Source organism: Leucopleurus acutus, assembly GCF_964270905.1.
Source record: "Leucopleurus acutus genome assembly, chromosome: 16".
NCBI classification, from domain to species: Eukaryota; Metazoa; Chordata; class Mammalia; order Artiodactyla; family Delphinidae; genus Leucopleurus; species Leucopleurus acutus.
In genome coordinates this window covers 64089452-64208570 of record NC_139158.1, presented here as the reverse complement: position 1 = coordinate 64208570, position 119119 = coordinate 64089452, and the positions used below count along the sequence as shown (strand labels likewise).

At 43.1% G+C, this 119119-nt stretch overlaps 2 protein-coding genes across 3 annotated transcripts; both read left to right on the top strand.

Annotated features, from left to right (window-relative positions):
- Positions 1–9494: 9494 nt before the first annotated feature.
- GDF5 (growth differentiation factor 5) lies at positions 9495–13206 on the top strand (the record flags this gene model as incomplete). The annotated part of the gene is made up of 2 exons (XM_082857147.1): positions 9495–10119; positions 12332–13206. 2 exons carry the CDS (start codon positions 9495–9497, stop codon positions 13204–13206), a joined length of 1500 nt encoding a protein of 499 aa, XP_082713273.1.
- An 8796-nt stretch (positions 13207–22002) lies between these two features.
- On the top strand, positions 22003–112377 carry UQCC1 (ubiquinol-cytochrome c reductase complex assembly factor 1). 2 transcript variants are annotated; one of them, XM_082857487.1, is made up of 10 exons: positions 22003–22067; positions 33453–33557; positions 42394–42477; positions 43399–43506; positions 49009–49081; positions 55551–55608; positions 68758–68866; positions 102491–102568; positions 108783–108896; positions 111764–112377. In XM_082857487.1, the coding sequence occupies exons 1-10, from the start codon at positions 22044–22046 to the stop codon at positions 111896–111898; spliced, it is 888 nt and encodes a 295-aa protein (XP_082713613.1). In that variant the 5' UTR covers positions 22003–22043; the 3' UTR covers positions 111899–112377. The 2 variants fall into 2 exon arrangements, with proteins under 2 accessions (XP_082713613.1, XP_082713612.1); XM_082857486.1 differs by having other exon boundaries at positions 22027–22067; positions 49012–49081.
- The last annotated feature ends 6742 nt before the right edge of the window (positions 112378–119119 follow it).

The following is a 119119-nucleotide window of genomic DNA, read 5'->3' as shown; positions in this document are numbered from 1 at the left end:
ACATAATACACTTTAAGACCATGAAGAATAAGCAAAGAGGATTAAAACAAACAGTAATCTTTGATTTTTGTAAAAGGGAATTCATTCATTCATTCCCTTATTGATTTACTCATTCATCCAACCAACATTTATGGAATATTTGTTATGTGCTAGTATTGGATAATAATACAATGTATTAACAGCAAGTTGGAAATTGTATTAAAACATAATAAAGTAGTACAACTGGGTATTTTGTCTGGGCCAGAGAAGAAAGTGGAGTTAGCTGATGTGTGAGAGTGGGTAGCATCCCCCCTAGAGATTCTGTAGGCTTTGAGAGTACATCAGCCTTCAGACATCCTATGAAGTGCCAGGAATGTTTGGGACAAAAAAAAAAGGTGTTCATGTACAGCACTTGAATTGCTTGGGACCCAAGAGCCCTGTAGGGAAAGACTTAATCCAGCCACAGTTAGAGTCTGGCCATGTTCAAACCTGTCTGATGAACTAGAGTGGGGAGAAGGCCTCAAAGGAGGCTGGATTGGAGGGAGAGACAACGAATCAGTTGAGAGAAAACCAACCCTAGTCCCCTCCAAGTGAACTGGAGCTCTTTCTTTACGCCCTAAATTCCATCTCTGGGAACATGCTTTTTATCTCAACCCTTTTTCAGGACTGTAAAGTGGATCCCGCACCCCAGGCTTGCTCATTATTTATAGATATTCCCCTTGCCCCATACCAAGAGGCTGCCTGGACTGACTGACTTTCTTTCTTTTTAAACTTACATATGTGAAATTTCAAAGTGATGGGCTAAAAACCCATATATATATCTCTCTATATATTTATTTTTCTAATAGCTTAAAATCTGTTTTAACGTTCTTAAATCCTTTATGGTGTCAAGAGAATGGAGGATAGAAAATTTGTGTGGAGATATTTCTGGCTGTGAGTCCCCACCCTTCTCAGGGAAGATGTAACTGCTTGAGCCAAGTGATCGGAAGAGGGGCGTTCCAGGAGGGTTGGAGGTACCACATCCAACCCCATTGCAGTTGGGGAGCATAATGACCGGATCTACCTCCTGCCCAGGAAATCTATCAACAAGAGACAAGCCTGCTAACTGATTTGGCGGCAGACCCAGGAGAGTGCTGCTGTGTTGGGGTTGTCCTGCTCTCCCAGAATTTGTCAGGGAATGTTTTCTGTAGGCTGGATGGGGACTAAGTAAAAGAAGGAGAGCTGCATAGGCCTATCCTGTGTCCTGTTTGGTAGGGCCTCCTAGAGGGGTAAAGGGCCTCCAGAAGTGAGAAGACAAATGACCATTGGCAATAGAGATGCCTTTGCTAAGAGGAGTGCAGGAGAGGGCTCCAGCAGGGAATCCCTGAAGAGCCCATAAAAGCCCTCCATGATGTTTTGTTGATGGACAGAAACAGCTAAAAGCATCTGCCAAACCCAGAAAACACAAAGCCAGCTACGACACGAATTCAGAGAAGACTTTTCCCACCCCTTTCTCCATCTTCCTCTCCATGTCAGCACTCTGAGTGACCAAGGTGAGCTGAGGATGACAGGGGAAAAATTGAGGAAAAAAAATAACCCTCAATCATTCCCCTCTTTCTCACTGCAAGCTAACTGCCAGAAGCAGAGCTCAAGGCACCAAAAGAATATAGCATCTTGTAGTAGATTGTGAACCACTCGCTGCTTTCCATCAGAGTCCATTTATTTATCATTAAACAAATATTGATTAAGAACCTACTATGTGTCAAATCCTGTGCTAGACACTGGGAGAGACCCAAAGAACAATAACACATGGACCCTGCCTAGAGCCTCAGTCCACAGACTTAAGTAGAGCAGGTGAGTAATGCATATTTCACACATTTACAGGGTGGTAAATTCTGTAAAGAGGGAGTGGCTGGCTTCATAGAGGTGGTGACAATATAACCTAATTATGAAGGATTAATCTGCTGAGCAGACAAAGTCAGGAAGGGCATTCCAAGCAGTGTTCATGGAACAGTGATGTGCAAAAGCATGGATGTTTGGGGATTGCCGGGGATTTCCTCTGGGCATTCCTCTGGCTGATTCTGCCACTTGGTTGTATCGTATGAGTCTCCTTGAATTATAATTAGAATAACACAATCCCCTCCATCAGCTGGGTATTCCCCCCGTGGCGCTGACCCTGTCTCAGTGGGCAGGTCTCTTTCCAGTCCTTGCCCCTTCCCACTGACCAAGTCAAGCTCTAAATACCCACTCACCCAAGCTTGACATTTCTTTGAAGTGGGTGCCATTTGCTCACCACCATTCAGGGCTTGGGCAGTAAAAAGATGTATAGGGACAGCTCCCATAGGACTGGGTCCTCTCTTTCCTCAAAAAATGAGCCCTTAGACTTCCCTGGTGGTCCAGTGGTTAAGACTCCAGGCTTCCACTACAGGGGGCACAGGTTTGGTCCCTGGTGGGGGAACTGAGATCCTGCATACCATGAGGTGTGGCCAAAAAAATAAAAAAAAAAAAAGATGAGCCCTTAATTATATTCTAACCTGAGACTCTATCTGCTGCCTCAGGTGACACAGAAACTAAACTCTAAGAATCTGGACAGGAACCAGGTGGAGGAACATGGCAGGAAGAACGTCGGGCTTGGAGGCAGACACACTCACCTGAGTTTGAACTCCTGGCTCTGCCTTGTGTTTTGAGCAACCCGCCTCGCCTCCCCTCTCTGAGCCTCAAATTCCTCCGCTGCAAATGGGGATAATAATACTTACCTCTTAGAGTTTTTACGTGCAAAGTGGGAGATAAAGTAGATGAATGGAGAGAGGAGTGGAAGGAGTCCAGCAAGAATCTGAGGTTTCTGAGCTCAAGAATGACAATAAGGTTTCCAGGTCCCTAACTACTAACAGTGGTTACCTCTAGGCGGAGAGATTGGGGAGTGGCTTCTTTTAATTTAACACCCTTTGGTATTGTTTCACTTCTATTTTTTTTACAGTGAAAATTATTTAAGTTTGTAATTTAAATATATTCAGTATAGAAATCATACTTCAATAAAAAGGTTTTTTTCAAAGCTTATATTGCATAGAAAGTCATCCAGGAGACGGATAGAAATGGTTGTTTCTGAGAAGGTCTGGAAAACTGGGGGTCTGGAGTGGGAGGGGGACTTCCTGTGTATTCTCTTGTACTGTCTGAACTTTTTTTCATCATGAATTTGTATTACCTTTCTTTCTAATACACATTACTTTTTAAATTTTTAAAAAACATTTTTTAAATATTAAGAAGCTTTAAAATAAAAATACTTTAAGTAAAGAATAAAAGTGAAAATGTGTGGTTGCTTTGTTTGTGCACCACACCTGCAACAGGCAAAAACACAGATACACCCACATGCAGTTTCCAGATTATAGTATCTGCAGGGAGTGGGATGGACGGACCTCACTGGAGCGCCCACATGCTCTGACAAGGTGCAGTTCCCGAGGAGCTCAGCTGGGGGAACCATTGAGAGCTTGGTGGAGAAGATCCCAGAGGAGTGGCAGCTCCTGGGACGTTTAAAACAACACAAACCAGAATGATGATGGGGATGTGGGGGAGGATTAGGCGGCTCTGCTCCTGCTGGGGTGCTCTGGGCTCCCTGGATGGGGATGGCCCATGCCCCACAGATTATAAAAAGCACAGATGGAGGTCCAGGGGCTGCAGGCCCTCCTCCCAGGCAATCCCTTTCACATAAGGTGATGCCAGGAAAGATCAATCCTTCCTTGCTGTAGGGAAGAGGACTGGATTCAGAGTCATGAGTTTGGGTTGAGTCCTACCGTGATCATTTCTGGTTGCGTGGCCTTGTGTCAATCACTTAACTCCTCTGAGACTCAATTTCCTCATTTGTGAACAAGGACAATATTAACAATTGACTTTTTTTTTAACCATAATTTATGGAGTACCTACTATATGATAGTTACTGAAAGAAAGGTGCTCTACATATGTAAATACATTTAGTTCTTATAAGCAGTCTGTGAAGCAGATATTTTTAGTCTAATTTTACAGGTAAAGAAACAGGTTCAGAGAAGTGATTTTTTTAAAAGATATCAATAATAGGTAACATTTATATAGAGCTTACTTTGCATAAGACACTGTTTTAAGAACTTACAACAAAAATTTGTAACAACCTTGAGGCAGGTATATTATTATTAACCTCACTTTGTATATGAGGAAACTGAGGCACAGAAAGTTTAAATAATTGGCCTGAGATTACACGGCTGGTAAATTAGGGAGCCAGGACTTAAAGGCAGATAGTCCAGCTCTTAGTCATTATGTTAGACAAATCTCCTGCTTAAAATTCTCACTGCACTAAACATAAAATCCAACTTCCTTTCTCTGGTTTCCAAGGCCATTCTCAATGTGGTCCTGGCATGATCTGACCTCATCTATCACCTCCCCCATGCTCACTCTGTTTCAGTCACACCAGCTTCTCCCGGTTCCTCAGATATGCCAAGCACATTCATGCCACAGGGCCTTTGCATTTGCTGTTCCCTCCACCAGGAATGATCTTCTCCCAGACCTTTGTACAGTTCATTCCCTCACTACATCTAGATCTCTGCTCAAACATCACCCCCTCAAAGAGACATTCCTATCTAAAATAGACATCCCTTTGACCTTGCTTAATTTTTCTTCACACACTTAGAATTCTCCGAAATTATACATTTGTTTGCTTGTTTGTCTGTCTTTTTCACCAGAATGTGAGCACAGACTTGGTAGTCAACTGTTAGATACAGTGCTTAGGCCCAGGATGTAACACATGGTAGATACCCAGTGTATAGTTGACGGATAATTAAGTACATAAATGAATGAATACCCAAGGTCACCCAATTGGTTAGTGGCAGAGCCAGGACACAAACCAAGTTGTTTGATCCTGGAACCCATACTCTTAGCCAGCTCTCACCCATGCTGAACTGACTCCGAGAATTAGGAGATTCAGATAGCATAAAGAATGTGAAGCCACTTTGAAAATTGCTGAGTGCCTGAAAAATGATGTTGCTGCTGCTGCTGCTGCTGCTGATTCAGTTAACTGCTCATCTGTGAAATGGGTATAAAAAATACTCTGGCCTGCCAACTTTAAGAGGATGTTTTGTGGAGTGCCTATGAGATGGATAGGGAAACACGTAAAAAAGTTAAAGGCTCTGCATGGTAGAAAGGACTGTAAAGGTTGTTTCCATGCCAGTGGCTTCCCAAGACTCCCATCTTCTACCTCGAGTTTGACATTAATATTGCTGACAGGAGAGGGGGAGGTAGGGGGATATGGGGGGGGGGGCGGTGGGCGAGGGACTCTCCGTCCCAGTAATTAAACATGTTGGGACTGAAGTGCTGCCAGCGGCAGCATCTGGTTGCAATTACCAGAGGGGACCGAAGTGATTAGTCACCTTTATAGTGAGAGCCAGGCCAGTCCCCTGGGCTCCTCCCTGGAGAGGGCCTTCTAAGCAGGCCCAGAGTCCCCTTCCCCAACTCACACCCCATTTCTGGAGTTCCCTGGTCCTCAAATAATAGCCCTGCTCAGAGACTCCTCCATGTTCCCAAAGTCCCAGCCCATTGGATGAGACCTTGACTAAAAGCCAAGAATACCATAATTGCCCCCTACCACCCTTTCACTTTTCGTGTTTCTAGAAGCTAGGTTAGGATTCTTTGGTATAAAATGTGTCAGAGAGGGAATTAGGCTTAAAAAGTAATTTAACCTTTCTGAACTTCAGTTTCTTCATCTGCAAAATCAGGGTACGGAGAGTATCTTCATCATAGGGTTCTTGTGAAGATAAATAAGATAAAAATGCAGTGCGATACAAAGGCCAGAGTCTAGTTTACTCCAGTATATGCTCAATAAATAGCAGCTATTATTATTTGCTGGGTACCAGGCTAATCACTTATTTTTTTTAATGAATTTATTTATTTTATTTATTTATTTTTGGTTGCATTGGGTCTTCGTTGCTGTGTGCAGGCTTTCTCTAGTTGCAGCAAGAGGGGGCTACTCTTCGCAGCGGTGTGCGGGCTTCTCATTGTGATGGCTTCTCATGTTGCAGAGCACAGGCTCTAGGTGCGCAGGCTTCAGTAGTGGTAGAATGCGGGCTCAGTAGTTGCAGCATGCAAGCTCAGTAGTTGCGGCACACGGGCTTAGTTGCTCTGTGGCACGTGGGATCTTCCCGGACCACGACTCGAACCCATGTCCCCTGCATTGGTAGGCGGATTCTTAACCACTGTGCCACCAGGGAAGCCCAGGCTAATTACTTTTTATAGTTTATTTAATTGAATCCCCACAAACACCCTGTGAGGTAGGTACTGTCATGATTCCTGTTCAGAGTTACAAAAAGGTTTAGAGGCTTCCAAAGATAATATAATATACTAAACCATATAGCAGAACTAGAATTCAAAACCAGGCCTGTTTGTCTCCAAGAGCCCTTACTCTTTATAAAACCATGTTCAAGGGCATCTTGATTGTTTGATTTATTTTTGTTCATTTGTTTGTTTGTTTATTTTGGCCACGCGGCTTGTGGGATTTTAGTTCCCCTGACCAGGGATTGAACCCGGGCCCCTGGCAGTGAGAGCGTGGAGTCTTAACCACTGTACCGCCAGAGAATTCCCGATGTTTTTGATTTATTCATCCCTTCATTTATTCACTCACTCAGGCTTACAAAATACCTAATTCGTGGCAAGACAAGAATCCCGTCCTTTCAGGAACTCAGAGTCCAGCAGGGAAGGCACGATATGTCTGTAAGTAACTATACCTTAAAGTAAAAATGATGGCTTTTGTATATAAGGGCCGGTTAGAGATTCATTCATCCATACGACACACTGAGAACCTGCTGTGTGCTGGGCCCTGTGCCCAGCCCTGGGAATAATTGAAAGATAAATATGGTGCCGTCTAGTCATAATCTCATGGGGGAGACAGGTATGTAAATAAATTATTACTGCTATAAGGAATTACGTTATGATTTTTTAAATATGAAAAAAGTACACAGAGTAGAAGAAATGAACTGTGTCGGAGACAGGGGGGCAGAGGCAGAACTGGATAATCTTGGAGCTGCCAAAATGGAAAGAGGCACAGAAAATGTGTGATGGCAAATCAGGAGTGTGTATTTTCTGGTGAATGAGGGAAGGCTTCATGGAGGAGAGGGCACATGAGTTGGCACTTTTCAATGCGCAGGTTTTAGAGAGAGGGAGGATTGGAACAGAGAGATCCGGGAGGCTTAGAAGCCAGTTATAAGGGAATTATATTAGGACAGGCCGTGAGGAGGACTGAGACAGTGAGGCAGTGGGGATGGAGAGGATGAAGGAGCCCCAGAGATGACTGCTTAAGTGGACAAGTCAAAAGGGAAGCCAAGTGTTGTGAATCTGGGCAACCGGAGGGATAGTTAGGAATTCAGCTCTTCCTTAAAGCTCCCCCTGAACAGTGTCTGGTAGTGTATTGATACTTTGAGATGGGAAGGTGGAGCTCTCCTGGGGTTTCTGACCTAGGGGCACCAGATGAAGCTTGAAATGGCCAAGTTATGCAGCTGTGCTCTGAAGATCAGCAAGAATCTGGACGTATCACCATGAAAAGGCTGGTCGAGCACCTGGACAACCGGGCTGTGAGTTTCATCTTCTTTCATTCATCAAATGCTTACTGAGCTTCTACTCTGTGCCAGGTTGTGCTGGGAAACCAATCTGGTGACCTTAGAGTAGGAATGGATCTCTATCAGGCAGGCTCAAAGAATCTCGGATTAAGAAGGAAGCCTACCTGACTGCTTCTGCTGCTGCTATACCTCTCACAGTGTGACAAGTGTTGTAGCAAAACGTTCAAGAGGGGTAATTGGCTCTGTGTGGGGATCTGGGAAGGCTTCCTGGAGGAGGTGAAACTTTTTTTTTTTGACTGCTTTGGGACTTCGTTGCTGCGTGTGGGCTTTCTCAAGTTGCGGCGAGCGGGGCTACTCTTCGTTGCGGTGCGCGGGCTTCTCCTTGCGGTGGCTTCTCTTGTTGCAGAGCACGGGCTCTAGGCGCGTGGGCTTTAGTAGTTGTGGCTCGCGGGCTCTAGAGCGCAGTCTCAGTAGCTGTGGCGCACAGGCTTAGTTACTCCGTGGCATGTGGGATCTTCCCGGACCAGGGCTCTAACCCCTGCCCCCTGGATTGGCAGGCGGATTCTTAACCAGGGAAGGGGGAGGTAAATTTTCAGCTGAAGCTCTCAGGATGAGGAGGACTACCTCCCATTGTGGGAGTGAAAGGAGGGTATTCCAGGTAAAGGGAACAGTTTTCCCCCACAAGTCCAGCTGGAATTGAGACTTCTTCCAGAACTACCAGAAAAGCACTGTGTGGGAAATCATTTTTCCAGCCTCCTGAAGGGGCCGCTGCTGCCCCAGGCAGGGGCTGCCACCTCTGGACTCAGCCAGTCCCTCCCAACAAAACTGAGTTTGTCTTTGCTGGGGTGGCGGTGAGGTACACTCTGGATCTGCCTCCATCTAAGGAGTAGGCTCAGGGTGGCAGCGCCCCCAAAGCCTGAAGTAACAATCTGAGCTCAGTCAACGGCATCTGGGGGGAGGGGTGTAGTGGGTACTGATACTTTTCTGTCTCTGGGTCACCACAAGTTTAATAAAGTAAAAGAAACTGTGGGTAAATGCTGCCATCTGTACTGCCCACCCCCCAACAACAAATCAGGTCCCAGACTAGACGCAAAGGTTGCTTTAAAAACACCCCAAGGACTTAACTGAAAACCCACACTCCTCATGTTTCTGGGGCTTAAGATCCTTGAGTTCACTCCTCAGCATCTCTCCTCAGGAAGGTGGGGTGGGCTGCCCCGTGACGTGGAGGTAAAGACCTGAGAGTCTGCTCCGTGGGACTGAGAGGCCCCCCCCAAGCCTAGAAGCCCCCCTCGGGGCTGTGTGCCAAGAGTCCCCATGAGCCATGGCCTCAGAGGGCAGCAGTGATTTTTTTCACATAAATATATCGCACTTAAATGAGTTTAGACAGCATGACATCAGAGAGTAATTAAATTGGTTTGGGTTGGAATTCCGTTTCCAATTCCTGAGTTCAGGTTTGTAAAAGATTTTTCTGAGCACCTGCAGGCATGTGTGTGTGTGTGTGTGTGTGTGTGTGTGTGTGTGTGTGTGTGTGTAAGTATTTTCACTGGAAAGGATTCAAAACTTAAAAAAAAAAAAAAAAAGAACTGGAGCACACAGGCAGCATTACGCCATTCTTCCTTCTTGGAAAAATCCCTCAGCCTTATACAAGCCTCCTTCAAGCCCTCAGTCAGTTGTGCAGGAGAAAGGGGGCGGTCGGCTTTCTCCTTTCAAGAACGAGTTATTTTCAGCTGCTGACTGGAGACGGTGCACGTCTGGATACGAGAGCATTTCCACTATGGGACTGGATACAGACACACACCCGGCAGACTTCAAGAGCCTCAGACTGAGGAGAAAGCCTTTCCTTCTGCTGCTACTGCTGCTGCCGCTGCTTTTGAGGGTCCACTCTTTTCATGTTTTTTCCTGCCAAACCAGAGGCACCTCCGCTGCTGCCACTGTTCTCTTTGGTGTCATTCAGCGGCTGTCCAGAGGATGAGACTCCCCAAAGTCCTCACTTTCTTGCTTTGGCACCTGGCTTGGCTGGACCTGGAATTCATCTGCACTGTGTTGGGTGCCCCTGACTTGGGCCAGAGACCCCAGGGGGCCAGGCCAGGATTGGCCAAAGCAGAAGCCAAGGAGAGGCCCCCTCTGGCCCAGAACATCTTCAGGCCGGGGGGTCACAGCTACGGTGGGGGGGCCACCAATGCCAGGGCAAAGGGGGGCACCGGGCAGACAGGAGCCCTGACACAGCCCAAGAAGGATGAACCCAAAAAGCTGCCCCCCAGATCGGGTGGCCCTGAACCCAAGCCAGGACACCCTCCCCAGACAAGGCAGGCTGCAACGCGGACTGTGACCCCAAAAGGACAGCTTCTTGGGGGTAAGGCACCACCAAAGACAGGATCTGTCCCCAGCCCCTTCCTGCTGAAGAAGGCCAGGGAGCCTGGGTCCCCTCGAGAGCCCAAGGAGCCATTCCGCCCGCCCCCAATCACGCCCCACGAATACATGCTCTCGCTGTACAGGACGCTGTCCGAGGCTGACAGAAAGGGAGGCAACAGCAGCGTGAAGTTGGAGGCTGGCCTGGCCAACACCATCACCAGCTTTATTGACAAAGGGCAAGGTGAGGGGGCGGGGGGGGGGCAGGGGCACGGCTCAGAGGGAGGGGCATCTGCATGCATGGAGGGGGCTCTCAGAGCCCCGCCACTGCACTGGTGGGAGACGGTGTGTGCATCTGGCCTGGGTGGTATCTGGGACTTACCTCACACACTCCAGGTCCCAGGCTGTTGGCATGTCAGAGCTGGAGGGCACCTGGGGATCACCAAGTGCCATTCCTGCAAGGTGCAGAGGGGGTTACTGAAGCCTGGGAAGGAGATAAGACCTGCCTGTTGGTGGCAGAGTTGGGGACCAGCCTCTAAGACTCTTGATTACCAGGCCATGCTCTGTGCTTATGTGAATTGGCCAGACTTTCCAGGCTGCAGAGGGTTGTAGGTTTTCTCAGATGGCAGAGAGAGAAATTAATCTCAGATACCCATGGTTCTCCCACTTTGCCTTTGGGCTGGGGGGCAGAGGGGACAGGATAGGTGACGACAGTAAATGAGGCATAGTGGAGTTCTGGAACAACCTCTAGATACACGAGGTGGGACAGGGTGGACAACAGACCTAGGGTCTAACTCACCGTGTGACCTTGGGAAAGCCCCTTCTCCCTTTGGAGTCTCAGTTTCCCCATCAGTACAACCCTATGGAGGTTAGATTGGCTGATTTCTGAGAGCCCTTCAAATATGAAAACTTTTTGTCCTGTCCTAAACACACATCATTTTTATCATGAACCCAGGAGACGATCTGCTCCCTTCACTTCTCCCTCTGCCCACCCCACATCACTGTCTTGGCTTTTCCTCTCAACTTGCTGTGTGATCTCAGCAAGTCCCTTCCCCTCTTAGGGCCTCAGTTTCTCCATAAGTGTGAAGAGGGAGGTGGACCTGATTGCTAGAGTTGCTGGCAGCTCATACGTTCTGGTTCTGGGAGTCTTGGGACTTTGGCTGGCAGGGTGGGGGAAGGGTCAGAGAGAGGAAGAGGCTCCTCATTAGAGCTGGCCAGTGGGGGAATGACAGAGGTGGGGGGAGGCACAGAGGCAGCAGGTCTGGCTGAGGTTGGGGGAGGTGGCCTGGCTGCCTGCCCAGCCAGAGCAAGCTGTGACCCCTTGGGGAAATCATAAAATAAGTCCCTGTGCCCCCCTGCTCTAAGGGAGCTTGGAGGGGGGAGATGGGGAGTTTAAAGGCCTAATTAGCTTCTAGAGCAATATTATGAATGTTTCCCAATGGCAAATTGGTATTTAGGAAGGAAGGCATGCTGATTCGGACATACTACTGAGCTTCTTATACACACACACAGCCTTATATTTATGCGTACATGCTGAATCACACACACACGTACACACGTGCACACACACCTTACATATATACAAGGAATCTTCTTACATATATATAGACACATATACATACATACCCTTCAAATATTCACACAAGCCCAATCATACATGCATATAACATGTCACTCACATATGCATTACTTTTCATACTCACATGTGAACTGAACCATACATACACACACACCCCAACTGTCATTCACACACACACACACACACATTCACGTACCCAGCAGGGTAAGAAACATACACAACAAAATCATTATACTGGGAAGCCAGGAAAATTGGCTTATAGACAGGCTTTTTTGTTAACTTGCTGTGTGACTTTAGGCAAGTCACTCCCCCTCTCTGTCCCTCAGCCGTAAAACAAGAACACTAAGATTTTCTTTAAGGCATGGTATAGTAGAAGCAGCTCAGGATCCGGTGTAAAAAGTTCTAGGCTGGAGTTCCAGCTCTGCTTTTTCCCAGATGGGTGACCATGAGAAAGTTACTAACTTCTCTGAGCCTCAGGTTCCTCCCCTGGAAAAACAGGGGTCATTATAATGCCCATTCCACCTATCTTACCAAAGAGAAATCATATTGGATAACAGATGGGAGAGGGGCAGGGAGAAGGCAGTTCTAAGGCTGATGGACCTCTGCTATGCATCTCATTGACACAAACACCCAGAATCACTCAAATCAGCTACAGCCACATCTACAGATCAACAATCCTACTTGGTTGACTGTATAGGAAGCTCCCTTATTTTGAAAAAGGCTCCCAGTGGTTTGGGTCTTGCCCTCTGTCAGAGTGGGGAAGAGGTTAAAGAACGTTCTCTCGAGGGGAGAAGAGCTGTGGTCCTCCCCTGAGGCCTTAAGGTGACCAGCTCCCTTGGTGAGGTTGTAGGGAATGACTTATGGGTGTTCTCTCTAGATGACCGAGGTCCTGCGATCAGGAAGCAGAGGTACATGTTTGACATTAGTGCCCTGGAGAAGGATGGGCTACTAGGGGCCGAGCTGCGGATCTTGCGGAAGAAGCCCTCGGACACAGCTAAGCCAGTGGTCCCCGGCAGTGGGCGAGCTGCCCAGCTGAAGCTGTCCAGCTGCCCCAGCGGCCGACAGCCGGCGGCCTTGCTGGATGTGCGTTCCATGCCAGGCCTGGATGGATCTGGCTGGGAGGTGTTCGACATCTGGAAGCTCTTCCGAAACTTTAAGAACTCGGCCCAGCTGTGCCTGGAGCTGGAGGCCTGGGAACGGGGCCGAGCCGTGGACCTCCGTGGCCTGGGCTTTGACCGGGCTGCCCGGCAGGTCCATGAGAAGGCCCTGTTCCTGGTGTTTGGCCGCACCAAGAAACGGGACCTGTTCTTTAATGAGATTAAGGCCCGCTCTGGCCAAGATGATAAGACCGTCTACGAGTACCTGTTCAGCCAGCGGCGAAAGCGGCGGGCCCCACTGGCCACACGTCAGGGCAAGCGGCCCAGCAAGAACCCCAAGGCCCGCTGCAGTCGGAAGGCGCTGCATGTCAACTTCAAGGACATGGGCTGGGACGACTGGATTATCGCGCCCCTGGAGTATGAGGCCTTCCACTGCGAGGGGCTATGCGAGTTCCCCCTGCGCTCCCACCTGGAGCCCACGAACCATGCAGTCATCCAGACCCTGATGAACTCCATGGACCCTGAGTCCACGCCACCCACCTGCTGTGTGCCCACGCGGCTGAGTCCCATCAGCATCCTCTTCATTGACTCCGCCAACAACGTGGTCTATAAGCAGTATGAGGACATGGTCGTGGAGTCTTGTGGCTGCAGGTAGCAGCACTGGCCTCTGTCTTCCTGGGTGATACCTCCCAGGATGCTGGTCACAAGAGCCCCTCCACGCACTCCTGGAATCACAGAGGGGTCGGGAAGCTACAGCCAGGAGCATCTACACAGCCTGCGTGAAGGGGGATTTCAACAGCCTTGTTCACTCTCAGAGTGGGAACTGGGCTGAAGGTCTCTTTCTATCCACAAGTCCCCCTGTCTGAGGATCTCTGCCCTTCTGCTGCTCTGACTGGCGGGGACAGGCCCAGGGAGACAGACTCTGAATGGGACTGAGACCCAGGAGGCCTTGTCTTCCAATGAAACTCAGCCAACCACCTCTCCTTACCGGGACCTTCTCGATCTCTGGACTCTCCAGGGAGGGCTCGCCTTGGGAGAGGCACAGGTGCCACCTCCTCCTTGAATTACCATTGTGCTTGATGACTTTCTGCCCCTGGGGCAGATGGATGCTGGTTGGGCAGGGGTGGGAAAGAGGGGGAGCGGGTTTGGGCATGGGTGTGAGGCTCTTAGACTGTTAGATTAAAATGTACATTGATGAGATAAAGAACAAAACCATGCCTAAAACTGTGGCAGATTTCTTATTTACCCCAGGGGACCCAGTGACCCTTCAAAGAATGACTGTCCCAGAGAGGGGAGGTGGGCTGCCCAGAGCAGAATGGGACAGAGAGCACAGGCTGAGCAGGGCCAGTGCTACCTCTAACCCCATTCCTGGTTTTCTTCCAGAGCTCCATCTATTCCACTGAGGCATAGCAACAGAGTTAGGTTTCCTTTTTGACATTCCTTAGTCAAGTTTGTTGCCTCCAAAATGGATCCCTTAAATGGGAGGGAAACTGGGGATTTCATTTCCTCTAAAGTCATCCCCACTTCATTCACCAGTGTCTGCTCTGTCCCCTCTCATCCCCACATCATACTCACAGAATCAACTGGTCACCATTTAAAGGGCCCTCCACCTCTCACTGGGGAACGTGGGCTGCCACGATCTCCTCTTCCCCTATTGGGGCATCTCTCTTCTGTCACTGACCACTGTTCATCACGTAATCTTACCTGTGATCTTATCTTACCTGCTACCCTCCAGTTCGGCACACATTCCACCCCTTCACTCCAGCTCTAGAAACAACTGGAGCTCCTCCTTTATATTATACCGTATATAATCACATAATTATACATTAGTAACCTCCCCACTGACCTTACTGACCTTAGACGGACCAATGCCAGACACATTCCTGCTTGGGGCTTGGCCCAGACTAAATGCCCACTTCCCTTTTCCACTAGAACCTATGGGGAAGAGCGAGGCATGAGCTCTTGGGAGGGGAATACAGCCTTCTGGTAGGGAAATTTGGGCACCTGAGTCCTTGTTCCAAGGGCTCAGGACCAGGTTCTGCCTGGCTGAAGAAAGGGAGGACCAGCAGAAGAAAGCGTAGGCCTCAGCTTCCCACCCAGGGGGCCTCAAAATTTCCCCCATCTCTCTCCAGCTGGGTCTTCGATTCCCAGGGCTCCTAGCCAAAGCTGTTTCAACAGTAAGAATTCTTGCCCAGCTCTGGGCAGATCCTGTGTTTCTTCCCTCTAGGCCTGAAACCTGGGTTGTCAGGACCTGAAGCAAGAGCCCAGGGTGGGGGGCAGCATACCTTCGAGCTACCTCCCTGGCTTGGAGGCCATTCCCTGTCCCTGAGGGGCCAGCCTGAGCCTGGAGCCTAGCCCTCCCTGGCCGAGTTTCGTTGTGTTTGGCTGGGGGCAGGCCCACAAGCTCTGGAAGTAAACAAAGGAGCTGCACGGCAGACAGAGTTCTGGTGTATGTGAGAGGAGAGTGAGCCTGGAAGGGAGGTGCCCGGGGAGGCCAAGCAGTGGACTGTGGACACAGGGAGAGCAGTGTAGAAGCAGGGTGGCTGGAGACCCAAGGGCAGAGAGGCAGGGGACCAAGGGGTCACAGGTGGGGCAGGCTCCTACATGCACTGATTTCCTGGGCTGTACGTCCCTGGTTTCTTGGAAAGTCCGACAGATTGGAGCTCTCCCTGCCTTATCCCTATCAGAGAGCTTCAAGGACTCTCAGCCACGGTGCTCTTCCTGCTGAGGCCCAGGCATTGAATTGAATGTGTGGCTCCAGCTTGATACCCTAGGAGCTTCCTCTCCCACCTCCACCTGTCCTAGAACACTTTTTCGCAAGAGAACCACTCAGACTCTGTACCTGACCCCTTTTCCCACCCAGACTATGGGGAACCAATCAGATTGTTGTGGGTGGGAACAGCCCTTCCATCCTAACCATCTGATCTGTTCAACTGCCTCCTTGGAAAATTATCCCCACCAGGCACCCACCTCCAGTCCCAATCATAACAGGCTGCATACTTGTACAGGGCATTCTCACACCAAAGCGTTCAAGGCTTATATCGTTCTTTAGAGTTCACAAACACTGTCTCAGCTGTGGTCTCACAGCTCTGCTGGCCTCAAAAGGCAGCCCAGTTTCAAATTTCAAGATTTGTCACTTAGAGTTAGAGGCCTTGGGCAAGTCGTCTAATTCCATGAACCTTGATTTCCTCATTTGTGAAAATAAAAGGGGAGGGGGATGGGTAAACGATGTACCTATTTCATAAGGCTGACTGTGAGGATACGAAAGACAGCACAGTAGCTGGCACAGAGGTGGCACTCAACAAATGTTAGTTGTTATCATTATTGTGCCCCAAACAGTCTTGTGAAGCGGCGTGTGGGATCTTCCCGGACCAGGGCATGAACCCGTGTCCCCTGCATCGGTAGGCGGACTCTCAACCACTGCGCCACCAGGGAAGTCCAACACCTTGATTTTGGACTTCTTATCTCCAGAACTGTGAGACAATACATTTCCATTGTTTTATGCCACCTGGCTTGTTTTTTTTTGTTGTTGTTGTTATGGAAGTCCTAGGAATCTAATACAGTTATAAACAGTAGTTTTGGAAAAGGGGGGCAGAGTTGAGCGTAATAAAGGTTGGTATCCATATTTGATGGTACCAATATGTTCCTTGCATGATTTTCTCCAATAGTACTCAATAACCTAGATGCAGGCATGGTGTCTCTCTAGGTGGGGGGGCAGGGATAGAAAGACATTTGAGCAAGGGAGTTATATTGCAAGAGATAAGCAATTACAGTGACAGACTGTATGATCTGAGCTAGATAGAAGGAGAGAGATGAGAGGGTTGACAGACTACTGTGTAAAGAGAAGAGATAAAAAGCCTGGAGGTCTCAATGAGGTAGAAATGACAAGTGTCCTAGGAATGAATGGACACTTAAAGAGTAGGATGGTGAGGGAATTCCCTGGCTGTCCAGTGGTTAGGGCTCCGTGCTTCCACTGCAGGTGGCACAGGTTCGATCTCTGGTTGGGGAAATAAGATCCTGCAAGCCGCATGGTGTGGCCAAAAAAAAAAAGGACGGTGAGAACCCAGAATGGCATAAATTAAAATTTTCATAATTAAAACAATTCTGGTGATGAGGTTCAGGAATTGGCCATGGGAATGGGTGGCTGGCCACTTCATAGCAATGGAATCATACTCATAGTGTATGTAGCCTTTTGCGATTGACTTCTTTCACTTAGCATAATGTTTTAAAGAGTCAGCCATATTGGAGTGTATCAGTAGTTCATTCCTTGTTATTGCTGAGAAATAATCTATTTTCTGGATATATCACATTTTATGTACCCATTTCATCAGTTGAAAGATATTTAGGTTGTTTTTGGCTATTATGAATAATGTTGTGATGAACAACCATATACAATTTTTTGTGTGGGCATATGTTTTAATTTCTCTTAAATATATACCTAGGAATGGAATCACTGGGCCATATGGTAACTTTATGTTTATCATTTTTAGGAACAACCAGACTGTTTTCCAAACATCACATACATCAATGTATGAGGGATCCAGTTTTTCCACATCCTTGTCAGCACTTTGTATTACATGTCTGCTTGATTATAGCCATCTAGTGGGCATGTGAAGTGGTATCTCATTGTGTGTATGTGTGTGTGTGTGTTTCCCTAATGACTAATAATGTTGATCATCTTTTCATTAGCTTCTTGACCATTTGTATATCTTCTTTGAGAGACGTCTATTCAAATCCTTTGCCCATTTTTTTTTTTTTTTTTTTTTTGCAGTACGCGGGCCTCTCACTGTTGTGGCCTCTCCCGCTGCGGAGCAACAGGCTCCGGATGCGCAGGCTCAGCGGCCATGGCTCACGGGCACAGCCGCTCCGCTGCATGTGGGATCTTCCGGGCACGAAGATCCGGACCGGGGCACGAACCCGTGTCCCCTGCATCGGCAGGTGGACTCTCAACCACTGCGCCACCAGGGGAGCCCTCCTTTGCCCATTTTTGACTGGGTGTTTTTTTTTTTAGTCCCTTATCAGATATGTGATTTACAAATATTTTCTCCCATTCTATACCTTTTCGCTTTCTTGATGGTATCTTTTGCAACATAAAAGTTTCAATTTTTATGTAGTCCAATTTATCTATTTTTTCTTTTGTTATTTGTACTTTCGATGTTTTATCTAAGAAGGTTTTGCCTAAAACAAGGTCACAAAGATTTACTCTTATGTTTTCTTCCAAGAGCTTTATAGTTTAGCTCTTATATTTGGATCTGTGATCCATTTTGATTTAATTGTCCATATGGTGTGAAATAGGAGTCCAACTTCATTCTTTTGCATTGTCTTTTAAAATTTTTGTGAATATGTATTATACCTCCACAGCTGTAATATGCCTGAGGGCAAGGACCAAGTTCTACTTCTTTGTATTTTCCATAAAACCAATGAGTCAACTTTTTTTTTTCAGAATAAGGTTTTGAGAGTGATATGGATATTTTTCTTTCAATTTTATTTTATTATTATTATTTTTTCAGCCGCACTGCACTGCTTGCAAGATCTTAGTTCGCTGACCAGGGATCAAACCCGGGCCCCTGGCAGTGGAAGCTCAGAGTCCTAACCATTGGACTATCAGGGAATTCCCTTTTCTTTCAATTTTAAAGGTAATTATATAGATGCAGTACAAACTCCAAACAACGCAAAAGGATATATAGTGAAAAAAATATGTCTCCTTTCCAGACCTAACCTCCTAGTCTCCCAGCCCTCTTCTTCAGAATCAACCATCATAACCACTATTACCAGTTTCTTGTGTTTCCTTCCAGTGATTTTCTACAGCTACACTAGCACATACTTAGAATAGGATCCAAAGTCTTTACCATGGCCAACAAGCTCCCCCATGATCTGGCCTCTAGCGCCAGGTTGTCGACCTCATCTCTTACCATACTCTTCCTTATTCATTTGGCTCTAGGCCGTGATAACCTCCTTTCTCTTCCTTGGAAACCCCAAGCATTCTCTCATGTTGGGACCTTTGCACTTGTGTTCTCTCTGCCCAGCATGCTCTTTTCCAAGATATTTACATGGGTCACTCTCTCATTTCATTCACATTTCTTTTTTTTTTTTTGGCTGCGCCACACGGCTTGCAGGATCTTAGTTCCCCAACCAGGGATTGAACCCAGACCCCCGGCAGTGAAAGCACCGAGTCCTAACCACTGGACTGCCAGGGAATGCCCTTGAAACTTTTTCTTGACAATATCATCACCATCTTTGCACTGATGACATCTATTCCATGGCCTGGAAAAACAATCCTTTATTGACTCCAACTATCAGCTCTCTCCTCTGCTAATCCCAAGTTAGCTAATGATTTTGAAGAAAAATCACACAGAAATAGATGGATGCCATTAAAATTTTTGCTCTTAAGTGTATAAGAATATTCATGGAAACATTGGTCATAAGAACAACAACAAAAAGAAACAAACTATATGCCATATATATCATATGATAGAACAGCTGTTAAAAGGAAATGAACTGGATCTATGTAGAGCAACATATATAGAATTTTAAAAAGAAACTAGTAAAAAGAAGGAAGCAGCAAAATAAAACAAAACTATGCTGTCAATTAAGTTAAAAAAAAAAAGGAAAAAAACGAAAACCCACACCAACCAGAAAGACATATTTTCTAAGAGAACATGTATATGTATATGAAAGCATTAAAAAAGATCTGAAAGGAAATTCAATTTTAGAGAGGGTGGAAGGTTGGGATTCAAGGTGACGGTAAAAAGGGAGTTTAGCTTTATCTGTAACATGCTAATTTTTAGAAAATACAGTGTAATCATAAATCACTTTTTAATTTAAAATTAATTAATAAATTAAAATTTATAAAGTGGAGAGTTATCAGCTTCAACTAGATTCTCCATATTTCACTGGCCCCTTTTTCTTTCATTCTCTGTTAAACTTTAAACTTTCTCCTTCTTCTAAACTATAATCTCATACCATCGGCCTTCCTCTGAGTAGAAAAACTTTCCTGCCAAGTTAACAGAGAAAATAGAAGCCATCAGAAAGGAAATTAAATATCAGTCTTTTCTCTTGTCCCCAACATCTTAGTTCATCATCTCTTGTGTGAATTATTTACTTGGTCTTAAATTTGCACAGTTTTTGTATCACATTTGCTTCTTGAATCTGATTAACAAGAATATTGCTCTTATCCCCCCCTTTTTTTTATAGATAGGTAGTTTTTTTTTAATAAATTTATTTATTTTTGGCTGCATTGGGTCTTCATTGCTGCCCGCGGGCTTTCTCCTGTTGCAGCGAGCGGGGGCTACTCTTCGTTGTGGTGCGCGGGCTTCTTGTTGCGGTGGCTTGTCTTGTTGTGGAGCACGGGCTCTAGGCGCACGGGCTTCAGTAGTTGCGGCACGGAGGCTCAGTAGTTGTGGCTTGCGGGCTCTAGAGCACAGGCTCAGTAGCTGTAGGAAGGGAAGTGCCTCCCCTTTTAAAATAAATTAATTAATTGATTTATATTTGGCTGCATTGGGTCTTTGTTGGTGTGCACGGGCTTTCTCTAGTTGGCAGCGAGCGGGGACTACTCTTCGTTGTGGTGCGCGGGTTTCTCATTGCAGTGGTTTCTCTTGTTGCAGAGCATGGTCTCTAGGCGCGCAGGCTTCAGTAGTTGTGGCTCACAGGCTCTAGAGCGCAGGCTCAGTAGTTGTGGCGCACGGGCTTAGTTGCTCCGCGGCATGTGGGATCTTCCCGAACCAGGGATCGAACCCGTATCCCCTGCATTGGCAGGCGGATTCTTAACCACTGTGCCACCAGGGAAGCCGGGAAACCCCCCTTTTTAATATGTGATGCAACTTGTCCTAACTTATGTGTGGGAGCGCTACACCACTGTTTCCAATACCAAACACATAAGCTGTCCACTTGAGTGCAAAGCATCTAAAGGGTAGTTTCTAAAGCGTAGTTTCCTTCCCATGTTATTATTACTATTTTTTTTAATTTGGTTGCGCTGGGTCTTAGTTGATGCAGGCGGGCTCCTTAGTTGTGGCATGTGAACTCTTAGTTGCGGCATGCATGTGGGATCTAGTTCCCTGACCAGGGATCGAACCTGGGCCCCCTGCATTGGGAGGACAGGGTCCTATCCACTGTGCCACCAGGGAAGTCCCCGCATGTTATTCTCTAATTTAGCTCTTTGTTGTTCCCTTCATAGCACTTACCACAATTGTTAACTATTTTATTTTTTTTATCGGCTTACTAGACTTTTGTGACACAGCACCTCCAGCCTCTACCCCCCCACCCCCAGGTCTATGAGCTCCAGGAAGCCAGTATCCACACCTGTCTTGTGTCCAGCACATAGTGACCATTCAGTGGGTCTATGTTGACTGAATGAAAGAGAAGGGAGTCCTTCAGCACCCTGCCCTTCTGCTCCCAGTCACCCCAGGAGCACTGACACCTTCTCTCCTCTACTGTTCTTGGGATACAATGAATGCAAGAGGTGTTCTAGCCAAGGCCATTCTCTCCCAACCTCCTGTGGAAACTCTTTGCGTCCTTGATTCTTTCTTCTGTATCTTCATCTTTATAATAATTTCCTATCAATACTCAAAGATGCTCCCAATCACAACCAACCAACCAGAAGCCCCTAAAGTTCCTTCTTCGGGTCTCAGGTCAGCAGGTGACCACCCTCTTCCCCTGAATTTCAGGACTCAGCCATGCCCTTTGTTCTTCCTCCTACTCTTTCTCAGGCTCGTTTTAGAGAATCTTTTTTTTTTTCTTTCAGTAATTGGCTGGGTTGGGTCTTCATTGCTGCGCGCGGGCTTTCTCTAGTTGCGGCGAGCAGGGTCTGCTCTTCATTGCGGTGCATGGGCTTTGCATTGCAGTGGATTCTCTTGTTGCGGAGCACGGGCTCTAGGAGCGTGGGCTCAGTAGTTACGGCTTGCAGGCTCAGTAGTTGTGGCGCACGGGCTTAGTTGCTCCGTGGCACGTGGGATCTTCCAGGACCAGGACTCGAACTTGCGTCCCCTGCATTCGCAGGCGGGTTCTTAACCACTGCACCACCAGGGAAGTTCCTTAGGGAGTTCTGAAGTGCTAGGATTCTCCCAGGATTCTGTTCTTTTCAACCATCGGTGAAAAGGGGGGAATCCTTGTGGGGACAGAGTCTGGGAAAGAGGGACTCCGACAAGGTGGTGCTGAAGACTGAGGCTGGGTGAGGTGGGTTAATGAAAGAGCTATGAAAAGCCCGAGGCAGAGGTCAAAGAGGACAGGTGTTGTGATGACTTGAGCCTCTGTGACGTGTCTGGCGGAGACTAGGGAGAGCGGGAGGCGCGCGCGCGTCCCGACCGTCCGGCCGCGCCCCAGGCCCTGCCTCCTCGCGCACAGCAGTGAAAGCGCGCGCTCGTGTGCGCAGCGACCTCTGTGCGCCTGCGCCGCCGTTGCCGGGCATCCGCCGGCGAAAAGACGACCTAGGGGAGGGGTGGTGGCAGCGGGGACTCCGGAAGCCCACCTTTCACCCGGAAATGGTTGTCGAGAAACATGGCGTTGCTGGTGCGAGTCCTTGTGAGTGAAGGAGTAATTTTGTGGTGTCGCCCACCGAGCCTCCGGGTTGGAGTCGGAGAGGGAGGGGCGGGAGCAACTGGACGGAAGTGCAGGAGCGGAGCCTGTGCGGTAGCGAGGCTGCGCGGCCGCATCTCTTCGGGGAAACTGAGGCAGTTTCCCACCTCCCCCGACCCTCGGTTTGGCCGTGGCTTCTCCCTCTTTGGAGAAGGCGTGAGACTGACGTCAGATATAAATTTGACGAAGCTTGCTTTTCCTTGGTCACCACCTGTGACTCCTTCTCGTCAGGGAGAGAGGCAGCGCGTGGGGCACTGATTGTAGTTTCGGGAGACCCGGGTTCTAGTTCCTGTTCTGTCACTAACGCTCAGGGTGACCTTGGGCAAGTCACTTTTGGGCTTCAGAGTTCCCATGGGCAAAGCGAGGACGTAAATCTGCAAGTCTTTGGGATTCTGAGGTTCTTTGGGTTTGTTTCAGAGATCAGTAGATCAATTATTAACTCTATAGTTAAGTGGAATACTCTTATATGCTATTAGAGTGAAAGCTGCACGAGAACTGGGGTCATATCTGTCGTTTTCACTCTGCCTAGCACAGTGTCTGGCACGTCATAGGTGTTCAGTAAAGATTTGTTGAAGGAATGAAATAAGTGATGAAGAACTACTCGACTAATTAACACCCATATGGGAAGCTGCTGCACCTCTTGTGATTCAGTCCTGAACTTCTAGCCGACTCTTATAGAAATTAAAGAGAACAAGAGTTAGGAGGATACAGAGCTTGGGTCCTAATCATGGAGGGATAGTAGAATTTATAATTTTATCAAGTCTTTAAAAAACTGGGTCAAGGAGATTGTTTTTCGTAGCAGACACTGTGTATTCCTGCCTCTAGCTTTCTTTTGAGTTCTGATATTAGAAATATTTGTGTCTAATCTTTTTATATGTGGCATACACGGCCTGTGATTTTACTTCTTGTATTCCTTGTCAGCCTAGCAAAGTGCAGTGCCCTCTGTTGTTGCGTAGTAAAAGTTTTTTTGAAGAGTAGCTCCTGTAACCTACAGAAAGTAACTTGGTGAAGTAATTGTTGATGCCAGGGCAGGAACTGATTCAGATCTGAGGACTGCTGAGGAAATGGTAACTAAGATGTCCTAAGTGGTTTTTTTTGGCCATGGTGCTCGGCTTGTGAGATCTTAGTTCCCTGACCAGGAATCGAACCCAGGACCCTGGCAGTGGAAGTGCAGAATCCTAACCACTGGACCACAAGGGAATTCCCTCCTAAGTGTTTTGTTTTTTTAAAAAATATTTATTATTATTATTATTATTTTTTTGGCTGTGTTGGGGTCTTAGTTGCGGTGCGCAGGCTTCTCTCTAGTTGTGGCTCGCATACTCAGTAGCTGCGGCACATGGGCTTAGTTGCCCTGCTGCGTGTGGGATCTTAGTTCCTTGACCAGGAATTGAACCTGTGTCCCCTGCATTGGAAGGTGAATTCTTAACCACTGGACCACCAGGGAAGTCCCCCTCCTAGATGTATTTTTTTTTAATTAATTAATTTATTTTTGGCTGCGTTGGGTCTTTGTTGCTGCGTGCGGGCTTTCTCTAGTTGTGAACAGAGGCTACTCTTCGTTGTGATACACAGGCTTGTCACTACAGTGGCTTCTCGTTGCTGAGCACAGGCTCTAGGCGCTCGCGCTTCAGTAGTTGTGGCATGTGGGCTCAGTAGTTGTGGCTCATGGGCTCTAGAGCACAGGCTCTGTAGTTGTGGTGCACAGGCTTAGTTGCTCTGCAGCCTGTGGGATCTTCCCAGACCAGGGATCGAACCCATGGCAGATTCTTAACCACTGTGCTACCAGGGAAGTCCCATCCTAGGTGTTTTTAAGATAGATACTTTGCGGGGGAAAGATGAGAATTTTATTGGGCTGTAGATCTGAAATGAATACCTTGACTTGTCTTGGAAGTTAGTGACTTCCTCAGCTGAGCATGCTGCTGAGCATGTGGATGGTTACAGGATCTTTTCTTCTTGGTTGGTAGCATCCAGTGAAACCATCTTTCTAACTGCCTTCTATTAGTTGAATCTTTTTCTACCCCCTATTTATCCCTTTCTATTCATCTTTTTAGGTGGAAAGCAAGATTAGGTAAGGAAAGTCACTTTCACTTTATACGGTATACTGTAATTCTTTGAAGTCTTCTTATCATATGTTGTAATGTGTGACAAAGCAACAGAAACTCCCTTAGGACTAGAGAGTTACAGTAAACATGAAAGTAGCAGATATTTATTGATCACCTATGCTGAAGAGGCATTAGGGTTAGGCACTGTGAGGAATTCACAAATACAGGAAAATGCACCTGTCTAGGTGTCGGAAGAGCCTTGTTTGAAAGCTTGGCCCCATTACTTACTGTGGGTATAGCCTTGAGCAAATCACCTAACTTCTCTGAGCCTCAGATTTTCTTAAGGGTAAGTTTGATAGGGTTGATCAGAGAATCAGTTGATACAAATGACATTTTAAATGCTTGTTTTCCCTTCCTTTTAATTCAGCGACTATTTTGAGTGTTCACTGCATTCTAGCAACTCTCCAAGGGACTGAGGATGAAAAACATAGAACTTATTCTCATGTTTATAATCTAATAGCAGAGACAGAAAAGAAAACTACTGATAACAATTCTTGAAATGCTGTGATAGAAGTCTTAACTAGGTGCTGTGGTAGCAGAGTAGAAAGGCACCTAACCCAGCCTGAGGACAAGCATTTAGATGCTTAAACTAAATGAGGGAGCATTAGATGGGGAATAGGGGAAAGGAAATAGAGGAGAAGCATTAGCTTATGCTACTATGCTGGACAACAAAGGCGCTCTAAGTAAATCTCTCTGGCTGGACTCGGGGGCACTTGTGGGGAAATGGCAGTAGAGGAGACATTGCCTTGCATGTCATAGTTAGGGGTTGGAGATTTATCTTGAGGCAGAGGGCAGCCACTGAAGTATTTTAAACGAAGGGAAGATTTATTTTTAAAGGTTTTTTTGATGCATTTACTCTTGTTTTTTTTCTTATTTAAATTTTTTAAATTGAGGAATAATTGACGTACAGTAAATCACACTTATTTAATTGTATAATTTGATAAGTTTTGACACAGGTATACACCTGAAAAGTCATAATCATAATAAAAATAACGAACATATCCGTCACTCCCCAAAATTTCTTTGCGCCCTTTTGCAATCCTTATATTGCTCTCCCTGCTTCCAGCCACCATTGATCAGGGGAACACTTTGTTCCTTCTCTTATTTTTAAATTGAAATTTAAAATTTTTAATTTGAAAGTATAAAAAAGTAAAAAAAAAAAGTCCAATCCACATAGTAAACAAAAAACATAGATTTTTGTTTTAATAGATCCCTGTAACAAGGGTGGATGTAACAGATGGGTCAGTCAGAGAGGGCTGAGATTAGAGTCCCCAAGGCCAGTCAGAAACTAAAGTAATCCTGGAAGAAGTGATGAAGGCCTGTACTAAGTGGGAGATGGACAGTGTGGTTAAAGAAGAAGGGATGGTTGCAAGAGGTATTGAGGAAATTGTCTACAGAGCTTGATGAGAGATTAGATGTTAAGGATGAGGAAGAGGGAAGAGTCTAACAGCTTGTCCCAGGTCAGCCTAGGATGACTGAGTTAATAGCAGTGTTCTTCACTGAGAAAATCTAGCTGGAGTTTTTGGGGGTTTTCTGTTTGTTGGTGTTTTTTTGTTGTTGTTGGTTTTTGTTTTTGCAGCTGGATATTTGGTGTTCAGGAGAGGGAGCTGAAATATAAGTTGTAGTTGAAACAAAAATGTTGAGATTTCTCGAGCAATAATATTGATAGGGAACATTTATAGGGCGTTTACCATGTGGTAAGCACTCTTAAATACTTTATATGTGTGAACTTGCTAAAATGACAGCCCTTTGAAAAGGTAGGCACTATTATTCCCCCATTTTGCAGACAAGAAAATTGAACCACCGAGAAGTAGTATTCCTGAAACATTCTCATTAGTCTCCCCTTACTTTTTCCTCTTTCTGTCTTTTTGACCAGTTTTTACCCTTCTCCAAGGATGGGTTTGGGAAGGAGGAGTAAACTGAAACACTGCTATTGCTGAGTAGATCTAGCAGAGGAACTGGACATTTGAGCAGTGCGCTGGGGCTTTTTTATGGTTTTATGAGCTGTTTTGACATTGGTAATAATTTTTACTTTTCTTTGATAGTAGTATAAATTGCAGAAAGCCACACTGGATTTAAAAAAAAATTGTAGTAGAATACGCATAACATAATTTACCATTTCAACCAATTTTAAGTGTACATTTCAGTGGTATTAAGTACATTCACATTGTTGTGCTGCCATCACCACCATCATCCAAAGAACTCTTTTCATCTTCGAAAATTGAAACTCTGTACCTATTAAAAGATAAATCCCTATGCCCCACTCTACCCAGCCCTGGGCAACCACCATTCTTTCTGTCTTTATGATTTTGACTACTCTAGGTACCTCATATAAGTGGAATCATACAGTGTTCTTTTGTGTCTGGCTTATTTCACTTAACATAATGTCCTGAAAGTTCATCCATGTTGTAGCATGACAGAATTTCCTTTTTTTAAGGCTGAATAATATTCTGTTGTATGCATATACTACATTTCATTTATCCGTTAATCTGTTGATGGGCACTTTGGTTGCTTCCACCTTTTGGCTATTGCCAAATAGTGCTGCCATGAACATGGGTGTACAAATATTTGTTCTAGTCCCTGTTGTTACTTCTTTTGGGTATGTGCTCAGAAGTAGAATTGTTGGATCATATTGTAATTCTATGTTTAATTTTTTGAGCAATCACCATTCTGTTTTCCATAGCAGCTGCACCATTTTACATTTCTACCAGCCAAGCACAAGGGTTTCAATTTCTCCACATCTTCTCTAACACTTATTTTCTTTCTTTCTTTTTTTTGTTTTTATAGTGGCCATCCGAATGGGTGTGAGAGGATAATCTCATTGTAGTTTTTTTTTTTAAGATTTTTTTTGATTTGGACTATTTTTAAAGTCTTTTTAAAAATTTAATTAATTTATTTATTTTTGGCTGCATTGGGTCTACGTTGCTGCGCACAGGCTTTTCTCTAGTTGCAGCGAGCAGGGGCTACTCTTTGTTGCGGTGTGCGGGCTTCTCATTGTGGTGGTTTCTCTTGTTGCAGAGCATGGGCTCTAGGCATGTGGGCTTCAGTAGTTGTGGCATGTGGGCTCAGTAGTTGTGGCACATGGGCTTAGTTGCTCTGTGGCATGTGGGATGTGGGAGCTTCCCAGACCAGGGATCGAACTCATGTCCCCTGCATTGGCAGGCGGATTCTCAACCACTGCGCCCCCAGGGAAGTCCCATCTGCAAGTATTTTTTCACATATTTTTTCTGTTCCTTATTTCTCTCTTCTCCGTCTGAGACTTCCATTATACATATGTTGGTATGTTTGATGGTGTAGGTATGTTTGCTGGTAGGTCTCTGAGACTCCATTAAATTTTCTTCATTTTTTTTTTTTTCTTTCTGTTCGTTGGGCTGGATAATCTCAATTGATCTATCTTCAAGGTCACTGATTCTTTCTTTTGCTCAAATCTGCTGTTAAACTTCTCTAGTGAAATGTTAATTTTATTTATTGTTCTTTTCTTTTTAAAAAAATTTAAAAAAAATTTATTTATTTGCTTGCACCAGGTCTTAGTTGTGGCAGATGGGCTCCTTAGTTGCAGCTCGCAGGCTCCTTAGTTGTGGCTTGCCTGCTCCTTAGTTGTGGCCTGCGGGCTCCTCATTTGTGGCATGTGTACTCTTACTTGCAGCATGCATGTGGGATCTAGTTCTCTGACCAAGGATGAAACCCAGGCGCCCTGCATTGGGAGTGCAGAGTCCTATCCACTGCACCACCAGAGAAGTCCCTTATTGTTCTTTTCAACTCCAGAATTTTTGTTTGGCTTTTTGTAAAATTTCTTTCTTTATTGATATTGTTTATTTGGTGAGATACCATTCTCATACTTTGCTTTTGTTCTTTAGTCATGGTTTCCTTTAGATCTTAAAATTTTTAAATAGCTGGTTCAAAGTCTTTGTCTGGTTTGTCTAATGTCTGGGCTTCCTCAGGGACAGTTTCTACTGATTTTTAAATTTTCCCTTGTATTGACCATGCTTTTCTTGTTGTTTTACATGTTTCACAAGTTTTTGTTGAAAACTAAACATTTTAAATAATATAATGTGGCACCTCTGGAAATCAGGACTTTGTTTTCCCAGAGTTTGTTGTTATTTTTCTGTTTAGTGACTTTTCTGAATTAATTCTGTAAAGTCTGTATTCTTTGTCATGTGGTCTCTGCCCAGTTAGCTTAGTGGTCAAGTAATGATTGGATGGAGATTTCCTTAAATGCCTGGAACCAATGAGTCTCTTAGTATTTGTTGAGGGGCTCTGTGTGCATTTTGGAGCATGCCTTCATCCTTCTGCCAGTCATTTGACAGTTCTGCCTTAACCTTCACTTCCTGCTTGCGAAGCACCTCAAGGTCAACCAGAGATGAGAGCTTAGAGCAGTCTCAGGTCTTTCCTGTTCTGGGCATGTGCACAAACCTGTGCATCTGCTTGGCCTTCAAATTCCCGGGAATATGTCAGAGCTTTTCAAGGTCCCTATGCATATCTCATTCCTCTGATTTTCCTTTTAAACTTTTTGATTAGCCTATTGTTTTCCCCAAGTATTATCCACTGCCTCAGGCAGCCACAAAGTTAAACAATTGCCTCTATTTGTTTTCCACTAACGCTCCTGGGGAAAATGGTTATCATACTGGAGGAGTTTCAAGACGGATGGAGTCTTCCAAGAAACTGCTAGACAGATCAAATAATTCCAGACCTTTGTGAATAAGGTTTGAGGAGCTTCAACCCCATTCAGGAGTCAACTTTTCTCCAGAGAAGACTAGTTCCTTTCAGTGAATACTACTATTTAGAAACCAAGTTTGGATGCTACATGTTGTCATTGCAACTGAGGTGTCATTGCTTCCAGGCCCTATCAGTACAGGAGTAGGAAGTATATGTATGTGTATACATATACATAAACACACATATGTTGATTTCTTTACCTCTGTATATTAAAAACTTACACCAGTTACTCTAAATCCATCCCAATAGCACAGGGTTTATTCTGTCCTTTTGCCTTTTCATATTTGTTAACTCCTTTCTCTGATAGAAACCTGATCCCTCATCCTTAATATATTTACTGATTTGCTCAAATCCTTCCTGTATTTGTGAATTCACATACTTGCTAAAATTTATTTGTAACCCGAATCAATACTTGTGGTGCTTTTGCAGTCATTTGTGGACATGTGCAGGGGGTGAAAAATTTGAACTGCAACATGCATATTCCTGGCTGAGGTGATACTCTGACTTCTTGTTTTAGCTATTATGCTGTAAACAAGTATCCTTCTCATGGTCAATTTAGTGTCATGTTTTTTGCATTTTTGTGCTTTTGTTGGTGATTTCCCTGTTTAAAATCGCCCCCAGGTGTAGTGCTGAAGTGCTGTCTAGTGCTGCTAAGTGCAAAAAGGCTGTGATGTTTCTTGTGGAGAAGATTTGTGTGTTATAGATGAGTTTTGTTCAGGAGAGAGTTAGTGCTATTGGCTCTGAGTTCAGTGTTAATGAATCAACAACATATTAAATAAGGTGTCTTTAAACAGAAACACACAAAACAAGTTCATGTATTGTTTGGTTGATGAAAATGTTGTGACCAGAGGCTTGCAGGAACCTAACCCTGTATTTTTCCCCTAGGAGCAATGGTTCAGTGTTTGCTAACTTAGTGTTTGTGGTCACTTTGTAAAACATAACTACAGGGAGTAGGAGAATTGACTACCTGTAAAGCCTTTTCCAGCTCATGGGTGAGCAAAGGAAAATACTATGTATCTTAAAAACCACATGAAGGAAGAGTCTGGTCAGTGGACTGATTAAAGTGTAGTCACAAAAAGAGCTGATCTGTGAGAATATTTTCAAATACGATGTAAAATCACCTGCAAATCACAATATGCACAGGAAATACAAACATAAAACTTATTTTTAAACTTTTGGTTGAAGTGTTGATGAGGCAAAAGGATGATAAAACCAGTTCCCACTGAGTAATGGTGTTTATACTATCCTAAGTTAAAGCAATGTGTTTTGTTTTTTGTTTTTTTTTTTTTGGGTACGCGGGCCTCTCATTGTTGTGGCCTCTCCCATTGCAGAGCACAGGCTCCGGACGTGCAGGCTCAGCGGCCATGGCTCACGGGCCTAGCTGTACCGCGGCATGTGGCATCTTCCCAGACCGGGGCATGAACCCATGTCCCCTGCATTGGCAGTCAGATTCTCAACCATTGCGCCCCCAGGGAAGCCCTAAAGCAATGATTTTAACCACTGGAATTTTTTTCTGAACTTGGGAGAACTGAGGTTTGCTAATTGTTATAGACCTAATGTATTAGTATCTATAAGAGGATGATAAGTACTTCCACAGATTTACTGATATATATTTATAAATGAAGTATTGGGAGAGGTGGAAAGGAAAAAGGACTTAGTAGAATCAGTAGAACCAGAACCTGGAGTCTAGGTTGAAGCAAATGAGCTCATGCTTTGGGTAGGAGAGAAGAAGAGAGTCCCAGAGGAACTCCAAGGGGATTAGCTCGTGTGGAGAGGAGCAGTAATTCTCAAACCAGAGAGTATGAGTCAGGTTTTGGAACTGCTGAGTGGAGAATGCAAGGCAGAGTATGTAAGTATATTGATGGGTCGGAGTCCAGTTGGTAAAGATCAGGTGTTTAAGTTTGACTACAGAGACACTTGGAGGCACTGCAAGCTTTTGAGAAAGGGAATTCCAGGTTCAAAGCAATATTTTAAGAAAATGGTTCTTGCTGCTGTGACAGTTTGCTGGGGAAAGAGGAGTTTACTTAACATAATTCAGTAACAGTTGTTAATAGCAATAGTGAAGCCTTTGTGTGTGTGTTTTACTGTTATTGAAGTGCTTTTACAGGTGGTCCTTGGGACGCTCCTGTGAGGTAGCTTTTATTATTCCCACTTTTAAGTAAGGGAAAATGGAGGTCCAGAGTTTTGAGTAACTAGTTCAGGGTCACACAGCTATTTAATGGTAGGCTTGCGATTCAGATACCCTTTCTGCTACACCTCAGTTTCAATTAAGGATTTCGACAAAGAATTGTTGTTGTAGGATTGGAGAAGGAAAGAAAACAGCAGCTGATTAGTACTTTCTTCTAATAAGATGTGATTTAAAGTATTGGCATGAAACCAAGTAGAGTCAAATGTTACAGAGAAAATTTTTATTGACATTGGAAAAAATATGATGAAATTCTTCAGAAAATCTTCCAAAAGTTTGCATTGTTCCTACTTGTAATTTCCTCTTACCTTACCCCCACCCCCCACCCCCACTCCGCTTTGGGCCTGAATCTGCTGAAGTTTCATCTTAGCACGCATTTACATTTTTAGGAAAGGAACATCTGACATGGAATGATCTGGTAAATGTGTCAGCTGTTAGTAAACAAGAAGCCAGTAATTGTATCTCATTTGAAAACAATCCCAACAGGTCAAACCTCAGCTGAAATAAAATCCTATTTTTAAGCTTTACTTTTAATTTGAAACATAAGTTGCTGTGAGTAGCCTATTAGAAACAGTTACACAACTTTAGAAAGCATCTCTAGGTTTAAAATTCTAATACCTTTCTTCCCCTTACCCCTGGCCCTTCCTGCCTAGTCATGAGGAAATGGAGATTCATATTCAACTTAATATTTATTGAGTTGGACATACTGCAAAGGACATTTTTTTTCCTTAAAATCCTGAGAGGTAGGGATTTTTATTTATTTTATGGAAGAGGCAACAAAGGCTCATAGCTCACTGACAGGGGAGCCAAGAGTCAAATCAGTGCTTTCTGATTCCAAGTACAGGACTCTTCCCATAGTATTATGCTGTATTTTAATTGGTTCAAGACTAGGTCATAGAGTGGTAGAGCTAGGAGGGACTTTGGGGATATTTCCTCTACCCTTTCATCCCATAAATGAGCATGGATCCAGGAGCTGGGCTTTCTGGATTCAAATCTTAACCCCGCTATTTATTAACCATGTGACCTTGGGAAGTTACTTATCCATACTTCCATTTCTTTATCCATATACGTGGGATAATAGCAATATACCTAAGTCATTGGGTGGTGATTATGAGGTTTAAATGAGTTCATATATGTAAAGTACCTGAAAAATACCTGGCACATAGTAAGTGCTTATAAGTATTACTAATATTTGTTAAGAGGAAACTGAGTATCATAAAGGTGTAATTACTTCTAAAGATTATATTAAAGTAGCTGAGTTTAAACTAGGATCCTGATCTTTGACTCCTACTATTGTAGTTGATGGTTGGCAAAGTGTTTTCAGATAGTTTGGTATATCCAGTCCTCATTATGGCTCTATAAAGTCTACAGGCCAAGTGAAAGAAACCCTTCGATCTCCCAAAGTTGGTTTCTAGGATAGAGATTTCCAGTGCTGTGTACGTGGATGCCATTTATACAGTGGGTTGTATTTCAGCTTCATAAAGTAAAGCAGGCTTCTCATTTAGCAAGGTAGAGCTTCTCCTTTCTCCAGCCTAACCTTTCACTTTAGTCCAGAGACCTTTTTGAGGTCAATTAATGCCAGAGGGAAAAATTGGACCTCAGTCATAGCTCTAACAGCCACTTAATCTCCCTTTGTCTTGGAAATCAAATTGCCCAAGTGTGTTTTCCCACCATAAAAATTTCAGCCCATGGGGCTTCCCTGGTGGCACAGTGGTTGAGAGTCTGCCTGCCGATTCAGGGGACACGGGTTCGTGCCCCGGTCCGGGAAGATCCCACATGCCGCGGAGCAGCTGGGCCCGTGAGCCATGGCCGCTGAGCCTGCGCGTCTGGAGCCTGTGCTCCGCAATGGGAGAGGCCACAACAGTGAGAGGCCCATATACCGCAAAAAAAATAAAAGTAAAAATAAAAATTTCAGCCTTAGTTTCTTCATCCTTTTGGGGTTAATGGTAATCCTGGCACTGTTCACTGTAAAGGGATTTTATGAAGAGCTTATAAATCAGTGTTTATGAAAAGGAATTGCAAACTCTGATTTAAATGATAAGCTAACTGTAAAATGCCTGAAGTAGGTTTATTTTGTTACTTTCCTGAGAGGGAGCTCATGTCCTCCAGTTTGGGTCAGCTATTACCAGAATTCGTCTAGTCCGTGGTAGGCAGGGGTACATTTTATCCTTGGAGAGGTGAGCATGGGGAGGCTTGGTCCTAGTCCTGTTTTGGAAATTCTCCTTTCATGTGCCCTGTTCTGGCAGAATTTCTAGACTTAGGTACGCTCTTTGCCTTCTGCACATGGAGTCTGATATAGATTCCTGACAAACTATTTTTTTCTTTCTCTAGAGGAACCAGATTAGCATCTCCCAGTGGGTTCCAGTATGCAGCCGATTGCTACTTGTGTCTCATACACAGGGACAGTGGGGCAGGGCTCTGTCTGGTACTTCCCAGGTAAGATTTGTTATTCCTTTGCTTGGTATGAAAAAACCTTAGTGTTTATGTGCAAATGTCATGTATTTATAGATTAACCAACCAAATTGTGTGATGGAAAAACCTCATGAGACCACTTCTGGGTCTCTGTGGTGCCAGCTCAGGACTGATTCCTACTGTATGGTGTCTAGGGCGTTGCTTCTAAATACCCCAGCAGTGGAACTTAGCCTAGGATACCATGCTACAGTCTGATGATTTTTACTGTTGGGAGTGTTTCCAGATATTCATCTCAGAGTTAACTTTTCTTCAGTTTTCTTTTTGTAGCCACTTTATGCCGCTTTTATTTGGGGTAAGAAATGTTTCTTCATTTTTTTCCTTTTTATGAACATAAAAATCCAAGGAACAATTATTTCAGGGCTTAGTTTACCACTAATCACATGATTCTTTATAAAGTAGTTTACTTTGGACCCTCCTTGAGAGTTTTTTCTCCTGATTTTTGTTAATTGTACAAATAATTTAGTAATAAAGGAAATAAAAATCACCCATGACTTCAAACCTGAAAACATCTGCTGGTTCTTTTCCAGTCCTTAAGTATGTATGTGTGTACTAATTTTTTCCCTCGGTACCTTAACAAATATCCACAGAATTTTATGTTCTGGTGCTTTTTCACTTATTAGAGCAGACATTATTCACGTTGTTAGATAGATTTCATAATTAATTTTTTAAATGGCTACATGTTATTTATTTAACCTTTGTTTATATTAAAATTATCTACAGATTTTTTGTAGACTTTAATGTGGTTACCATTTTATTGTTATATAGTATTTCTTATTTTTAATTATTTATTAAAGATGAACTTCTAGGAGGGTGTACCCTAGGTCAAAGGGTATAAGCAGTTTTCCTCTCCAAAAAGTTGTTTTAATTTATACTGCCACCAGCAAGTTTATATAACTAGTTTTTCATCATTACCTCCCCTAAATTGGGTGTTTTAAAAAAATTTAAACTAATTGGGTAGAAAATGTTACCTTGTTTTGCTTTGCATTTCTTTATCAGGGTTAAACATTTTTCTGTTTATCAGTTATATTCTGGTTTGTAAAAATTACATATTTACATCATTTCTCTGTTTATCTACTGGGAATTTATTTTCATTACCAATTTATGTAAATTCCTTTTATAGCCATTCACTTTCTTTTTCATATTTCTTTTCTTTCTTTTTCATATTTCATAATGCAATGAAAAACTTTTTTTGATGTATATAATTATATATTATATAATTTAAATAAATAAAATATATTAAAATACTTAAAATATAGAGTAATTCCCTCCAGCTAGTGTATAAGCCTTGCCCTTCTGAGGACATGTCTTATTTTTACCTGTATTTCCTGGGCTTCTCACTAAGTCTGGCACAGAGAAGGCACTAAATGTATGTTGAATGAATGAAGAATATGCTTGTGCAAAAGAGGCATCTACTTTGGGTAGTCATATAGCTGTTTCTTTTCAGAGTTGGGCTAGGTTCTATTTTTATTTTTATTTCTGTGCACTGGAAAATTTTAGTAGAATTTATCCTATAGTTCTAAATCATTTGTAAATAATGTGTGCAGAGATGGTGGAAGGAGGAACTCATTATATCAGTCTCTGAGTTGTGCCTCATTCTTTGAATCAATAAACATTTATTGGCTACCTAATATATACCAGATACTATATTAGGCTCTGGGATGGCGTTATAGAGAAACATCCATGTAAATAACTTAAAATTGTTTATCTCATGCTGACAAGATTATAAATAAACTGGACATTTTGTCATATTGACGTTACCTCACTGGTACATCTTCCCATCTTTGAGTTCTCCTGGTTGGAAAACTCTGCTTCAGAATGACATCCTTAGGTACATATCTGACAGGGAGGCAGATTTGGCTTAGAATGAGGAAGAACTTTGTATTAACTAGAATTGTGGTGTAATGGGATGTGTTGGCTGTATTTTAACAAAGTAAATTTACTTTTACTGGAAGTATTCAAGCAATGATTGGAAGGCTATGTTAGGGGCTTGACATAAAAGTATCCTCCATTGGATGAGTGGTAGTATCAGATGATCTCTAAGGTAATGTCCAATGCTATAATCCTATTATCATTTTCAAAAGGCTAGGGACATTGGACTCTAATCTGTCTTTTCTAAGTAACCTCTTGAAGTTCTGTCATACTTTGATGAGTCTACTTAAAAAGTTTTTTTTAGGGCTTCCCTGGTGGCTCAGTGGTTGAGAGTCCGCCTGCCGATGCAGGGGACACGCCTTCGTGCCCCGGTCTAGGAAGATCCCACGTGCGGCGGAGCGGCTGGGCCCGTGAGCCATGGCCGCTGAGCCTGCGCATCCGGAGCCTGTGCTCTGCAATGGGAGAGGCCACAACAGTGAGAGGCCCGCGTACCGCAAAAAAAAAAAAAAAAGTTTTTTTTAATTTTTGAAATAATTAAACTTACAGAAAAGTTATAAAAATGGTAGTGTTCCCTTACACCCTTCATCTAGCTTCCTCTAATGTTAGCATCTTATAGCAATTATTGAAACCAGGAAGTGAACATTGATGTGATACTATTATCTAATCTATGCACCTTATTCCAATTTTACTTTTTTTCCCCATTAATGTCCTTTTTTTGGTCTCTCAATTGGGGTTCATCTAATATTTTCTTAAAATTAGATTGAGGCTATGCATTTTTGGCAAAAGTGATATTGTTTCCTTCTCAGTGGGTCACATCAGGGGATACATGATGCCAGTTATTACTGGTGATGTTAACTTTGATGACTTGGTTATTAAATTGGTGTCTGTCAGCTTCCTCTACTATAAAGTACTATTTTCCCCTTTGTAATTAGTAGGTGTCTTGTGAGAAGATACTTTGAGATTATGCAAATATCCTGTTTCTCATCATACTTTCTTTTTTTGAAGTTTTTAAAATAATTTTTATTGAAATATAGTTGATTTACAATGTTGTGGGGTGTTTTTGGTTTTTTTTGGCTGCATTGGGTCTTTGTGGTGCACGGGCTTCTCATTTTGGTGGCTTCTCTTGTTGTGGCTCGCAGGCTCTAGAGCCCAGGCTCAGTAGTTGCGGCTCACAGGCTTAGTTGCTCCGCAGCATGTGGGATCTTCCTGGACCAGGGGTCGAACCCATGTCCCCTGCATTGGCAGGCGGATTCTTAACCACTGTGCCACTAGGGAAGCCCCAGGAGGTGGAGTTTTGATAAAAACTTTTATTTCAACTATTTTGTTCCTTTTTTTGCATAAATATAAAAATGTTCCAAAACTTCCAAGATCTTAGAAGATAGTGACTGAAAGGATCAATCAGTGATGTTCATTTTAAAGGATTAAGAAAAGGCCCCAAAACTACAAAAGATGAAGCAGCCTAAGCTGAATAATTTATTACAACAACTTGTAAATGTTTGTGTCAAATGTCTTATAAGGGTTTATTGTTGGGTCTGTGGGCACCCAGGGGTGAGGGGTGGGAGCAGGATTTCTTTCTTTTTTAAGGCTGTATAATATCCCATTGTATCTATCTATCTATCTATATCTATATCTGTATATCTATGCCACAGTTTCTTTATCCATTCTTCTGTCAGTGGGCATTTGGGTTACTGCCATATCTTGGCTATTGTGAATAATGCTGCAGTGAACATAAGTGTGCAAGCATCTCTCCAAGATCCTGCTTTGAATTTTTTTGGATATATACCCAGAAGTGGGATTGTGGTATCATGTGGTAATTCTATTTATGGTTCTTGACTGCGACAGTCATTACTATGGTGTTTGCTTGATGGTCATTTTTGAATTCCATCATTTCCTACTACATTTCTTGATTGGAATTCTACTGTAAGGAAGAGCTGTCACTTTCTCTCCATTTATTTATTTATTCGATTGTTTTGTTTGTATCAGTATGAGCTAATGGATATTTATTCTGTGAGTTATAATACATTATTCTCATTATTTTGTTGATCAAATTGTTCCATGTTTGGCTGTTGAGAACTCCTTCAAGTTCCTTTCTACGTGCCTTCATTTTTTGAACACTTCCTTGTTTCTTGGCACCACAAGATGTTTCAGGTTCATGTTGTATTTTCTTTGCTCTAGCCCTAGAGTTAACAGTTTCCCCCCGGGAGCCCTGGTTCCTTTTATTGGAGAATGATATTTGGAATATTCAGAAATTAAGATCTGGGTGCTAAGTGTACATGAACCAGTGTTGTTGAACTCTACGCAGGTTTTTGAAATCAGTTAGATATAGGGCAAAGAAGATAGCTCTGAATACATGTTTTACCCCTTAATGAACTTTACTTCTTTGAGCCTTAGTGTTCTTATTTCTAAAATGGGAAAAAACAGTATCAACTTTTCGAGGTTGTTGTGAGATAACATAAGTAAAACAGCAAGCGTACAGGTGCTGGGCATATGGGAGATCTTCAGTAACTTGTAACTGCTATTTTTGTTGCTATTTATGTTCATGCTACTTGGGTAAATGTTCTCCTCACCTTGTAAATTGACACTTAAAAAAATTTTTTTTTTTAATCCTAAAACTACCTTAAGCAAGTTGCACCCTCTCCCTGTGTCTTAGTTTCCTCATCTGTGAAAGGAAAAGGTTGGACTTAGAAGATCTCTGAGATTCCTTCCAGAAGATCTCTGAGATTCCTTCCAGCTCAAGTGTTGTTATTCTAAGTTACTCCTTAGTTCTTCAGTTGCTTTTTCTCCAAGCTAAACAGCTTCAATTTATTTTAACCTTTCCACTAGGACCTTTTATTCATCTCTTTGATCATTCCTGTGGTTCTTTTCTGGACCTTCTCCAGATTGTCCTTCTATTTGGGAAAAAAAAAAACTCCACCTAGTTTTTATTGAGTGCCTACTCCATGCCCAGAATGGTGTTGAGCAATGGGACAGAAAATAAAAGAAGTATAAGATAGACTGTCTCCTGGTGGAGCTTATAGCTTTGCTGAAAGGACCAGATACATATAGTGTTGAAGAATTGCTTGAGTCCTGCCCTCCTTTTTCCTTTCCTTTCCTTTCCCTTTTCCTTTCCCTTTTTCTTTCTTTCTTTTTTCTTTCCCTTTCTTTCTTCCTTCCTTTCTTTTCTTTCTCTTTCTTTCTTTCTTTTCTTTTCTTTCCTTCCTTCCTTCCTTCTTTCCTTCCTTCCTTCTCTCTCTCTCTCTTTCTCTCTCTCTCTCTCTCTCTGTCTCTTTCCCTCTCTCTCTCTCCCCCTCTCTCCCTCTCTCTATCAGGGAGGTCTTTTCATTTTTAGAACCTTTTAGGAAGCAAAAACTAAAAGCAAAATCTTAATATGTCTTTTTTCTTAAAAAAATAAATTTCTTTATTTATTTTCGGCTGTGTTGGGTCTTCATTGCTGCGCATGGGCTTTTCTCTAGTTGTGGCGAGCGGGGGCTACTCTGTTGCGGCACGCAGGCTTCTCATTGCAGTGGCTTCTCGTTGCGGAGCATGGGCTCTAGGAGCACAGGCTTCAGTAGTTATGGCATGTGGGCTCAGTGGTTGTGGCTTGTGGACTCTAGAGTGCAGGCTCACTAGTTGTGGCACACAGGCTTAGTTGCTCCGTGGCATTCAGGATCTTCCCGGACCAGGGCTTGAACCCATGTCACCTGCATTGGCAGGCGGATTCTTAACCACTGCACCACCAGGGAAGCCCAAGGGAACCTTCTTGTACTGTTGGTGGGAGTGTAAATTGATACAGCCACTATGGAGAACAGTATGGAGGTTCCTTAAAAAACTAAAAATAGAACTACTGTATGACCCAGCAATCCCACTACTGGGCATATACCCAGAGAAAACCATAATTCAAAAAGACACATGTACCCCAATGTTCATTGCAGCACTATTTACAATAGCCAAGATATGGAAGCAACCTAAATGTCCATCAACAGAGGAATGCATAAAGAAGATGTGGTATATATATACAACGGCATATTAGCCATAAAAAGGAACAAATTTGGGTCATTTGTAGAGACGTGGGTGAACCTAGAGACTGTCCTACAGAGTGAAGTAAGAAAGGGAAAAGCAAACATCATATATTAACGCGTATATGTGGAATCTAGAAAAATGGTGTAGATGATCTTATTTGCAAAACAAATAGAGACACAGACGTAGAGAACAAACGTATGGACACCAAGGGGGAAGGGGGGTGGGGTGAATTGGGAGATTGGGACTGACAAATATACACTATTGATACTATGTATAAAATAGATAACTAATGAGAACATACTGTGTAGCTCAGGGAACTCTACTTAGTGCTCTGTGGTGACCTAAATGGGAAGGAAATCCCAAAATGAGGGGATATATGTACATGTATAGCTGATTCACTTTGCCATATAGTAGAAACTTGGTGTCCATACGTTTGTTCTCTACGTCTGTCTCTATTTCTGTTTTGCAGATAAGATCATCTATACCAGTTTTCTAGATTCCACATATATGCATTAATATATGATATTTGTTTTTCTCTTTATGACCTGCTTCACTCTATATGACATTTATTTATTGATGGATATTTAGATTGCTTCCAGTTGGGCTTTTATTGATAGTGCTTTTATGAACATTCTTGTACATTTTTTTGTGAATATATGTACACATTTCTGTTGGGATATACACTTAGGAATGAAATTGTTGAATCTTACAGAATGTATACATTCAGCTTCATAGATACTGCCAAATAATTTTCCAAAAGTGACTGTACCATTTTACACTACCATCGGCAGAGTATGAGAGTTCTAGTTGCTCTGTATCCTTTCTAGCACTTTGTGTGTGTGTGTGTGTGTGTGTGTGTGTGTGTGTGTGTTTGGTGGGTGGTCTTTAAACATTTTTAAATGTGATATTCGGTTCTCTTTCTTGTGTAGTGAGTTTTCTTTCTCTTCTCCACAACATTATGAGCTCCATAGGATAGTAATTGTTTTATCTTAAAAACTGGCACAAGGGCTGGCATATTGTGGGTATTTAATAAAGGTTTGATAAATGAAACATGTATGCATGGCATGTGTGTGGATAAGAACAAGAAGGATATAATAAGAAATAACCATACAGGTGGTTGGGTTTGTTCATTCAACAAATGTTTGAGGGTTTCCTGTGTATAATACACTGTACTTGATTCTGGTACTACACCTAGTTCCTACCTTCATGGATATTTTTGGTGGTGGTGATAGAAAATAAAGAGTGTGTAATAAATATATAATTGTACATTGTAATGAGTACTATGAGTAAAGTGAACAGGGTACTGCTATGATAGAGAATAATGGGATGATAAGAAACTATTTTAGATAAAGTGGTCAGAAAAGGCCTCTTTGAAAAAGTGACATTTGAGTATTTTTGGGTATTTTTTCTCTTTCACAGAAAGTTACTTGATATCTTTTTGGTTTAAACAGAGGAAAAATTAATGTTTTTAAAGGTCAAGGGAATCTTTTCGGGGGGCAAGGGCAAGAATGGGTAATACAAAAAGTAAGGAGCTATAGGGGAAGAAAAAGATCATGACATACACCTTGCCCCAAAGCACAGCTTGTTGAAACTGCTGTTAGTTGTGTTCTTTGAGCCTGTTTAAGTGCTTCATGTTCTAGTGGACCATTACACTGATATATGTGATGTAATGGGAGGTGTTCTGTGTTTAGTCTCTGTGTTACAAAGCCTGCTTGATACCTGTGAATTAAAGCATAAGTGTTCTTGGGACTGACCAGAAGAATCCTGACTAATCTTTTAATATCCTTGTTTGGAAAGAAAAGTAAATAGTAACTCTCCACATTTAGAAATTCTATTTTTTTCCTTCATTAGGATTAAAGAAAAAATCATTTTCATTTCATGTGTCCCATCTCTTGGAATAAGCCAGAATTGAACCCTCCTGCTGCTCCTTTCCCACCCCTTTATATTGTAAAGGAAATAAAACATTACTGAGAGTTTGGAAACTAGATTCTTAAACTCTTCTGTAATTCTACCAGCATAGCAAAATAACTCTTTCATTTCTGTGTGTTCCTTTTTAGACTTGCCCCTATGCATTCATGTGTTTACCTATAATTTTATACATATTATAAGTGTTTTCATGTTGCTAAAAATAATAATCTCTAATGTAAACTGTGGACTTTAGGTGATAATGTGTCAGTGTAGGTTCATCCATTGTAACAAATGTACCACTCTGTTGGGGGATGTTGATAGTGGAGGATGTTGTGGCTGTGTGGGAGCGGGTATATGGGAGCAGTCTGTACTTTCTGCTCATTTTTGGTGTGAACCTAAAACTGCTTTTAAAAATCTGATTATCTGATTTCCCATTGGGTGACTGTACCTTAATTTAATTAACCACCTCCTTTCTTATTGAACTTATTCCCCAGTTTTCACTCTTGTGAACAATGCTACAATGAGGATCTCTTGCATATTGTTTTTTTCCTTAGGAATTTATTTTCAAAACTATGTTTACTTGTCTTGATTATAATAATACCAACCTGGTAGGATTGTGGTGAGGATTACATAAGGTAATATATGTAAGGCAAATATATAGTGCCTGGCATATAATTTTAACTAATGTCTATTATATTGCCAAAGTGCTTTCAAATGCAGTGTGAACATTGGAGGAAGACAGTTCTGATCTGAACGACAATGATGTTGATAATGATGGTGATGATGAAGACTTTTACTGTTTATTGAGTACCTATTTTGTGAAAGGTACTTTACGTTCTTTTACTTATTCAGATATTCAGCAGATGTTTATTGAGCATGTAGTAGGCACCATTAGGAGTTGAGTTAAACAAGGCTAGAAAGATTCTGTATTTTTTACTTTGAAACAACTCTGATCACATTAACCCTCTAAGTGAATGCTCAGTGTTGCTTACCTCTGTTTTTTTTTTTTTTTTAAATCCCCCAGTGGCCCCAGATGAGCCAGGCCCTAGCATGTGGTGGATCAGTAGTAGACATTCAGCTAAGTAGGAAGTATCATACCACAAATAAGGTGAGACTTACAAGTTCTTTCTGTGTCTATAGCGTGCTTTCACACAAGTGTTCTTACTTGAAATTCAGCAAAATTGTTAGCTGGATGAGGCAAGAAATTTTATCAAATGCAGAAGGTGAGGCTCAGGGAAGTAAAGTGACTTGCCCGAGGTCACAAGGATGGGAAGAGACAGACCAACTGAATATTGGAACCTAAGGTGTCTGATCCCGTGTCCTATATTTCTTCCATTGTACTCTCTTGCTTAGAAAACATTTTAGAGAAAAAGTGTCGTAGATTTTTTTATATGTTAAAAATAAAGTAATATTTAACTGATGGAGAATTTCTTATTGGATGTATAGCCTGCCTTCATTTAGAGAGGATTAGCATTAGAATAGGTTTTCCTTTGAATTTATTTGCAAACTACAAAACTTATATCTCCTATAGTCATTAATAAAAAATAAAAGAGTTTAAAAACATTTATTCAGTGCATGCTTTGATTGATTATGACTTTGAATGACTTTTGACTGCTTTCAGACCGTATTTTTCTTTCCTTTTCCCATAATGTCAATAAACATAGAACATGTTTCTCAGAATTGTTCTTTGGGAGGTGGGGGTCAAGATTTCTTTTTTAAAGTACTCTTTTCCATAGAACTTTTATTCTGATACCCCAAATCTATCATTTCCTAGACATGGGTTCATAGACATATGGTCAGTGAGGTGGGTATGTCTGCTCTGGAATTTAGAGGACACCTATTAGGGTTCCAGATGTGTTTGTACTGAGTGATAAGGTACCCAGAAAAATGAGAATGAAAAATTCTAGGTTAAAAAAAAAAAAAATCTAAGCAATAAAAAATGCCCTTAGACCCTAGTGAGAAATAAAAGCATTCTTTTAAAAAAACTTTTTTGCAACTAATTTTGGTTTCCTTCTTTTTGAATAAATAGCTTTCTTCTACCAAGGATTCCCCACAGCCTGTTGAGGAGAAGGTTGGTGCCTTCACAAAGATAATAGAAGCCATGGGATTCACAGGACCTTTGAAATACAGTAAATGGGTAAAGTCTTTTAAGTTGTTTTCATTTTTCTTCTTGAGCTTTGTGCTTTCTGCTCTTCACAGAAGAATTTTTTAAAGCTTCTGCTTTGCTTTTTGTGAAATGCTTATATTATTTTGAGAGCTTCAGAATATGTTGTTGTCCCCTTGCCCCCCGTTCCAAGTCAGGTCTATACAGCATGTGGGGCTGAAATAGTCCCTTCACTCCCTTAACCTGATTCCTTAGAAGTATCTCAGTAGCAGGCAATCCAATAACACTGGTCTTTCCAGGTCTTTGCTACATGTTATGCCATATAGATGAGTTCTCAGAAGTTAGATGGGCCAAATGTTTTGATGGGCACTGCTCTTAAGGAAACACTCTCTGTGATTCATAAGTGATTTTCCCTAGGTCATTGTAATGACTTCCTTTAAAATTTTACTAATAAGCATTTTTAAAATTAATCAATTCTATGATTTATTGTAATTCATATTATGAGGGCTGTTTGCTAACTGTGTCATTCCTAATCAGGTCTTGGCCTAGCATGTTATCTGTTTTATGGTACTTGCTATAAATGAATGAATGTCCTCTCTACATCAGGTGCTACTGCCCCTGGACTTTTATAGCAATGCCTCTAACCAATTAAAATAATAAAACACAAGTCATTGGGTTTTTCTCAGCCCAGTTATCTCCTAGTACTACTGTTTCTCTCTACAGTTATGGCAAAAGTACCTTTTAATACTTTTCAAGGTTGCTAGAATGTTGGATAAGCCTAATGAGTCATAAGTTATATATTAAAGCAAACCAACACAAAGCAGTAGGGAAGACTTTTCTAGAAAACATCATAACTTTGCCCAAAATGACTAAATTATTCCAGTTACACCATTTTAACAAGTTGGAGTAAAATTAGAATTTCAATTTTATTGTGAACTTTACTTTTAGTTTCTTCTTATAATATCTGGCTCTCTTCCTAACAATTCTCACTGTAGCAAATATAGGCTTCTCTCTATAATCTCCGTTTTACATAAATTGAACAGTGATTCCACAAGCATTTTGTTTGTAAGGGGCTTTGAAAAGTATAGAAGATAGCACACACATAACTAGGTTATAATGATGTCCTTGAGACCCTAAGGTTATGAAGTGTCTTCTTAATCATTAATGAAATATTAGTTATGCTCATTAAAGTTATCTTTCTTTACATCATAATTCTTGACAAATGATAATCACTGGTATATTTGGTAATATTATTAACCAGGATCTTTTCCTTTATTAAAAAAATATTTGCGATAATACATTTGGATTGAAAAACTTATAATGTGTGTTTTGTTTGAAAGTAAGAAATTAAAAGAAAAGGGAAATGAGAGCAGAAAGAAAGAAAGAAAAGAGAAAAAATTTACTGTTTTATTCATTTCTTGATGGTTGAGTTCCACCTGGTTGCTTCCATATGCTTTGTCTCATCCGTATTTTTATGATTCCAGGGGCAAAGTTGGCTACCATTTGGAGGATTACTAACTCATCAGGAAAATTTCTTCACTGTTTAAGTTAGTCTCTGATTTTTCTTGGTTCCCTTGTGACCTCAACTAAGTCCCTAATATTTGCATTTAAAAACTCTTTTGTGATGTGGCAGTGTCTACTTCCTGTAACCTTCATTTTTAAAATTTGTAACATCAAAACATCAAAGTATGACATTCTAGTATATTTTGGGTGGGAAGATGTAGGTATAATTTTCCATATTGAAAGATTGAGAGCCCTTTTCAGCAAATGTTGACTCAGAAATCTGTGGCAGACACGTGTATTGGGTTGCACTGGCAAGAATCTTTGAATTTTGTGTTTTCTCATGTCTTTCATTAGGGAGTAAAATGTCTGCTTGTCTCTGCATCAGCAGTATCAGCCAGCTTTCCTCCATCTTTTTATGTAATGTTTTCATGTGTAGTTCCATTTTTCTTCTAGATCCATATTTAGGAATTTAAATGTGGCTTTCCCTTACCTATTTGATTATCCTGAAATAACCATTCTTTTTCATTATCTTTATGGAGCAATATCAGATAAGATAAGGATAACATTTAACAGATTGAGCCACATGTCATTGAATAGGCGGTTTTCAGATTAGCATTAAGCCAAAAAGTTATTCCTGTTCTGAAGGACACTGACAAACTGGAATGCATTCAGAAGTGGGCAGTGAGCCTTGTGAAGGCTTCAGAAACTGTTGAATGCAGAGTGGTTGAAGGAAATAGGGATACTTTGCCTGGAAAAGAGAAGACATAATGGTTCTTCTCAGGTGTTTGAGGGGCAAATGTAAAAAAAATGGAGACTTAATCTGAGGTATTCCAGTGTGCAGATAATGTTTACTGAATGTTACATGAAGCAGATTTATGTTCAATATAACAAAACTTTAGCAAGAGTTGTCCTCCAGTGGGATAGGTAGCCTGACAAGGTCATTGGACTTGTTTGAACAGGGGCCCAGATAGTTGACCATGAATCAAGAATGCTGTAGAAGGAATTCCAGTACAGAATAGAAAGTTCAAATGACTTCAAAGCCCCTTCCAACTCTCACACAGTTGTTGTAGTGTAAGCCTTTTACTAGATTCATTTTTTTATCTTGTAGGATGGTACAAAATGCATCAGTTAGTGGGAGAGCTGATTTTCATTTCCTAAACCTGTCTTAGGTGCTTGTGTTTTAGTCAAGTGGACTGATGAAGTCTTCCAAAGTTAGAATGAAGTCATCTGAGGACCAGAACAATTTGTATTGACTGGATGGAAATTTAGTCCACCTACTTCTTTAACTTATATTAATGCATGAATCTTGAAGAGGTTCTTTTCCTGAGTTGTTATTTCCAGTCCCTGTGTGATGGTCTTAAGGGACTTGCTTTAGAGATTTGTCCAGGAAAATGGCTCACCCAAGTATAAAGGTTTGGCCTCGCTGCAGGAAAAGTGAGGAACTGTAAAATGCTCCTGATTGCTGCAGTATGAGCACTGTATACATACACTGGCCAATCTGGTGAGGTCTTCATTATTTGTAATGAATGCTTGCTTCATGAACATGTTGTGGGGAAAAACCTCTTTCTCATGGAACGATTTGGGCCTTGGAGGCAAGTGTGCTTTTCCTTAGGCAGAGTGATTAATTATGAACCAGAATCAGAAGGAAACTGCCGAGTTAAAAAAAAAAATCAAGACACAGGCCATTAGGAATTTTACTTAAAATTATAAATGTATTGATAGTTGAACTAGGCCTTAAGTTCCATGAAAAGAGTTTTTAACTGCTTTGTTTACTGCTGTATTCCTAGTGTCCAAATCAGTTTTAGGCACTGAGTTCGGTGCTCAATAAATTATTTGTTGACTGGAACAAAAGCTTATAGATATCCTAAACTCTCTGTTTCAAGGATAGGAATAGGCCTGTCAAGGCCAAAGCATTAGGATAACGATATCATTAGGATATCATTAGTTTGGTGATGGTACAAACCAGTGCTTCCCAAAATGTGTTCTATGTCACATACTTCCAAGAACCTCAGGTGTTAAAAAGTTAAACATGCTTCTTTTTTAGACTGCTGATATGGTGAATTACACTTATTGATTTGTGAATGTTGAATCAACTTGGCATTCCTGGGATAAATCCCAGTTGATCATGATATGATCTCCTTTTAAAATATTGATGTTAGTATTTTGTTAAGGAGTTTTGGATCTATGCTTATGAAGGCTATGGTTTTGTAGTTTCGTTTTCTTCTGATGACTGGTTTTGACACCAGGGTAATGTTGGCTCATAGAATGAGCTGGGAAGTGTTCTTTCCTCTTTTTTTCTGGAAGAGTTTGTGTAGATTTGGTATCATTTCTTTAGATATTCAATAGAATTCTCTAGTGATGCCATCAAGCCTGGAGTTTCCTTTGGGGAAAGGTTTTTAGCCACAAATCCAATTTTTAAAATAGAGATAGGACTATTCATGTTATTTATTTATTCTAGTGAGCTTTGGTAGTTTGTATCTTTCAATGAATTTGTCCATTTCATCTGAGTAGTCACATTTATTGGCCTAAAGTTGTTCAAAGTATTCCCTTATTATCCTATTAATATATCTTTAGGATATGTAGTGATGTTCCTCTCCTCTCTGATTCCTGATGTTGATAATTTGTATCTTCTCTGTTTTTCCTTTTTTTCCCCCCTAGATCAGTTCTACTAAATTTTTGTCAATTTTATTGATATTTTCAGAGAACCAGCTCTGGCCTCTTTTGATTTTCTGTTCTGTGTTATTTTTCTGTCTTCAATTTCACTGATTTCTGCTCTTATCTTTATATATCATTCTTTCTGCTTGCTTTTAGGTTTAATTTGCTCTTTCTTTTTTAGTGTCTCACCATTTGTTTAAATGTGGACTTCCAATGCTGATTTACTGCTCATATAAGTATATCTGATTTCCATTTGTTATATGTTCTGTTCTGTTTTCCCCCATATGAACTTTAGACTAAAATCATTGAAAACTTAACATTAGCAAATGAAAAAATCTTAATTGCAATCAAAGACATAATACTTTAATTTATTATAGGTATTTCTGCCCAGAAACTGAAATATGAATGTTATATAGTATTGGATATAGTATATCCTTGGTGACTTTGAACCAAACAGCTCTGCTAAAATTCTAGGTTGGTTTTTCTTCAGTTGCTATGCCATTCTCTTTGCATATACATATTTTTTAGTCTGTGTATATTTGAGTAATTTTCTCTGTCATTTTAAGGAAAAATAAGCTTCTACGAGCCTTTTGTTGATGGACTAATTTAATTGTATCCTGAAGGAAATATTTTGAAAGCCCTTAGAAATTCTTCTTCTTTTAGCACTGAGTTGGTCTTCAGACCTACAGTCAACCCTTACAAGAATTTATTTTTCATTTTTAGGTTTTTGTGAAGGCATAATGTACATACAGTAAAATATACAAATCTTAAGTATACAGCTCAGTGAATAAATTAAAACCACCACCCAGATCAAGATTCTAAGAGAATTCTTAGTGCTTTGGGGAATAGTAAAAGGTTGATGCTTTTACTATATTTTACATTCATTAGAAACTCTTATTTATAAACATAGTATTCTGTTAATCAGCAAACTATAAAACTAGGGAAAACATAAAAAAAAGTGACCCCCTCCCTTCAGGGAAAAAAAAGACAGAATAGTTAATAGGGCTTCTGAGGAAAGATCAAAGGATGGAGGGTTTTGTTTGTTTGATTTTGGTAAGGAGAATGGGTAATGTTTTTAATATAAAGGGTTTCAGATTATAAAGAATTAATGTGGATGGTTCTGAATGGTGGTTTAGAGGCTGAAACGTGGTGAAATGGGTTTGAATTAAAGGAGAGAGTTCGTCTAAATATTGGAAAAACCTTTTTGACATTTTGATGCCAAAATCGTAAAATTGTGTGAAGTCTGTGAATGGCTAGAGACAGGTTTGGACCCATCCTTCTAGTTGAAAAGCATATAAGATTCTGTGACCTACATCTAATGGCACTAGAACATTCACTTGGTCATGTCTTGAGTTTGGTTTTATTTTCTTTGTCTAGAAGATTAAGATTGCGGCCCTACGCATGTATACTAGCTGTGTGGAGAAAACTGACTTCGAGGAATTCTTTCGAAGTAAGTTACTATTTTTGATAGTTGTGAAAAGGAAAATAAATCTACTTTTCATTTTTATGATTGTGTCTTGGTAGGATCGGGTTTCTTTTTAAGTTACTAGTAAAACAGTTTTTCCTGAACAAAATGTATAATAAAAGCTGCTTATTTTTCTCTTTTAATAGAATAAACAAAGGCCAAAAGAACCCTATAAATAAGACATTTTAACAAGTTTGAAAAAAGACCTAAAAATTTGTCTAGTACTTTGACATCATCATTCCCCCTTGTCCACACATGCATCTTTTTACATAAGAGTGTACTCAGAGTAAACACATCCTGTTTTACGTTCTGGATATTTTACTCAGTATTTTTGACATGAACTTCTGCCCAATCATTCCTCTTTTATTTCTAGTTTATAATTGTTTTAGTTAACCCTGGAATATGCCTCATGATTTTTCTTCTTTCTGTAGAAGGACTGTTGAGTCAAAAGGCACATATAATTTTATTTTTATCCCATTGATAAATTGCTTTCCAAAAGTGTTTTACTGGTTTATATCATCATCACTAGCAGTTGATTATATCAATACAGTATTCATTTTGTTAATGTAAACTGTTATAGTTATAAACATGTCATTTAAAGCAGATACTTATAAAGTCATTGGGAAAGTTTAAGCTGTTTCCAGTTCCACAGATTTTGGAAGGAAATGTGTTCTGTGCACATCTGTGGTAACAGTCATTATCCTCAAAGCAACAAACACTTAAGTAAATATACTTGATATTTTTCATGGACAGCCAATAATTATATATAATTATGTTAACAACAATGAAGAAAGAGATGAAGTTTTGATTATTTAATAACTATTTTGTTTTTTTAAATTAAATGCAAGTTTTGTCATTTTTACTATTTCAGCAGATTGGTACAATATTTCATTGGAAACTTAAAATACTGTGCTGAGTTGTAATCCTAATTTAGTATCCACCTTCCATTTCTTATTTACTCATAGTCAGGAAAGAAAACTTTCCTCCTTTTTTAATCTCTAACAATTTCTTACTTTAGGAGAAATTAGTGTGAAAGGAGAAAATAATCTTTCTCTACCTGATGAAGAGACTATTAATATTAGAAGCTGGATTTTTCTCAAGTGGTTTCTTGAATCCATGTACTCAAGTATTTTTCATCAGATCTTTTTAAAACCTCATCCTACACATCTATTTAATATTAAATAACTCATAAACTTTTTATAATTATTTTGAAAGGATGTTTACTAGCTATCTTTGTTTAGCTAATCCTCATTATTGAAGATTCTTGAATAATGAGACTATTATTACATATTTAAATTAATATATCATGCTTCAATTTATAATCTGTTGTAAACTACTTATAAAAATAAAAGTTTATTAAAATTATTAACTATTATATTTTAATAATTCACACTTACATGGTATGCTTTTACTTTTGTCTCATTTAGGAATTACAAAACATGTGAGACCGGAAGGGCTTGTATTTCTTATTTTCATTTTTCTTTTGTTTTCATAAACAATTGAAACTTATAAAAAGGCTAAGTGATTTGCCCAAGGTTGCTTAGTCAAGCCTTGATCCTGTGTCATCTGGCTTAAAATCCAGGAATTTTTCTACTATAACATATTGCCTGTGAATGAAAATAACTGCAAAATAGAAATTGTAATCCATTTTAATATTTTTGTGTTTTATAATTTTTTGTATTTTACAGTTTTTTTTTACTTTTTAAAATTTTTATTTATTATTATTTTTGGCTGCGTTGGGTCTTCGTTGCTGCACACGGGCTTTCTCTAGCTGCGGCGAGTGGGGGCTACTCTTCGTTGTGGCACGCAGGCTTCTCATTGTGGTGGCTTCTCTTGTTGTGGAGCACGGGCTCTAGGCGCACGGGCTTCAGTAGTTGTGGCACGCAGGCTCAGTAGTTGTGGCACGCAAGCTCTAGAGCGCAGGCTCAGTAGTTATGGTGCACGGGCTTAGTTGCTCCATGGCATGTGGGATCTTCCTGGACCAGGGCTCGAACCTGTGTCCCCTGCATTGGCAGGCAGATTCTTAACCACTGTGCCACCAGGGAAGCCCTATTTTATAGTTTTTAAATGAGACCTACCTCTGTGAGATGTTCTGTTAGTATTGTGAGCTGATGTTTATGTATATTAGAGTGTGTACATCTCAGTGAGCTTTGTCCTAGTCTTGCCCTTTGAAGTAGTTATCTGATGTCACATTTTTCAGTGACACCACTCTTACTTCAGGTTTTCTAAGACTCACTTTGAGAATTACCTTTTAGACCTATATCATGTTCCTTTGTATTATGCTCCATTGTGGTCCATCTTTGTCATTTGTGGTTAGATTAAATTTCAGAATCAAACCAAAGTGGTTCCAAACTGTGGCCAGTGAATAAAAAAGGGAGCAAGTGTGAAAAGTACCATTTAGAGGCAGATAAAGAATATCTATAAAATAATGAGACTGACTTCCTTGCACCTTGGATTCTAAAGAGTAGGCCAGACAGGTTTGAGGTAAAAGAAGAGAATGTGTATAGATATATTGCTTTCTAAGATTACATCTTTAAAGTGGCTATTACTCCCTTGGATTTTTGGTCTTTTAGGGCTTGACTTTTAGAGTCCTGAGAATTCAGTAGCTTTTTAAAAGGATAGAGAGTCCCAGGTAGCTGGTCAGTGTCATTCTCACTCTTCCAACAAAAGTGAGACCAGTTATATTTCATGAAGATTGAGTTTCTTTACTCAGTAAACAATATGCCTATCAGCCTCTTGGACAGGCCCTCACAAAATGCCAAAGTTATAGATACTCTGTCATCTCAGAGCCAAAGTGTTCAGACGTCTTGATCCAGAGACCTAGATATTGGGGATTCTGACTGGTGAGATAGCTTAAGAGCCAACTCTTGTTTCCAGGATGTTCTGATGATATCATTGTGGCATAAATGAGTGTACCCTCTGTGAGCACACAGTGTTTGCTAACTGGTCTTTTGGAGATCATTTCTGTTATAAAGAGCACTTAGGAGCAGAGGCGTCCAGCCAATCAGTAAAGCTTGTGTTTAATACCACACTGTTGTCTGCAGACTGCTTTGTTTTTAGCCCTTAAGAGTTCATACTTTGGAGAGGAACTCCTTAGTGAATAAATTTTGAGTTAATAAAATTGAGGTTCTACCTTTCTTTCTGCTACTAATACTCAGCTATCAAATATATCAATTTTGTGTAAGTATATGCTAAATATATTTTTTAAAACTTGAAGGAAAAAAAGATTGAGGTTCATCATTTTATTGATGCAGTCTTAAATAGTGAGTTTTTTCAAAGATAATTTAAACCCTAGTGTTTAAACAATTCACTAAAAATCAATAGTGAATATTTATTGAGTACCTATTAAATACTAACTACTTTGTTAAATGTTCTACAGGCCTTATCTCATTTAATCCTCACAAGAATCCTGTAAGGTAGGTTCTCTTGTTTTCCCATTTTTACAGAGAAGAAAACTGAGGCACTGAGAGGTAAAGTAACTTTACCCAGAGTCATATACCAAGTAAGAGGTAGAGTTAAGGTTTTTTGTTTGTTTGTTTGTTTTTGCGGTACACGGGCCTCTCAGTGTTGTGGCCTCTCCCCTTGCGGAGCACAGGCTCCGGACGCGCAGGCTCAGCGGCCATGGCTCACGGGCCCAGCCGCTCCGCGGCATGTGGGATTTTCCCAGACCGGGGCACGAACCCGTGTCCCCTGCATCAGCAGGCGGATTCCCAACCACTGCGCCACCAGGGAAGCCCTAGAGTTAAGGTTTTGAATCAGGATATCTGACCCTGGTGTCTGCGTTAAACAAACAACTATGTTAATACTGCTGCCCCATAATAGTAATGAATTATTTAATTTTATCCAACTTGATGTTGAGGAGGAAAGTACCTAGCCTCAGAAAATAGTGCACTGAGTGTGTACTGGAGCAAGAGTGTGATCATGGCAAGACCCTATAGCAGGTTTTAACTTTGAAGTGTTTAAAGACATTTCATGAAGCTAAAGAGTTTGCTGTGTTGTTGAGCTGCTCACAGTCAAACTTTCAGCGGTCTTGTTTCTTAGGGCTTTACCCCGTGGGTTTCTGTTCTGACCCCAGTGGGTACAGGGAGTCAATCATATGCCAGCTCTTTTCCCATCCTCAGCCCTGAGCTGACCCCCAGAGGGAAAATTGTGACCCAAGTCCAGTTGCTGGCCTGTCTGTCTGTCTATGCTTTCCAGCCGAAGAACTGATTCCCTCTTTGAGAAAATTGGAAAGGCTCCTGGAGGCTGCTGGGAAGCTTTGATGTAGAGGTAGCAACTGAACAGATTGTCCTTTAGAAGCAGCCAAATTTCATTTTCCAGATTGAAAGACAGACTTCCAAGAAAACTTTTCTTTTTAATGTTTTGTTCTAGCATCCAAAAAAGACCCAACTTTAGATCCGGGCTTGAGAGTTTCTCATGGCTATTCTTGTTCTAGGTGGAGGGTGGTTGGCCCACTCTCAGATGGCATGTGTCTTAATAGCTGAATGGCTAGCCAGGCTAGCCTTCACCTCCCTCCTGCTGGGCTCCAAGAGGAAGTCCACTTGACAGCTGCTGGGCACCTCCCAGTAAGCTCACCAGCGTATTTTGGTGTCAGTTTGTGACAGACCTGGACTGAAATCCCAGCCCAGCCACTAGCTTGTTAATATTGTGGCTGCCTGCAAGTTACTTAGACTTTTCGAGCCCTGTTTCTTTATCTCTAGAATGAGGCTTATAATGCCTTCCTTCAGGGTTAAAGTGAGGATTAAGTGAGATAATATATTGACATGACTAACGGTGGACCTGACAGGAAGTATGGACCCTTAGTGAATGTTAGTTTCTGATACTAGTATTAGAGAGGCAGTTAGCGATTAAGCCAACAGTGTATGGAATCAAGCAGATCTGAATTTGATCCCAGATGTCTCATTTCATAGCTGTGTGACCTTGGGCAATTGTCATGATCTCTCTAAGTCAGTTTTCTCACCTGTCAAATGCGGATAATATCAATACCCACCTCTTAGGAATGTTAGGAGGAGTCATTGAACTAATGCTTGTAAGGTACCTATTATTTCTGACACATAGTAAGCACACAATGAATTACAGCTCTTTATTATTATTGGCGTTGTTAGTGTACCTCACAGGGGTCCTGCTCTGTGTTTTCTATCTTAGTGGCCCCTATTTGTTATCATTTAGTACATTGTATACTTCGTTTGCTGAAAGGCAGAAGATACTACTTCCTTCTTGAGTCATTACTCCAAAGGACAGATTCTACTCTAAGGGCCCAAGTTTCCCACTGATTCTCTTATTTATTGATATAAATTGATTTGTTTTTATTTATTTTTGGCTGCGTTGGGTTTTCATTGCTGCATGCGGGCTTTCTCTAGTTGCGGCGAGCGGGGGCTACTCTTCATTGTGGTGCGCGGGTTTCTCATTGTGGTGGCTTCTCTTGTTGTGGAGCACGGGCTCTAGGCTCTCAGGCATCAGTAGTTGCGGCACGCAGGCTCAGTAATTGTGGCTCGCGGGCTCTAGAGTGCAGGCTCAGTAGTTGTGGTGCACGGGCTTAGTTGCTCCGTGGCATGTTGGGATCTTCCTGGACCAGGGCTCGAACCCATGTCCCCTGCATTGGCAGGCGGATTCCTAACCACTGCACCACCAGGGAAGCCCTCTCTTTTTTCTTTATCCTCTTGCTCCAGCTTTTCTCCCTGCTGTGTAATAAGGAGGGCATATTCTGTGGGGGACCCCTCATCCAGCCAGAGGCATTTCTTAGAGATCTGAGAATTGAGACGCTTGGATGTCTAAGCCCTGAGCTGATTTTTGGTTTCTTAAACCAAGGAGAAACCCTACCAGGTTTGTCATTCCTGGGGGTGATGAACAACCTTTCATTAGATATTATCTGCTTTCTTATTCAACTGTAGCTCCCTAGAGTCCTGCTTCTTTCTTCTGATCATTTATTTTGGTTGAATCATTTAGCATACCCACTGGGTCACCTTAGAGAAAGAAAACAGGAAAGGGAGATGGACAAGAAGAACTTAGATTTCTCAGCAGGGCTCAAGTGAAAAAAAGCCTCTAGTTAAGTGGGGTAGGTAAGGTGGTGTCTGCCTAGCTTTCCAGAAGAATTGGAGACCAGGAGGGGAAAATAACATTGAATCAGAGTTGGAAGGAATTATAAAGATTGTCCAGGCCACATTATACAAAGTGAGAAAACTCAGGCTCAGAGAAGAGAAGTGACTTTCCCAAGTCCACACAGCAAGGTGGTAACAGGGCTGTTACTAGAAGCCTGTTTGTCTGACTGCATTCAGTGCTTTATCAACCCATGGGCTTGCCTTGTGGTTCCATTGGCCTCCTCTATGATAGTATAATCAGAGAGCACTGTGATTACCATATATTTTAGTTGAACAAATTTCTACCGATATTTCAAATATAGTCCATATGCCTCTTCTAAACCTTCACATATTTATACTTTATTGTTATTTTCTAGGGTGTCAGATGCCTGATACATTCAATTCATGGTTTCTTATAACTCTACTTCATGTCTGGTAAGTGAGCAATTTAAGTGAAGTCACCAAATGTATTTTTTTTTTTTTAAAACACTGCTGACTTGTTAAGGTATAGCCTTCAGCAGGGCTGATTATATGAAATCGCAGTTGTTCAGGCATTAAAAGCTGTTCCTTTCATTTTAATAACTGGTGTCTTGTAGCACATTTTTTTATTAAAGGTCAAAGCATAGTCCCAGAAAGAAACTAATATTTGTAGGATTTTCTCAAAGAACACCTAACCCAGTGAACAATGCTATCAGTATCTGTAAGAGACCCTATGAGCTTGGGTGGAAAGTTCTTTCCCTTCGCTGTTTTAGGAAAGTTCACATTTACGTAAAAGTGGTTTGAATTGTGAGCATCCGTGGTCATTTTCATTGCTGGTCATCAGAAACCTATAACAAATTATAGCACTGACATTTACGCCTGTACCTCTAAAATGTGCATACAGGTTAGATTCATGCCAGTTTTGTTGCATGTAAAAATATTTAACACCTTAAACAGTATATTTTTTCTTCAGCTGCAAATTAAGTAGCCAAAAAAATCAATTTTTCATCTAATGTTACACAGTATTAAAGGTCAGAAGGATATAGGAGAGACGTTGAAGTGGGGGCTGGGGACTATTTATTGAACTGCCAGATCTTGGGAAAGTAAATTCCGGAGAACTAAGTTTACTACTTTGACCATAGTATCTGAGGAACGTGGGGAATGGTTGCCCTGTCAAAAGGACCCTTGTTTGAGACTGCCTTCAGCTGAGCTTTGCATCACAGGACTGACTACTATATAAAGACTTTTTGGTTTTGATCACCTCTGAAATATTTCTTCTGAACTCACATAGTCAGTGAGATTGGCTAAGGGGCCTAAGGTGGCAGTTCATGTTGTTTTTTCCTAAGCCGGTAGTTTGTTGAGTGTACACTGTGTCCTGGGCAGTTAGTAAGCTATGTCAGGAGGCTCACAGTCTAGTGAGGGAGATAAGACATATATAATAGTCAGTTATAAATTGGACTGGCTAAGTTCTATAATAAATCTGAGTAAGTAGTGCCTGTAGGATCACAGAGGAAGCTGCAGCTATCAAAACCCTTGAAATGTGCCATGTCTTTTAGTCAGGCAGCTAAGAAGGCCAACCACCTTCTGTCTGAATGGTGAAGGTTAGGAAAAGGTTCAGGGAGGGCAGCTGGATGTGCTGAGAGGAAAACTACTTTTTCAAGAGGAGAGGATTGCAGAGGTGGCCCTGTGGAATTACTCACTGGAAAGGTAGGAGGGATGAGAGGAGGCTAGGCTGTTCCCAGAGGAGCTCAAAGATAATATTCAGAGTCAGAATGAAAGACTCTTTATTGCCCAATAGCCAGAGGTATCAGAGTGTTAGAGGGAGTGGATGGCAAAATAAAAAATATAATCCTTGTGACCACATCCCAACGTCAATACCTGACTACTAGCAGCTGGGAGAACCTTGAAACTACTTGTAGTTCTTTCCAGTTAGCCACCATTTCCAAATGTGCCTGCTGAGCCTTCCTTGCTGAGGTTGGTTTAATTTCTCAGAGGAGTGGGGAGTACCACCACCAGTTAAGTAGGGGGAGGGAGGCCTGTCTATGCTTGGTGTCCCCTCCATCCTTCCTCCTTGGTTCTCATGATCTGCGGGCTTCGGTGGGATGAATCAGCAAACTCTTATTGTGTTAAGGACTGGGGGGCACTGGAGAGTAGGATATGACATGGTGTGCACCTTCAAGAAAATTAGTCGAGTGGAAAACAGGCACAGTACAATTGCCTGTAATGGATGACAATGAAAAAAGTGCTGTGCCCAAGGCATGAGCAGATACTATGGAAGGATAAGGAGGTGTGACTAAATCCAAATTTGGTGGATGAGGGAGTATGTATTGGATAAAGAGTTGCTCTGTGGTAGAGGTGACATTTGAGATGTACCATGAAGGGTGAGTAGAATTTCTGTCAGAGAAAAGGGCATTTGAGTTGAGGGAATTATTAGGAGCAAAACATAGAACATGTACAAGAACATGGAGTATTTGAGGGCAGCCAAGTTGTCTGAAGCACTCAGGGCTGGTTTGTGGAGAAATGTAGTGGAAAGCGTCACCAGGAAGTTACTTTAGTGTCCAATTGTGCTATGATCCTCCAAGAAGAATTGGGGAAACTCTCTTCCAGGGGATAGGATTCTTAGAGGGAATAAGGGATCCACCCCGAGTCTGCAGAAAAGCTATGCTCTTCTGAGTCCTGTTTTCTTAGCCCGAAGCTCCAGGAGGGTAACTGAGGGATCACCAAATCCAGTATTACAGGGCTCAGTGGACTTGCTAGGGATGTGCAGGGTTGAAATACCTCCTGTGGGTGGTAGTGTGAGGGAGAGGTGGGGAGGCTTAGAAAGCAGTCATAAAAATAGAATCCGCCCCCCCCCACCAGAACCCGCCCCCGCCACCGTGAAAAAAAAAAAAACCCACAAAACTAGAATACCCTGGCAGTGGGCTTTACAGAAAGCTTGCTTAGGTTCCCAAGGGTGATGACTCCCTGTTGGCTCTCAGAATAGAGACAGGATTTCTCATATCCTGTTAGTTCCCTGGAAGAGGTGTTGATGTTTCCCTTATCCTGTCTGCTTTCTCTGGTTCCCAAGTTTTTATGTGTATTGGGATTTAGGACTGGGACCCCTCCAGTTCCTAGAAGGCCCTTATCAGTTGTGTATTCTTGTGAGCTTGCAGCTTCGGTGACTATGTGTCCTTTGTCTTTGCTGAACAAGATTAGTATTCACCATGGCTACTGAAAAAATGCTGAGAGAGGTTGCTGTGAGGGGTTTCCAGCATTCCCATGTGGACTTGGTAAAAGCCAGCCTCCTCCTTTGTTCCCTGTCTGGGACAGTGGCATTGTGATCCATTCAGGTACCCACACCAGAAACCTGTGAAGCCTCCTTGACTTTTCCCTCACTCCCTTCATCTGGTCAGGCACCAGTTTCACCATCTGAAACTTTTTTGACCATGACCCATAGTAACAAATGCATTTTACCTTGTGATCCAGAACACACACATGCATCTGACAAAAAAGTTTTATAAAACTTATCCTTACAATGTCAGATAATCTCTGATATTTTCTACTCCATTTGAATTCATTTAAAACAGAAATTCAAGATGTCACCCACTAAATTGATTTCACTGGGTTACAAGTAACAGTACCTGAAAACTGGTGTTTGGCCTCCAACTTTCCTCTTCCTGTGCCATTGGTCTTCTCAATACAAATTGGATTAGTATACACACACACACACACACACACATTCTCTCCTTAATATTCTCCATTGTTCTCAGGATAAAGTATATTTCCTAGCATGGCATTCATATCCCACCAAATATGCCACCTTTACCACTCTCGTCTGGTGCCGTTCTAGGTACCACTACCACCATCACTCCCTCCCCTGCAAGAAAAAGTTAAACTATGTAATAGCAATTTCAGGTCTTCTGCACAAAGCTTTCTTCTGCCTAGAAAGTCCTTCTCCTTCCTCTCCACCTGACAAACACCTATTTTTTGTTCAATATCCGACTCAGATATCTCTGCTTTGAAGCCTTCCCTTCCCTCTGAAGGCAGAGTTAGTTCCTCTTCTGAGTTCCTTTAATATTTTGAATACCTCTCTTATAGCACTCGTCACATAACATTTTTATATTTTATCGTATATGTATCAGTCTTCCTTGTGGATGGTGAATTTATTGAGGCCAAGAATTATATTTATTTTCCTTTTGGAGAGATATGAAAATGAGGTATTTCTTCAGCTCAATAAATGTTGATTAAATAATTTATGGCCTCAGATCTGACTTGGCTCCTATGGCAATTGGAAGGTTCGGGGCCACTGCCTGTTAGTGGCAAAAGCTCTGCACCTACTTAAGTTTCCCTGGGGGGTGAGGTATATGTAGGTAGAATTTATGTTGGTGTTCTAAGTATTAATAGATTTGCAGAGACCCCCATTTTAAAATTTGTTATGGAACACTAGTACGTTATAGATACAGAAATTAATTTTAGAAAATGGAATAGAACAAATAAAATTAGAATATGCCTATGATGGAGGTAGAGTGGAGAGGAAAATGCAGTTTGTATTTTTTAAATTTATTTTAAAGTCAGGTATATCATAAATATAATAACTACTGGGCCCCTTACAGTACTATTTTAAAAATTATTTACTTATATTATCTCACACATTCTTATAACTGCTTTATTCCTGTTTACATGAGAGATCAAAGACTGAGAGCCATCAGAGAGCTTGGCTGCAGAGCTAATTAGTGCATGGTAGAGAGGAAATTCCAGTATGGGTCTGGCTAACTTCGAGTTGCTTTAAGTTGCTTTCCTCATTGGTAACTAAAACTACTGATGTATCTAATTAAATAATTATTTATTAATATGAATAATATTTAATATTACTAATACTATTTATTATTTAGTTAAGTACCTGCTTATTCTTAAACATAAATCCATAAAATTACAGCATTTGTTTTCTAATTGAACCTACGGTATGCAGCAGATTTGTTCCCTGCCCTCATAGGACTGAGGGTGTGGGAGAAAAACCTGGAAGAAATCATTAATAAAATACAACTGGGATGGGTGCTGTGAGAGTAAGTGACAGGGCTCTGTGGGGGAAGAGGGATACATAACTTAGTTGAGGGGGTGTGGCTCACTCAGGGAGGGCTTCACTGAAGAGGTGACATTTAAACTGACCCCTGAATAATGAGTAGAAGTTAGCAAGTCAAAGAGTGGATGAAAAAGCATTGCAGGCAGTGGGACCTCATGGTTTTCCATCTTTTTACCAGCAGAGCCCTTTTTACAGATGAGCTTTTATGCTCAGCCACAGTGTATGAATAGATAAAAGGATTGCTAATTGGGTTGAAGAAGTGGGAATGACCTCACTTCAGGTCTTCCCAACACGCCCACTGGTAAGGGACCCTTACGTAGCTCCCTGGAAACTCAGAGCACAGTTTAAAAACCGCAGATCTAGTCCAGCTCCCTCATTTTACAAATGGGGAGATGACCTTGGCAATTTTAAAGGATTTTTCACAGGTCTCTTTATCAGTAATGGAGGATCCGAGACCCAAATCCAAAACTGACTCTGCGAACTGCTCCTTCTGCAACACTTTGCTTCCTGTGTGCTTGTCCCCTTTCGGTGGTTGTGGGATGGGAGTCTGTGGCCCTGAATTTGAACTGCATACCACCGACCAGCAACTGTATGAAACTGTGTTTCTTAGCACTCACTGTCTGTGTCCTGGGAGAGGCAACAAGTAAACCTGAAAACAGTACAGGGTGCCAAGGGCCGTTTGATAAGCAGACATACAGATCTTATGGAGCACAGGGAAGGCAGGCAGCCTGGGGATAGTCAAAAGAAAGCAGTTGCATTGGCCCTCTGGGGTCTAGAACTAGAGGACATGGGGTCTTGAGGAGTTATTAGGAGAGGAAGAATTAATTGTAAACTACTTTTTAAGGTGTCCCAAGTGAGAAAGAAAGATGAGAGGATGATCACTAGAGGAAGAAACAGGATGGAGTGGGGAAGCATTTTGTTATTTGTTTTTTGTTTTAAGATGGGGAAACACTAGAACATTTTTATAAGCCTAAGGGAAGAAGCCTCTGGGAACGAAGAGAAAGAAGTAAAGTGTGGAGACGGAAGGGGTTGGAAAACAGACTGGGTCCAGTCTCAGTCCAGCCAGAGAACTGCCCTGGCAGACACTCCTGGCCTTTTCAAGAGGGCTCTTTAACACCACCACAGCAGTTCTGATGTAGCTGTAGGGCTTTCGAGCTCATGCTGGATTCCAGCAGCTCCAGACCTGCTGTATATGGTGAGCCCGGGCCATGTGCACATCCTCTCTCTGCCTCCCCCAGCCAGAGTCACTCTCTTTAAACTACACACACACACACACACACGTAGCTTTTTTCCCAAACCAAAGGCCTATGCAGCATCATTTTACCAACATTGCACAACCTAAGAGCACTGGTACCTGCTCCCCAGGAGCTTGTTCGTTATATTGGATCTGACAGGCAGGCCACAGGCCAGGTGTAGCTCTTGGAGGAGGCCCTCTGTCAGGTGAGATGGCTTAGGGAAGTGCCTTGCCCCACTTGTCTGTTTGCCCACAGACTGTCCTGTGGCCCCCATGCTCCCCACATAAAGGGTAGGCTTGGTGGGGAGGGAGTTTAGGAAACCAGGTGGAGATAGCCATGCACACAGCCCCAGGAAAGGGTCAGCGTGCCAGCTCACAAATAAATAAACTCATTCATTAGCACACTGCTGAGACTTGAGTGTGGCCATGTCAGCTCTGCTTTCTTGGCCCCAGCCGGTGGCGGAGTAAGGGAAACAAGCTACGTGAGTGTCCCTTTGGGATTCCTTCATAGCAGCCAGAGTGACAAACCTGCCCAAGTGCCCACTAGTCTTCACTGAATTCAAAATCAGATCCTCTCTGAGCGGCTTATAGACTACCATGAGGGAGAAACAAGGCCAAAACACAACTGGCATTGTCAGAAGGCCCAAGCAGAGCAAGTGAGACAGGATGCTGAGAGCTGCCAGGACATGGCAGGAGGTCAGAGTCAGGAATAACAAGAATTCTTCCTTCCCAGATTTAGGCAGAGAGGAGGAAAGCGTGGCTAGGAAACTCTCCTTCCTTTGAACTCTGCAGGCAGTGTTGTTGTCTTCCTCCAAGTCTGACCTAGCAGGAAGAGGCCCTTGGAGCTGTGCTGTCACAGGATGGGGGAGCAGTCAATACTGACACTGCCCTGGGAGGCACTGTGGCTTGAGGGAGAGAGGGGGAGCCCAGGCTTCACTCCAGCTCCACTCTCCTTCACTGAGCAACCTTTAGGTACTTAATGTCCTCAGAGTGTCAGTTTTCTTTCCTGTGAAATGGGGACAGTTATACTTAGATGGTGATGTATGTTGAAAGAGATGGTGAATGAAAATGCATCTTACAGTGACTAGTCTCATATTAGAGGACTTAATAGACGGTAATAATCATTATTACTATTTGCCATAAGGCAAAATTTAAATCTTAGCCCTTTATATTTTGAGACTCCTAGTGAATGAGTCTTTCTTCCCTTTCCCCCTGTATTTTAGATATTAGAGAACCATCAGACTAGGGTTTGAACACTCCTTTTTTTCTTTACTTTGCTAACTGGGTTATTTGCTTTCCTTATATGTAAAAGAGATCAGTATTATTTATGAGGCACTGGAATCACTGAGAGACAAGGATAGTACTGTGAAGCTCAAAACCTCAATAATAAATTGTGGGTTAAGAACATCATCAGACTCAGGAGGGGCAACTGGAATTGCTCCTAAACAGAGGGTAGTTGATGCATAGATTAAGTCTATACTCGGAGTAGGTACTAAGTAGATACTTGTTAATGAATGATTAAATTAATTATTTAATACAAGAATTTACAAATTACTAGATTGTCTCTTTCTAAAAAGACTAAAAACTAGACTTTATTTTTTAGAGCAGTTTTAGGTTTGAGTGGACTATTGTCTCTTTTTAAAGTTTCTTTTGCATTCTTAAGGGCAATTTTTTTTTTTTTTTTTTTTTTTTTACGCGGACCTCTCACTGTTGTGGCCTCTCCCGTTGCGGAGCACAGGCTCCAGATGCGCAGGCTCAGCGGCCATGGCTCACGGGCCCAGCCACTCTGCGGCACGTGGGATCCTCCCGGACCGGGGCACGAACCCGTGTCCCCTGCATCGGCAGGCGGACTCTCAACCACTGCGCCACCAGGGAAGCCCAAGGGCAATTTTTATTATGTTTTAGCATTGAAGTCTCCCCTCTTCCCCTTCCTCTTCCCCCCCAGAACAGCTCCGAAATTATGAAGTTTAATCAGTAGCAAAATGTAATTTGACCCCTCAACATTTAATTTAAGCATTTATTATGAGGAATGCATCCGTGATGTAAATTGAAGTAAAGCTGTCCTGATCTTTTATTTAAACCTAGTATTCTCAATTGTGGAATAGTTTACTTAATGGCTCAAATATTATTGTATGGTCAGAGCCTGTGACACGTGTTGGCTTTGTTTTGTAGGGGGTACCAGGACCATCAAATCTTTTTTGTTTACCATTTTGAACTTGTTTTACTCATTTTCTTTTCACCTTCCAACATACTTTAACCTATTCTGGATCATTCAGGAGGTCCTGATAACTCTTTTTCTAAAAAAAAAAAAAAAAAAAATTTTATTTATTTTTTTGGCTGTGCTGGGTCTTAGTTGCTGCATGCCGGATCTAGTTCCCTGACTAGGGATCGAACCCGGGCCCCATGCATTCGGAGCACAGAGTCTTAACCACTGGACCACCAGGGAAGTCCCGGTTCTGATAACTCTCAACTGTATTTTGCCAGGCTGCCTTCTTTGAGTTGTACTCGTAGCTATAGCCTCCATGTTGAACTGCTGTTGTGTTTATTTTAAATACATTTTTAGGTTCTTTCCTTTTAGTCTGCCAGCAGTTACTTTTTGCTGTTGTAGGTGTGTTTGCCTCAGGTTAGCCAGTCTTCTCCCTTCTGGTATTTTATTTCTAATATGATGTTAGTTTTGAAACTTAAATTATTGCCCTTGTGAGGATTAAATGAAAAAGCAAATGGATTCTGGAAGGTTCGTTCTAGTCATTAAAAGAGGCAGAAAAACAGTCTAACTCTGGGATCAGATTATCAGGGTTCAGATCCCAGCTTTGACACTTAACAAGTTTTGTAACTCTGGGCACGATACTTCTGTAAGACTCAGTTTCCTCAACTGTAAGGTGGGAACAGGAAGAATACCAACCTCCGATAGTTGTTGTAAGGATTAAATGAAATAATGTATCTGAATCACTTAGCACAGTGCCTGGCACATAGTTGTGTTAGCTGTTAATTACAGCACTTGTCCATTTTTGCTATTAAAGGGTTTTTTTTCCTATTTCTTAGTCTTATTAGAATAGGAAAAAATTGCCAGATAAGCTGAATTCAGCCTGGATCAGATGTTACCCTAACAACTGCTAAATAAATTACTACAACTCTATTATCCTAAAAAGGGTTTCACTGGGGTGACTGTAGTATCTGTGGATGAAGCACAGAGTTGGAGTTGAGATTTCTTAACCACCATCCTTCTGTAACAGATTGTTTTTTCAACGTAAGAAAAGTGTGTGTAGAATGCTACCATCGTGGAAAATGGGGAGAAAAGGGAAGCTACTATTTATGTAAAAAGAGTACATATACACTAAGTTGGTATATATATAGATTACATGTGGAAGGTTTCCTAAGAAGCTGCTAACTGTGGTTGCCTTAGGGAGAGGAACCTGGTGATTGGGAGATGTGGGTAGGAAGGGGACTTAACGTTTTTTTTAACATGTGCATGTATTGTCTATTCAAAACATTTACTAAACAAAGAAAGGAGTAGACTGGACTTGTAGGCTTCAAGGTTAGGTACCCTAAGAATTGACCTTCAGCTTGATCTGGACATTCCAGGCAGCTGACTGTCTAAGATGTGGGCCCCAGCCTTCAGCTGTGCTTTTTCCTTGAAGAGGACAAACACAAAAGTTCTTCACAACAAGATGACTTTTCTGTCCTTAACTACCTTGAGAATTTGATTCACAAATTCAGGACAAAAATAAGTTGAGCCTTTAGTTAGCTGAGTTTGGTGATGGTGGATGAACGGGCAGCCCTGTGGATCAGAATCTTATTTTCCCAGTAGAACTCATGGTTATCTTCACTACACTTCCTGTTAATGAGAAGACTGATTGTTTTGATTTTATAACTTTAACTATGTGAGATGAAATTTACTGTAGAACTTTATATTTGATAGTGTTTTCAAATTGTCATCAATTGTCTACAGAACTAATTAGGTACGGTGTTTTAGGAATAATTAGAATTTGCCCTTCTTTCATTTATCAGGCTTGAATCTATATTTTTTAAACTCTTAGTATCAGCAAAATTAGGTGCAGGTTGCAGCAAACTTTGCTGTTGCATTTCTCTCAAAAGGTAGATGCACACTTAATTTAAATTTCTGGATCAGACAATTGTAAATACCATAGTTCTACTGAAGTAAATATTCACCAAATTTGTCATTTTTCAGCCTTGGAAAGAAAGGGTTTCCAGCTGGGAAGAAAGAAAGGGTTAACTTCTGAGAGACTTATCTGTTCTTAAAGCCAAGGTCTTATTACACCCCTAATCTTATTACACCCCTTCTTCCTGAAAAACATTCAGTGGCTCTCCTTTGTCTGCTGAGTGAAGTCCAGACTTTTCAGCATGACATTTAAAAGCCCTTCATGACCTTTCTGGCATATTTTTCTGTTTCCTATACTTCCCTTCCACAAAATCTAGGTATTGTCCCTGTCTATGTGCTGAGCTTTCCATGGCCCTGTCTTTGCTCATAATGTTCCATCTTCTGGAAATTCTCTTTCTCTTTATCTGTCCACCTGCAGCTCACCTTTCCAAGCCCCAGGTACAATGTTTCATTTTCCATGAAGCTTTCCCTGATCCCACTCAGCCAAGAGTAATCCTCTCAAACTCCATTGCACTTTGTGTTCCTCTCGGGACACTTACTGCATTCTCTCTTAGGGCTCTTGTCTCCCCTAAGGAGACTAACTGCTCCTTGGAAGCTGGGCTCTTGTTAACCATCACTCTAATCTCCACACAGTAGGAAGTAAATTTATGTCCATTGAGTGAATTAAGTGTCAGTCAGCATCTTGAAAGTATCTTCAATTTGCTTTACCTTTTCAACCCAGATAACCATTTGACTGTAAGGGCTATAAAACAAACTGCTCTGAAACAAAAAACACTTCACTCCATGTTGATATAGTTAGTAAGTTTATGGTCTGAGAAAATCTGTGCCTTTTAAACCTCAGAGGGCAGGTGTATTAACAAACTAGAGAATTTTCATATAAGTGAAGAATTCCATTACCTCACTATTGCTGTTGATGAATTGGCCTCTGACGACACTTAAGCATCAAAACACACAGCGTCTTTTCAGGTGGAGAGGCTAACTTTGGTTAACTTTAAGAAAAATGTTATGAAAAAGGACTGTTGAACTTTCCCCAGTTTGTTTCTGCCTTGGAATATGCTCTATATCATATAAAGTGGCCAAGTCTTTTTCCATGACCTGTTTTTATTGTCACAAAGTGTTATTTCTTAGGCACTAACTGGGTTCAGAGGTTACAAATTTAGAATCACAGCATCAGCAAATCCCGAGGTTGGAAGGGACTTTAGAGATCGTGTAGTCAGCCTTCCATCAGATAGACAGCCGAATTGCAAATTCTCTGCTTTTTGAGGTCATCCATTACATTATTCAAATCTTCAGAAACTCCCCTATTAGAAAGTTTTTACTTTCAGCATTCAATGTTGAGTAGTTTTTCTCCCTCTGTGACCCACCCATTCGTTCTGATTCTACCTTTTGGATAAACAGTCTAATCACTTTTCTGCAATATTTAAGGCAACTGTCCTGTTTTTCTCCAGGTTAAGTATCTTCTGATCTTACAACTCTTCCTCTTGTCTCTTAAAATATAATGTTCAAAACTGTCGACAGTATTCCAAGTAGAGTCTGACGTGTGCTGAATAGAACAAAAATCTCGCTTTGTACATGAAGATACTATATTTGCATTACTGTTTCTAAAATCACATTAATTTGGGGGGCAACCATATCATCTTCTTGACTCCCCTTCAGTGTATACTGTCAACGTAAGCCAGTAAGGCTTTTTCACACATAGGTGGGCATGACTCACCAATCCTGTACCTCTACAGCTGTTCTTTTAGACCCAAGTGCAGGGTCTAGATTTATCCCTGTTAGATTTAGCCCATTGAAACAGTCTGTTGAAGTATTTTTGGTTCATGGTTGGGTCATCCAACATATTTGTCTTCCTGCCCAGCTTCTTGCACTCTACATATTTGATAAGTATGTTTTCTTTTCTCCATCTTAGTCATTAACAGAGATGTTGAGGCAGGCCAGGCTGGAATCATTCCATTGGACCTTACTATTGCTAGTAGATTTAAATGGGCAGGATTAATTGTGTATGGAGATAGAATTGTCCGTTTAGACTAAATACTCCATAATTACAGTAGGAGTTGTCTTTTAGGTGAGTAGTCCTATTGTAGCTGCTTAATAACTATTTAACAAGAGATAATAGAAATACGTGTGGTCATAAGAATGAGATTAGGAGCTATCTTGGAAAGTTGGTGACCCTGTTTATATTCTTATATTCTTATGTAAGGTCTTAAGCAGAGAGCATTCTGGACTGATTAGAGGCAATGTGGTTTAGGGGAAAGAGCCCTAAACTTGGCCCTGAGATGTTTTATTCATTTATTTATTCAGAAAATATATATTGAGTGCATACTATACTTAAGCCCTAGATATACAATGATTTAAAAAAACCCAAAAAAACCCAGACTTGATGTCTGCCTTCAATGGAACTTACATTCTAATGGGGGAAACAATTTGATAATTATACAGATGAAATCATAATACTTTCTGTCATCTATATTCTGGACGGGTACTATCCAACAGAAATATAATGCAAGTCACATATTTAAAAGTTGCTAGTAGCTCCATTTAAAAAAGTGAAAAGAAAAAAAATGAAACTAATTTTAATAATAGGTTTTCTTTAACTCAATATACCTGATAATATTTCAACATGTAAGCAATGTAAAAAATTTGAGATATTTATATTCTTTTTTCATGAACTAGATCTTTGACATCTTAAACTTATACCACATCTCAGTTTGAACTAGCCATATTTAAGGTGTTCAGTAGCCACATGTAGCTAGTGGCGTCCATATGGGACAGCTCAGTACTATACCCACCTTTATAGACTGCTCTGTGGTGTTGGGCACATCATTTTCCTTCTTTGGAACTCCTGTTTTCATCAGTAAAATGAAGGATTCAGACTTACCTTTAAACAACTAAAAGTGGTCCCTTTCATGTATGAGGGAGCCTTCTGAGGTGCTCTAAATAATCTATGTCTTGATGTGAGTGGTACTTACATGGGTGTATATTATATGTAAAAATTCATCAAGCTGTACACTTAAGATTTATGTACTTTTCAGTATCTATGTTATAGCTCAATAAAAGATTTTTTTAATCACTTCTAGTTTTTTGATTCTGTGCCCTTTGATAAAATGACTTAGATGAGCTGACCTTCCGTGGAAATGAGTGATGTGAAAAATGCAAACAGCCAGTGACTCTTTATGTCTTCTTCCCACCCAGGATGTGTCTAGTCCGAATGAAGCAGGAAGGCCGGAGTGGGAAATACATGTGTCGTATCATAGTTCATTTTATGTGGGAGGATGTTGAGCAGCGTGGCAGAATCATGGGGGTAAGTGAGTGCTATCAGATTCTGGTCCTGGAAAACTCCAATGAGGGGTTGCCTGACTGGAGTTGAAGTTTTATCTGTTCTAGAATGGCCTGATATCAAGTGGTAATTCACCTAGAGTCACTTCTGCCTCTATGAAGACTGGCATGCTACTGACACTTTATTTATGTATTTGCCCACATTACCATGGTTTGTCAGTGTGAGTACATCCTATGTACGGAGATGGGATTATTAAGTCCAAATCATGGTGATAGGAGGGATGGATTTGGTGAACAGATAAAATCAAATAATAATAATCCAGTTTTAGGACACTTTGCCTTTGATACCAGTTCAGTGTGTCAGTTCACAATTAGTTTGGATGGAAAGATCCTGGCATGGGGCCTGCACTGTGCTCAAGAACTTAAAAACAAGCTTCTTGATCACTGACAACCTAGAATACTTTGGCAAGGTATCTACTGAAAAGGTACATTGGTATATTTAATAACCTGAGAAAGGAGAATATGTAGTATGTATATAACAGAATATGATGACAATAGAAAACCAAAACCAAAACATTAGGATACAATTGGTTATATAAATAGTAATCTCTTCCTTTGTGTATATTGTGTATTTTGTGTATCTAGACCGTGTTTTAGTAGATTGTAGTTCCTTGTTTTTTTCCCATATCATTGCCTCCTAGCTTGGGAGCATCTAAAGCCAAACCATCAGACAGGGTCACAAAATGGGTTAATTTGGTTTCTTTCATTACAGCACAAAGTTCTGTGGTTTTGCGTGCATATATTTTATCATATATGATATCATCCTCTATGCACTTAAATGCAACTTTTTTTTTTACTCAACAATATATCTTAGAGATCTTTCCATGCTGCATGGGAATTAAGTGGGAGATCTCCCGTGTCTTATTTTTATCTACTATAATTATTTTCACACACTTCCTATGTTATTGTCTGATGGTATCATGTGCTCACTCTATGTGTGAAATTGTAGTCTTTGAGACTAAGTCATGGAAATGATGGTTGCCTACTGAGAATCTGGATTGAGGGTATTTTCAGATTCTCATGACTTTGGAGGAAATGCGTGTATAGAAAGCACAGTAGACATGGGTTCATCTTTTTATTTTTTTTTTTAAATTGCTTAGTAATTTATTTATTATTATTATATTTTTTTACATCTTTATTGGAGTATAATTGCTTTACAATGGTGTGTTAGTTTCTGCTTTATAACAAAGTGAATCAGTTATACATATGTTCCCATATCTCTTCCCTCTTGTGTCTCCCTCCCTCCCACCCTCCCTATCCCACCCCTCCAGGCGGTCACAAAGCACCGAGCTGATCTCCCTGTGCTATGGGGCTGCTTCCCACTAGCTATCTACCTTACGTTTGGTAGTGTATATATGTCCATGCCTCCCTCTCGCTTTGTCACAGCTTACCCTTCCCCCTCCCCATATCCTCAAGTCCATTCTCTAGTAGGTCTGTGTCTTTATTCCTGTCTTACCCCTAGGTTCTTCATGACATTTTTTTTCCTTAAATTCCATATATATGTGTTAGCATACGGTATTTATCTTTCTATTTCTGACTTCACTCTGTATGACAGACTCTAGGTCTATCCACCTCATTACAAATAGCTCAATTTCGTTTCGGGTTCATCTTTAGATAGCTTCACTGACATTTACATGCCTTTCTCTGGGACAGCAGACCATTAGCATTTCTGTTCATTCTAAGAAGATGATAGCATATTTCAAAGTTTTAGCTGCTGTCATCATCATCTTCGTCATCATAATCATTATAATCATCTGTTTTGGAGTCAATGTGTGTTTGTAATTACACTCTTTGCTTCCTTCTTCATTTTTCTCACTGTCATACCTTACTGCTGTTTAGCTGCTCAGAGTGGGATCAGCAGTCTTTAAGCTCTTCAACCAGCTGAGTGTTCCACATGCCCTCAAGTACTTACTGCTCAACTCTGTGGCAGCTCACAGTGGATATACAGTAGTGCTGGCAGTCTCAAATCATCCCATTTAATGATGACCAGTAATACCCCCTGGCCAGCCAAAGCCTCGGCTTACTGCCATGCAGTTACACAGTAGTTCTTCTATGAGTTAGTCTGTTTTCTTATCACTGTTGATTAAACTCTTCTGGAAGTGGGACCACTAGAGCCATGTGGACCACAGCTGTCCCCAACTGAATAGCTTAATGAGTCATAGGTTGCCAATTCCTGGACCACAGGAACCTTTTACTCTACCCCACCTCCATCCCCAAATGGATTTCCTTTGGGACCTACATATATATATCTCCATCACAAGGTTCAGCAATTTGAACCTTCTCCCATGTTACTTTATAATGTCCCTTCTGCTTGACTGTATGCTATATAAAGGCGCGAAACCTGTCTTATCCAGTTTTTTGTTTACACAGTAAACATTGGATAAATAAATACTTGTTGAATGAATGAATAAATTGAACTTCAGCCTCTGAAATTCTGTTTTAAAGCCAACTTATTTGTCAGATAGATCATACTCGGTTTAGTAGTCTCTGGTCCAGGTGTACGTCAATGCAGTCCTGCAGAAATTAGCCTTTCTTTTTTTTTTCTCCCATTTTATCCAACCATTTTTTTCTATCTCAATTGTTCTACATATGATGCTGTCCTATAGAGAAGTGTGTTAGACCACCATTTCTCAAATTTTAATGAGCCTATAGTTCACCTGGGGATCTTGTTAAAATACAAATTCTGATTCAGTAGGTTTTCGGTGAGGCCAGAGAGTCTACATTTCTAAAAAGCTTTGGGTGATGCCAATTCCACTGGTGGGGCTGGGTGGGGGAGGGGCAACCACACGTTGAATAGCAGGGTTTCAGATGATCCATAATGCTCCCCAAGTATAGACTCTTAAATTTGTCTTCATGAACAGAAATGCCAAGCTCAAGTTTAGTTACAAAGACTCTAAATAAAAGATGATTTAAAAATAATAGAGGGACTTCCCTGGTGGCGCAGTGGTTAAGAATCTGCCTGCCAATGCAGGGGACACGGGTTTGATCCCTGATCTGGGAAGATCCCACATGCCGTGGAGCAACTAAGCTGGTGCACCACAACTTCTGAGCCCGCGCTCTTAGAGCCCGTGCTCCGCGAGCAACAAGAGAAGCCACCACAGTGAGAAGCCCGCGCACCGCAACAAAGAGTAGCCTCCGCTCGCCGCAACTAGAGAAACCCCGCATGCAGCAATGAAGACCCAACACAGCCAATAAATAAATAAATAAATTTATAAAAAATAATAGAGATTTCAAAGAGTTGGGGAATTAATATTATTACGTTTCTGTTATAACTGATTTGCTCCTTCCTTTCCAACCTCATGCTATAAACAGACACCCTTTTTACAGGCAAGAAAATTATACATTAGCCACTTCTCAGTTGTTAGCGTGACTGTGTGTGTGTAGAGGGGACCTCAGTCTTTGGCGTTTGTACAACCTAAAGAAATGAGAAGGTTAGGCTGGAGAAGAATGGCATGTGGCTGGAGAAAAGTAGCAGCCAGAGGGAGCCAGTCTGGCCTGGTTCTGAGCCTGGCTGGCAAGTCTTTTCTCTTCTCCTTGCTTCAGTTTCTTGGTTAAGAAAAAAAAACTTGGGGGGGTGGGTGACTACATGATTTCCAAGTTTCTTTTCAGCTTTGAAAACCTATGATGTGAAGGTGGTAATTTGCAAATCTATTTCTGTGTTACTTGGCATCTTTAAGAAAACTCATATAAAAAGTAGAATTTATAAGACTGATCAATGTAGTGGTGATTTTTCTTATGCCAAAGAATTCTTAGAGGCCATTACTTTACTTGAGTAGATTTGTGTGGGGAAGATTGAGAATGCGAATTAATGACACATTAGAAATTTGGATCAAGAAATCCTTTGAAATTAGAGTTCCAGTCTCATTTGGTGAGAAAATTTTCACTTTCCAAAAATTTGCTTTTTACCAGCTTTTTAGGAGCCCAACTATTGTGAAAAATATGGCAGCCTCATATATCATCAGTGAAGCTGGTTATAAAAAGTAAGTGTTAAATTTGAGGTTACAAAAATCACATCAATAATTTAGAGTGTTCTGACTTTAAAAAAAACATTATTTGGGATTTAAACATATAAATTAGCTGTGGAAATAAAGTTCATTATATCACCTCATCTGGTCTTGTTTTATTTCATTAACTGGTTCTTAAAAACCTTTGTGAGCTGAGTTGCAGCTGAAGAGGTTGGAGACCATTTTTCCTTGGGCCCTTGCCTCACTCCTGAGTGTTGGTAAGAGTAGAGAACTAAGACTTGACACAGCTGTAAAAACAGACAGCGCCTTTGGCCTCAGCAGTTTCTCCTGGTGCAGGCAGATTTCAGATGTAAATTTCACTTTCTACCTCTCCTACTAATGAAGTAAGTTTTCTTTTGCTGGGTTTGCAGCCAGGTGTGTCCAGTCTTGTGGCTAACTGGAGCGCTTTACTTAATTTTTCCATTTGTGACATTTCAACCAAACTTAAAAAACAAACATAAAAATTAGCTCAAGGCAGTGGCTCAAAGTGTTAATGGTAACTTTAGGCTGGCTAAACGACTTCCTTTCAGTTCTGCCCTGCCAGACATCTCCACCTTGTGGCTTACAATAAGCAGGTTTAAGCTTTCCAAACTGTGGAGACAAGGTAGGAGTGGGTGGGGATGGGCTTTAGTTAAGAAATTGCAAGTTTATCTCTGTCAGTGGTCCCTGGCATGACAGTTGGCTTCAGCAGGATGTCAGGTGACTTCTTGCTCGCTGCTTTTCTGAATAAGGATGAACCTCCTGTCAGCTCACGGTCTCCTGCTCTCTCTGTAGCAGAGCTGCTTGATGGAATGGTGCAGAGGGCCTGGAAAGAGGTGGAGGAGCTGTGGGCTGAATTGGACTCCTTTGTAAAATTCTACTTTGCTTTTCAGAACTAGCATTTTGCTTTGTAAAGTCCTCTGATCATACTCCAGACTACCTTTCCAAACTCATTTCCCCAACTCTTCTTGAACCTTAAATATGAGAAACCTCTACACATGTGTCTGGTACATAGGAAGCACTTGGTGAACATCACATTCCATCTTTGCCTCACATGCTTTTATTTATTTATTTATTATTTTGCGGTACATGGGCCTCTCACCGCGTGGCCTCTCCCGTTGCAGAGCACAGGCTCCAGACACGCAGGCTCAGCGGCCATGGCCCACGGGTCCAACCGCTCCGCGGCATGTGGCATCTTCCTGGACTGGGGCATGAACCCGCATCCCCTGCATCGGCAGGCGGACTCTCAACCACTGCGCCACCAGGGAAGCCCGCCTCACGTACTTTTCACTGCAGCCAAGCTGAATGTTTTGCTCTTCCTGTCTTGTGTCTTTTCTCATGTGGTACCTATACCTAGATTGCCCTAACATGCCAGCCGCAATTCCTTCATGTCTCTCCACTTCAAATTGGAAGCCAAACCCGGTTTCCCCTAGCTGTTAGTACCTTAATAATTTATCTTTACCCTTCTTCTGGCTTTTACTGTTTCTGTTTTGCATCAGTGTCATTCATGTATTGACTGCCTTCTGGGTGGATTCCTGGGGGGCGGGATCACATGCATCCCTCTTTGTATTCTCCAAAGTGCCAGTCATTGCTCCTTGGCTGAACGTATGCCTGGTAAATACCTGATGAAAGGAGGTGGTTCTGGAAGCCCACTATAAGTGTTGGGAAAAGTAGGGTGAGGAGGTATCCTTTTTATTCTGAGGATATTTGTTTGCCCATTAGTCTTAAATACTGGAAGAAAAAGAAATGAGAAGTTGTCTCCACTCAATTTTTCTTTTTCTTTGTCCATGATTTCTCATCTTCTAGTGGGATTATTTGATTAAAAAGAAACAATTTGTAAATAAGGTACATTATATTTCTAAACCAGAAAAGCCTTAAATCTATAAAAGGTAGTAGAAATAAGAATTACATGTCCTTTAGATTTCTGGAAATTTCCTTCCAGACCTCTAATTCCATTCCCATCTCTTCCTTCCCCCCACAAAAATCTTCAATCAAACTCCTTTGTTTTACCATGAGGTAAAAATTTTGCTATACTTTGCATCTCTAGGTCAGAATTAAAACTCACTGACAAAGGTATTGTTTTAAAAGGCAAGGACCACTTTAAAGGTATAGTTTTTGTGGCCAGTAATATGAATGGTGGAGTGTAAATACAGAGCAATCCCATGGGCTCGAAGCTTGTAAAGTAAGAATACATGTTTGTTTTCCAATAGCAATCGTTCTTTTGAACATTTTTTAAATGTCCTAAGATGTTGGAGTGGATACTTATTTATTAGGGGAGAGAAGACTAAATTCTTAGAAGGTAGAGCAATTCCATTTTGGAATTGGCCCATGAATTTGAGCCAGCTGAAGATGTACCTCTAATAGATGCGTTCCTTTCTGTACGCAAGTTTCTTATCCTCAGGCCTTAAGAGGTAGCAAGAGTGCATGGAGTGTATGCTTTAGGTGGTTTTCTAACTGACTGGATGCCTGGGTGCATACAACCAGAATGCCAGTCTGATGGCTCAGGTCATGTGACCTTCTGAGTGGCGTACTGGATTCACTCCACTTCAGGGAGTGTCCCTAAAAGAGAAGTTATAAACGTTTCTGTATTTGAAATTAAATAAAGCGTGAAACTGCTGTCTATGCACCTGGTCATTTATCTCTCTCATGGCCATTTTTATGTTCAGCTGTAGATTGTGAGTTTCCTGAGGGCTAATTCTTACTTGTTTGTCTTTGTATTCCTATGGTGCCTCAGTGGAGCTTTGTGTTTAGTAGGCATTCAGTAAATGTTTCTTGACTGAATAAATAAGTGAATTTCATCCACTTTTTTATCTTCAGTTTGCCTCTTGGAATTTCTGTAGGAGAAACAGTGACCTAAATCCATTTTACAAAGCCCTGGCTGACTCAGTGCATGTGTAGTCCTGCCTTCCCCTAATACCTTCTTAAGTACCCCTCATGCTAAGTACTCCCAGTTCAGCTCATCACTGCAGAACTGTTTACCTCTCCAATGCATCACATTTCTTTTGCCTCCAATCTCTCTGGGTGCCCGGTTGCATTTGGTATCTTTTGTACCATAGTCAGAATACTGCTTAGAGCTGTGTGCATCGGGCACAGCTAAAGCCATTTTCCACACCTCTCTTTCAGGGGTCACTAGTGCTACTCCTAAATAAATCTCACTCAGGAGATGGGATAAAGAGCTCCACGAACCTGTTCTTCCTGTGTTTTCCTGTCTCACATCTAAGGTCATCACCACCAGTCCAGCCCCCCAAGCTAGAATTTTTAGAATGTCCTCAACTCCTGCCTCATCCTCTGCATCGAGTTGTCTTGTCACTTTTCTGCCCAAAATATCTCTGGATTTTATCCTCTCCTCTGTTCCATTGCTTCATGTCAGTTCCTCATCATCTGTCCTTTATTGGACATGGCCTCCTAACTAGTTCCTGGACTTTCCCCCTCTAGTGAACCTGCCACCATTTAAGCTGCCAGAGGTATTCTTTTCAAATCCCACATCTGATCATATCCCTTCTGTCTAGAAATCTCTGAGGGACAAAATTCAAACTTTTTAGCAATGGCATAAAGAACCCTTCACAGTTATATCGGAGAACCTTCTTGGTTGTAATACAACAACCTTTTGCTGTATTAATCTTACACCTTAAAAAAAAATAATAAGTTTGAAGCTTTACAAAGTGAAAAATTGGGGGAGAGGCCTTCACATTCTGGCCCCAGCCCACCTTTCTAGTATAATTTCCAGCAAACTTCTCCTACATGCAAATGTTCATACTTGAGCGTGTGCACACACACACTCTAACACATGTTCCACTCATGCCTCGTTTTCACTGGTGCTATAATATTCCATGTTCCTTTATGCTTCTGAGCCTTCGTTCATGCAGTTCCCTCTGTCTGAAGTGGTCTTAACCCTGTCTCCTCTGCTCATGGCACTGTAAGACACAGCTGGATAGTACCTCTTCCAAGGAGCTTTTCCCAGCACCCCCCAGTAATATTAGTATATTTGGCCACTCCCTTGTCTGTATTCCTCCAGCACTTTGCACAAACTTCTGAGATAGGACTTACCATGCTGTACTGTAATTACGGGTTTGTGTAGGTCATGCCCATTAGATGGGATAAGGATCCTAGGATCCCTAGTGCTTAACACAGAGTGCCTAATGTAGTCACCCCTCAGATACTCGTTGGGTGTATGTATGTTCTTCTATTATTAATGTCTGGCCAGCACTATCTCCCAAATACTGAATTAATGATCTCTTATGGCACCTGGATTCAATTTCTCTGACCCATCCCCCCACCCCCCCAAAAAAGTTCATTTTTCTCTCTGTGACCTGCCTCATGGATTCCCTGGCTCTCTCATCATTTATACTTTTAATCCACTTTATAGGATAGATGAACCTTAGAACATTAGACTGGGAGCCTCAGAGATTCTCTGGGTCTGAAGGTGCTCAGGTGTGTGTATTTTGAAAAACTTCCCCAGAAGCTTTCTGATGCCCATCTCAGGTTAAGGACTATAGATTTGTTCCCACCCTCTCACTTCTGTGGTGAGGAAATGGAGTCCCAGAGAAGTTAATTGATTTGCCCAAGGTCATGCAGCTAGAAAACAGCAAAATGAGGACCAAAAACTAGGGTATGCTGATTCCCAGTCCAGTGTCTGCTTTACTGTACGATGATACCTCTGGGGGTGAGGGGGAAGTGGAAATCAACTTCATGGCAGGTTCCTTCTCCCCTGTCTTGTTACCAAAGACTTCCAAAGACCAAGAGGACAGCTTTTCTTGAATCTAGAGCTGTTCCATTTCTTCAGTGCAGTCCCAAGCCTGAGTCCCCTTTATTCAGAATTTCTAACCCAATACGGCAGAGGTTTCCTACTCAACAGGACAGATAGAGATTAAGGGGAAAAAAAAAGACAGATGAGAATGCTAACAATGTTCTGAATTTGTTTCTTTTTCCAGCATTTAGAGTGTGAATATCTCCACATCGTCTGAATTCGCCTAGTTGATTTTACAATTATTTTTCAGAGACTCCTCGGTCATGTTTTTTTAGGAGTAGAGGAACACCGAGACTGAACACTGTGCTTGGAGAGGCTGGGCTGGGAGACTAACAAAGGTGGTATTATACTGTGCAAAGCCAATAAATGTATTCAGGAGACACCTAGATGTGTTTCTAGAGGAGGGCATTAGGGGGAGGGGTCTGGTGAAAAGGAAGAAGGGTGGGATTAAGAGAAATTAAAATGGGGCCAGCACGTTGGATAAGGGGACAGCCTCTTCCTGTTCCCACCATTGCTTAAGATTTTTCATTCTGCTTCGTTCAAAAATTAAAAGCAGTCTTTACCATATAACCTCATACCCTCCTGTCCCCCACGGGGAAAAGAACTTAGTTTAAAGGCTATTTCAGCCTGATACAGCTGTGTTTATTACTGGAGTGCTACATCTATGGGATGTTCCTGGAGAATCTCAGACTTAAAACTGGAAAAGAACCTTGAAATAATCTAATCCAGAGATTCTCAAAGTGGTCCCCACACCAGCAGCTTCAACATCACTTAGGAACTTGCTGAATGAGAAACTCTGGAGGTGAGGCCCAGCAATCTGTATTTTAACAAAGCCTCCAGTTTGAGGGCCACTGCTCTAGTCTGATCCTGTCATTTAAGTGATGGAGAAACTGGCTCTGGGAGAGCTGAGTAAGCTTATGTTAGAAACCAACCAACGAACGGAACTCAGGTTTCCTGATGGCCAGCTCTTACTGCTTCCCTTGCTAAGAGGAGCAGGGTCTGGGATGGACTAGTGACATGTGAAAGTTGAGAATTTCAGCATAATACAGAAACAGAGGTCAGCAATAGTAATAGCTAACAATTATTGAGCACTTTCTCTTTGCTGTGCACTTTATAAGCACCATTTCAGTTTTATGTTTTACAGCAATCTTACCCATGAAATCCTATCCTCATTTTACAGATGGAGAAACTAAGGATCAGACAAGTTAGTATATTAGTTTCCTATAGCTGCTGTAACAACTTAGCACAAACTTGGTGACTTAAAACAACAGAACTTTATTCTCATACTTCTGGAGGCTAGAAATCATTTTCACTAGGCTGAAATCAAGATGTTAACAGGGCCATGCTCTAGGGAAGAACCTGTTCTTTGCCCCTTTCTAGCTTTAGGTGGCTGCTGGCATTCCTTGGCTTGTGGCCACATCACTCCAATCTCTGCCTCTGTGGGCACATTGCATTCTCCTCTTCTATCTGGGTCTAAGCACCCTCTCCCACCCTCTTATAAGGGTGCATGTGATTACAATTAGGGCCCACCTGGAAATCCAGGATAATCTTCCCATCTGAAGATCCTTAACCTAATCACAGCTGTAAAGTCCTTTTTTGCTATATAAGGTAACATTCACAGGTTCCAGGAATTAGGATGTAGATATCTTTTGGGAGACCATTATTTAGCCTACCAGTTAGGTAACTGGACCAGACTTACACAGTAAATATGAGAGCCTGGATTGGAACCCAAACTTGCCAGATTCTAGAGCCCATGCTCTTAATCACTACTGTGTACTGCCTGAAAAGGTCGTTGCTAAAAACTGTGGTTCTAGCATTAGCATTAAGATTTTAAAAGTGTTTACTTCTTCCCAGACTTGCATTATATTACTGTCATATAACTCAGAACCTGTGAGTCCTTAAGCATCTCTGGTCCTGACTCCTTCAGTTAAATTACTAGAAGGAAGAGATTGTATTTTTTTTCCATTAAAAAAAAATGGTGATGTAATTCATATACCATAAAATTCAGCAGTTTGAATGTGCTTTTCTAGTAAATGCACAATGTTATGCAACCATCTCCACTATCTAATTCTGGGACATTTTCATCACCTCAGAAAGAAAGCCCATGGTCGTTAGCAGTTATTCCCCATTCCCCTCTCCCCCAGCCCTTGGTAACTACTACTCTACTTTCTGTCTCTGTGGATTTACCTATTCTGGGCATTCCATATAAATGGAATCATATAATATGTGGTCTTTCGTGTCTGGTTTCTTTTACTTAGCATAATGTTTTCAAGGTTCATCCATGTTGTAGCATGTTTCAGTACTTCATACTTTTTATGGATAATCTATTGTATGGATATACCCCATATTATTATCCATTCGTCAGTTGATTGACATTTGGGCTGTTTCCATTTTTGGCTTTTTTGAATAATGCTGCTGTGAACATTCATGTACAAGTTTTTATCTGAACATATGTTTTCAGTTCTCTTGGGTATATACCTAAGAGTGGAATTGCTGGGTCATATGGTATGCTATGTTTAGCTTTTTAAGCAACTCAGATATTGTAATTTATATAAAGTTATTTGAATTCCTACTGTGACATCCATTGTTCATTTGTTTATAATGAAATAACATTCTCATAATTTGTAGTCTTAATCATATTTCTCATCTTATTGCCAAATAAATATTTATACCTGCAATTTTTGACAGTAAAGAGAAAGGATGGTGTGGTATAATGGAAGGAGTTCTGGCCAGCCTGGCCACTCTCTGGGTGAGCTTGAGTAAGTCAAATCACCTCACCTCTCTGGGGAGGAGAGCTTGATGATTTCTAAATTCTCTTCCAGACTTAACATTTGCAACTCTGTGAAAGTCTGAAAAGCTAGCCTTGTGTTAAATCCCAGAGCTTGTGTTCTATTTTTTTAGCAGTTAATCATTCTCTGTCTGATTTCTGTTCCCAGACACAAACAAGGTTTTACCCATCTATCCAACCATTTTATTGTGGTCTGCTAGTTTCCAGGTACTCTGCTAGGCACTGGAGATACAAAGATGACAAAGATATTGTCCCTGACTCCCCAGTCTAGTAGGAGAAGACAAACATATAAACAGGTAATTATAATATTAAGAGATTATGATATTTAAAAATTGCTCTGCCCAGAGGAGAAAAGCTTGGGGTAGATGACATTTGGTTTGTATCTTTTCGGATGAGTGTTTGCTAGACAGGAACATTCTGGGCAGAGGAATGGCGTGGGTAAAGGCAGTGTTCTGTGAGAGGACAAGAGCATGTTTGCCTTTGTTTGGTGGCTTTTTTCCTCTTTCTCCTGCAGTGGTGAAAACAGACTGTCCAGACTAGCTCCATTTTGAGATCCTTCTGTGTGTCCAGTATTCACAGGCTCATTGACTCAAAAGTCTGCAAAATAACACATTTTGTCAAAGTCCTGGCCACCTATAGGTCTTCTTCCCTGTTTTTTAAGGGCACTTCAGACTCAGTTTCTGAGTCAGGAGATTTCACTGAATGGCTAAGGAGCCTGGATCAAGATTTGGGTTTTCTCCATAGTAGCAGCTTAGTTCGGGCTCTTGAAAATGCCCTTTTGTCCCCCTAAGGGTTTTAGTTACATAAAAATACTAGGAACGTGAAATTCTACAATATGATCAGCACAGCACAAACTAAATTTCTAACCTTTGACTAGAAACATATATGGAAGGCTTTGTGTTTTAAACTGCCCCCTTCCCAGCCTCCTAGGCTTCATGAGAGGTCATTGTGCAGCTCTTTCCATGGTCCCTGTTCTCTTCCTTTTTACTGGAGGGCAAAACTAGGGCAGAGAAATAATTTTTATTCACTTCTGAAAGGTTACAGTAATAAAGAAACTCTTGTTAACATCAGAGAACGTTGCAGCCAAGAGTTTTCACAGTCTGGCATTGTTTATTTTACATGTAATTTGGAACCTTCTGCACTCTTAAAATATTGGCACAAAAATGTTTTAACTGTTGAAGTGCTTCATTGCATGCAGTGGTAGTGTGGTGTGAGAGAGGCAGCAGGGCTCTGGAGAGCGGCTTGCCCTGTTCCTTGGAAAGAGAAATGGGGTAAGTGTATGCGTATGTGTGCAGATACACATTCGCTTGTGTATATATGAGTCTCTCTGCACTGAGAATTAAGAACTTTCTCTGCCCTGATGAACTTCTATGCTTCCCTTGATTTAACAATGAGAATGATGTAACAATCCTGCTTTCCTATTGCCATGGCTGCCAGAAAGTATAGAGCTTCTCTTATTTGGGTATTTTGATATAATTATTCATTATCCCCTTTCTCTCACACACACTTTGTTAACACTTTTCTTTTACTTTTATCCATCAAAGGATTTTTGTTGTTGTCTTGTTAGGTCGAAATTAAGATTTGAAAACAATTGCAGAAGGATCACACGTGTTAAATGGGAAGACTGCTAGGCTGGCGACTGGGCTTCCTTAGTTCCAGGCCCAGCTTTCCTTCCAGAGTTTGGAGGACCTGCTCCTTCCGCCATCTCTTTCTTGTCCTGGAGCCTTAATATAGAGCTATATATTAACCTGACCCTTGCTAAGACCCAGGGATTCCCCAGGGCTGACTATGCACTCTAACCTGTCTGGTCTGGGGACAGTAGCCTGGTGCCGCATAAGCTCTTCTTCCTCCAAATCTGACACTTTGTTCCTTAGCCTCCAAAATGGAGCCTTAGCAAACGAGGCAGAGGTTACCCCCACCAGGTGAGCTCTGCAGAGCTATCTCCAGGCCAGGCCCTTCTCTAGGGACCTCCAGCAGGGGGCTCCTTCCCTTGCAGGAGTTCCACTCCAGCTCTGAGAAAAGGATGCTCTGCTGGTATGTATACCATGACCACCATGCCCTGCTCGCGCAGGCTGTAGACTTTCTATCACAGCCAGCCAGGGGATCCCACACCCTCTGGCCTGGATCCACTTTCAGTGCCCACCAACAGAAGATGAAGTGCTCAGGACCTTGCAGTCTTTCTTTGCTCAGAGAGATCTCTGTTCCCTTTTGGAAGACCCTTGCCTTTGGCTTCTTGATCCACGAGAGCAGTCCCTGTGGTGGAGGATCCGGATGAGTACATGCATATGCAATTTGGGGCTGAGGAGACAGGCCTTTCCCCAACAACCTAGTGAGAGCCCATGTGTCCTGCTCTTCACCTCTAAGGTATGGGTACTTTGTGCTAAACTCTCCAAAGACCGTTTTCCCAAGCAGTTACCTCCCATCACATGGGCTTTGGAGCCAGGCAGACCTGGGTGCTAATCCCTGCTTTGCCATAGTGCGGCCTTGAGACTCTGGGCAAGTTTCTTTACCTCGCATTTCTTTCTCTATAAGCCACACATAGTCTGACTTAAACAATATGATGGTAGTGAAGACTTAGCACAGTACTTGGCACATTTTAGTGCCACTTGGTAAAATAAGGCACTGTATTTGGACCTTTTCTACAGCACCTAGCATAGGCTGCCTTATTTCAAAAGGATTTGTGTACACATCCGTCATGCCCCACTGGATTCTGCCTCGCTGGAGGATGGAGATCATATCTTTCGTCTTTGTATCACCCGTTTGCCTGGCATGGGTCATGTGCATAGCAGGCCCTCAGTCGATGTTAGCTGAACCTGTTAGGATGACTTGGACAGATAGGGCAGGCATGAATGTTTTAGTTTCTCCATCTGAACCTGGGGAAATAGTAACCCCTTATTTTGGAGCCTTTGAGGACAATTTAAAACGATATGTGTGAAGTGTTTGGAGTCCTTTGAAAGGAAGGTACTGGGGAAATCAATGGTGTTTTTGCTGTTCTTAGGAAAGCCTTTGTGGTTCCCAGCGAATAAATTACTTGTAGTGAGTTTTCTAACACCTCCTACTCTGCTCTGTTCACTGAGGCTTTTAAATAAATAAAATAACTGCTGTAATGCTTCTTTGCTCTGACTTATAAAGAGATATAATTTTGGTTTTGGACTTTCGACCCCTTTCTGCTCCCAGGAGAGAAATTTCTATCAGAATAATAAATGGTGTAAACTGTGTGTGTTGCCCCTTTTCTGGGCCTCGGGTAGTTCAGCTGCTGGGGTTAAGAATCAACGGGCTTGTGGTTTGTACCTGGTTATGGGGCAAGTAGGAGACGATTCCCATTAAGCACTCCATGGCATTCTCAGTGTCTCCCACACTACTACTTTTCATCCCTGTCCTATGCCCTTTTGCTAAAATTCTTCAAATTTCACATGAACTCTATTTTCTTTGGTATTTTGAGCATACTTGTTTATGGCTATACCTCTTCTCTTTCAAAGACAGAAGATGTTTATCATCTGCTGTGCCTTAGGTCCCCAGCTGAGTTGCCTGGCAAAGAGGATCCTCCCTCTAGAGGAAACAGGATGGGAAAGTTGAAAAACCACTCACTAGTCTTGGAGCTGGAAGATCAGGGAATTAAAACTTGGTCCTACCGTTAATCAGCAGGTTCAGATGAAGAACCTGGACCAGGTTATTCCTAAGGGCCCCTTCCAGCTCAGACAAAAATCTGTGAGATAAGAATTTTCCAACCCCGGGGAGAATTTACAAGAGTGAACAGTAGTTTGCCACACTTCCCACTTGTTCTCCAAGCCTCTCTTGCCTTGTAGCCCTGGATGACTATCCCTGTCCCTAATATCCTTAGCTCAAAGGCCCATGAGAGACTAGAGTGATTTGGGGACAGATGTGGGTTCAAACATGTTAGAGTAGTCTGGTTTGAAGCAGTGGGTAGATGTGGATGTCAGAAGAATCCCACTTGGTGATGACCCCCAGGGACTGTGTAAAGGAAGTCCAGACTGCTCTGGCTGGTAGCGGGAAGCCCCAGTCAGGGCTAGCCCTAGCTGATCAGATTTGCAAAGCAGTCAGTGTTTATATTTTGTGCCGCTTCAGTGGCTGGCAATCCCTTAGAAGCTTGACAGACACAAGGATGATCCTAATTCAGCCTTTTCCAATTGAGGACACTAAATCCTGGCAAGGAAAGTGGCTTGTTCAGTGTCACATATTAGTAGCAGGGCAGAGATTAAAACTCACTGCTAGTTCATTTTGTTGCTCTTTTCATTACATCATCCTATCACCTTTGCCATCATCCTGCCACCTTTGCCATTCCCTAGAGCTACCATATACACCTTCCATTTTGTCTTCCTGTCTTAAAGACCTCTTTTGGTCCTTTTAAGGTCAGTGTTCCTGTGTCTAGTGCAGTGCTTCGTACATAATAGGCCTTTATCAGATGTTAGTGAATGAGTGAGTGAACTCAGAGTCTTTTCCTGACTCCTTAGAATCAGCTCCCTATTGCTACCTTTCCTGATAAACTGACGCTAAATTGTTGATGGATGTTAATAGGTTAATGTTTTAATGGTCCCTGATAACATTTGCATTTGAATGGGGGGCTTCTTGTAACTAGTGTCTTTGGAAGGAGGAGTGATTGCAGCAGCACTGGGGAGCTCTTGGGGTCAGGGAGGATTGATGATGCCCCCCACTCCATGTCCTACCACAGAGTAGGCAGCTGTCTGCTCTTTTCCCCTGTGGGTTTAACCTGGCACTGGGCACTACCAGAGGGCGATGGTTCTCCTAAGATCGGGATAACTATGTGAAAAAAAGTTCTGGAAGCCAAGATGTCAGACCCAGGATACATTAGAGCTATACATTGATTGCAGCTGCCCTGGATGTGCTGTGAGTATTTCTGGATCCATTGGTGAGACAGCTGCAACACTCCTTTTCCCGATCATTTCCCTAAATGCTGGCTGAATGATGCTGTGGGGTTGGTTAGAGCTGAAAGGGCCTAGCTGGAAAGCAAGCACTTCTTTTTCCATGTCGATTGCCATCTATTTAGCTGATCTTTTCTGAGTGTCAGCCATATGTGCCGTAAACATGACATCTCTGATGCTCAAAGGGGCGGGAAGAGCTACAAGGAGCCCTTTATTAAAACAACCACTATCAGGACTTCAGTTGTCTTACGCTCAGAACAGGTCCTGACCTCTCACCTGAACTCACTGTAGGCTACTTCACTGGTCCCCCTGCCTCTTGACTCTTCATCTCAGTTCCATCCTGCAAATCATTTAACAGCCTGGCTCATCTTCGTGAACGCTACTCATGTCAAATACTCATCACACAGAAACCCACAGCGGCTGCCCGGTGCTGGCTAGGTGTGTGCCATCCCCCTTAACCTGTCCTCGAGGCTCCTTGTGGTTCACCATCATTTTCTTTTCTGCCTGCCCCACTTTTCTTCCAGTCTCTGCCTGTCCATAGTCTACTGTCTCCTCTTGAAATCTTCCCTAACTCATCCAGATTTACATTTGTGTGTTATTCTACCAGTGTGATTATAAATTTCTCAAGTGCAAGAATCATGGGGCATCCTTGAGTTAACCTCCTTAGGGCCCAGCACAGAGCAAGGCACATTGTAAGTACACAGGAAATGCTTCTTGATTTGATTTAAGAAGTAATTTTGTTGCATTGCAAGGGACTCCAAGGGGAATGAAGCCCTTGAAGTAAATGAAGTAAAGATAATCCTTTCAAAAATTGACACAGGTATTGAGACATCTGTGCTGGGTAAAGTGTATTCTGAATAATATTTTTTCTTGATTAATTTTCCTCAACTATTGCCTTGACCCTTTCTCATCTGGCATGGTGGTGCAGAGCATATAGAGGCATGGGGCTTCCCATTTTCCCTTCCTGCAGTCCCCAGATGCCCTGTACCATCATGAAGTGTTCACTCAGTGCCTGCCATGTGCTGGGGACACAGATGGGACCATGTGGCCGTGTCCTTCAGGAATTTGTAGTAAAGCTTCCATCAAACATCCCTGGTTCTGTTCTTGAGTCATTTCCCTACCTTCACGTCGGTGCTTGCCAACTGTTAGCAGCAGTAGGCTCCCACCCTATCCCCACATCTGTACACCAGACACAGGCCCTTCCAATCTTAGGGACCTTGAATGATAGGGTTAGGGTAATAACACTAAATTACTATCTAGCATCCTATATATTTTATTTTGCTTATTGTGACCCTTCCTCCCTCCCTAGAATGTAAGCTCTAGGGGTTCAGGAATTACCTCTCGTTTATTGCTGTAGCCTCAACTCCCAGAGCAGTGCTTGGTGCATGGTTAGCACGCATATACATTTGTTGAATGATGACGGCATTACTGAAGTCTTTTTTCCTCCAAGTCCAGCAGCATTATTAATTTGTATGGCGCTATTAAGAATTGTTTTCACTCATGTATTTATTCAAGGAACATTTTGATCTCTCACCACATGCTAATCCCTAAATGCTGCGGGTAGAGCGTATGCCATAGAGAAATGATCTTACAGGGTTTACAATCTAGTCTTTGCCAAGAAGAGAAATGAGGTTGAATCTTTAATAGATTAAGTTCCAAACTAAATAGATGAACAAGTAAGATAGAGTTCACCTGGTTTTTGTTTCATTTTGTTTTGTTTTAGGTGCAAACTTCCTAGAGAAGCTGGCCCAGAGCAGGGTTGAGAGTGGTGGCAGGATGGCACAGGGAACTAGGCAGCCCCCAGGTGCTGAAGGGAGGGACGGAGACTGTCAGGCCCTCGTCTCAGGTGAAGGAGTGGGTCCGGTTTCTCACCTCCCTTCCAAGGCAGTGTCACGGTGTTTGAGAGCACGTGGGCACTGAAGCCAGACTGTTAGGGCTCAGGTCCCACCCCAGCTGTGTGACCCTGGGCAAAGTCTTAATCTCTGTGCCTCAGCTTTCTGTCTGTAAAATAGGGATAGCTATGTTACCTACCTCACCTTACAGCTTTGTGGAGAATAAATGAGCTATCATGTGTGAGACTCTCTGAATAGTACCTGGGACCGAGATAGGTGTTTGCTGTATAAACTTTACTACTTATTGTTAAGCGTTTTTATCTCATGTGATAATGTAAAAAGAAAAAAGAAAGGCAGGGGTTTCCCTGGTGGCGCAGTGGTTGAGAGTCCGCCTGCCAATGCAGGGGACACGGGTTCGAGCCCTGGTCTGGGAGGATCCCACATGCCGCGGAGCAACTGGGCCTGTGAGCCACAACTACTGAGCCTGCGCGTCTGGAGCTTGTGCTCCGCAACAAGAGAGGGCACGATAGTGAGAGGCCCACGCACCGCGATGAAGAGTGGCCCCCGCTTGCCACAACTGGAGAGGGCCCTCGCATAGAAACAAAGACCCAACACAGCCAAAAATAAAAATAAATTAATTAATTAATTTTCTTTTTTAAAAAAGGCAATTTTGCATAGTTTGAATGCAAAAACTGAGACTCAGAGATTTGTCTTCTAGAGTCACAAGGTGGGGAAATGGAGCTGCTTGGGCCCAGAATTTGCTTAGATTTCAGAGTATTTCTTAGGCTGGAGTGGGACTTGAATACAGATCACTAGAGAGAGCATCTCTTTAACAGATACAGCATTCCAGCAGCAGTTTTCTTTTTCCTTTATAAAATGCTTACCCTTTGGGCTTCACTGGTGGTGCAGTGGTTAAGAATCCACCTTCCAATACAAGGGAAATGGGTTCGAGCCCTGATCCGGGAAGAACCCACATGCCACACAGCAACTAAGCCTGTGTGCCACAACTACTGAGCCTGCACTCTAGAGCCCACGAGACACAACTACTGAATCCTGTGTGCCTAGAGCCCGTACTCTGCAACAAGAGAAGCCACCACAGTGAGAAGCCCACGCACTGCAATGAAGAGTAGCCCCCCCTCGCTGCAACTAGAGAAAGCCCGTGTGCAGCAGTGAAGACCCAACACAGCCAAAAATAAATAAATAAATTTATGTTTTTTGAAAAATGCTTACCCTTTTAAGAACATTGTACAGAAAAAAGAGGACAAAAAAGGATTACCCTATAGAGTTGGGGTCACTCTCAGAGCTCAAGGCCAAGTGTCCATTCCGTTTTCAGGGGGTATTCGGACGTTACTCCTTGGCTTCCTCATGACTTGAGCAGGAGTGATCATATCACTCCTACCCAGAATCCAGGCTCAGCCATTCCCAGGATACTGCTACAAGATTCTATAAGCTATCAGCTGAATGGCAGTTCTGTTTGAGTCGTAAAAGAATGTTGGACTACGAGTCAGAATACCTTGTTTCTGTAAACATCTAGAACATTTATGAGCTGAGTGATAATTAGGCAATTCATCTGACCTTTCTGAGCCTTTGTTTCCTCATCTCTACAGCAGGGAACAGCTTCTTTCTCAGATTACCGCAGGGTCAGTATTTTGGAAATTGTATGGTGCTGAACAGTAAGCAGTAAGGAAACAGCAGTAAAAGACAAGCATTCTGTGATCCATACAGAACAATGGAAATAGCCACTTTATTGTTCGGAGCTATAGGTTTTTGTCTGACCTCCTCTGCCCAGCTGGAGTCACCAGTTAACATGTGTGATTCAGTTAATTAGGGTTTTCCATCTCTTTTGCTCCCTATTACTACAGAGAAGGAGAATTCAGGTCTGTTTGATAAAAGGGCTTCCAATCTCAAGATCGGGAAGGGGCTAGATTTTGGATCCTCTGAGAAAATGTTGCTGTCCAGGTAACATGATGTCTGTCTTAAAATCGCTGAGTGGGAAAGGACTCTGGCTGGGACCTGTGAACTCAGTGTTGCCTCTAGATCCTCTAGGTTGTTTAGATCCTCCGCACCCAGGAAAAGTGTCAGTGCCCAGGCTCCATTCACAAAGGACTCTCAAACTTGTTAATTATCCATTTTCAGCTGTTTGGTTATATGTCTGTGCATCTGAGATAGCCAGCATTGATGGGGAGCAAGCATCCTCTAGTTCTCCACTGTCTGCAGTCTGCCTAAATTTAACAGAAAATCATTAAAAAAGCAAAGTTGTGCCTGCAGCTTTTCTGCACTTATAAATACAGTCATGAGGTCCAGGGTGCAATTGGGAGCCTGCAAGTGTCTCTGGAAACCTAGGTGTGTCAGCATCTTCTTGCTGACAGAAATCAGACCTCATGGCTGCAGGTAGAATGCAGAGGACCCAGAGGAATGACAGCCACTGACACGTGGTGAACAAATTACTAGGAAAGGGGCTCAGGCTCCTAGGCCCTGGTGTGCTATACTGCTGCTCTGCTGGAGACGCCTGCGGGCTCAAGCTAAATACACATCTTGCTCATATTACATCTTGTCTAAGTAAGATTTTCCATTACCACAACATAGGAGACGTTGAGGGCACCGTGACTGCTAAAACCCTACAAGACTGGTTGTCTACACTTAGCGCTGCCAGGGTCAGAAAGTCATCAGCCTATGATTGCGTATAACTGTTGGCATTCTTTTTTTCAGCTTTTTTTCAGGCATTCAGTGAAGTCTGATTAGGTGTGAGTCATGGCCTCACCTTCTGCTCCACATTCACTTCATAATCAAATCCTGTTGATCTTGCTGGACTTTTTCCTCTTTATTCCTTTCGCCACTTACATTAATTCAGTTTCTTACCAACTCTCACCTGAGCCATTGCAGCAGCCTCCTCTGGGATTCCTGCCTCCAATCCTTCCCCCAGCTTTGTGGTTTGTACTTGCTGGGTTACTTTTCTTTTTTTCCCCTTATTTATTTATTTGCTGCGCTGGGTCTTCATTGCTGCGTGCGGGCTTTCTCTAGTTGTGGCAAGCAGGGACTACTCTTCGTTGTGCTGTGCAGGCTTCTCATTGCGGTGGCTTCTCTTGTTGCGGAACATGGGCTCTAGGCGCGCGGGCTTCAGTAGTTGCAGCACGAGGGCTCAGTAGTTGCAGTGCATGGGCTCTAGAGCACGCGGGCTTCAGTAGTTGCAGTGCGTGGACTCAGTAGTTGTGGCTCGCAGGCTCCAGAGCACAGGCTCAGTAGTTGTGGCGCACGGGCTTAGTTGCTCCGTGGCATGTGGGATACTCCCGGACCAGGAATCGAACCTGTGTCCCCTGCATTGGCAGGCAGATTCTTAACCACTGGACCACCAGGGAAGTCCCGGGTTACTTTTCAAAAACAAATCTATCCAATAGCACAGGGAACTATATTCAATATCTTGTAATAATATATAATGGAAAAGAATCTGAAAAAGAATATATATATTGTTAATTATCCATATATATATATTCAGTAATATATATATTACTGAATCACTTTTGCTGTACACCTGAAACTAACACAGCTTCGTAAATCAACTATACTTCAGTGAAATAACAGTAACAACAAATCTATCCGTGCAGCTTCCCTGTGCTAAGAGCTCTTCTTTGTCTTTCCTTCATGTGGCATTCAGGGCCATTTACAGTCAAACGTAAACTGCCTTTCCAGCTCTACCTTCTGCTTCGTCCCATCATGAGCTCTTCGTTACAGATTTTCCTCTGAGGATGCTGTAGTTGTTCCCCTCTCTGTGGCTTTACACATACTATTTTTTCTGTCTAAAAGGTACAAATCCCCGTCATCCTTTAATAGCCAGTATAATAAATGTTACCTCATCTCTGAAGCCTTTGAGCCCCCAGACTCACCACTGCCATTTTTTACATACAGTATGTTGTTACAATCATTTGTATGTCGTTTCATACGAGATTACAAACTTCTTGAGAACAGGTTCTGTGTTTTATTCATCTTTTATGCCCAGCATGTACCATGATGCCTAGAATATGGTAGGCACTCAATATATACTTATCAAATGCATGCAAGGCAATGTAAAATTCTGCACCCAGACAGCTTTATGGTCTAGCAAGGAACGTAAATTATTTCATGACACTACTGCTCAAAATCGAGAAGTATCATGAGAGGCTTTAATATATACATACATATGGTTAAGTCGCAGACTGAAATACTTGTGTGGGAAGAACCATTTGTAATTGGAATTATCTTTTATTGTGGTGAAATATATATAACATAATATTTATCAATTTAGCCATTGTAAGTATACAATTCAGTGGCATTAGATACAGTCACAATGTTGTGTAACCGTCACCACTGTCTATCATAGGATTTTTTTTTTTTTTGGCCACACCCCGTGGCATTTGGGATCTTAGTTCCCCAACCAGGGATCGAACCTGCACCCCCTGCATTGGAAGTGTGGAGTTTTAACCACTGGACCGCCAGGGAAGTCCCACCACTGTCTATCCCCCAGATTTCTTCATCATTCCCAGTAAAAACTTTATACCCATTAAATAACTCCCCCATTTCCACTCCCCGCAGACCCTGGTAACCTCTATTCTACTTTATGTCTCTATGAATTTGCCTATCTTAGGTGCCTACTATAGGAGGAATCATACAATATTTGTCCTTCTGTGTCTGACTTATTTCATTAGGCATAATGTTTTCAAGGCTCATCCATGTTGTAGCATATATCAAAATTTCATTCCTGGGGCTTCCCTGGTGGCGCAGTGGTAGAGAGTCCCCCTGCCGATGCAGGGGACACGCGTTCTTGCCCCGGTCCGGGAAGATCCCACGTGCCGCGGAGCGGCTAGGCCCGTGAGCCATGGCCGCTGAGCCTGCGCGTCCAGAGCCTGTGCTCCACAACGGGAGAGGCCACAACAGTGAGAGGCCCGCGTACCACACACACACACAAAAATTCATTCCTTTTTATGGCTGAATAATATTCCATTGTATGTATATACCACATTTTGTTTATCCATTCATCTGTTGGTAAACACTTTGTTTCCATCTTTTGGCTAATGTAAATAATGCTGATAGGAACATTCAAATGTCTGTTCCAGTCTCAGCTTTCAATTCTTTTGGATATATACTTAGGAGTGGAATTACTGGGTCATAGGGTAGTTCTATGTTTAACCTTTTGAGAAATCACCAAACTGTTTTCCCTAGTGGCTGTACCATTTTCCATTCCCACCAGCAGTGCATGAAGGTTCCAGTTTTTCTACATTCTCATCAGTGCTTGTTATTTTTCTTTTCTTTTCTTTTTTTTTGCGCTACACGGGCCTCTCACTGTTGTGGGCTCTCCCGTTGCGGAGCACAGGCTCCGGACACGCAGGCTCAGCGTCCATGGCCCACGGTCCCAGCCGCTCCACGGCATGTGGGATCTTCCCAGACCGGGGCATGAACCCGTGTCCCCTGCATCAGCAGGCAGACTCTCAACCACTGCGCCACCGGGGAAGACCTCTTTTTTCTTTTTAAAATTTTAGCCATCCTAGTGGATGTGAATGGAATTATCCTTTGCTTATGCTTCAGATAATTGTCTTGCTAATTGGGTTCTAATTTGCTTATTGACCATTGGTGACCATTAATAAGTTAGACTGTTTTCACTTTCCAAATCTTGTATTTAACGACAGAAAACCAAATCCTGATCAAAACTTTCATGCATTGGCACTTGTTTGCAGGGCATAAGTCCTTTCTTAAACTTGGAAATATAAGCAGAAAAGCACTTCTTAGTTTCCTAATTATTCTTCCATAGTACTTGTTATAGAGCAGGCAGGGATCAAAGGTCTGTTAATGTTTGATCTGTTCACATCAGAGAGTTAAGTGGCTATTATCTTGTTAGAGTGACTAATGAGAGAGGAAAAGTCAATTGCCCACTTTGTGTTTTCTTACCCTGGCAATCATGAAGTTCCTTCTCTCTTCAGTCATAAAGTCTCCTTTTTACTTGAAACTGCTTGTGTATGTATTTTGGGTTCTTGTTTGTTTGTTTTTTTAATTTTTTTTTTTTTTTTTTTGGCTGCACCATGCGGCTTGTGGGATCTTAGTTCCCTGACCAGGGATTGAACCTGGGCCCTCCGCAGTGAGAGCATAGAGTCCTAACCACTGGACCACCAGGGAATTCCCATGTGTATGTATTTTGCCTCCAAATCTAGAACTCTATTAGATGGTAGTCGTGGAACTAGAAGTGGTCTTGAAACTTTTTTCAGTGGAAGAGATTGCTTTGAGAGAGGTGTGGAGTTTCAGAGGCCATGTGAAAACATACTTGAAAGGACAGGAGTTGAACCTCTTCTGGCTAGAGCAGAGTTGTGTTTGAAAACCATGAAAACAGTAGCAGCATGTATACAAAGTTGCTCAACCCCTTACCAAATTCTTGTATTCAGGGAGCTTTCTTAAAATTTGTAAAAAGTACGTGGGCATCAATAATACAAGAGGTAATTATGACAGGGAATATTATATCGATTCATTCTACAGACATGTGCTGAGCAGTGTGCCATCTTTGCCCTCAAGGAGCTCACGCTCTAATACAGTGAGGGGGGGGCAACCTGTAAACAGATTATTAAAATAATACAGTACATCTTCCTGGTGGAAATATTAAAAACCATGTGAAGGAGAAAGCAGTAAGCTTTGGGAGCTTGAAAGACTTCACAGAAAACGGAGTGATTCCTTTTCTATAAAATGACAGTAACACCCCCTTTTTAGGATTATTGTGAAAATTAAAGAGATAACACATATAAAGTTTTTAATATCGTTTCTGGCACATGGTAGGCATTCAACAAATGTTAATTGTTAGCTAATGTTATTATTATGGAGAGGTTTTATTGAGTTGATGAATGACAGTATATCCATTGATTGCAAGCAACAGAGACTGCAGCTAATTTAAGCAAACAAAGGAGTTCATTGGGGGCTAGCTAAAGCTCACAGAATGGAAAGGAGAGTTTAACAGCAGGCCTCAGGAAGGAAAGATACAAGGAAGCTCAGGGATCCTAGTATTAGTAATAGGAATTTAGTAATCTCTTTGGGATGATCCAGTTTTAGCTGTCTTTTATCTTTGGATGTTTCTAGTCAGAAACAAGTCTCATTAGATTAGCTTGGACTCTGGGCCCCTCTCTGTGATGAAGGGACATGGTTCTAGGATCAGCAGCCTACTAACTCATATGGAGTTGGAGAGGAGTAGGAAGGCTCTAAGGAAGGGATGCTGAGAGAGTGAGTGATTTTCACCTTAGACAGTATCAGAATACTTGCAAGATCTACTGATCCATTGAGGCTGATGATGTAAGCAAACAGGCCAACCCATGGAACGGCCTCTGGGTGTTTCTGTTGGCCATAGAGTCGACTGTCCTGGCTTGTGACCAGTGCCAACCCAATGTGATCATTCCAGTCTGACATTCTTCATTGAAATTCCTCTGGTTTCTTCATGTTTATTAAGTACTGTAGCTAAAACAAAGACTCTTGACTATTACAATAATAGAGGAAGGAAAACTTTCTGAGCTTTGTATATTGCATTTCTTTTGATGTATTCAATTATGATTACCTTTTCACATTTCTCATTTATCAGCTCATGATCAGGGATTTGCTCTAGGTCTTAATTATGACCACACAGTCAGACCCTTCCTTCATCCTGTTACTTATTTATTTATTTTGGCCTAGACATGCTACTGTGCATCTGACCTTGTTGAATCTCATCTCAGTTTCTAGGATGATTTTTCAACACTTCAGGGTCATTTCCATTTTACTTTTGTTTTCCATCGTACTGAAATTAGCAATTTTTGCTTATGTGATTCTCCATTTCTGATTATGACATCAGAAGCAGAAAGGTGTGACAGTGTAGAGAAGACACTAGATTTAGGTACCAGCGGAGATAAAAATTCCAACACTGCTAGCACACAAGCAGGGTGTGACTTTGGGGCAAATAACTTAGCATTTTCGAGCTTCTGTTTCCTTGTTTATAGAATTGGGACAACAGCGCATGAGACTTGTCCTGTGGGATACAATCAAAAACTTCAGAAATCAGAGTAGATTAGAGCTATCTCCCTCTTAGCTGTATGTCTTGGCATGGAAGAAAATGAACTTGGCATGATAGTTTGATTTTCCCAGGACCTTAATGTACCTCATCAGCTTCTTTTCAAGGTGATTACAGGCTTACTGATATGTTTGAATGCCTTATTAAGAGGGTAAATGACTGTAATTTCCAAGGACAGCCATCTCTTGTTTTGCTATTTTCCAAGCCTGAGGAAAAGGCTCCTGTGCTTTGTAACCATTTAGAAATTAAGGTTGAGAAAGTAACAACCATGTACCTTGTTTTTCAGGACCTTATCAAGCTATGCAGATCTTGAATATTCAGATCCCAAGCAATAAAACTGGGACTTTCAAAACACATAAATAAATAAATAACTAATAAGGAAGAGTATTTTTAAAGGCATTTCAATGTAGCAAGCCTCTCTGGTGCATTAAAAGTTTGAAGTGATTTATTAAAATGAGATGTAAGGATTATCTCATGCCTTGTTTAGGTTGGCTTTTCATCACAGCTGGAACATGCTATACTCATATGTTCACATCATTTTCTAAAAAAAGGAAAAGAAATTGTCCATCTTTTCATATTTTATTATTTTTCCTTTTCTTTCTTCTTGGTACTAACACAGTTTTCTCTGGACCTACCAAATGCACACGCACGCACACACAGAGTTTTATTTCTTGTATTTTGTGATCATTGCTGAAAGAGCCTCAGTAGATCTTTTAGTCATAATGCGAGTGAGTTACATGCACACATGTGTATTTGGTCTCTCCATGTGCCCTTCTCTCTTTCTGTCTACTTCCACCCGTTTCTGTGTATTTCATATAATATTGCACAGTGAGCTCATTTCTAACATTAAACTTAAATAGACTGGCTGGGGCTTCCCTGGTGGCGCAGTGGTTGAGAGTCCGCCTGCCGATGCAGGGGACACGGGTTCATGCCCCAGTCCAGGAAGATCCCACATGCCGCGGAGCGGCTAGGCCCGTGAGCCATGGCCGCTGAGCCTGCGCGTCCGGAGCCTGTGGTCCGCAACGGGAGAGGCCACAACAGTGAGAGGCCCGCGTACCTCAAAAAAAACAAAAATAGACTGGCTGATGTTCAGTGCACACTAGTTTATTGCCATGCAGTGACTGTGTAGCCCATGGTGTTGACACTGCAGAGTGTTGCTGGTGTCATTACTAACCCCTAGAAAGACAACTACAACCTGACCTGCCATCTTTTGTGCTGCATTGTAGCCTTATGGTGAATTTGATATATTCCTTATGCTTTGGTCAGCAACTCTAGGCACGCTTTATCATTCACTCATTGCAACAAATCCTTATTAGCCCTGTTAGCAGCTTTGCCTCAGTAGCCTTAAAGTTTATTCTTATCTTCATTCTCATCAGTTCTTGTGTTACCCATACCAACCTTCTTCCATTCTCCCCTCCTACTCCATAATTATACTTTTTTCCCTCCAGTTTACCCAGGAGTGGGGCTTAGCTTATGCTAGAAATGTATGACGTATTAGTAATTGGCCATTGATCACCCATCTCGTAGCCCATCTCTAGCGACCATTGTGATCAGGAGTATCTGCATTGTGTTTACCCAAGACCGTAGTAGCATTCGCCCAGCCTCTACAGGTAACCTGAGGTATAGGGCATATGAAAGGGCAGCCACATTATTTATGGTGCTTGTTCCAACATAGATAAGCAATGGAATTGAACTGCTCTGTATTCTAATCTTGACCCACTATTTCCTAGCTGTATAACCTTAACCTTCCCAAACACCACTTTCCTCTTCTCTAAAGTGGGGACAGTAATAGCACCTATCTCAGAGAGTCACTGGGAAGGATTAAGTGAGCGCATATGTATAAAGCTCTTAGCATAGTTCTTGGCACATGGTAAACAGTGAATTATGGGAACTGTTTCTGAGACACTTTTGTAGACTGGGGAGAGAGGAGGCTTTTCAGAAGATATAATTTGTAAGTTATGTCTTAGAGGTTAAGAAGGAGTTAGCATCCCAGTGGATAAAGAAGGGAGAGGGATTCCTGGCAGCAGTGTGCTTGAGAGCTATAAGAGCGCATGACATGTTTGTGGAAATTGCACATAGTTTACTCTGACTGAGGGTGAGATAAAAGTGGGGAGGTGGGAGGAGGTGAGGCAGGAAAGATGACCAAGAACAGATCACGAAAAACCTCACGGAGCTCACAGAGGAGTTTAAACTTGATCCTCCGTCAGACCCTCCGTCCACATAATCTGGTTCCTCTGTTAAGCAGTCACGTAAATGTCTTTAAGAGCAGCAACAGGGAAAAGGGGAAAGAGGGCAGCGGATTGGCCTCAAATGAACTGGCATCTCTTTAAAGCAAATATTCCTCCTTGAGAATACTACATTAGTTAAACATGTGCCTTGCAAGATTCGTTATTGCTTTACCTGTGTTCCCCGTTGGTTGTCTCATTCATTAATCTGCTGATTAGTAACCCTGAACTCTTGTGTGCCCCACTCCCTGACCATTTTTGCATTCCCTTTTCAATATACTGTGCTGGTCCCCCTGGGATGTAAACTCCAGGACCTGTCCCTGGCCTGCTCATGTTTGTTTCCTTTGCCCCTGGTGCCTGCTTCTGCTATAACATCTGTAGTATGTGTTAAGTAATCCTTAAGGTAACATTTTTATTATGTCATAAAAAGTGCATGGCAAATATATTATAACTTGTGGACTTTGTTTAAAAATGAACGGATAATTTATTGAGTGTGCCACATGAGCCTTGCTCCCCTCCCCATTTCGGCCGAGACTTGCTGCTCGTTTAGCCTCGCCTCCTATTGAGTGCTCCCACCCTGTGACATGCTAGGAAAGCAGACCCATGGTTGGCTAGAAATGACATCATAGTTTATGTACTCAATAAAAATTTAATTAAGTCATTACAGGAATTGCAGTCATCATTTAACCCTCTGATTTCTTCTGTTTAGTTTATTATTAAACATTCAGTAATACCAGTCACTAAATCCTGATGGCTTATAAATATCTGCATGAATTTTAATAGCTTAAATAAATGGGAAAATATGAGTAACTGATATACAAGGAAACTTTTCCTTGTAGTGGTGCTATATGTATGGGTTTTGTTTTGTTTTGAATAGATTTTTAAAATTAATTAATTTATGGCTGCGTTGGGTCTTTGTTGCTGTGCATGGGCTTTCTCTAGTTGGCGGCGAGTGGGGGCTACTCTTCGTTGCGGTGCGAGGGCTTCTCATTGCGATGGCTTCTGTTGTTGCGGAGCACAGGCTCTAGGTACGCAGGCTTCGGTAGTTGTGGCACACGGGCTCGGTAGTTGTGGCTTGCGGGCTCTAGAGCACAGGCTCAGTAGTTGTGGCACATGGGCTTAGTTGCTCTGCGGCATGTGGGATCTTCCTGGACCAGGGCTCAAACCCGTGTCCCCTGCATTGGCAGGCAGACTCTTAACCACTGCGCCACCAGGGAAGCCCCTTATGTATGGTTTTTTAATAAAAAGAAAAGCATTATGGAAAGGATAAGAGTTTAATAAGAGAACAACCCAATGCTAACCGGGGAGAGTTTCTCATCCGGTTTGTCCATCTATGTATTCATGGGCAGGGTGCTCCATATGGAATTATCTGGCAGTGAGGACACAGAACCTGCGCACCAGCAAACAAAAGCTTAAGTGAGGGAATAAGATCCCAACAGAGGTTCACCAGAGGGAATATCCAGCTCCCCTTGGCTGCTGGGCTGGCTAGAAGGGCCCTTCAGGGCGAGTCCAGTAGTTCAGGAAGCTGCTCTCACTTACCCTCACCTGTTGCCTACAGATCATGTGTCTGCACTGATGGAGCTTCCACCCTCTTCCAGGAAGGGCCCTTTTCATGATCTAATCCAGCCTGGGTGATGATATCTGAAAACCATTTCTAGCTGTGGCAGCTTGCCATCTCTTAGCTAGAGGTGAGGGGGAGAGGCAGCTTATAGGTCACTGGAGTTAGAATATAGGACCAGGAGGCAGAGGATCCTTGCTAATAAGGAATTCTACTCCTGCTCTCCATTCTTTCTGGGCAGTAGCCAGCCAGAATGCAGGTGCATCCCAAGAGGAGAAAGTATGTTTGTATGTAAACGAGCCTTGTTGGAAAGCTGGAATTGAAATTTGCAGATTAATGTGTTGGTGATCTCTGGAAATGCCCTGCAGATGGTGAAATAGGGAAAGCATTTGTCCAGAAACCAGGTTCTTGTGACCTGCAGAACAAGTCCCTTCCCCTTTTGGGTCTCAGTTTACCATTTCCTCAAAGGGATGAGCTAGGTGATATCTGAGGGCCTTTCCAGCTCTAAAGCTTACTGGCTTGATGCAACACATAAGCCAGCTCTGCTGAGCAGGTTCAGTGCACGCTTACCTCTGAGAGATGCTGCCTTTGTGCTTGACTTCTCTGACATTGTCCTTTTGTGGCTCTGGTTCTTCTTGCACAGTTAGGAGAACGACTAGTATGGGAGTAGGGAGGGCCTCAAGATGGGCATCAACAGATCTGGGTTGTAGTCCCGTCCTCTCATTACAGAAGGAATTAACTCTAGCTCTGGCTTGTTCCTTGATTCTTCTTTTACCTTAGCCCATTCTGAAAGATGGTGCAGTAAGAAGTTTGGCAGTTCTGAAATTTCAGAAACATGGAAGGTACTCAGCAGTAAAAAAAAAGGAAAGAAACAAAAGGATATTATTGGATAGAACACACTATGTGTGGTACTCAGGCCTTGTGAGGATTCAGTCATCAGCATGCCAGTCTTAAACCCTGCTCTGGCCAGGCCCTGGCCTAGGTGTCAGGGGTGCTGAGATTCATCAGACAGAGTTTCTTAGAGGACCTTTGAGCAGCTCACAAACTAGTGGGAGAGGCAGGTACAAAAACAACTCTAAACTGTGTTGTGCCCCCAGGAAAAGTGTAGACAGAAAGCTCTGGGAACACAGAGGATGGATGGCTATTTTGGCCTAGGGTGAAGGTGGGGTGGGAAAGGTCATGGATTTCATAAACAGCTGCATCCAATCTCACATTTTCCAGTCTTGAGCTTCACAGTTCTCTTTCCCTTTTTGAAAATTGTCCATGACTATAAAGTATTGGAGCTGGTTTTAGTTTTATATAAACAAACCAGAAGGTATTACTCATAATTCCTTGCATTTGCAGAGCACTTTGCAGCTTACCAAGGCTTTCAGTGTACATTGTGGAGTGAATGAATGAATGAGTGAATGAAGTACATGCTAATTCATTTGCTCTACAAACCAGCTCTCTGTATAAGGCATTTAAAAGACAAGGACAGGGCTTTCCTGGTGGCGCAGTGGTTGAGGGTCCGCCTGCCGATGCAGGGGACACGGGTTCGTGCCCCGGTCCGGGAAGATCCCACATGCCGCGGAGCGGCTGGGCCCGTGAGCCATGGCTGCTGAGCCTGCGCGTCCGGAGCCTGTGGTCCACAACGGGAAAGGCCACAACAGTGAGAGGCCCGCGTACCACAAAAAAAAAAAAAAAAAAAGACAAGGACAGGGCTTCCCTGGTGGCGCAGTGGTTGAGAGTCCGCCTGCCGATGCAGGGGACACGGGTTCGTGCCCCGGTCCGGGAAGATCCCACATGCCGCGGAGTGGCTGGGCCCGTGAGCCATGGCCGCTGAGCCTGCACGTCCGGAGGCTGTGCTCCACAACGGGAGAGGCCACAACAGTGAGAGGCCCGCGTACCACAAAAAAAAAAAAAAAAAGACAAGGACATAGACTCAGAGTGGTTACTTGACTTGCCCAAGATCACGTCCTATGTATACAGCAGAATTATGACTTGAACCCAGTTTTCTGACTAAATCCAGATCCTTTCACTACTCCTTTCTGCCCTCCTTCAGAGACCAGTTATGAACCACAGGATGAAATCATTCAGTGTTTGATTTATTATCCAAAGTAAAATTATCTTCCTGCAGGCAGGAACCTGATGGAATGTCAGGCACATGGACTTTGGATTCAGACTGACCTGGAGAGTTTATCACTAATTTTCTGTGGGATCTAGAGCAAGTCACTTCACCTGTTTGAGTCTCAGTTTTCTGTGTCTTTAAAAGCATGACTATAGCATATCTGCCTCTCTGAGCCCCGGTGACAGTTAGAGGAGATGATGTCCATAAAGCATCTGGCCCATAACAGGTGCTCAGTAAATGGAGGAGATGATGGTGGGCAATGGTCATGGTTGTTAAGCACAAATGTTATTCTCCATGTAAAGTTCCAGATGACTTCAGGGTGTTTCTAAAACTTGTCAGTTTAAATAGTCAACGAGTCCTTTCTATGTATGACACATTACACCAGCTTTTCTGCTGGGATCCCAGAGAGGAATGAAATACGGTACCCTTTCCTTTCGCATATTCCCAGAGGTCAAAGTTTTATCCTATTGAAGAGATTCCGTGAACTGCACTCTAGATTCTGAAGGCTCGCTGGCTATTCTTTGAGAGGAGTTCTACCTGAGTCTCCACGGTCTCACTGGCATTGCATTTCTAAAACAGTCCATTCACATTAACAGTCTTACTTCTCCAGCCCGTCTTATTCTTCTACCCTCCTGTCCACAGCCTCAGGGGCCCACCTTTCTCCTCAGCATCTCACTCACAGCCCTGCTTCTCTTCCTCCTCTCCCCACCTCTGACCACTTCCTTCTTTTGTCCTTTCACTACAACAGGCTCCTTTGAGTAACCCTTAAGACATTTCCTAAGCTGGTCCCAACCTACCTTTCCAGTGTTCCTGCCCATTCACCCTCCCTGGCACTCCCCATTTTCTTTCCTGCCCCTGCACTTTGTACAGCTTATTCCCTGTGTCTAGAATGTCCTCTTTCCTCCCCGCAACCCTCTCTTGTCAGATTCCTCCTCCTCTGAGGTCCACTTAAACATTACCTCCTAGAGAATTCTTCCCAGCCCCACCAAGTGGAGACCATTATACTAAAATGTATTTATCACTCACCACCTTTGGGATAGAATTTGAGGCAGTACGTTGCAGTGTGATTATTTTCTACATGTCTGTGTTTACTAGACTGTGTGCTCCTCCAGTCAAGAAACGTTTCTTTTAATTTGTGTTCATAGTATCTAGCACAAAGCCTGACGCGTAGTTGGGGCTCAGTTCATAAAACTGAGTTACTGCTTTGTATAATTTGGGACCAGCATCTAAAAGAAGCTGTCAAATTGGGGAGAATCCTGACAGATCAGGGAAATGAGGATGGACTGGCAGTTTGACCTGTTAGGGGCCCTCTTTCTCTGTTGTGCTAAGTTAAGAGCCAAAAATCATACTTTTTGGGGTTTTCCTTTCTTTCATACTTTTGTTTTTGCCATTTTGTTTCTGTAGGTTAATTCCTATATCCTGAAGAAGAACATGATGCTTATGACAAATAATTTCTATGTGGCAATCTTGGGATATGATGAGGTAAGCTTATTTACCAAGCCTTAGGCAGAACAGTGGCCTCCCCCAACAAAGGCATTTGATGAGAGCCTCTGAGAGAAGCTTCAGGGGCCACCATCACTGCCTGCCATTATGGCTTAGTATTTTACTGTTTCCTCACCTTCACTGACTCAGCAACTAGAATGAGTGTGCCCAGCAGTTTGCCTAGCACTTGAGAAAGAAAGCACTAGGTAATATGGTCAGATCATTCAACTAGTTGGCATTTATTGAGTGCCTGTGGAGTGCTGGATGGAGGGACAAAAGCAAATCAGTCACAGTCTCAGCCCCAGATGCGTTCAGAGAGAGGAAGACATGCACACATCAACATCACGGTCAAATCACACACTTCTTTTTTGGTTTAATTATAAAAGCAATACATACTCATTTAAAAAATTCATAAAACTGTGCATAAATGGTTGAAATAAAAAATAAAGGGGCCCTTTCCTCTCCTGCCCAATTCTCTGTCCCAGAGGAAAACTTTCTTAATAGTTTATTGGGTGTCCTTACAAGTGTTACCTGTGCACACACAAGCACGTATGTATTTATTTTCTTCATGCAAATGTAAGTTACACTGCATATACTACTATTCTGCAACTTGCTTTTTTCACTGAGCAATATATCTTGGGTATAATTCTGCATGAGAACATTTAGATCTATCTCATTTTTTATTGTAAAATTTACATAACATAAAATTTACCATTTTTAAGTGTACATTTTAGTGGCATTAAGTACATTCACATTGTTGAGCAGCCATCACCACCATCCATCTCCAGGACTTTTCCTGATCTTCCCAAATTGAAACTCTGTGCCCGTTAAATACTATTCTCCTATTCTCTCCCCTGCACCAGCCCCTAGGAACCACTCTTCTGCTTTCTGTCTCTATGGTTTTGACTACTCTAAGTACCTCATGTAAATGGAGTAGTACAGTTTTTGTTCTTTTCTGATCGGCTTATTTCACTTAGCATAATGTCTTCAAGATTCATCCATGTTGTAGCATCTCTCTCATCTTTTTCTCCTCAACTGTTAAAGAAATTTCAGACACATGGAAAAGGCAAAAGAATGGTGTAATGAACCTGTATGCATACCACCAGGATTCATCATACCTCATCTTTTTAACAAACCATGTGCTTTTATATTCATTTTGTGGTTACCTTCAGATTTAATGCAAGCATCACCCCTTCTGGGACACAGGCCCAAGAACTTCCCCCAGGCTCGACGCCTTCTGCCCTTCCTGGGCTCCACAGCACTTGCTGCATTAGCATTAACTGTCACCCCACTGGGTGAGGATTTCTCCTGTGTAGTTACAGTGTCTACTCTGTATTTCTGTTGCCTGGCATGGGGCTTGGCACATGGCAGGTGAAGAGTGAAGAAGGGAAGAAATGCATAAAGGATGAAAGTAAGAAACTAGAGTTCAGGCTGGAGGAAATGTTATCAGCCTGTAGATAATAATTAAAGCCAGGACATGAGCTTACAAAAAAATTAAGTTAAATGATTTGCTTAGGGTCATAGGACTAGTTAAAATTGAGGTTTCCCAATTCCCAGTCTACTAAATATCCTCAGCTATAAGAGAGCAATTAAGACTGCATACTGCATACATCATTAATTCAATATGAGCTTTGTGGGGTGGGAATTGAGAAACACTGCTTAAATCTATGCATCAGTTGTTAAATTAGATATATTCTGATTTCAGAAACCTTACAGTATATAAAAGAATGAGGCTTAGAATTGAAGAAATATAATTTTCTTTCTCTTAACATTTGTTTGCGGTCTTTATTGCAGATGGCTCAGTTGTTTCCTTTTACATTTCACATTAATAAAGATGTTCTGTCCCCCCATGCCAAATCCATCTTGGAGAGCCATCTTAGAAACACGCTTGAGTGTAAGAGTCACCTGGGGTGCTTTTAAAATCTAATTATTGAGAACTGCACTAAATATTCCAATTCAGGGCTTCCCTGGTGGCGCAGTGGTTGAGAGTCCGCCTGCCGATGCAGGGGACACGGGTTCGTGCCCCGGTCCGGGAAGATCCCACATGCCGTGGAGTGGCTAGGCCCGTGAGCCGTGGCCTCTGGGCCTGCGCATCCGGAGCCTGTGCTCCGCAATGGGAGAGGCACAACAGTGAGAGGCCCACGTACCGCAAAAAAAAAAAAAAAAAAAAAATATATATATATATATATATATATATATATATATTCCAGTTCAATGGGAGTGGGGGCCTGGTGTTTCAACAAGCACACCAGGTGACTTTTCAGAGTGGGAAAGTTTGGGAAATAGACTAATTACCTGGGACACTTTAGAAATACCATTATTTGGGCCCTGTCCCTCAGAAGTTCTGGATTTAACTGTAGGTGGGCATCTGTAGTTTTAAAGTTCCCCAGGTAATTTAAAGGTATAATTCTGGAACAGCTTTTCTTATATTTTAGTGTGCTTGCATATCATCTGGAGTCCTAGGTAAAATTCACATTCTGACCCAGCAGGTCTGAGGTGAGGCCTGCGATTCTGCGTGGCCCACGAGCTGTAGGGGATGTGCAGCCATTCTGCAGGCCACACTGGGAGTCACAACGTTCTAGAGCTGTGCTTTCCAGTACTAGCCACATGTGGCTGTTTTGATTTAAATTCATTAAAATTGAAAATGCAGTTCTTCAGTCACACTGGTTACGTTTCAGGTGCTCAGTACTTGTTTGTGGCTAGTAGTGGCTACTGTGTTGGGCAGTGCAGCTGTAGATTGTTTCCATCATCACAGGAAGTTCGATTGGACAAGTGCTGCTCTACAGCACCCTGTTCCTAGAATCTTGCTTGGATTGTGCCCCAACCCTGAACACTTCTGGAACCTTCCTGTTTTCTACTACATTAGGTCCAAATTCCTCCATGGAACTTCCAGGCCTTCTGTGAACTGTCCCCATTTGTGACATGTCCTGTCCACCTTTATCTCCCATGGCCCTCCAGTGTGTAGCCTTCTTTCTGAGTGAGACCATTTGCCTCACTGCTCCACAGATATGCCGTGTCTGATTGAGGCTGTCCTGGACAACCAGGTGTGGGGGGCAGTAGCTGAGGCTGTCAGCTTTGAACCTGAGGATTTCAGGGTCTCACACTTGGTAGGCATTCTCTCTGTAAATGTTCAGTGAACTAATATTATTCTCTCTTGCTTAGAATGTCCTGTAGCTCTCCAAATAGTCTCCATTCTTAAGGCCCCCTTCTCCACAGAGCTTTCCCTGACCTCTCTAGGTCTGTGTTTTTTCACCCTGAATTTCAATATCCATCCATCCATTTAACAGGTATTTATTAAGTGCCTACCATGTGTGATGCACTGGGGATATGCTGGTAAATAAAACAAACATGGTCTGATTCTTTCCTACCAGAGCTTATCTCTTAATGGAGAGACAGGCGGTAAATAAGTAAACAAGCAAATAAATATCTAATTACAAATAGAGCACAGTGATAGAGAATAATGGGGTGGGTGTACCTAGTGTGGACTGGGAAGGTCTCTGAGGAGTTTTCATAGACGCTAAGACTGAAGATTGAGGAACCAACCATGTCTTGTATTGTATGTATTGTATGTATGTCATGTATTCCTCAGAGTCTCCTGTACAGATTAGCATTTGTTCATTCTCCAGGATTTAATTCTGTGCTGCTGTTTGATGTGCTCTAGCTTTGTCCCTTCAACTAGATGGCAAGCTGCTTGTGAGCTGTGACCGTATCACTGTGACTCTGTGTTCTTACCATCATGCTAAGCACGTAGTGGTGTCAGTTCAGCCCTCACTGAGTGAGGCTCCACCACTTTAAACTCTTAACTATAACCAGGGTCCTCCGGGGCCAGGACAGTCCCTTTGGCTGCCTCTCAGTTACTCTAGATCTAGGTGTCTCAATTTCCTGAAGGATGCTTTTTTTGTATCGTGAGGGAAAACAAGTAGGCATCCCAGTAGATTGTGGGAAAATTGCTATGCAAACTAATTTTTGCCTCCTATGCACCCCTTTTTCTTTCCCACTTCCTCTCTCAGACCAGTTTGTTTTCACTGACTTACTAGAAGTGTGGTGGAAAGAAGGCAGAAGTTGGGTTCGTTGATTTATTCAGCCATTTGTGTTGCACTCCCACTCTGTGCCAGGTACCGCATCCTGACTAGAGCCAGTCAGCATCATCCCTTGACCTCACCAGTGCATTCTGGTTCCAAATCCACCACCAATTAGCTAGAGAAGCTCTAAGCCTCAGTGTACTTACCTTTCCAACGAGGGTAATAGCATCTGTTCTTCCTGGCATACCTCGCCATCAGAGCCAGGTGTGTGAAGGAGCCCTGACAGTCTGGAACAGTCAGGTTGCTATCATTGTTAATCTGAGTTCTGAGTCATCCTTTTCCTTCTGACTGATTATGGACTTGGCCCTTCCCAGCCATCTCACCCATCGCCAAGGCTGCCTGTTTGCGGCAGGCCGTGGCTCCCGGGGCTTTTGCTGTCCTGTGCTCTGGGCTCATTTTCTAAGTCCTTATAACACTCGCTCCCACTCGTGTTCCCTCTCGTGTAGCGTATGTGAGTCGCTGCCAGCAGCACTGCGGCATGTGCCCAGGGCACTTCAGACACAGGCAGGCTGTTGTGTTAGCAAATAGCTTGGAGAACAGTGATGTGCCTGAGCTTGTCCTTGGCTCCTGTCCCCATCTGCCAGAAGAAGCTGGTTTTCCCGACTCAGCCATTGTGCCAGGACAGTCTCTTGGAATTGTAGGGGTGTTTAGCAGGGGGCATTTGGGACAGGTGGACAGTTTTTCCACCAAACTGTCAGTACCCCATACTGGACATGGCCCTTCCTGGCAGCAGGCCTAAAGCCAGACCTCATGTATTGCAGTGCCTCGGGGGCCAGACCACAGCATGACATCGAATAAGTGATCCTGGCTCTTTGTGTAATGATTTATCACTTACAGAGCCTTTCATGGCCATTGTCTCTTCTCACAACTCTGTGGGATAGGTTTTAGTTTGCTTGTTTAGGTTGTGAGAAACTGAGGCTCAGGAAGGGCTAGTGGCTTTCCAAAGGCCACATAGCTATCAAGTGACCGAGCTGCCATTTGAACTCAGGTGGTCCGATCCCCAGATCTCACTGTTGTTTCAACTCTATTCACAGCTGCATGCCAAAACAAGCTCCTAATCTTTGTACCTAGCATAGTGCACTTAGCAAAACACCTGTGTGTTATCTCTTATCATTCAAAGGTGCTGTAAGTAGGGCAGGCATTTTAGCCTCTGTTTAATAGATGAGAAGGTCAAGACTCAGCTTTATTAAATTGCCCACCATCTCTGAGCTTGGTACTGGCAGGGCCAGGACTTGATCCCGTCTTCTAACTGACTTCCAAGCCCCAGTCAGCACTTTGTCTGGTTCCGTACACTACCTTGGCACCTGGACAGAGCAACTTCTCAGGGCCTTTCCCTTTAGTCACCCTTGCCCAGGAAGCAAGACCCTCCTCTCTCCCTCCTCAGAGCTCCAAGTTAGAAAATGGCCCTAGTCCAGGATGAAGGTCTCTGTGATATTTGGGCTTCCCAACAGAGCTCTCTCTCCTCTGTGCCAGGACAGCCAACGTTAGGCACACACAGGATCTGAGCATTCCCCTGGGGCCTATGGCTATCCTGCCGAGCAGCCTGTTCCTCTGCTTAGGGAGAGGCTGGGCCAGCCATAGCCAGCCCAGAGCTGGGTGACAGTGAGGCCAAGGTACCTGGCTCTCATTGCTAAAGAGCTAGCTGCCTTGCAGATGTGTGTCCTTGGACCAGGGGAGAAGGTGTAACCTACACTCACCTCTGTTCTTGGGAAGAAATATATACTCACAGTACTCCACGCCCATTCCTTGTGGACGGCAGTGGAACCACTGGTGCTCCCATCTCTCTTCTCTGCCTCTCAGGTGTTGCCTGGGCCTGGGCAGGCTGTAGAGGGAGTTGTGGCCTAGGAGGGTCCATCAGACATGTGCCCCATCTCTGTATCAACCTTATTAGCCAGTCACTTGGCCCCTCTGGGTCCCATGTTCTTCCCCTGTATAAAATGAAGGGGTCAGACCAGATGCTCTCTGAAGACCCCTTCCAAGCTCTACCAAGTAGCTGCCCCATACCTCTCTCATGGTATCTGTAAGGTCCCTCTGAGCTGATTTTGTGTTGCTAGCGTGTTCACAGTATCCCCAGCTTTTGTATCCTGGCTCTGCCGTATGCCCCAGAAGAACAGTTGTGCTGTGTATTCTAGGGGGTCCTTTCAGATGATCGTGGGCTGGCTGCTGCCCTCTGGAGAACCTTCTTTAACCAGAAATGTGAAGACCCTCGACAACTTGAATTGTTGGTGGAGTATGTGAGGAAACAGGTGAGCAGTCCTTCCCCTCCCCTCCAGAGCCTCCTGGACAGCAGGTCCTTCCTGAGGTCTGTGGATGTTGGACTTTCAGAGGATCATGAGAGGTTGAGTTCCCAGAGTCCAGTCTGAGGGAATTCTGACCAGATCATGTCAGCAGTGGGCACCGATCAAGAACACCTTCTGTGGATCCAGCCATGAGCCAGGTCAGGGGTCAGGGAGTAGGAATAGAAGAATAAAGGGCACCGAGAAGTCTGCTGCTTTTATAAACCTGTTGTCTCTCATTCACTGCACATTTGACTGCTGTGTGCGCAGTGCCGTACTGATCCTGGGCACACACAGCCCTCCTGTAAGATAGCAGCATGGGGTGCAGTAAAGCTCCCCTAGGTACCCACTTTGAGCCCCAGGATTCATGTTTCCAGCTCCTGGCTTCCAACAGGATTGGGCTCCAGGCAGCATTCCACAACATCCTGTAAGCCTCTTCCCACTGGGTGCTATCTGTCATCAAGCAGAGTTCCCCTGCTTCATTCCTCACCCCTCTGGCTGCCCAGGGCTCCCTGACACGAAAGCTTCTAAGAGAAAGCTCCAGGGTGAGTACTGCTTAACTACGTAGTTTTCCTCGAGCCCAGGAAGAATTCACTCCTGTGCTCTCTGCTCCCGGATCCTGTATTGATGGGAAATCCATACATTATAGATGAGGGAGAGCTGAGTGGCAGGGAAGAGGCACATGTAGGCTTTCCCAAGGTCTCCCAGTGAGTCAGGCTGTGCAGCTGGTCTAGAGCCCCCAGCTGGGTGATTCATGCAGCCACTAGAGGCCTCAGCTGCTCCAGACCGCTCATCAGCTCAGGCTGTCCCATGAGCCACACCTTTGCTTCACGGGCCTGGCCCCTGGAGCCAAAGGGGCCTCACCTCACAGTTATTCTCTTAGTCACCTGTGTCCACGGCCTTCAAGCCTCCAACGGCCAGGAGAGGGAAGGCCAGGCTCTGGCTCCAAGGAGAAGACAGGGCCAGCAGGCCCAGCTGGTTGATTACTGGAAAACTACATACTAAGGCTCTTCAGAGGGTAGAGAACCCCAGAAGCCAGGACTGCTGTTTGACCGTTCTTCAAATCTGCCAGATCCGGGAAGAAGGCACTGTGGCCAGAGGACCCCACCCACAGAGAATTCTGAGACTCACACTGTTGACTCGACTCGCCCTCAGACAGGAGTAGCAACTGGCAGAGCAAATGCTGTGTTTTCTGAGAGACCAGCCCAACTTTTCCATCTACCGCGGTGGGCTTGTGCCAGGGGCCACAATCAGGGCACAGCTGGGACCTCTCTGAGGGCCCTGAAGGAAGGGGCTGCCACACCAATAAGAAGGCCCAGATTGCCCCAGTGAGAGGCAGTCACTAGGAAAACAGTGATGGAGCTCTTAGGGAAGCAACGAGCTCTGATGGGGACCCAGTTCTGTCAGCAAACCTTTTGAGCACCTATTCTACCAGCCTCTCTGTTGAGAAAGCAGAAATTAGTAAGACCCAGTCCTGCCCTCAAGGATCCAGCTCATGATTTGGCAAGGAAGCCAGTCAGGCACAAGGCTAACCCTGGAGTAAGTCAGTCTGCAATGTATACAGGCAGGAGCAGAGTCTATGAAAGGCTAAAGAAAGGAGGGACTAAGTCTGAGTGAGTGGATCGGGGAAGGCCAGGAGGCTAGTCCTGGGCCATGATGCCAGTTGGCCTGGTAGATGGCCTGAGGCCCAGTCAGAGATCATGCTGAGATTTTCAACCCAGGAGATGGGCATAGTGGTGGCATTAAGGACAGAAATGGAGTAATTGGAAAGAGGAGTGGCTTTTAGATGAGATAACAGGTCAGTTGACCTCCTTGCACTGGAGACATGTGGAAATCCAGACCTGAGGTGTGTGTAAGAGACTGGGGGTGAGTGTGAGGGTCTGCAGCCTAAAAACAAAGCAGCGGGAGTGAAGGAATTCTTGGAAGAGGGAGTCGATGCAAGGCCTAAGATGAGGCCTTTGGACTCCTGCCACCTCTCCTTTCCCCCCAGTTGCCTTCTTACCCTCAAATGGAGCCTCATCTTTCTGAATCCAGTGCTGACTCCTGCTCTGATCCAGCTCTCGCCCTAGAGTTTGCCTGTGCACTTGAAAGCATTTGTCCTTATTCATCTCCTTACCAGCAGAAGCCTGGGAATCCTCCCAGAGGTGGCCTTTATCGCCTAAGACTTGCCACTTGTTAGAGCACCTGCCTCTTGCAAAACTGCCCGACCACACCTCCCTGCGCTGCTCCTGTTCTCCATCACAGGTGTCCCCTCTCCACATTGTTCAGGGGGATAAACTCCCTCAGTCATCCTAGAGGGGTGAAGCTGGGGCCCACTAACCATGGGGTCAGGGCCCACTAGAGGACAGTAGAAGCATACACATTTTTTTTTTTAAGTTCCAGTGACTAGCAGTGTCCTTCATCCTGTGAGGTACACATTACTATCATGGGCCCCTTTCTCAGACAAGGGAACTTAAATCTCAGAGAAGGGAATTGGCTCACCTTGGGTAACATCGCTACCCTGAATGGGCAATCAGACACACAGTTCTGGTCCACAAAGTCAGGGCTTGTGTGTCAGACATTTGTCCATTCAGAGGCACAATGGGGAATTCCCTAAAGCCTGAGAAAGCTTCCTTAGTGACTTGTTTCTTCGAACCCCCTTAAATGAAATAATCCGGGAGATCAGAGACCACTACCCGTGCCCCCCCGCCCCCACCCGCCTCAGGCTTGGGAGCTGGGATGGTCAGTAGCCCCTCGTGCCCCCGCCCCGTTCTCTCCTTTGGGAGGCTGATTCCTTGTGCCATCTCACGTCCATCCTGCCCTTGTCCCTTTCCTGTTTCCTGTTCTCCTGATTGCAGATACAGTACCTGGACTCCATGAACGGTGAGGATCTGCTTCTGACAGGGGAGGTGAGCTGGCGCCCTCTAGTGGAGAAGAATCCTCAGAGCATCCTGAAGCCCCATTCCCCAACTTACAACGACGAGGGTCTTTGATGGGCTGGTCCCTCCAAACAGCTGGCCAACTAGCTCTGAGGAACTGCCAGAAGAGAGGTGGCTGTTTGGCCCAGGAAGTGGCCTGAACTGACCTTTGAAAAGCATCTGTCAAATACCTGGCCCCATTTGTGTTGATTTTCCTCTTAGTACGCCCAGGAGTCTGATTGGGTGGGGTACGGTGCTGGGAGAACCCTTAGCCCTTCTAAGGTGTCCTCTCCCTCAAGAGAAGCCCTGAGAAAGAGCTCCCCTGCCCACACTCCCCAGGTCCCCTCTAGGAAACATGCGATTGACAGCTTTTCCCAAAGGCCACAGAAGGGAATGGGGGTAGGTTAGAAAGGGGACACCCCTCCGCCCCCCCAAGGGCCCACTGTGGCCTAGGAGCAGTTTGTAATGCTTCTGAGTCGAGACGGGTAACCACGCTCTGTCCTCTGGTGTTGAGCTGTGGGGCTGAGTTGGCCATTAAAAGAAACAGAGACTTCCCTCTGCCATGGCTCTTTATTCCTGGGTCTTTTAGAAACTTACCTGGGATGGTGGATGCCACGAGCTGAGGAGCACTGCCCAGCTCAGTTAGAGACAGGGAGGCGGAGAGGCTCAGGGGGGTCTCTGCTGCTGCTTCTGCCTCCAGCTCATGGAGATGTCACCGTTCTGGCCAAGGTACAGCCTTCCAGGCCACGACCTTGGGGACCCAGGAGGCCTCTATGGCCAGGGGGCTTGTCACATCCTGAGTCATTTGGAAAGAGGCCTCAAGAGGAAGGTCCCTTTGTCACACACACTCCCATTGAACTGGGTGAGGAACATGCTGCCTTTTCCTCTCTTGGTTCCCCCTTATACGAGGTACTGGGGAGAAGGGGAGAAGAGGAGAACACACTCTTCCTGGCTTCGTTGCTCCGCCCCAGGACCCAGCCCCGTGCCCAGCCTTCCACCCCCTTCCCAACTCGAGGAGCATGTGCTGCAGAGCCACCTTGGTCTGGGCACTTGAGGACCAGTCCCCTCCTCCCTCTGAGTGTGGGTCATCTCTGGGGGAATTTTCTTTAAATTGAAGAAAGGGGGCGGAGAACCATATTGCCCCTCCCCCCATCAAACTTCCTTCATTTAACTTGCTATAAAATGAGTCATATAAAGAAACTCTATAAGGGTGAGGTATATCTCACTTCTGTGAAAACATTACAAATCAAACCACCTTCTCTGAGTTTATTTAAGATGCTTTTGTTGCACAAGGAGCTCTAGAGTGAAGCCTCCTGTGTGTGTGAGATAATAACACCTTGTAACTCATTACAGCTGGGCACTATTTACATAAACCAGAGCTGGGCCAGGCAGGAATTTGCTGATTAATTTATTTTTAATGGAGTGAAGTATACCATGCACCAAAATAAACTTTACAGTGTGTACCTAACTGCTCCTGGAATGGATGGAAAAATTAATGGAACAGATTTGGCTCTCAACTCTACACATTAATTTATATATAAAAGTTATTTGAGCCTTAACCCATTTGCTGCCCAGGGCAGCTCCCCAACCACAGATCCCAGCCTGCAGCACCAGTTCAGCTACCGGGCTTGCTTTAGAATCATGGCATCTCAGATTGGAAGGACCGTTAGCGGTCATTTAGTCCAGCCCTGGTCCAGAACTTGACGCCCTTTCTCAACATCCCAGTTGCCTATGTTCATACGGGCCCTATATGAATACCTCCAGCAGCAGACAGCCCCCACCTGCAGAGCCAAGTCCTGTCTCCATAAGAAGAGTAATCACCAAACACTGCAACTTATGACACGCAGCCATGTTTCAAAGAGCCAGTCAATCTGTCATGTCTGTGATGTCCCGAAGCCCTCACTTCCTGCCCGTAGGCATCTTTCACTGACTACACCCGCCCCCCCAAAATAAAATCCAGGCTCCTTGGAAGCTGCAAGGCTTTTCTTAGTTTGATCCTTGTTTGTCTTTTTGAGTCTCTAACCCATTTCTTTTCTGAGCAACTGAACCACTTGGGGTTACCTGAGGAGACTACCCTGTATGTTTTCTCTGCCTGGAATCCTGTCCGCTCTTCTGACTAAAGAAATTACACATGTCCCCTAATACCACCCTCTCCTGTTCACCCCAGGCAGTGTTCTCCAGAGGAACTATTTTTTACATACCCACGCTCCATCCTGCACTGTGAGCACCTTCAGAGTGGGCATTGGTGTTTGGATCAGTCGCCTTTGTTTCTCCAGCGTCCAGCAGCATGGCTGGACCTTAGTAGGCATCAGTGTAAGCTTTGATCAATGAAAGAAGGAATGAATGACTAAATCACCAATCATTATCTATACAAGCCCAACAAAAAGCCCCTTTCTGGACCATTCTCTCAGTCTGTACTACAGTTCAGCTTATTTTAATAATTCAGTACGAAGTACCTCCTTTGGCCTTCGAATAGGAAGGAAAGCCAGATGTTCTTTCTCTAGCTAAACGTTTTTCTATTGCAAATTGTTATTATACAGAACAAGTGAAAGACATGTTTTCTTTGCTCTCAGGGAGATTGCTCTCTAGGAATAATTTTGTCCTTTATTTGTACTCTGTATATGTCCAGAAAGGATCACAGCAAATTAAGAGACACAGGTGTAAAAACTGCAAAACGATTGAAACAAGGTTTAAGAGATGAGGGCTTCCCTGGTGGCGCAGCGGTTGAGAGTCCGCCTGCTGATGCAGGGGACGTGGGTTCGTGCCCCAGTCAAGGAGGATCCCACATGCTGCGGAGCGGCTGGGCCCGTGAGCCATGGCTGCTGAGCCTGCGCGTTGGGAGCCTGTGCTCCGCAACGGGAGAGGCCACAACAGTGAGAGGCCCGCGTACTGCAAAAAAAAAAAAAAAAAAAGGGGATGAGATGCAAGTATTGGTAGGTTAGAAAACCTAGCCCGCTAATAACCAACTTTCACGTGACTTTTTCAGCAGTTTATAAAGTGTGATCTCAGGTGTGCATTGTCTCGCAGCAGTCTTGTAAAACAGATATTGTTCTCCTGATTCTTATCTCCTTTACACAAGAGACGAGACGGGACTACAGCTCAGAGAGGCCTGGAAGATGAACCAGGATAAGAAGGGGCCTAGAGTGCCCAGCCCTCATCTTCATCCCTGGAGCCCTTGCTCTCTCCCCACCCCACACTGCTTCCCACAGGTCAGTGAGGAAGTCTGCAACTGAGTATAAAACCTTGCTCTGAGCTCCCTGGAAGCCAAAGGCAGAAATGAGTCAGGCTGAAGGTTATGTACTTCCCATTGTCACATGAAAGGAATTATACTTATTCATCAGAAGAAACAAATGTTTTCCTTACTCTTCCAAGAATATATTATAGGGTCTTAAAATGAGAAACACTGAACAATGTTGTGAATAGTACCCCTAAGATTTCAGATTTGCCTAAAATTTTAAAAATTGCAAGTATTGCTTTCTTACATCAAGCTGAGATTAAAGCCCAGGTTACACTTCAGCCAGTGTTTTTTGTGTTTCTGTTCTGCGCCAGATGCTGCTTGGCATTTTCAGTTAGTATCTCATTTAATCCTCAGTGACAGTTCTGTGAGGTAAGTGTTATTAATAAGTTCTTGTTACTGCTGAGGGGGACTGAAGCTCAGGGAAGCCCAGATTTACCTTGCATGCAGACTCAGGCGGTTCTGACACCTAAGTCCAATGCTTTTAGTTCTAGAAAAGGAGTACTAGATGGGGAAAGGGTCAGTTGTGCTACATTAAAAAGTAAAAGGAGGGGCTTCCCTGGTGGCACAATGGTTGAGAGTCCGCCTGCCGATGCAGGGGACACGGGTTCGTGCCCCGGTCCGGGAAGATCCCACATGCCACGGAGCGGCTGGGCCCGTGAGCCGTGGCCGCTGAGCCTGCGCATCCGGAGCCTGTGCTCTGCAACGGGAGAGACCACAACAGTGAGAGGCCCGTGTACCACACACACACAAAAAAAAAAGTAAAAGGAAAACTAAAGCAGTATTCCAGCCACGTGGGCTTCTGTGGGCGCATACACATACTAACAGGAAAAGTCAGAACAAGGGAGTTCAGGTTCAAGGTTCAGAAAAGCCTTCGAGGAGTTGGAACATAAAGGATGGGCAAGGTTTAGGTAGGTGGAAAGAAAAATAGGAAGTGAGGATCCGCGGCACGGAGCAGGAAACTTCAGACTCAAGTGGAGCAGCTGAGTCGGTTGCCAGGGAAGAAAAGGTTGCCGAGATCCAGATGGGGCCACGGCTCAGGGAAGCCTGGGTAATGCTGCATGTGGCAGGGACTGTGACCTGATGGGAGTGCAGGTGCACAGCGGCGTGCAGGGTGGATGGGTGCAGTCAGGAAGGATTCTAGCCATCTAGGCTTGAAGGCCTGGGAGCGATTGTAGAAATTCAGAGAAAGTTCAAACCCCAGAGGCATTGCAGGGGATAAAATCGTCAGGACTTGATGCTTCACTGAACCTGAAGCCTGAAGAAAGCTGTTCAGGGCTCTCCTGGAAGCAGGGAGATGGTGATGTCTAGCAGAAGACAGGAGCGTGAAAAGAAGAATCTTCTTTGCATTGTGTTTTTTTTCGGGTGCTAATTACATTATCCTATGAGATGGGGCAGGGATTATTGCCCCCATGATGCACTAGGGAAGCAGGTCCACTGAGGAGAAACCACTTACCGGTGCAAGAAACCACTTACATAGCGAAGCTGACCAGTCTCATGTCTTCAAGCCCCACCCCACCTCTTTGGTGCATGTTGGTTGTGTCTATGGGGAGCTGGTCTGACGGAAGATGCATCAGGGAGGGCAAGGGCATAGGGCAGGCCTGGACCTTGGGGGATGATGATGACCTCGGGGTCAAGGACTTTGGCCCTGTCTTGGGTGTAGAAGGGACACCTGAAGTCATGAAACTGGATGAGTTCCCAGAGACGACATGTGGAGGGTAGAAAAGGGAGTGGGGTGGGCGTGGGAGAAAGCATCCACTGGGGGAGGGTGGGAACGGGGGTAGGAAGAGATTAGGAACCAGCGTAGGAGGCAGAAAAAAGCCAGGCGTGGGCGGTGTGGGTGGAGCCTTCCAGGAGGAGGAGGCTCTTAAGGCTGTGTGCTGCAGAGCATAGGACCGGGGGTAAGTGGGTGGAGCTTAAGGGCTTTAGATTCTTCCAAGAACAAGACTTTTTTTTTTTTTTTTTTTTTTTTGCGGTACGTGGGCCTCTCACTGTTGTGCCTCTCCCGTTGCGGACCACAGGCTCCGGACGCGCAAGCTCAGCGGCCATGGCTCACGGGCCCAGCCCCTCCGCGGCAAGTGGGATCCTCCCGGACCGGGCCACGAACCCGTGTCCCCTGCATCGGCAGGCGGACTCTCAACCACTGCGCCACCAGGGAAGCCCCAAGAACAAGACTTTTGAGAGCAGGTTATGGCAACAGTTGTGGTATCTTGGGAGGTGCCTAGATGGGAAGAAACGGAGAAGAATCGGGCAGGAGATAGGAGAGCAGGTGTTTTCAGCACAGGAAAGAACTGAAGATGTGCATGGGGGTGCGGAGGAGTCTGATTAAGTGTAAAGCAATGAGTGGAGTAGGAAGCGTCCCTCAAACGTGAGGAATTAGGGTTAGATCCCTCTGGAAGTGGAAGCCTGGTCTGGAGAACAAGGGCCTGGCTTTGGAGGGGAGGAGGGAAGCCTTTCCTGAGACCAGAGATTGGAGGACAGGTTGGGGGCAAGTGATTTCTGAGGTGAGGGCCCAGAGGGAAGGGAGCTCACACTGGTCTCCATGCCCGGGGAACCTACAGTTTATCAGCGCTTGGGGTGAGGTGGGGAAGGAAGGGGAGTGGGCAGTTTGTGGGCCGAGAACCCGACAGCCCCAAAGTGAACTCTTCCCTTGGGAGCAGCCCTTTACTTGCTACCCTGGTTCTGCCCCCTTCAGCCTTCTCCCACTGCATCCCACTGTGCCCTGACCACTGACACCATGGACTTGGCCTTAGGGAGGATAGGCCAGACCTCAGGCCCCTGGCCATGATCTTCTACCACCCCACTCCGCCCTGGTGATAACCACCCCTCACAAGTTTTCTGTGGCTTCCAGGGGACTTCCGTCAAGCCACGTTGCTGAGCCCAAGGGCCCAGACCCTGCCCAGGTCAAGGGCCTCCATCCCTCTGATGAGGCGAGAAAAGGTCCTGGAGATCCTGGCCGGGGATTTCCGGGAAGGGAATCTTCAAGCACCGACCCGTAACGTCAAAAAGTGATAGAACACAATGTGAGCACTAGAAGGGACTTGGAGACCGCCAGCCTCTTGCTCTACAGATGGGAGGCCGAAGGCTTGAGAGGCTCACTCAAGTCTTCACAGTCGGGAACCAGAATCACTGACCTGTGCTGGCTTGCTTCTTCCCTCTTTTTGTCTCTCCCCGTGGCCAGAAACAGTTCCTTCACCTCCCAGTCACCATCTGAGAAAAAGCCTACAACAGGGCTGTACTCTAATTGGGGGTGGAGGGTGGAACATGGTTCCTCTAAGCTTCCAGAATGACTCATGAGCTCTAAACCCCAAGCAACTGGTTTATACCTCGGCTTATTCTGTGGCTCATAATTATTTCTGAGTCTGCCTTCCCCACTAAACTGAGTTCTTCCAAGGCACAGACTAAGTCTTACTCATCTTTGGGACCACAGTGCTGGCCTACAGTAAGCATTAAATATATGTTGGGTGGACTGAATGGGCAGAGGGAGAGGGGATGGGGAGGGAGACGTGGCTGGATCAATAATGTTGGGGGCTTAAGAGATCAATGGCTAATATGTCTTCTTCCCCTCCCAAGTCCAGAATGAACTGAAAAATAAGAGACAGACACATGGACATCAAAATGGGGGCTTTACCAGTATTTCTGATAAAGCGGATTGGAGAATGTAGCTTTTGCTTTTGGGCCAAATGGACTTAATAATATCCTCCCCCAAATAACCACCACGCCCCCCGCCCCAAAAAAAGGGGCAGACCTCTCTCCCTGGCAGGGACAGAACCTCCTGTGGAATTTTACAGTGTAGATCAATGGAGAATATGCTACTTCTGCCTACAGCAGAACCAAGAGTGAGAGAGAGAGAGAGAGAAACCCAGAAATATTTGAGCTCAGCTCCTTCCCTAAGCCACTGATCAGCTAAGCCATTCCCCTCCTCTGGGGAGGATGAAGCCTGTGAGGATTTAGGGAGGGGTCCTCTCACCCTTCCCCTCCAGGAGAGTGGAGTGGGAATTCTCTCCCCTTATGGAAACATGGGGAGTGGGGACAGGTCTCCCACTGTGGGATGGAATACG

Coding starts and splice junctions, on each gene's coding strand:
- UQCC1 (XM_082857487.1), top strand. CDS start 22,044: ATGGCGTTGCTGGTGCGAGTCCTT. Junction 42,478..43,398: donor AGTATCATACCACAAATAAG/GTGAGACTTACA, acceptor TTGAATAAATAG/CTTTCTTCTACCAAGGATTC. Junction 49,082..55,550: donor CTTCGAGGAATTCTTTCGAA/GTAAGTTACTAT, acceptor GTTATTTTCTAG/GGTGTCAGATGCCTGATACA.